The sequence below is a fragment of the Sinohyriopsis cumingii genome, chromosome 2 (assembly GCF_028554795.1).
Source record: "Sinohyriopsis cumingii isolate HCF-2022 chromosome 2, ASM2855479v2, whole genome shotgun sequence".
Taxonomy (NCBI): Eukaryota; Metazoa; Mollusca; class Bivalvia; order Unionida; family Unionidae; genus Sinohyriopsis; species Sinohyriopsis cumingii.
Genome location: NC_142962.1, coordinates 149,063,592 through 149,177,609, shown reverse-complemented (window position 1 = coordinate 149,177,609; position 114,018 = coordinate 149,063,592). Strand labels below are relative to the sequence as shown.

The 114,018-nt window shown below is 38.1% G+C and overlaps 1 protein-coding gene across 2 annotated transcripts; it reads right to left on the bottom strand.

The window, feature by feature from the left end:
* Positions 1-7,240: 7,240 nt before the first annotated feature.
* On the bottom strand, positions 7,241-84,040 carry LOC149806061 (uncharacterized). Of its 2 annotated transcripts, none has more exons than XM_089950935.1 (3): positions 83,635-84,040; positions 24,641-24,814; positions 7,241-9,569 (listed from the first exon to the last, which is right to left on the bottom strand). In XM_089950935.1, exons 1-3 carry the CDS (start codon positions 83,882-83,884, stop codon positions 9,544-9,546), a joined length of 450 nt encoding a protein of 149 aa, XP_089807061.1. In that variant the 5' UTR covers positions 83,885-84,040; the 3' UTR covers positions 7,241-9,543. The 2 variants fall into 2 exon arrangements, with proteins under 2 accessions (XP_089807061.1, XP_089807060.1); XM_089950934.1 differs by lacking the exon at positions 7,241-9,569 and adding an exon at positions 18,331-20,711.
* Between the last annotated feature and the right edge of the window lie 29,978 nt (positions 84,041-114,018).

Sequence of the window (114,018 nt, the reverse complement as noted above, 5' to 3'; positions counted from 1 at the left end):
AGTGAAATAGACCATGGTGGGACATAAAATTACCATTTTCAGTCTTAAGTTAGTGGTGGCAGGAATGTGGAAAGTGAACAGGAGGACAAAGGATGATATTTCATTAGCAATGTCAGATGCAAAGTTAGATATACTGCTTAAAATGAAACCAAAATGTACAGCAAAGGTTAAGAATTCTTGGTTGTCAGAGTACAGATGGTTACAACACAATTCCAAGACAGGAGGTATGTTCTGTGGTATTTGCAAAAGTTGTGGGAAAAGTAGCCCTTTTACATCAGAAATTGCTGTTTGAATTTGAGGGCATCATCTCAAATATGATACACCAAATCACTTTATCATATGCAGGCATAAAAAGCTAATGTACTCAGGTCCAACTTCAAAGCCACTGCCTCCAATGTTTTAAAAAAAGGGCGAAAAATACAGTGCAGTTGTATATGCAATGAGGACAGTGTATTGTACTGCCTTTGAAAATGATCCCATTTTAAGGTTGAGGTTGCAGCAAGCATAAGGTGTGATGCACATTCATCTCTCAAAGTTGGTAACAACACCACCAACGAGTTGCAAAGGTCTGAAGAAGAATTTGTACAAGTTGTACAAGCTGACTTAGACAAAACTTCAAGGAAGTGAATTTGTGACAATAATGACTGATGAAAGTACAGATGTATCTATGAAGAAAAAACCTGTTGTTTATGGCAAATTTATCAGTGACATTTTAGATGCAGAAACATTAGAGATTAGTACAATGGCCTGGTTTGCTATATTAGAAGGGACATCTTCTGAAGATTTTTACTTTGACAGAGCCCTGACAGGAAGAATGTCAGATTTTTCTCCTCCCTTTCTTTTCTACTCACCCATTGTTTTGGTGACAATGGGGGAGTAATCCCCTTATGATAAAATCCTGGAAGCATCTCTGATGCAAGAGGATAGCCCTTCAGAGCAAAAGACTGACCTATATCAGTAACTAATCCACTATTGTGTATACACATATTTCAGATTACATTTGTTACGAGTCAATGCACTTAAAATAAGTAACAGATAAGAGTGAAGACACCAAGCTTTGTAAAATGTAACAAATAATTTATTTCTCTTGAATACAAAGAGAAAAATGAGAAAAAAAGAACTTATAGCATTGTGAATTAAATCCAAAAATAATCAAAGAATTAAAGACATAAGTCCTAGTAATAAAAAGTCCTGAATGAAACTCAGTTCAAGTCCCCAAGAGATCCAAAATTGAAGGTGATGACATTTCTATTATAGCCTGCAAAGTACTGATGTGTCACCAGTCTCTTATTGAAGCACATAAATATTTCAGGTTTTAATTCAGTATAAATTCCAGTGAATGTCTTTATCCAAGAATTTTATCAGAGCACTTTTGTATTTCCAGAGAAAATAATCACTTGAATTCAATAATTTGAAGAAAATAAAATTCAGCCTGAACTGGTCACAACATAATACAGCTTAAAGTGCTGGATGTTAAAGCACAACTTGTAAAGTCCTCACAGTCACAAGATAATATAGTTCTCTGCTTTACCTCAGGTTACAATTAGCATTTTCTAAAAGCAATTACCTAATGGAAAATAAACTTCTAGAATGATCTAATGAGCTTTGTTTATTTACAACACAATAGCCTACAAAATTCACTTAAGAATCTCCAAAGCCATGACCCTGATCAACATATTTACTCCTTTGTTTACCAGAATAATAATCCTGATAATAAGCTCATACACGTAGAGAATAATGAAGCTATTATTAGTTGTTTATATATATTAAATAAGTTTTTAAAAAATAAAAAAATCAATCAGGTCAAGCAGAAATGAATTCAATTTGGATAAGGTGAAGTCCAGCATACATTGTTGCATTACAATAACATGGAATAAAAAAATTTAAAACTAACAAACAGTTAAATTAAATATACGTAACACAGTGTATAAGTACGGTAACAGTGCTTGTTTTGGGTTTTTTATACTTTTTTGTTGTTAAAGGAAATTATTCAGCTTTTACTGTCTATAAATCCATTACCATCTGGTTCTCTATCTGTTCTTTGAGGAGTCGATGGTTTTCCATTTCCAAAAGCACCAATTCAAATTCAGCCATACAAATTATTTTATTTATAATAGCCATTGAGTAGAGATTACTGTATTTACTGTATATGTTGGGATACCATATTTGTTGGGACACATTCAATTAATTTTGAAAGTAACTTTTTGTGCACTGAATGTTTTGAGACATCATTTTTTTCGAGTCATAAGTTGTGGGACAGCTTTTAAATCGGTCGAAAATTACATGTCAGAAAATATAGTCCAAGTTAAATTTTATTTTAAAAAAAATAATATAAAACTGTACTTGAGATAAAACTCATTTAATCCACTGCAGCATCATCCCAACCCTTCTTTTGTACATGTACAATCCATTCTTATGGTGCATGAATATTTATTTAGTTTTCACATGCCATGAAAAATTATCATTGGAGGCAACAAATCTCATGAAGTGGAAACTGCAAGGACTAAAGTCAGATTTTTAAAAATCTGTACCAGTCACGATAATCCACACATTTTTAAACCCTCATCTTATCAACAGACTGTCCAGGAATGGGATCAAAGTACACTGGAATTTCATCCATGTTAATGATCATATTGTCTGTGAAATCTTCTTCTCTTCTGGCCTTGACAAATTCATCAAATGATTTTATTTTCTCCAAATCTTTTAGGTGATGCTGGGTCATCGATGTTCATGCACAAAGCACTATATTGTGTCACTTTACAAATTGTTCCATTGTTTCAGTTTCTACCAACTTTGTATATTTAAAAAGAGATTGACACACTTAAAAGAATTTAAAGTTGGCTTCTGAGGTTGGTTTCCTATATAGTAAAGTAACCTTTGTATTTGATATCCTTTAAAAATAAATTGGCACACTTAAAAGTGTCAAAAATCAGCGTCCGAGGTTGGCTTGCTTTATAATAAAAATAACCTTTGTACATGTATTTGATATCCTGTCTGTAAGTTCAGACAATGAGTTTATTGCTCACTGCTAGTTGTGTTTATTCTCCACCCGGGCTTCTATTTGCTTGGCATCCTTAGTCAGAATTTAAATTACCACAAATGGGTATTGATGTTTGTAGGTAAATAGTGTACACAGCAGTAACCCATGCTAGTGAAAAGATTGTCATTTGCACTCAAGTGAATGTATTTTCAAATAATGATTTTTCTTTTCGAGATACTGTCATATAATTGACATGGATATAATACAGTCTTGATTATTTTGCACCTAACACAATGTCATGTGTGAATGGCAGATGCCTTGAAGCAACTGGTTGATTATTTCCCTCTGATATGCAGTTTTGTTGGAACCAGTTTTCAGTCAGATAACATATTCAAACCTTTGAGAACAAACCAACATGATATGTTTCTCTATGTTCACATCAATGGACAGTGTGTTGTGTGTTATCTGACATAAGTTGACATACCCACATTGGCTGAATCTGAGACTCGAACCCACGCAGACACTGACATAAGTGATGCCTAAGCTACATATACAGAGTTTATGGATATATTGTCATCTTTATTGCTCATGATGAAAAAATAACAGGAATAAATGATTACAAGGTTCAATTTATTATCAAATAAGTTTTGTTTATCTATTTCATTGCAACATGCCGGGGGAGGGGGAGGGGCACGCAAATTCGACACAAATTTATTTTGTCTCTTAAGTCTTGGGGCAAATGACCTAGGTGAAAAAAGTTTCACCATACGTTCTGGGACAGGAAAAACATTATTTTATTGTGTCCCAATATCAATGGTAAATATGGTATTATATTGAGACTACAATGTGCTGGTTTGAGAAGTTCAGAATAAACATATACTTGCAAATGCAACCATATGAAAATAATTAAATAATTTAAATAATTTTACCAGCACTGCCCACAAAACCATTTGTTATTGATACAATCCCAATAACAATTCTGATTGGTGTGCCTATAAATAGCTGCTGTGGTTGCAATTCCCATCACACCCAGACCAACAGTTGTTTTTGCAGTCATTCCACAAAAATTGTATTGGTGACAAGACATGAATGTTTGTCTTTCATGAGTAGTGCAGTTCTTATGGCTTTTTCATCTTTCAGTTCCACTTTGATTATTTATTTGTTAATGTTGGATAACAGTGGTCAGTCATAGTTTTTCTGTTAATAATCATGTAGTATAAATGCTTGACTGGCCAACCTTGACCAGGTGCAACAAAAACATGCACTTCTAACAAATTACTCTTTTCCTTGTGGTAGAACTGTCATACAATCATAGAAACTTTCTGTCTGAGAAATCTGTAAGTCTCTGGTTAGTGCATTCTGGGGGTGGCCAAGTATCATAATCATATAAAAACATACCAATTACACAACTAAAAATTGTTTCAAATGACCGTGCATGTCTTAATCCAAACATTGTTACATGAACAAGTGCTTCATCGTTAAATAATAATCAAGTGGTTTGTTTTTTTCATCTCACTTGAGTCGATGTTGGTGGATCGTATTAGTTAGAAAATGTAACCAGGGTGGATTCAGCAGTAAATTCCACTTCCTCATTGGAGGCACAATCATTGGGTATTTCACTCTTGGCTTGGCAGTCAGCAGTTGGACATTTTCACATGGTAATGCCATGATTTCAAGCTGACATTTGGCATTTAAAAGAGGATATTAATTTTATAAGAGAAAATATTTCCTTTGAATGATAATGTTATAGCTATGAAGCAGATATTCGTCAAGTTGAACAAAATTCACTATTAATGTTGAATCACTGGTCAGCTGATCCGACACCTCATTGGCAATTCTGCAACTTTATGACATAAGTCAGAATTCATTACTTGTATGTAATGATAAATCTAATCATAAACACAGAGGGTTAATACTGTATCTTGAATGTTATTTAACCTGTGTATCTCAATTCTCTCGACCTTAATAATCTTCCACAAGCCTGCAATTTGAAAATTTTAAGTGATTTATCATTGGGATATGACCTGAATAAAGAATCTTTGGATCCTAATATTTTTTTTTTCAAGAGTTCCCAGATCTTCTTTCAATGATTGCATTTGTGAGGCTAATTGAATACTAAGAAACTCCCTTGTGATAGCGGACACATGCACTATAAAGAAATGATATCCATATCTATCAGCAGCAACTTTATATATACCACGTAGATGAAAAACGTCAATATTTACATGTTCTTGAAATTGTGGTTTTGGTGGCTCATGTGATACAATCATCCTTAGAAATTTTGATAATTTACCAAGCACAACTATGATCCAACTAATTTTTATATCCACATTTTGTTTTGTTGCATCATCATCATTGATTGGCTCTTTCGTCAGTTGAATTTGGTTTCCATTCATGATAAGGTCTCTGTTTATTTCATCCTGAGACTTTTTAACCTTTGGTCTTTGCATTTGTGTCAGCATTGCCTGAGAAAAGCAATAGACCTACCAGAGTCTGATTCACCCTGTTTTCACTGACTATGGCCAGGTTTTGTGCAATTGCACCTCGCAGTATTACATATGTTGAATGTCCACATTAAATGTTTTTGATTTTCCAGTTGGATCATCCAAAATTACAAGCTTTGCTGATTCAACATTGGCTGACTGCTAAACTCAGCCAAGTCCACTTTAGTGGCATCTCTGGCCAAATCCACTTTAGTGGCATCTCTGGCCAAATCCACTTTAGTGGCATCTCTGCTTATATCCACATCAGCATCTTGTTTGGTCGAGTAGCTTCCATTAATATTAATAGACATTTTCTATACTATTACCAGTAAGTGTACTTTAATGTAAAATCAATAAGTGTGAGGTTGGTGAAAGCTCACGTGCAAGCAACACTTCACCAACAAGATGACCCCATATTGGCCTGCGCTTCCAAGTTTGTAAAGGCAGAATCTGTTTAAACAGTGGTCATCTGCCATGGGTGCTAGCACCTTTGGTTTAACAATCAACAATCATAAGTGGTGCTGCAAGCCCAAATTAGTCAAAATACAAAAGATATTTGGGTTGTAATTAGGGCCATATTTTTGTGCAAAGAATCATCGATGCAAGATCTTTCAGCATAAAGACACCTAAAAAATGTTTGATTTCACCATCACTTGTAAATCAAAACTGGTTTGCAGCAAGGCCTTCTGAAAGTTGCACCATTAGTCAAGGATCACTGCCTGAGGATATTCTATAAGTTGTTCATGGTAATGAAAGATCTTTTCAATTTTGTATTTGTCCTTGAAAAGCTATGCATCCTCAAAACGCCCTTTTCAAAGCTATTTAGGATATAGTTCCAACAGCTCCTAATGTGGCTGCCTTTGCAGCCACTGGGGCCAGAGTCAGTTTTTGCTGTGAGGAATGGAAATATTCCACTGGTCGTTTGCATTTGCATCACCTCTAACTTGAATAATTTTAATGTCAGCGAGGAGTTTTTTCATTGGCCGTATTACAGTAAGTTGTGTTTGAGTTAACCTCTTCGGAGAAAACCTCATTGTGAGCCTACAATCGTTTTTTTTTTTTTAATTTTGTTTTTAATTTTATTTTTGTGAGCTGGTTTTTAACAAGGTTACACTAATTTCTGTGATAGAACATTATTATTAAAAGAACGTAACAGGTATAACTATGAACTTTCCACTGACACAAATCATGACCGTCAAACAACCACCTGTACCCTCCAAAAACAGAAGCTTATCGGAGAAAATTACAGGAGTTTATCTATAACCACCTGTGACATTGGGAATGTTGATGAGATCATCGACGGAAATATGTCCACTGATACGTGCATGCAAGTACATTTTGGCCACAGACTTTTTAAATAACTCCAGGTGCTCTAGTGAGAAGTAATAAATCGGGTATAACATGTAGAAGTAGTGTTGTATGACTTTGTGATTAGATTGTCACGGAAGTTAAGCAGAATTTCTTTGGAGGGTTCCTGGTGACCATTTAACTGCAAAGAACCTCAGACTCCCCTAGCCGGTCATATATCTTAGCAATATTATCAGTGTGTGAAACTCATCCAAAAACATCTTTAAGATCACAGGACCAGTAATCTGGAAAAGTTACTGGACACGTCCATAACCAACTGGTCGTACATTTAATTATGTAAGAAGACTAAATGTAGTAAGTGACTGAATGGTAAATGAAGCTAATGAATATCAGCTTTTATCATGATGATTTAGTCAGTGAAACGGGGAAAATAAGCAAAGCACAAAATAAGATGTTTACATCACATAGTCAAATTTATTAAATTCAGCTTAACATGATAATTATACTGACCAATACAATGGTGCATACTGTCCAGCTGGTCCAGATCCAAACATAAGTCGTCTAGAGGCTGGACACAAAAATCTATTGCAGCCATTAATGACCAGTCAGAATAAAAATTGGGATCATCGTCTATTTACTTATTATCAGTGACATCAGATCTAGACCCAGCCTCCAAAGATATGCTCTGGTATCCAAAGTGCAGCTGCCTGAGAAATTAGGTCTGTGAAAGGATGAGTTAAGACGTTCATGATATACCAGTAACCTATTTTGCTTACTCGTCAGTGATTTCATCCAAAGGCGTGGTTTGCTGTCGCGATTTAGCAGGAGTCAGTGATGCTGAAATCGTTGAGGGCACGAAGAACCAAGGTGTCACTATAATACGTCAAAACTGTATCAAACGTGGCGGAAATTTATCGGACAAAAACTTCATCATACTTGCCTTCAGCATACCCACACTACCCAATTTAGCAAACTTTAGGTTTTCGCAGGTCAGGGTTGACATGGTACGTAACAAATCCACTTCAGTGTTTGAAGTGTCAGCAGTCCCCACGAAGACATGCTCCAAAAGCCCTCTGTGTGACCGATACGGAGACTCTTTCCATCAGGAACCCGAGTGTAAAGCTACCCTACGCTGTATCAACAGTAAAAGATCATCACGCTGACTCAGAAGACCGAGAAAACTGCAAAGAGGAGAAGGAAATCCAAAGACTGAAATGCACCTCAAATATTCTCTTTTCCAGAGGCCAGAAAGATGGTAGAATCTGGAACCTCCCTACATGGCCCAACCTGCTCAACTGTATAAGAGACTAGCCCGAAGAGAGCAAACGATGCACACGCCCAGTCTACCTGATACAGGAATAGCTTCAAATAATCAATATGTATAAGCCTCATAATAACACCATCTCCACACAAAAAAAACATTCAGTAATGGCCCAATACCAAACTAACCAAATAACAAAACAAAACAGAACCCTAACTGGCAGTACAATGGATCTGATGACCCTATAAAGGTGTGTAATAAGTTTTGCTACTTTGAGAACATGGATGCAAAAGAAACTGATACGTGTCTTCAAGGAGGCCCCAGCCATACAGAATGTGTAACCCCGTACTTCATCCTGATAATTAAAGATATAGAATTGTTCCCTCGCTGAACGTCTAACATAATTACTAAACCATCTCCACTTCTAATTCATAATGAAGAACGCCATGGAATTGTCCAGGACTTAAAGCCAACTACAATGATATTCTGCTTTTAAGTAAACACGATCCTGCATTGCAATGTCTGCAGGAAACCTTAATAAAATATACGGACAATATCATTCTTATAAATTATTCTTGTTTGAACACCTACTCTCAAAATGTTGACAGGGCCTCAGGACGAGCTGTTCTGAACAATGGGGTTCATCATAATGACGTTTCTTACCGACAAACCTTCAACCCATTGCTGTAAGCGTCACTCTTCATTGAGTGATTACATTTTGCTCCATTTATACACCACCCAACGAACCTATAGCCAAACGAATTATACATCCTTATTAAACAGCTGCCTACACCATTTCCTCCACTCTGGGATCTCAGTGTCCATGACATGTTATGGGTATCAATGTACATAAATGACGGAGGCAAAAAAGGTAAAGGATTTCATGTCCTGACGAAGTTGTATTATGATTCGTAAGGTCGCTGATGACTTTCACAGCAGTGACCCTTTCCCAGTTTCTCTATAAATAAAACATTAAGTCTACCATCGATGAACCAATTTCACAATGAAATATAAAGGAGGCCGACTGTGTTAAATTTGAAACACTTTGAAAACTAGACTAAACAGAGATAGCTTTCAATGACTCTGTTCAATATTTGACATTTAGTTTACTCTAGATTGCCGAAGAATCCCTTCCCAAGTCCTCATCTAAGTTTAAAAGAACCAAAAATCACCGTTCACTAGGAATGTAAACAAACAATTAGTAATTGCAGAGAAGCACAGAAAATGTAATAATCGCTCGACGACCAAAATTTAAATACGTACCTCATATTCGGGGCTAATGCTTGCCACACAATTAAAAAATGTAAGCGAGCATCACGGAAAACTATGTTTCTATTTTAAACTCTTGTTACTGTATATAGAAAGTATGTGTCAGGATCCGCAAAATAAACGGTAAAGAACAAAAAACTGTTTCCGACATCTCAAAATTAAACAAAAAGCTTAAACTCCAAACTTGATGTAGCGAATGTACTTGCTGATAGATTTTTTTTCTTCTGATAATTCACAATCATTCAATTGTTCAGCAGATTTTCGAAGGCTGAAAAGTAAAAGAGAGAAGATACATTTAAAATAAACATTAAAATAATTCAGAAAGTTATATTCAACCGTTTTTACTTTTGGAAACTTATCGATGCGTTAAACAAGGCCCATACTACATCCACCGGGACTGCAGAAATACATTGTCAGATTTTGAAACACCTACCGGAACCCTCATTATCGCTCTTTTGGAAATTTTTTATGATTTATATACTACTCGTAATTTACCCAAACTTGGAAAAAGGCTACAGTGATACCTGTTCCCAAGTTAGGTAGATATAGCACAGATCATATTAACTACCATCCCATTGTTTCGACGACTTATGTCCGCTAAACTCACGGCTTGCTTGGTATTGGAAATTACTATATCATTTCCAAACTGACTTCCGAAATGCCGTAGTACCAACAATCATCTGGTTAGACTTGAAACGTTCATTCGCGATGTTTTTATCAAGAAAGAAAATTAAGTAGTCGTTTTCTTCCAGTTGGAATGGGCTTATGATACAACATTGAAATACAAAATAATCAATAACCGCCAAGATCAGGGTCTAAAAGACCGTCAACCCAGTTTTAAACCGAACTTTATTTTAAATAGGGAATTTCAAGGTACAAGTGGGCTCCACTCTCTCTGATATATACGAGCAAGAAATGGGTGTTCCCCGGGGCAGTATGTTATCCGTTAACAACAAAATAAACAAAATAGAATTACCAAATGTTTGCCTCCTGCTGTGGATTGCTCCATATATGTTGATGATTTCTAATATGTTATGGGTCGTAACATATGCATACATTTGAAAGACAATTGTAACAAAATATAAAAAAGAATTCTAAATCTGGCGGATGTCGTTTTTTCAATATGTAAACAGTATGCATGAATTTCTGCTAGCAACGAGGACAACATGCTGATCCTAACGTTACGCTGGACGGAATACCTATAACGATTGTTGAGGGAAAAAGTTTTCGGGTATCGTCTTCACCTTCATTCAGCACAATAAGAAATTGAAAGCTAATACTTCAGAACCCTTGATTTAATCAAAGTAGTAGCGCACACTAACTAGGGTGCTGATAGAAAAGTTGTTCTTAACCTATACAGAAGCTCTGTTAGATCAAACTGGACTATGATTGTGTTGTTTTTGGTACGCCAAAAAGTAATAATTAAAGATACTTGACTCAATTCACCATCAAACAATGCGACTCGTTGCATGAGCATTTAGTGCATCCCCATGTGAAAGCCTTTTGACTGAAGGAATTTGCCATCTCTATCACATCGCTGAAAAGCATTATTTTTACAGTATGCCCTACAAGTAAGATCCAACCCTTTAAACCATGCTCTTTCATCTGTTTTACAACATAGATATAAAACATTATACCAAGATAAACCAATCGCCAAATCCTACATTTGGCATTAGAATATCTTCCAGCCTTGATAATACAAAAACTGAATAATCCAAACGTCGTTTGTTTCTGTAGCACTTTCATGTCTTCTAAAACAATCCAAATTACTTTGTACATTGCACGAAGGAAATAAATCTGAGACAAATACTTCGAGGTTTGATACCTCCTATAAGGAACTTCTTATTAAATGTAATAATTGCACAATAATTTACACTGACGGCTCTTAGGATGGTTACAAGGCCGCTACATCTTTATTAGTGGAAATCACATTTTAAAAAAGTTCATTTTTATTATCTAGTTACCCTTTATACAGACCATTTACATCTCCAGTTGATCGGGAACTCTCATATATTTTATTCACCGTCTAATCTTTGTGTTTTAATGCGTTTAACGCTCGTTGGTAATAAGCCTTTTCACAGAGGTCATTGAACCTTCTTGTAGCTCTATATAGGCTTACAGTGCTGATGAGCCGTAAAATCCCAAATCAATCAATCAATCAATGCACATCTGTGAAGGACTTTTGGAAACGATACCTTATTGAGCTTATTGTCTATAAAAAGATCATTGCTTGCATTTTGTACCTAACTGAGCGTATGAAAACAGTGACTTGTACATATACAAGAAGATTTTGAACATACTTCATTTTGTTACGATTCTGTGTTCTTAAACTATGCAGCAGAAAGATGTGAAAACAACAAGATCAGTAAAGTCAACAGATAATGTATTGTTCTAAGTTACAAAGTGAAAATTGAAAAGACCCTTACGGTATTGTGAGTTGAATTCCATATAATCCTAAAAGTCCTACCTCAAGTCTAGAGTATAGAATGTTCCGCACGAATTCCAAAAATCTCGAATATCATGATGTTCCCAGAGTCTTGATTTCCTGATGTACCACAATGATACAATACAGAATGTGTTAGAATGTGTTCTTAATAATCCCAAATTAATGTTTTAGTCCAAATGCCAAAAAGCACTTTGTAATTCCAATGAATAATTTAAGAAATCATTCTTATAGAATTATATATGAACACAACAGAAAGCAACATCTGACCATAGATCCTAAAAGGCTGATCTGAAACGGGAATGAATAATTGTTTCCCAAAACTTTATACATGCAAACGCCCACTTGTTCTACGACGCAACAGATTGCGAACAAGACAAACCCACTAATTTATAAACGATTTAAGGCCTTGAACTCAAATTCAAGTAACCATCTTATTTACTTCTGATAAAATATGTTAGACAAGAACTCCAACAGAAAATTACGGACAAAAATTAGGCATACAGTATAGATATACATAACAGTGCATTGCTGAATTCCCAAAAACTACACTGGTTTGTAGACAGCATAACGCCAACAGGTCTGTCCATCATAAGGTGATGTTATTATTCGGGAACTAATATTTCTGATCAGATTTTGATCAAACTTGGAATATGGGCTTATCGTCAAGACGTTCGATGATGAGAGAGATCTATGCATATTAAAGAAGCGATCTTATATGTAACTGGTCGCGCTAGTTACCCGTCTGGAAGCCATATTTCTGATCGTATTAAGATCAAATTTAAACTGTTTATGCTCTCGGGATCTCAGATAAGTTCGATAACACAGTAATAAGGTGATATTGATATATTAGCTGAGCTAGTTGCCACTATGTAGAGCATATTTCACCTGAAAATCAGAATAAATACCATATATAACGAGCTGAAGCTTAAATCCTGCTGTTAAAAGAGCAAAAGAACACCACTGAGATTTGAATTTCTTTAAAATATTTTAGAGAAATTAAAATTCCCTTTGAACTTGAAATTTACTTTGTTTCGGAAAATACATTGTCCCCAATAAAGATTTTTAATTTCACATACTTGAGAAATATTAGGTGAAACCAACACACGTTCGTCATTTAAAGTGGGGAACTTTGATTTAAATTTTACCCTATTAAAAAATGAGACCTTGAACAAGGACAAGTTGCTTGAGCTTGCCAGACAATATGATGTTTCTGAAGCGAAAACGTCTTTTACGAAGCAGAGATATAGAATGTTTTGATTCATTATTTGCTGCAAAAGAATTATTTGGATAAAAGTACTTTTAGTTTGGTTAGTAAATCTCCATTTGGTTTTGATAAGATATTAAAAGAATTGAACTTTGAAAAAACAGATGGAAATAGAGCTAAGGAAGCTTCAGCTTAGGAGAGAAATGATAGAAATCCAAAATCAAGAATATGAGAGAGGGAGAGAGAGAGAGAGAGAAAGAGAGCAGAGACAAATCAGTTGTAAATGCAGAGAGAGAAAGAACAGAGAAATAGATGCAAAGAGAAAAAGACGGGTGAGAAAATACAAATCATGAGAGAGAAAATCTGAGAGTCAGATACAAATGCAGAAAGAAGAAGAAATGCAAATGCAGGGAGAAGAGAGAAAAATGAAATTTAAGTTAAAATAATTAAAGCTTTCAGGCGGAGCATAATTAAACTTTCCGTTTATATACAAGTTCAGGTTTTGACGTATCCAGAAATATTAATGTAGTACTCAGTTTTAAAGGTGAAGAAGTATATTAATATTTTCCTCACTTTGAGAAAGTTGCTGAAAACTTGAAATGGCCAAGAGAGCATTGGACTTAGCTATTAGAAAGTGTACTTATTGATAAACCTCATGAAGTTTACACTTCTCTATTAGTACAACACACTAATGGTTATGTGTAGTTAGGGAATGCATAATGAACGGTTATGAGCTGGTACCTGGGACATATCAACAGAGATTTAGGAATTGTAGAATAGAACCTGGTTACAGCCATGTTAAATTTACACGGGGAAAAGAACAACTATTTTATAAGTGGTGCTTTCCATACTGCACGGCTTTATATTGTACGCACTTGTGTCTAAACTTAGTATCCTGTATTAGGAGCCACTTTGTAAAATTAAAAAAGAACAATGTACGCTGATATAGCAGACGCTTTAGATTTTGGTCTACTAGACTCGTTTGTGGATGAACCGCACAGGCTGTTTCGTCCCTTTGAAAGCAGAGATGAAGTAGATGGCGATGTGCACAAATTTACCGAGGCACTAATGAAACTTTCAAACAAGCTAACGGATGAACATGATATTCACAATGTCGATACAGGTAATTTACATAAATGGGATCCCTCCAACAAAGAAACTGCAAGTGACATGGTGCACACATATGTCTTCTTTGGCTGGTAATAAGTGAGGCAATAAATATACATACATTTTTGCATCTTGCATTTCCTCAAATTGTACTTTCTTAGTTCTGCAAATCGAAATTACAAGAACCATGACACTGGCTCCTAAACTTGATACACACGGCGAAATTGAATTGTAATTTCGATTACGTTTCCAACAGAAACCACGTTCTCCTTGCTGCACTCAAAACGAAATAAATGTGATATTCCTTAACATATTTTAATACTTTCAATTAAAAGAATTCATATTTTCCCCACCTTATGATTCCAAGCAATCAATGACATAACAAAACCACAGTTACATTTAATGCCAGTCCCTATACTGCTCAAATCATATGTATAGCCTACGGAAATCGTTCCGGCTAATAAATGCAGTCCATCTAAAACAGAATTGAGTTGGATCGGCAGAAAAAACAAAATCCATCCATTCCAGACCAAATGGCAAAGTTTTTTCAATGAGAATTCATCCACAAATGGGCTCGAAAAAATTTCAATCTTAATTAGACCAAAAATAGTAATATTTTTTAAAATAATTATAAGCACGCGACAGAGTTCAAAGGTCGCTGGTCGGTGCTATGTGTACATTAGTACTGTTACTGTTACTGTGTATTAATGAATCTACTGTTATGTATTTGTTTAGGAATACCGCATAAATTCAATTTCTTTGTTTCTTGTAGTGTGTTCTTTTTATTATTAAAATTTAGATAGAAAAACAAAATGAGTATATAGCAAAAAGATTAATGTATTTGTATGGCAAAATATGTTCTCATTTTTTTCTGAGTAATACTTCACTCCCAAGGTCGAAAAGTATTAGTTAGAAGAAAAAAACCTCGTTCATATTTTCCCATACAAGTGCAGTAACCTATAATTCTAGTGAAAGTGATATTATTCAGGGATTAGAGTGCGGCTTTGTTAATATTCCTCTCTATTATGTACATTTGATATCTGACGTAGTCTCAGAACCAGTGACAGTTGGAACAGTACCATGTTTACCCATTTAGGGTACTCATTTATTACTAGGAAATGTCATAGCTGGAGATACGATTGTATTTAATCCGTTTGTAACTGACAAGCCTTGTTTTGATCAGAAAGTCGATCCTGTTGACCTTTAAATCCCTGATTTATTATATGCTTATGAAAATACTAGAGATATGACAAAAACAGCTCCTTATTTTTTTTATCTAACACAATTCTTAGTGCGGCGTTTGATGAGGTTAATACTGATGTATTGATCACATTGATTCACTTTTTGCAATTCATTTTCTTTATTCTAATCAGGATGACAAAAGACAGTCATTCGTTCTCAAAGAGATGCAATATCATGAAATCTATTATTTGTTTCATGGTGCTATTAGCGAAACTGAACTCACATTGATACGAGTTTATTATATTGTGAAACATGGGGTCGTTATGAGAAAACGGAGATCACCTAATACATGTCAGATGGAAGGAAATCCCAATCAGAAGAAAAAACATAAGCCTCATCTGCATTTGACGAATCATTAAGTATAATTATGTTTGAATGTGTCGGTCCCTTACATAAGATCAAGTTAGGCAACCAATACTTGTTGACCATGATGTGTGCGAGATTTCCAGAAGCAATTCTTTTGAAGAATATTACAACTAAAACCATAATAAAAGCTTATAAAAAAAATTATTAAACTTTTGCATTCCCACACCTGTCCAATCTGATCAATATTCAACGTTTATGATTGGAATTTTCCAAAACGTTTGCATGAATTAGTCATCCAACAGTTTAAACCTTCAGAGCATCACCCAGAAAGTCATGCGGCTTTGGAATGATTTGATTAAACTTTGAAGAATATGATTCAGTCATATCTCTTTGATAATATGAAAGGATTGGGATGAGGGCGTTCATTTGCTCTTGTTTGCGGTTAGGGAATCAATTCAAGAATCACTGGGTTTTTAGTACATTTGGGCTAGTGTTTGTATATATTGTCCGTGGACCATTGAAGTTATTACAAAAAAGAAAGTTATTTCAAATGAAGCTTCTAAGATTAATCTTTCTGACTTTGTCTCTGATTTCAAATATAAGGTGTCAAAGGCTTGTAAAGATCAAAGAACTAATCTTCATTCTATTCAGCCAAAAATCAAATTAAGGTATCAAAGAAATTTAAATAAAACGAATTTTTCAAAATTACTGATTTGAGGAGAAAACTGAAATAATTTTGCTATATAAATATGTTGAAAAGGTGTGTTAATAGAGATAGCACTGGTTATCATTTAATCAATTTATTTGGACTTGTAGCACACAGTGATGATTTAAACGATGGCGTGCAATCTGACTGGTGACTTTAGTTTAGGAATTCAGAAATAATAACGTGTACACAAGAAAGAGTGAACTAAAACAGCTATTATGTGAATATAAGCACTTTTTCCAGATGTTCCTACAAGAACAAATAAAATCTACTATGACGCTGAGATTGAAGATTCTACACCTGTAAAACACAACCCTTACAGAATGATTCTCTCAAACATGAATGTTTGAAACAAAAAAAATGCATTATTTGCTGGAGAATGATTTTATTGAACAAAATAAATAATAACTGGAGTTAAACTTTTATTGTTGTCCGGAAACATGATTATACTTTCCGCAGGAATACTGGCTATAGAAAAGTTAACAGTGTCACCAAAACCGATTCACTTCCATTGCCAAGAATCGATGACTGCATTGACAAAATTGGGAATGCAAAATATGTTACCAAGTTAAAACTTTTGATAGGCTTCTAGCGAAATCCATTCACGGAAACACCAAAAGAAATTTTATCATTTTCAACCCAGATGGCCTTTATCTATATAAAGTGATGCCGTTTGGTATGAAAAAATTATCTTTCGACATTCCAACATTCAATGAGCATGATAAATGGTCAAAATAAATGGACGATTATATTAAAGTACGTCATCATCTATAAAGACACATGGAATGATCATTTGAAAACCATTCGGAAATTCTTTGATCGACTATTCACTGATTCAAATATGACATTAATTTCGGCAAATGTGAGCTTTTCCATGCATTGGTCATATTTTTTAAGACATATTGTGTGACAAAGTCAAGTTAAACCTGTAAGCTAAGGTCATGGCCGTCTACTAATTCCCATTCATTCACAAATCAAACAGTCTTAACATTCATAATCTAATTCAAATATGCATTCGATATTTTTTTAAAGCACCTGCTTATTACATATTAGGCGGAACTTATAATATGTTTTTTTTTTCTAATGTGACATCTGCAGACAAATCTATTTTATATCCCTCTTTTCTAAAGCACACGAATTTTCACAAAAATCAAAGTTGATCATATACATATCTAGACTTATCTGGGGGGGGAAGAATATATATATATATATATATATATATATATATATATATATATATATATATATATATATATATATATATATATATATATGTATATATATATATATATATATATATATATATACATATATATATACATATATATATACATATATATATATATATATATATATATATATATATATATATATATATATATATATATGTGTGTGTGTGTGTGTGTGTGTGTGTGTGAGTGTGTATTATTATTATTATTACAATAATAATAATGCTTAAATAGGAAAATTTATGTGTGAAGGGTTCAGTTTTAATGACAATAATATTTATTCAATCTGAGAAAGACACAATCACGCGCTCAGACTTTGAAGTCAATTTAAGCACTCTAGTCAACGCATTCATAACGGGGTATTGCTCGCCGGAAATATGCATTGTAAATTAGCGCACACGGTTTCCGATTTCAATTCGCAGAAGAGCTCTTTAAGGGAGCCTATTTTCTGGGGGTTAACAATAGTTATATAACAGGCCAAGATAGTCGTAACATTGTGTTGCATTTAATATTTCGATTGTGCTGATTTCATTTTAACTTTGTTGCATGTTTTACTTTGTGTGTTGCATTGTTGTATTTCGACTTTGTTGCATGTTTTATTTCGTGTTTTAGTTTGTTGCATTTTAACAGTGTGTTGCATTGATTGTTTGCATTATTACGATTTTTCTTCTAACTCTGCTTCCGAAAGTAGCATGGATTTAAAAGTGCTGCTTATGGGATAATCATGGACTAACAACACCAACACTATGATCACAGTAAAAATAATAAAGAGAAGACAAACTAGGCAAATGTAGCTTGACATTAGAAAAACTATTTATTAAACAAACGTGAAACAATTACAATAACTTGCATTTATGTAGAATTGTCACAAAAGAAAATAATTCAACTGTTTTATTTTATAACGTACATGCTATGTATTAAAATTACATTTAAAAAGCAGATCTGTTTTTAAAAAATTATAGACAACTCCATGAAAAAGGATACATGGATACATGCCAAGAACACTGTCATGATGCCCTGATGAAAGTCACATAAACGACTTATGACGAAAGTATGAAGGGCTACTCATTTTACCCTACACGTATAATATATAGCACCTTAAGCCTGATCACTAACTTGGAATGCATCTTTTTCGAACTGGGCAAGACTTCACATTCATATATATTCAAGTATTTGACGTTATATGCAGAATGTTACATACTGTGGGGTTACGAAATTTATGTTGCTGGACGTTGAGATGTGTTTACACACAAATATTCAAACTTTGTTATTAGTTGTCCTATAGAAACTACTTAACAAAATATAAATTGTACGCCTCACTTTAACGTTTCCGAAAAATGGACTCATGGGCATCGTTGTCTATGTATGTTGAATATTCAGTATCTGATATGGATTTTTTTAGTCAATATAACGAATATGGGTCCTTAACAAAATGGAAAGATACATAATCCACAAGAACGGTTACCATAACTATGTTTTTGACGTGTATGACTGCCGTGCCAACACCGATTGTCTGATTCTACATCCGATATTGTCAACTTATTATTGCGAAGGACTGCTAAAGAGTACCCCTTGGGTGAGTGGGATTTTTTTAATGAACATTTTCTATAAAAGATAATTTGATTACTACCTTTTGTAACGGGTTGTCTGAAACAGACTACGACCTACAAGCTCGTTTTGAAATTTGGCAAAGTATCTAAGTTGCCCCCTTGTCTGTGTTTTCATTAATCTTTTTACTGCTTTGCTAATTTATGTTATACTGATAGCTTTTGATTTCTTTTTTTTTTTTGCAAAGAATGTTTAATTTCTCATTTTAATTAACAAATCATTACCCATGCACACATATCCAAAACTAACGCAATTGGCGGCCTTCAGTGAACATATGTCATGAAATATGAACGTTGAACAACTTTAGCCAATAAATTGATTATCATCAATACTTTTCAACCGATAAATTTAATGTTTGAGCCGAATATTAGTTTCATTTCTGTTTGTCGTTCTTTTAGTAGCTATTCACCATTGCAAAACGTAGGGAAGGAGGAAGAGTATAGACTCTATAGGATCTCCAAAATTTAGACCAAAATATTTGACAAGAGATGTATTAAACTCAAATTTGTATTTACAAAGGAAAAATAAAATGGATATGGGATCAGTGATCTGGTAAAAATATGTATAAATACCTCATATGTGAATATCTCATTTCAAACAAGAATAATTTGGGGGAAAATGCTTTGGATTATAGTTATCAAAATTTGGCAGTTGCCCAAACTTGTATTTCTTTAATCTAGAAAAAAACGTGTAAAGACTCTCTGGATACAGTTTAAAAGTTTTTACAAAAAAATCATTTAATCATAAGCTTTTTCGTTATTGATTTATCTATATAGATTTCATTGCATGATGAAAAATAATATAATCTTAAGCTCTTTCATTATTGATGTCTGTAAAGATTTGATTGTATGATGAAAAATCATTTAATCATAAGCTCCTTCGTTATTGATATATCCGTAAAGATTTCATTGTATGATGCCTCACAGCCGAACTTCTTTACTAACGAACTATCTGGATTGGTATTTATGTATATGTTTGTTTGTTAATCAGAGTTTTCTCTGTGCTCTTTTACCCCATGTTAAAAATTTGGACAAGTGTTAATTTTTTATATATTTATAACAGACTTTGATGGATCAAGGAACACATGGACTATTTGTTTGGTTACTTGTTTTACTTTGTTTCTGTATGTCTAAGCTATGGATTCCACCACCATGGTGGTGGTGGTGCCGACGGCTCCAATTTGTGATTTTCACTGGGTGGATGCAGAGGTAACTGGTAGGTGTCACTCGCTTCTGTGGCGATACTGTCATAACTCTGGCAGTTCCTCAAGTGGGTGTCAACAGTTTGCAAAGAATTAGGATCATTTTGGTTGGTTGGTGTCATCGCAATGGATGCCATTGGAACTGACGTCTCTCCTTGGCTGATATGACTAGAAGAACTTTGTTGTCTACCATTTTCTTTTTTTAAAATGAATAGAAGGCACAATACAGCTGCAGTCATGGCTCCGGCAGAACCAAGAGATGAAAGAAATAAGGCAACTTGAAATTCCTCTTTTACAGTTGACGGCAGCTCCATGGTATATTGATTAAAGTAAAGCATCAAAGTAACAAATGTTAGGCAAACTGAAAATATATATATACAAAATATTTGTAATGTTTCTCTTCTTGCAAAAGGATTGTCTTTCTTTCGCTCTATAATAAAATCAATATCAATCAAAACACGCACATTACTAGTATATCAGAAATTATAATTATATCAAAATTGATTTTAAACATTGGTACGTATATTTAATATGCTTTGTTTGTTAGTTAGTTTTATCTTTTTATTTCATTACATGCCTTTGTAATGTAATGTTGGACTTGATCTTGTTCAAAACTGGGTTCATTTCTGCTTGTGCCAAATTAACGTTTTTATTGTATTCATTCTTAATAGCTAATCCATAGCTAAATTATTCTCTGTATGTATTGGCTTAAAATCAGTATTATTATTAATAGAAGAAGCAAATATGTTTTCTTGGGTCAAGATTGTGGAATTTCCTAAATGAATTTTTACAGATTATTGTTTTTCTATTGTAAACATCAGAATCATTCTAGAAGATTATTTTCCACTAGAAAATGCTGATTGTGACCTAAGGTCAAGTAGAGAACTATATGTATTGTAAATGAGATAATTTTATCATGCGTGCTTTAATATCTAGCACTTTCAAATTGTATTATGTTGTGTCCAAGTGCGATGAATTTTATTTATTCAAATTATTTAATTCAAGTGGAAAAAAATTCTGGAAATACAAAAGCGATCTCATAAAATTTTTGGATAGAGACATTCACTGGAATTTATAGTGTATTCAAACCTGGAATTATATTTCTGTGATTCAACAAAAGACTGTTGGCACATCAACACAGTAAGAGTTATAACCAACACATCATTGCCGTCAGTTTTTGGATCTATTCTGAACTTGTACTGAGTTTTATTCAGAACTTTAAGTTGTTAGGACTAGTGTCTGTGCCGGTAATTCTTGGATTATTTTCGGCCAGCACAAAGTATCCAGAAGATGGACATGGCACAGCCCAATCGGAGACCATCACAGTCCGATCGACTACATCATGGTGAAAAGGCGCCTACAGTCAAGTTTAAACATCGTCAAAACTAGAAGCTTTCCCGGAGCGGACATAGGAAGTGACCATGATCTGGTGATGATGATCTTCAGGCTACATCTAAAGAAGGTCAAGAAAGAGAGACACAGAAGAATAATATTTGATCTCGAGAAATTGAAGGATCCCGAAGTAGCAAAAGCCTTCCAGGCAATGATTGGTGGATAATTTTGCACCGTTCATTATCCTCGATGCTGACAATACCGACATGGGCAAGTTGATCACCACCTTCAATACAGTAACGAACGAAACAGCCATTGATATCCTCTGTAGACATCGCTCATTCAAGAAACCCTGTGTTATAGCTGAGGTTTTGAACCTGTGTGACAAGAGGAGAGAACTGAAGAAGAAAAAGAACGATACAAAAGTGGCAGAGCAGTACAAAGCAGTCAACAGGGAAGTCAAGAAAAGCTTGAAAAAAGCAAAAGAGAACTGGATAGAAGAAATGTCCAAAGACATTGAGTGAAACTTGAAAATGAACAACAACAGGAAAGTACCAACTGCTCCATGCTCTAACAAGCACAAAGCAACGGCGGGTTACATCCTTACAGGACAGAGCCGGAAAATGCCTCACATAAGAAAAAGATATTCTGAAAAGATGGACAGAGTACTGCGTAGAACTTTACAACCACCGAGCTAAAATAGATCCAGATGTACTGAACGTCCCTCCAGCAACTAACAACGGCAACCACCCTACCATACGCGAAGAAGTAGAAGTTGTAATTAGATCACTGAAAAAGTGTAAGTCAGCAGGAGTGGACAACATCCCAGCAGAACTAATCCAATCTGGGGTAGAAGCAATGATTAGCGCCCTCACAAACATCTGCAAAAAGATCTGGCAAGCAGGAGTATGGCCATCGCCATGGACCCAATCACTGATCATCACCCTCCCCAAGAAAGGCAAATTGCAATAGTGTCAAAACCACCGTACAATCAGTCTTATAAGCCATCCAAGTAAAGTCATGTTAAGGATACTTCTGAACAGACTAAAACCACAGGCTGAAAAGATCATTGCCGAGGAGCAGGCGGGGTTAAGAGCAAGGCGCAGCTCAACAGAGCAGATCTTCAACCTCAGGATATTGTGTGAGAAGTACCTCCAACACCAGCAAGATCTGTACCACGTCTTCGTGGATTTCAAGAAGGCAGTTGACAGGGTATGGCATGCAGCCTTGTGTGCGACCATGAGACTGTACAACATTAATGCCAACCTCATCATAGTAATGGAGCACCTCTACGACAAGGCCACCAGTGGAGTATACTTCAACAGCAGCATAGGGGACAGGTTCAGAACGACAGTCGGAGTCATACAAGGCTGTCTGCTTTCTCCCACACTATTCAACATATTTCTGGCGAGAAACATTGCAGACGCGCTTGATAAGCATACAGGGACAGTCATCACTGTAGGTAGAACAATCACCAATTTACGTTTTGCTGATGACATTGATGGACTAGCACGAAATGAGCAAGAATTAGCCAGCTTAGTAGAGCGCCTTGAGAAAACCTCTCTAGCCTATGGCATGGAAATTAGTGCAAAGAAGACCAAAATGATGACCACCAACATCAAGGGCATCAGCACTGACATCACGGTCCAAGGCACAAAGCTAGAAATAGTCCACAGCCTCAAGTATTTGCGGGCAACTGTAATAGATGAAGGATCGAAGCCTGAAATACTCTCCAGGACTGCACAGATAACAGCAGCGCTGACAAAACTGAAGACCATCTGGAAGGACAAGAACATCGCACTCAGCTCAAAAGTCAGACTGATGCACTCACTGGTGATCTCCATATTTTTCTATGCCTGCGAATTATGGACCATAAAAGCTGACTTGGAGAAAAGGATACAGGCTACAGAGATGAAATGTTTCCGAAAGATCCTCTGCGTGACATGCAAAGACCATATCACTAATGAAGAAATACGGCAAAAGATAAGACAAGCCATTGGGACTCATGATGACCTCCTGATCATAGTGAAAAAACGGAAACTGCAGTGGTATGGGCATATCTCACGATCACCAGGACTTGCCAAGACAATCCTACAAGGCACTGTACAAGGTAGAAGAAAGAGATGCAGGCAAAGAAAGAGGTGGGAAGATAACATTCAAGAGTGGACAGGCTTGACACTGAGTGACTCACTGAGAAAGACGGAAAATCGAGAGGAATGGAGGAAGCTGGTTGTTAGATCTTGTGCGGTGCCCCAACGGGTCTTCCAGACTACGGGACTGATGATAATGATGATGACTTTAACAATAAAATATCCAGAATATAAATGGCGCTTACATAAATTTAAATAAAATAACAGCTGTCGATATGGCTCATCAGTTTCTAGGTCAATACAAATATTTTCCAGTATAAGCAACAAGCTGAAATAAACTAGTTGAAACATAATAAAGTTAAAAGGTAAAGTTAAGAGGTTGAATTCCTATAGAAACAGCCATGTAAAGTTTCGGAAACAGAACCGTTTTCTGTTTTATTTGTTTGCCTTGTCTGTATTTTGTATTTGTCTTTGAAAAAGACTCGTTAAAGAGCCAAAAGCGCTCATGCTAGTTAGATACTAGTTTCGCACTGTTCGTTTTCAGTTTATTGCATTTATCTTAATCAATCCCTGACACACATGATCCCTTGCTGAGTCCAGTGCATTTGAAACGACTGTTATTCGCCATATGATTTGTATTCTTTATATACTTTTTTTTTTCGCCCAGAGAGAGGAGGAAACCAAAAGCAATTTGCATCCGGTTAAAGTATGCAATATTATATATGCGAGCTTATTATTATTATTATTGTTATTGTTGTTATTATTATTATTATTGCTGTTGTTATTATTTATAGTATTACTACTACTGCTACTACTATTATTATTATTATTATTATTATTATTGGTTACAGTGATCTTTATACCATACCGTTGAGTCCTAAAAGAACAGTTATCACTATCAATTCTGCTCTCTCCGGTGATGATGAATTGCGACTGCAGCATCTTCGCTTGGTAAATATAACTGCAGCGATACAACACAATCCACAGGCAGTTGTGATCAGGGAGGCAAATGCTGTCCATTTGTCCACAAAAGGAATTTTTTCTGAAACGAGTGAGTTGATTATATGAGAGAGAGAGAGAGAGAGAGAGAGAGAGAGAGATGGTTTATATTTTCAGGTGTTGGAATATAGCATTATACATGTGTCGCTTTTATTTCCGCTGCTGACAGTCTCTTGGGTGAAAATAAGTGCAGTTTCGAGTTGTCCTTCAAGGAATAGGCAGAACATAGCGGTTAATTTTTTATCACGACATTGACAATCAAATTAAATACCTACGGTATAGAAGATAAAGCGTATGAATTTATAGTGATAATGAAGCTGTTAAAAATATTCTTGAATAAGTTTACTTCATTAGGAACATCAATCGCCATTTTATAGATAGACCAAGTTGTCATCATTTTCATTTCCTTCCGTATAGGACTGGTTGCATAAGGCCTTATTCGGCATTGTATGGCAAGAGCTGTGCTGATGTGCCATTAAAATCACATACATACATACATACATACATACATACACAGGGGCTCGTATCGTTGCTTAAAATTGACCTGTCATACATGTACTATATAATAACTACAAGGGAGGTCACTTCTCTCCTTTCTCGCACGATCCATTTAAGAATAAACGATGTTATTTCAAGCCATATTAAATTTGGAAAAAAAGGATAATTGTTAGTATAAATGGACAGACATTCAATAAATGATAAATTTCTTATTTCAGCCTGTCTCAAGAGGGTTCTTTTTCCAGACTCTATCATGGGCCTGTTCACTTCGCGTAGCGCCATGTGACATAGCCCCATGACCTCATTATCCGTACTTTTCCTCTTGAGGGCTATTATTTGTCAAAATTAATTGGTCCACAGATTTTTATAGTATTAACTATATAGCTGGATATTTTATATAGAGTTTGTTTATTGTAGTTACCATCAAGATATAGAAGACATTGTGGTTTAAAATTATCACTTTTATTAATTTCATCTATTAATAGTTTCATATGTCTCCCTACAGTTTAAAATGAGATGCTTCTTTGTATATGGGGCTATTTTACACAGCGGACATTTTGGCGTACTCTGACCACATGCCGTCTCGCTGCAGCCTCTCCTGTCAACCACGCATCATGCATGTATTTGAAGGAGAGGCTTTGTATTTTAAGTGAACCTAATTGGGACCAGTGCCCCCATGCCCTCTTCCAGTTAACATATAAATTTTCCCTCTCTACTTTGCATTGTATATTTTTGGTAATGTCATTCCGAATCCATTTATATGATAGTTTCTCGTTCATGTCCCAAAATTCCTTCTTATCCCTATATTTGAAGAGTAAATCCTTAATATTTTTAAATTTCCTAGGCGCTTGTAATAGTTTCGTAAGTTTCTTATTTTTATAAATCCCCACCCTATTTCGTAAAACGAACCCAAACCAATATATGTAGATCCCTTCCCAAGGTAATTTAGGGTCGTCATTTAGTCTTTTAAATCTATTTAGAATATTAGTTACTTTTAAAATTATGGGGCTTGGTATCCCTATCCCTCCCCCCCCCCCCCAGTTGTTTCGATTTATATAGTGTATCCTTAATGACATAGTGTAATTTAAAATCACATATATATTTGATTATTAATTTGTCTATATTATTGAGTATTATATTACTTATGTTTGTAGATTTCATTATATAGTTTAGGTTTACGTACATGTATGTTTTAGCCACGTGGGCTCGTTCCAAGTGCCCAGATATCGACATTCCGTTTTATTTCGCTTTCCATTTTTTTTACAGTTATCTTTCTCTTCGTTTTTCCCAAAGCATACTCCTAGTGCTTTAACTGTATCTTTAAATACATGGGCTGGTATGGTTGAGTGCCTACCACGCCAGTTGCCTATCTCTAATATCTCTGTTTTATCCTGATTTATTTTCGATCCCGATGCTTGTCCAAATTGTTCATATTCCTTTATTAAGTACTCAAAGGATTTCGGATCATGTAAGAAGTTGGTGCAATCATCTGCATGTTGTAGCATTTTCACTTCGTCTTTAATATTTGGAACTTTTATACCTTTAATTTTCTTGTTTAGTTTAATGCTAATGCTTAGCATTTCAATTGCTATTACGTATAATAGCATAGATAGTGGGCACCCTTGCCTCACTGATCTTTTTATATCAAATTTTTCTGTCATTGCTCCGTTATTTTGTACTCTAGATGTTACATTAGTGTATAGTATTTTGGTCTATTTCCGGAAAGTTTCTCCGAATCCAAGTTTTTCTAGGACTTTCTGTATATAGTTGTGCTCAATTCTATCAAAAGCTTTTTCCTGATCAAAACGTACCATAGCAGCTTTTTGTTCTGTAAATAATCTATTATTGTGCTAATGGTAAGTATATTGCTTTGTATATCCCTATTTTTGGGGCCACAAGTTTGATTTATGTTTATTATTTCCTCTATTCCCTTTTTTAACCTATTACTTAAAATTCTACTCAATATTTTATAATCTATATTAAGGAGGGAGATGGGCCTCCAGTTTTTTAAATCCTCTCTATCCCTTTTTCCTTTATATATCAGTATTATAATCCCTTCTTTCATTGTCTCAGACATTTCATTATTTTTTAAAAGAATATTATTATACAACCATTCGAAAATGGGCAACAACTCCACAAATGTTTATAAAGAATTCTGCAGAGAGTCCATCTCCTCCCGGTGATTTTCCCTTATTCATATTCTGTATACTTTCTAAAATTTCATCCTGTGTTATAAACTCGTCGCAAAGTTTTTTTAAATCATGTTTAGCTCGGGCATTCAACTCTGTATACCTATCAAAAGTTTGACTTAATATCACACCTTTAAAGAATGCCAAATCATTTTATCACGTTACCGCTCGACATGCACCTCATCGCACCCGCTTAATATGCAAGAACAAAGCGCTGAATGAAATATTCTCTCATTGGTTAAAAGAAAATGACGTGCTGTATAGATTTTATAACTTATTTTCAGTTGGCCAGTGAGAAGGTAGTATTCCATTCAAGGCGTTGTTTTTGCATATTAAGCGGGCGCGATCAGGTACATGTCGAGCGGTACCGTGGGAAAATGATTTGGCATTCTTTAAAGGTATGATGTTAAGGCAAAACTGATGAAAGCATATGTCAGATACAAACACTCACAGAAAGTCAAATCCTAACTGTTTTTAAAGAAATTGAAACAATAATTATTCAGAAATACACAAACGCTACATATCTCATTGCTTTATACGTAATCATTTTCGATGTATTTTTTATATGCAAACATCAATATAACCGAACCATTAACGCGTTGAAATATTGCACTCGGATACATGGGAGAAAACAAGATGAGGGTCTTCTAGGCAGCAAAGCTTGTTTGAATACGTAATATGTGTAAAATACCAGTATACAGTAAGACCTGCTTAATTCTAACACCGTTGAGAATAATAGTTCTCAAAATAGTGATTTTTCTAAGTATGATCTTATTGACAAAAGTCTATACATGGATTGAAAATACTTTTTCTAATGTTGCTTGTGTTAACAAAAAAGAACCTTTACCCTAATCGCGAAGTTTGTACTCGCTGTATAAGATCTAAAACATCAGGGTATGTCACTGAATGAATCTGACTTATGTAAGAAGCGAGGCCACAGACCTGCTTAATAAACCCCTGATAGCATTCAATGTTCTATTGATCATGCATATAAATGAATAGCTACAATCGCAGTTAGATAATAGTCAAATCAACATAGTCTTTCTAGAATTCTTACCTACAAGCATTTAGTTTTTTCGCCTTTAAAGTTTACTCTTTTTCATGGCGCAAAGACTTCAGATTAGCCTATTGTTAGTCCTAATCTGTGTCGGCGCAGGTGTCAAATAAATTGTTTTGACTTACCTAGCTCTTGTGACATTTACCTGGTCTTGGTCTCACAGATTAGCCTACTACAGTACTTTCTACTTTAATTAATCTGCTCCAGAGTATTTTAGGAAGTGAGCATGTAAAATATATTTCTGAGTATGAATTGAGTAGAGAGGGAGGATTAAAATGTAAATTTAGGACCAAAATTTGTCTCGGTATCCGGTGTTTTGGTTTACTGGGGAAAATGGTGATATTAAAGAAGAAAAAACTTCAGGACTTTTAAAAAAGTCGGTCTTGAGTAATCAAACAATAACATAGATTCCTTTACAAAATACTATGAAAGCTCTGGATTCAAGTTTTCCTAAAGAATAGATGCTACGTACTAGTTGTTTACATATGCCATATTAGATATGGCGTATAAATGCATCCCTACCAGGTTAGGGTTAGAGTCAGGATTTTGGTTACAAAGCTTGGTCTCCATGGGAACAAGATTTGTATGGGATTCCTTCAATATCTGTATAATTTCTCGCCAATTTGGAGTCATTCCAGAATTTCCCCTTTGACAAAAGGTTTTGCTCTATAAGTTTATTTACAAATTGAGAAGTAAGAAGATTTACCTGTAATTACAAACGTGAATAATTTTAAAAGTAATCACTGTGTCATGCGGCAGCGAATGCCATTTATGTATCAGAAAATCAGTAAAAGCAGCACATGCTTACGTCATATTGTACTCACTTCAACAGCGACAAATTAGCGGTTGTGCAGCCTCTTTTAGCCATGTTGCTGTGGACTAAGAATATGATAATTATTATCTTTTAAGTCAAGTGACCAAAAGTCCATGAATAATTATCCCCCTATGTTTCATAGATAACAGGCAGTAAAGTAACATGACTGTAGCATGGAAGGGAGTGAGTAGTATAGTGGGACACTGTACGGACAATGGAAAACCCAGGCAAAAATGTCGAGGGCACGATTACGGACAAGGTTTTTCACACACACACACACACACACACACACACACACACACACACGGGCACGTTTACGGACAATGGGAATTTAACATAGGGAATGGATTGGACCTGTATGCGGTCAGTAGGAATGTTGCAAGTGGCTGACCTCAATCGGGACCAAAGAGCGGGGAAAAACCTAGAACGCTTGGCGGGAACGGGACTGGCGGAACATAGACATATATAACTCATAAAACATACAGACATATATTGATGAATATCATTCTATCACACAAACAACTATAAAACCGACTAAAATAGTTTAGGCAAGAAAGCAAATCTTTTCGAGGCTCATAAGTGGCCCTGAAAAGGGCCTTTGGTTTTCTACTTATAATTTCTTCTATTCCTCCACCATCTTCTTGATTTCTGCCCTACACCCTTTGTCTTCTTCTTCTCCTATTTATCCTCCTCATCTTCTTCCTTCTCCACTATCTCCTCTTTTTTTCTATTTTCATTCTCCACGTCTTTTTCAATCTTACCATTCCATGCTCTCATCTTCTCTTTGTCCCCTAGATCTTCCTTTTCTTCTTTTTCTTCTTTACTCATTTCTCTTAGTTTTTCATTCGCCTTTTTCAAATTATTAATTTCCATTTTCAAAATGTGCGGACTATAGGCACCATTCTCTATTGAGTCAAGCAACACCTCTACCGTGCCTTTGGTATCCACGACTTCCTGCAACTTTAACATCTGATCCATATGTTTGCTGGCCATTTTCTTTGGTTATTCAAGACTGAATGGCCCGGTCGAGTCATACCAAAGACTTACCAAAAAGGTACTAACAGCTGCCTCGCTTGGCGTACAACATTAAGAGGTTAGTGTTAGGACTGGTCGGCCTGGTGTCAGGATAATGTGACTGGGTGGGGCATCATGCTACATGTCTGCGGCATGATGCCCCAGTGCTAGACATCACTACAAACTGCCACATTGTAGACATCGTAGCGATATGACTGAAAAATTGTTAAAGCTACGTTAAAAATCCAAAACACATCACATCACAAGATTGAATGGCGCGAATGACGAGCACTTGACTTGATATTTGTCAATCACGGACATGAAAGAAAACATCCCTTAACTCACTTCTCATATCATCTACTTCCACACAGAAGGGAAGAAAAAACTATTATATACTATCCACAAACCCTAAATATACTATCCACACACGGGAAGTAGAAAAACAAACCCAGTATATACTATCCACACACGGGAAGGAGAAAAACAAACCCCAAATATACTATCCACACACGGGAAGGAGAAAACAACAAACCCAATTTCTGCTATCTACACACGGAAGAAGAAAAAACTATTATATACTGTCTACAAACCCCAAATCTACTATCCACAAAGGAGAAGAGGAAAAATCAAACCCACAAATATACTATCCACAAACGGGAAGAAGAAAAACTATTATATATTATCCACAAACCTAAAATCTACTATCCACACACGGGAAGAAGAAAAACCAGCACAATATGTACTATCCACACAAACGTACACCAGCTCATACAAACACACACTGTACTATCCACACAGAAAGAAAAGGGAAAAAACAACGTACTCTACTATTAACACAAACTTACGCGAACATGCACAAATACAAACATACATATCAGAAGAGAAGTGTTGATGACATAAGCTTGATGGTCTTGAGGTTCGCGATGAGTTAGTTCATCTTTATCACATACGACAGGATTCCAAGAAGCAGTGTATGAACTGTGATTCAAAAGGTAATAAAGTTCACAGGTATCCGTTTTTGTGTTGTTCTGTTGTTTATACTGAGGTTTTTGTCCTTCACAGGTAATGATAAGTCATCAATTCAATCCAAACATTTTGCTTGAAAATCTCTGACAAGTAACCTCGATGCCACGTTACACTTGATACATGACTTACGAGTCGTTAGAGAATCTTTTTTCGAAAATGGAGTTTCACCGTGACATTCCCTTTGGTGAATAAATATTTTGTCCCAGATCTCTTTTTATAGCAAAGTTGACAGCGTTACTGACGGACAAATAGTGACGATGTAGAAATTCGCGGTGAATGTGATAGGCGTGTCCACGTTGCTCGTCAGCGTTTGTGGCATAATCCACTTTGAAAGGAATGACACGCAATAACGGTACGGAGGTGTGTCCCACCACGTTGTACTCCACCACATCGGAGTCCACAAAGATCAAATTCAATCCATGGTTCAGTTCTACAGGGAATCTAAAATACTGTGCAAAACGTAAGTTGCTAACAATGGTTGACATTTCGCTAATGTTTCTGACACCCTTGATCGTCCTAAGGTTCCCACCCAAAATGTCATACAATTCACGACAAAATCTAATGACCACTTTTTCGCTTTTAACAAATTTCATCTGCACTGAAGTTGGTAGCAATCGCATCCACCAGATGCTGACCACTAAAATAATAGCCTGAGTTAATTTAAACTCTTAGATGTACAATATAGGAGAAGTGTTGCGTATTATTCGAAAAGGGAATTTTTTATGTTGTCTATTGGTAAGCATGGCTTGTTGCACTGCTTCTTCCTTAACTTCGATCTCAAAAACGTTTCGAGTGTCAGTATTTTTTTACATTTATGTAGGGTGAATCATTTCCACCAAAGCCACTTCCCAAATGTCTTTGTGATCTAATTGGATGGCATGAGGTAATTTGGCCGTGCAACAACAAAAAGTGATTTGGGGAAACACCTCTACGGAACTGTCACTGAGCAGCGTTAACTAAAATTGGTTGTTGTTGCTCATAATTCCAGAGTTCTGCTGATGCCCGAAGGGTCACTTGAAGTAAGAGGAGTGTGGAAAAGAGGATTATTGTTGTGGTTATTGTTGAAGTGGTGACTCGCGTTGGGCACAATACTCCCGTTGTTGGGCAGTATATCAGGGAAGGATTCGGGAGAAGGTAACCGATGCAAATGCTTAGTAAAATGGTCCACAATTTTTTTCTCCTTGTTGCAAACTCAAATTGGCAATCGGCGCACCGATCACGCAATACACCACAAAGATTTGGCAGAAAAAGAGTTGCGTTTTAGGCACACTTTCTCCACACCATACCAGAAGGGTTGCTTTTGTAGATCTTGCAGAGAAGAACTGGGTGAAGGAGTGGTCACTGAGGTGGTAGCGGTAGCTGAAGCTGTGTTGAAGGGCATGATGGTCACTTCTTTTCGTAGGCTATTACTTGCGATGCGTCGATCCAAGTATCAAAACTGGGAGGACATCCTTTCCAACGCGCTCTGACTTCTTTGACACGGCGTTTTCCCACTTTATGGGTTCTTTCTTTGAGAAAGCTTTCGATCTCGTATACTTCGACTTCTTTTTTGGTTACGCGTTGTAACTCGGGCAAGTAAAACGTTCTTTTAAAGACTTCTCCGTCCATGTCTTCTAATTTATAGACGGCAATATGACGGCCACGCACTCGTCCAGTGACACGAAACAATTCGGTGGTCCAGTTGGGTAAATAACCTTTGTCAAAGGTAAGTTTGGTTTTCCCAGTGCGCACCCAATCTTCTGCTGAGAACACTTTACTTTTCTTGGGGACAGTCACCGTCGGAGAAGTACCAAACATGCGCTCCAAAACGGTCACTTCGTTGTCGGGAGTCACTTCTTCGGGGGGGGGGGGGGGGCACGTACGATGCTTCGATGGTAAGATCGCTTGTACGCTTGAACACAGTGCGGTAAGACGTCGATGTACATGAAAGTGTGCTGATGCGTAAAATGTGTCCACATGCGTTCTTTAAAGGTGCATTCAAAACGTTTCACGATGCTGGCTTTGGTTTCGTGATTCTCGGTGGTGAAAAAATAGAGTGATGATCGCTTTGTTTCAACACCAGTTTGAGAGTTCGACCTAATTTGCTGCTCGATTTGGAAGTCAATGGCACGATCCAGGCAAATTTAGATAAGACGTCGATAACACAAAACAAATAGTTATAACCACTACTGTAGGTGGCTAAGTGAGAAACATCAGCTAAGTTGGCTTAACATGGATGATCGATGGTTTCAACTCGCGTGTGACTTCAGGAATATTTTCGTCGAATGGGTATGTGTAAAGTATACATGGCTTGTTCTAGTAACCATCGTTGCACTTGAGATAAACGGAGACTTTTCAGTCGAGTTTGGACAGTACTATACAATTTCTGATCTTCTCCGTAACCTGCAGAATTGGATGGATCATGGTAAATGCTGGCTAACACCTAGCCATTGTTAATAAGTCACTCACTCTTCGCTGATGCTACTTTGAACTGGGCGAGATGGTGGTTTGGAAACGGCTTTACGTGTTTGATGTGTCACGGCAGTTGAGGGTGAATGTAGTGGCAGTGGTGGAGGTGATAATGGAATGGCTTTAGTCTTCTTTTCATATTCACTTCTGGTTTCCCTTCTTTCTTTTTGACTTCTGTCTTTTAACCCAAGCTTCAAGTTCCTCTCGTAGGGGAATGGAGGAAGGGGTCAACAAGGACGCTGAAATCTTACTAGAAAATGGAAACTGCTGAAGGTGTTTGAAAGACTTCTCGTGCCTCTTTTTCCTCAGGCCTTCGTGGCTATGCATCCATCTTGACCACTGCAAATGTTGTTGGTGATGGACTTTTCATCAGGGTCTTAAAATCTTTCAGAGTTGGCAGAGCTGTACCGTCTAAAAGTTTCAGGTGAAAGAGTTACAGTCGTTGCAATAGTTGACAATGCTTTGCGATTTTTCTGTTTCAGACAAATCGTTGCGATCCATCAACGACTGCAATTCATATTGTAACTGGGTCATCTTGGTCAAACGAGGATTGGTAGGGAAATGCGGCGTCCGTTGCTCTTGCCAACAATAGTATTCCAGTTTTCGTCCTTCAGACACGAGCACGTATTTGTGGGGGTTTTGCGACTGATGCCGTACAAGGCACGAATCAGTTTGACGGGATGATGAGACTGAAAGGATGTCATGTTGATGCTGTGTGGGACGACGGGGACGTGTGCATAACAGGCCTTCTGTCTTTGCACCAGTGGTGAAACAGATGGGTACGAAATCGCAAATAATTGGGGGTGTTGGGTTTTAAATCCACGAGTAAATATGCGTGTGGGTTTTGAGTGGCATCGTCGTACACGTGAGTCACCAAGGTGTTCCTGTTTGGCTAAGACTTATCTCTAGGGCTTTTAAACAAGACCATGTAATGAGCATTAAGACTGATGATGCCGTGGGCTTTACTTTGTTGAAACAAATTTTTTATGATGTAAATGCCTTCCACAAACACGATGGAATCGCCTTAACTTTCTCGCAAGAGGCTATACGCCGCCTGACACTCTTTGTAACACTACACGATCCTTTGAGGTGGACGATCGATCAAATGATGTTTATGTTCAATCATATGTTTGACAAATTCGGTTTTGCCTGAACCGCTAGGTCCGGCAATTAACATGTTAAAGGGATAGCGGATATATAAGGCCTCACAACTGGCAAGATCTAAGTGTTCGTCTTTGATTTTGAAAGTGAAGGAGGCGGGAGCATACACAGTAGAGGTAGCCATAATGCAGGGAATGTCACTTTTGACACGAAGACAAATAAAACACTAGCTTCCATACTTTTTTCAGGACAAGATTATTGCAAGTTAAAATGAAACAACACGAAAGACAAAAATACATAAGAGCCAAATGGTACAGTACAACGATAAAATACAAACAAAAACTATCAAAACGGAATATAAACAAGTCTCAGTCTCTTTACATGATTTGGGTAACAAAGGTGTCCTAGGGACAGTGTGTGATGTTCTTATGGTCTCTACACCGGGTACAGTCACATTGATGTCCTCCCAGAAGGGTCCTTCGGGAATGTCCATGACATTTCTGTCTTGAAGGGAGTGGTTGTCCTCGGTGACGGATTCTTCTTCTGGCACTGTCACTAACACAGGTTTCAAAGCTGCTTTATTCACCGGACGTTTTAATTTAGGATCACAAAACTTGGGCATAACTGACCACTTCTTTGGTCCAAGCCTCGAAACCCTAACTTTTCCAGTCACGTACATCTGTCCAGTGAGGGTGTAAGTCACAAGTTACACACACATCGTCGTACACATCTACAGTACCAAAAAGTCGACTAATCTTTTTCCGTAGAGGTCGAGATGTATCCAGATGAAAACGCAAGGCTTTAACAAAATGAGAGTTTCTCGTGCTCATATAAAGGGACTGCTTTCATGTTTTATTTGGTGGTAAGTACTGTTCGTAAAGAGTCCAGAAGGAATCGACTGTTAAACGAAATCCCAGAAAGCAAGTCACTAAGACAAACATCACACGTCGACCAAAATTCATGGGACACATTTCTCGCAATAAGTGTTGATAATCCTACACCGTTCGAATACTCTCATCGATTTCCTTCCACGAAATCTGTTGTATCGCTACTGATAAAGGTAGTGGAATGGTAGTCCGTTTTTATACCTCTTTTTGTCGGAGGCAATAAGTGTATTTTCTGCACAGGGATGAACGTACTCCAGTGCCGAATCTAAATGATTTAGTCACTAACTTGAACATTACAACACACCGTTCAGAAGTTTCCTCTTGAACTAAGTTTACGTTGTGTAAAAGATTTTGGTAACCATCTAACTCTCCCTCTCGAATTCGTTGCAGTGTTTATACACTGTAGTACATAAAGTCAGTTGTATGTATACCTTGTAGTACATACAATCAGTACCAAACCAATCCTTCTCTCTCACGTTTAGTTGATCAATGTCTGACTGCTGCGACACTTTGATCTGAATTATTCCTCTTATAGCATTCAGGTACCAGTGGTTTAAACATCGGTGACGTGACGGAAGTAACTGTTCTTTGCGTTTCACTTTCATTTTGACCATCTCTCGGTAAATGCGTTCTCTTAAATCCACGAATGTTCTCTTGTAAAGTATTATGTCAATCGGTATTATTTTATTTAAAATCTTTCCCTAGAGCGAAAGTAATGGACACAGTGAGTAATTTCTGACCACTGAAATTCAGGATAACGGTCAAGAATGTCAATAAAATCTTCTAATATAAATGGTTTTAAGCTGAATAATCTGATGAACGCAGACTTGATCCAGAGAAATCTGACAAGTTTGTTTTCTTTCTTTTTTTACTTTCCTTCATCGTGAATTTCTCGACAGAAAAGTTCTACAGTCACCAGTTGAGATTTTGCTCTGGCATGTCCCTGCCAAACATACTTGTAGATCTTCTCGTGCAGCTCGTTTGGTAATCCTTGAATAGTATTTTTTAAAATTTGGTTGAAATACTTGTCTAGGTGTTGTCCAACGTTGAACTCCTAGCCAAGCTGGTTTCTTAAACGACACGGTATGCCGCTTCATTGATTCGGTTTCCACTAAAGGTAGGGAGTGACAATGCGGAGACAATCGAACATGTTTCAGGTAAGCCGAATCTTTCTGATCCCACTCGTGAAGTGACACACCGGAACTGAAGCACTTGACTTAATCACCTGTGCCCAATTAGAAAAATCCGGCTCTGGCTAATTCTTCGGGGGTAGGTCCTCCCAGATATTTAGGAGATTTTCCTTGGAACGTTTGGAATCGACTTTATTCAGGCAAACGCACAAGGAACGAATATTTGTATTTCACAGGTTCATTTCGATGAGGGTACGGTGAAATCCGCAGGAGTTTGCTCATTTGTAGATGACATCCCTAGGTTGGTAGCTGCATGGTTTCATCTGGAGGATGACATACAGCATGACAACCAGTAAATAGTACACGATAATGAGTGGCATCGCGTTCGCATCCGTCAGGTTTGACACGTACACCATCACTTTCCATGGTATGTATGGTAGTTGTGTTAGTAGTAGTAATCATAGCAAAGTGCCCATGATGTGATACTGCATCGCTGAGGTCATAGAGTATGGCATCGCTCTCATCACAAGAAACAGCATCGCACTTCACATGACAATCACCGCACTTGAATAATGTCTGTTTAGAAGTATTCATATTTCTCGCTTTGTCTTGGTAGTTACAATAAATTATCGGTCTTGGACGTTGTCCCTTCTTATGTGCTGACCAATATTGACGTGTCCGTACGGCAAAGTGAAGTGATTGGGAAGCCGCACTCGCTTATGGTACACAATTTGATACACTTTTTCCAAAGCCCGATGAAGAATTTGGTGCGTGGGTAAACGTAAGCAGCAGGGGGGGCGAATCCTACATTTGGCTAAAACGTCATTTGGTTTAATTGATACTTTCTGCAACTCAACGATCTAGCGTCGTCAGCGCGTGGTAAAAAAAAAACGACGTCGTCGTCGGGGAGGGGGGTAATTGTCCGAAACGTCATTTAGTTTAATACACTTTCTGCGCGCCGATCCCAGTGTCGTCAGCGTCCGGTAAACACAGCGACGACCACGTTGATGTCATCGTCGCCCCCCTGCTGCTACACATTACAATAAAAATTATTTACGATCTCACAAATAGAGTAACCACTAACTCTTCATCTTGTAAATCAATTAGATTATTTGACTGATCAGTAAGTCTGAAATTAATTCTTGTTAACAATTTATTATGGCATCTCATATAGACTGGATTAATTGGACTTTCAACTATTAAAAACCCTGGAGGAGCCGTTGGTGCAAATGAATAAAGGATGTATCCCTGTTGAGCTTGATTTGATTGTTTGGTATCTATCTGATAACTTCCTTCAATTGCATCGCATACTAAATTGAGCGCTATCACCGTCGATATATTTACGTTATACGGAGCAATATGTCTGCTTCCTCCATCTGGGTCATTGTTGTATTTAAGGAGCGTTAAATCCTGTTTAGGCTCGGCGAGAAAATCACCGATAGACTTCTCTAGTTCGCGCGCGTTGTATTCGGAAAACTTAAAATTCGGTAAATCAGCTTCTGTGATATTGTAACCGGTTAGAAACTTTTGTTTGTTATCATCGTTGTTATTAATTATCGTCTGAATGATTCGTTCGTGGATATATTCCATGTCCGATACAAGTTGATTTAACACTTCAACGTGCTTTTGTGAGTTTGTCCGCCGTAGTTGTTCCAGCTGTATCCGAAAATTACGATTGGTCTCAGCGAAGTAACCAATGATGTCAGATAACGTGAGCGCTATGGTAACAGTTGATTCATCTGTTTTCTTAACGATAAAATCCCATTGTATGGTTTTTTTTATCTGTGAATATAAATCTTTCGGCTAATCTTTTTTTTCTTATTTCAGATAAATCATTTCGGTATGATAGATAAATTTCATTGTATGATGGCACACTTGTGTCAGGTTCAACGCGTCGTTGAGTTTTTTTTTCAGGCCATCCTAGTACGGTTCTTATTGAACTGTTATAAATGTCTACGACGTACCCCTCCGTGGATATCTCAATGGACGATGACAACGTCGGCTCATGAACTTTTATAGCTATTTTTGATTCCTTACCGGTGATTGATTTTATTCTACGCTGGATTTCAGCATCAATTTGTTCAATTTGGTAGGACCCAGTTGGTATCGAAACCTCTTTCCAGTCTGGTGTTCCATCGGGTTTATTACTGTTTGCGAACATCAGCGAGTTATTTGGTTTCTGATCATTAAACGCTACTGATCTGATATTAGACCAGCTATGATACACCCGTAATTTCGCTAGCGCTATTTCCTTTACAGGAATCGGCGAAGGAAAGTTTACACTGAATTCAGGGTTTGTTGACGTTATCGATATCATGCTTGTTTGTATCGGAGTTGTGTTCTCCGTGATCCGTTAAAGCAGTTCGAGTGACATTATTGTTATCACTAAAGTTATTTTCAATTTCTAATTTCAACATCGCGGAGGTATACAACTGGGTCATCGCGAAAAATTCAACATCGGATATAAACGAATTATCTATCGACAGCGAGATCAATTCGGATAATTTCGAGTACGCGTCAAATACTATTTGGTGGCGAACTGTATACTCGCTGAGTTTTTTCTGAGCACACGATGATAGTTTTTTTGTAATTGCGGTTGCAATCCCCGCGATTGTTGTTGCCACGGAAATAGCAATCGGAGCTATCATTGTAACCGACGACAAAATAACACCCGCGCCGGCCATGATCCCGGATATCGAGTACACAGCGAGGTCAATCGCGGTTATCTTTCGATGGTATTTTTTTTATTTTTACATGATATTGTTCCGAGCGCGCCTTTAAATCGGCGGCGTATTCTCGCACAATGTCGTATCTGTAACGTGACGGCGAATCCATTTATTAAATACATCACCGTTAAATTAATCGACGTTAGGTATAACACCGGTTGCAAATTGTGATTTTCGCGTTCGTGGTGTCGCTGTTGAACATTGTATCGTAGCCGGATTACCGTTGCGATACCACCGCCGTGAAATTAATAATCGGCGGAGAAGCTGTCAAGATTTGGTGGAATAGCAGATACATATTCTAGTATCCAAGGTACTTTTGTCCTAACTATTTTATCGTCGGATGTAGATACGTGAACCGCAGAATATTGTCTGGCATCGTTTATATAAGTTATTGTGTTAATACCAGTTCGGTCGGGTATCGCGACAAGCAACGTAAATGGAACACGATGTAATGTTGTAAATCGATAACAACCTTGTACACCTTGATGGTCAAACATCACACTATTGCGGTCGCCACCCTTGACCCAATCGAGGACCCCACTAGCTACCGTGTACACGATGTTATTAACATGTGTGGCGGGGTGTGGAATTTTTACTTTGTCGATCAATTTCGTTTTGATATCTTCAAAAAACTTATCAGCGACGCCGCGGGCGGATTTTTGCTCGTCAATGAACGTTTTAATTTCAGCGAGGGTCGGTGTAGATATAGCCGGGTTTCCAAAAAATCCGCGCTAAGCTCGTTAATCTTAAGTCGTTGCTGAGATATAATATGATCGCGGATGTCATGATAAGTTATTGGGAAGTGTTGGGGGGCGACAACACCCGGGAAAAAATTCTCGATGATCTCGCTGACCTTAAGTCGTTGTTGGGTTGTTATATGCAAGTAGATGTTATAAAGACTCTTTTGAATTTTTTTAAGGCCCATGTCGTTAACCTCGGCGGGAGTAAACAATTTATTTTTTTCGTCGTTATAAAAGAAGTTAGTAAAAAGGTCTTTGAACCTAATCCGTTCAAGGTCTTTAATATACCCGTTGTCGTGGTTATGACTGTCAATGAACGTTTTAATTTCAGCAAGAGTCGGTGTAGATATAACAGGGTCTCCAAAAAACTTATTAACGATGTTTCTGCGAAAACTACTATACCTTCGTATATGATCTTCCAACTCACTAGCAGGCCTGGCAATCGCGTCTGTGATCGTGGATACAAGCTCACCCGGTTTCAATTTACCATCGCTGGAATACAACGCCATTTTGTTCTCGTCGACACCGTGTTGTCGTGTTAAAATATCATTGAGTGACACATTACTGGTTTTCAATTTACCCTGGCGATCTTGAAATACAACTATTTCGTCCGGGTCAATATTTACTAAATTTAGTGTCTCAGCGATTTCATCTTTGATTATTTTTTTTACATCTCGTGTTTCCACGATGGTTTTTTGCAGCGCTGACAGAGGCCGTCCCCAAATATCAGCCATTGTTATTGTAAAAACACTAGTGATTTCAATTTCGAGTTTCAACCCGACCACTCGTATATTCATTTACGACCACATGAGGGGGTTTTTGCGATGATGAAATCTCAGCAAGGACATTTAATACTTCACGGCCACATATCGGTGGGTCATTTAATCGTTGTGTTGGCAGTGTGGAATAAAAAACCGGAGTTGGAATATGTTGTATATAACGCATGAACTCGCTCGGCGGTGCTAATCCATATGAATCAAAATAGACAATCGCGCGAGAACCCAGTGGGTTCCTTTCCCGGTGGAATTATCGAGATTAATGATGCCTGTTTCAACGTGCCTTGGTTGTGCCGGCAATTGATCTCTCATAAAAACCCCTCTGAAGTTTTTTATCGCTAACGCGTTAGCGGCATCTATTAAATCAAAATTGGATAACGGAGTCATTAAACCGTTCCTGGTAGTCTTAGACCCTTTCCGCTGTACCATGAATACGGGGTTCCTGGCAATCTTAGACCCTTTCCTCGCTTCTTTTTTTATGCCCGGATCCCGCACCGGTTGTTTTTTTTAGTGCCATTCCTGCCGCGGTACCAACAGCTCCTAACGCCGCCGCCTTCGCCACCGCTGGGGCAGCCGCCGCAATTAACGCTGGAATCTCAGCTAACAACGGGAATATCCCACCGGTCTTTATCATGTTGTTGATCGCTGCGGCCGAGAAAGTAATTTGAGTACCTCGCTTGTTCTTGAGCGCATCATTGAAATGTTTTATTTGACGCGTCGTCAATGATATTTTATTTGGGCCATCAGCCATCTACGACGGCTTCAACGTTATTGTGGTTCCACATTGTTTAGCTGATTTTGATTGCAATTTCTATCATCACCTTTTCGCATAAGCACCACGGTATGCTTTGCTCCGTAGATAACTTTTCGCACGTTTCTACAAAATCCAAATATATGATGCAGTGGAATCGCGCATGAGAAAGATCTACGCGGTCCTGTTAACATTGATATGCGTGTTGCAGCTCCGAGGTTGAAATTGGGATCGCTGTTTATAATCATATTCTCAACATCAGCGTTAGCGTTATTAGCATTATTTCTTGGTTGTCCTACCACAAATTGCGAGTTTCCAGCAGTGTTTCTAGTATCCTTTGCAAACATCATAGATGGACCTGCTGATCTTGTATAATCGTCGGAATATCTTGCTAGCTCGATTATTGTTGTAGCCACATCAACATCGCGTTCTATAGACTCGATCTCTCTTCCATCAATGAGATATCTTGCACTCTCAAATAGCGCCATTACGCCGTTATTGACTAAGCCAACTTTGGTACCATCTGGATACGGTGCTGGTACAGCAGGAGTATCGGCCTCTGTTACAAGTTCTCCTTCGATTTCAATAAACGCTTCACACGGCAAAAAGTATTTACTGGTATCATGGACTTGAAGTTCAATTCGCGATCGCATGTTGGGTTGTGCTGCATGATAGGAATAAAATTGATAATCACGGACAGAATCATCCTTGCGCACTGGTGCGTCCATATCAAACGCCGGATCAGCTGTTCGTTTAAACATTTTATTAATAATACGCTGATGCATCTAAATCATCGTCGTCGTTTTAAATTCTTTGAATTTTGTCGTGATTTTAAGCTACTTCCCGCTATCATGTTTGCGATGTCATCTTGATTATTGTTTACCAACGACGCTAGTTTTTGTTCCACTGCGTTATTTATTACTTTACTGACATTCGCAGGCATCACTGTCGTAGATGGTAGCACCGTTGACGGTTGTTTTTTTCTGGATTTTACCAATGACATTAGTTTGTTCTTTGCTGCAGAAAGTGCCTTTCCGGCAAGATCTCCAACAGCGCTAATTCCTTTATCACGAATAACATCAATGGCTTTCATCGATAATTGTTTGGCTAGCGGGGCTACTTTTGGGGCCATTCTTGTAAATAACCCCGCAATGGTATTACCGAGACCATCTCCGTACCACGCACGATACACTGGTAGTCTTGAGTTTACCACATACACGCTTACTGGTTTATCATGATTGTAGTGTATAATCATTTTTTATAATAAGTGTGTTAGTGTTTTCCAATTAGTGATTGATCACCAGTGATTGATCAATCGCTGTGATACCCATCCACGAGTTCGTCAATGAGTTCTCGGTATACATCAATGTCCATTACGCCGCCGGCAAATAATCGCCTGCAAATATCAGCGGCTTCATTAATTATTTCCGGTGAGTTATTTCCGGCTCGTTTCCCCCCGATGAGTACTTCTAGCCGTGATATATCTTCGAGGATATTACCAGGGCATGAAACGCTAGCGTTTCCAACTAAGCCGCTACCCCAAGCAAAGCTTGGAGCAAAGCTTGGAACAGAGTTTCCAACGAAGGTTTTAACTCTGGAGTTTTTAACTCTGCTTGAATATCCCTTTCCGCTTGTTTTTTTAGAACCAGCTTCTGCTCTTACGTCTATTTCTTCCGGAATTGGGTCCGCAGTATAAGGTGGTGGTTGTGGACCACTTTTAACCGTAGCTAGAAAATTTTTATAACCAGGGTGGTCTGTGGCTGAGATTCTGTCTCCACCGTGGTTTGCTAGATATATTTTTGATGCCCAGACCTCTCTGTCTTTTATAAAATTTTTAAAGTTGCCTTTTAATAAATCCACTCTTTTCCCCTTTGGAAAATTTTCTTTAGCAAAATCAACTAATTCAGAATCGGTACTGATTCTTTTAATTCTACTTAATGCTGCGGCTGTGAATATATTTTCAGGTGAATAGTATTTTTCTGCAGCTGCACCTTCATGTTCTTCAATTTCACCTGGTCGATGTCCCAGTGGTTCACGCGCTGGTGTGGAAACATCAATATCAGTTAATCGTTCATATTCTCGCTGAGTTTTTATATCACTTGATAGCTGTTGTATCCCTCGCTGTGTTTGTTCGGTCTCTGCTGCTATCTTTTCAAGCGTATCAAGCAGCGGAGCCTTTTTCTTTCTTTGTTCCTCAGGGGTATCTCCGTATATCGCTTGTTCGGTGAGTTTTTTTACATCACTGGTCGCTTTAGTTATTGGGGTAAATAACTGTTCACTTCCAATAGCAAAATCAGTCTGTAATTGTTGTCGTTGTTGTAATTGTTGTCGGACTCTGTCTCGTACGGGTATAAATTTCTTAATTGTAGCTAATCGCTCTCGAGCTAATCTAGTTGTAAGCGATTCATTAACCATTATTGTAAATTGCGCTACAATTTCAAATAAAATTTTCCACCCGGGTTTTCACAACCTGGCACATACGACTATGCGGGCTAAAAAAAAATAAAGTCGCATCTCAATATACAGGCAAGGGTTTTGTCAGATGTAGACATACCTACTGGCTACTCATGCGGATAACCAGCTAGGTTAGCGGTGGGGCTCTCTACAGGGGGATCTTCACCCAACATTCTTTTTATGCTTTTCACCTTAGCGATGACCTCTCGCCGTCGCTCATAAGCACAGCCGAGTTTTTGTCGTATTGTTTCAACGGTAGTGAATAGCCCAATGAATGCTTTTACGTCATTGCCATACAGGTTTTCATTAATCGCATATTGTAGCCGTTTTATAAACGCATAACATCTGGGTAGTGTGTAACGACCCTTTCTTGAGTGCTCATCAATGATTTCATATTCCGATAAAAAATTTTCATTATCAAGCTTATCAGATAAAACAATTCCTTGATTTTTCAAATTTGAAATTTCATTAATTATATTATTTATATCTTGGATATCCATTATTGTTATAATATATTATATCTCTAATTTTACAGTCATTTTGACCACCCTCGTTTTTTATGATAAAACGGTATTATCTCCACTCAAGTGATGTGGGGCAGACCGTAGGTATATTAAGGACGGTACAATGCCGTATTATCTCCACTCAAGTGATGTGGCAGACTATAGACACATAAATCTCCAAGAGGAGGGCCTAGCGCGGCATATACCGTACTAGTCCCACCCAGAAGATGTGGTATGACGTAGATGATTTTCGCATAAATCTCCAAGAGGAGGGCCTAGCGCGGCATATACCGTACTAGTCCCCCCAGAAGATATGCCTAATCTTCGAAACCCAGCGCATAAATCTCCAAGAGGAGGGCCTAGCGCGGCATATACCGTACTAGTCCCCCCAGAAGATTATGCTTATAAGGGCGAAACCCAGCGCATAAATCTCCACAGGGAAGTCTAACTCGGCAAACACCGTGTTATGCCTCCCAGGAGATATGGTTTGGGCTTTGGTGGTTTTAGATCACAATGCGATGAAGGGATGATAGATATATGCCTATAGTCTGCAATCACTCAAGTGGGGATAATACAGCATTGTACCACCCTTAATATGCCCATAGTCCTCCACACATCACTCAAGTGGAGATAATACGGCATTAGGGACGGCACAGACAGCACAACATGTAACGACGGGGCCGGATCTTCTACGGCCATTCGACCAATCAAAAGCAACCCATGAAATTAACCCGGTTGCATGATTGACAAAAAGCCAACCACACGTCCGTGTCAATGGGGTGAGTTGTTTTGTTTTGGTCGAAATGGCTTTCGAAAGCCCCAGGCTTTATACCTTTCATACCGTATATAAGGTGACTAATACGGCGATGTCAATCCGCAAGGTGTGTTATTTTTATTTCATTGAATACTTATTAGTGGCGTTTCACAGCCTTTCAACAACACTGAATACCTAAATGAAATACTAAAAAAATAATACAGTTGTTTGTAAATGCCGTGTATTTGATTTGTTTGTCCACAAAAAAAAACAGATTGAGGTGTCGTCGAGGACTCATTAACTGTCGGCGACTCTATCGACTTTGTCACTGGCGACTTTATCCCCGGAGGAGCAGCAGGGAAGTCGTACAGACCAGGTGGCTCAGATAAATTTAACCCTCCCACCAAACATTTCTCCGTAGAAGCCTCAGATTTCAAAAATAAACCCTCCTGCGCAAATTAATCCGCAAAATTTCAACCCAAAGTGCATTTTTAGGCATAAAAAAAAACAGCATTTTTTGGGGGGGGGGTGGTAAAATTTGTTTGCCGTAATTGACCATAATTTCATTATGGGGGTTGCAATTTTATGAGTAAATTTGATCAAGACCGACTCGATATCTACTACGAGGATCATGAAGATTAATCGTGACAAATCCGTGCGGAGTTGCCTGAGCGTGACTAAAGAAATTTTTAAACTTATTTATATCCATATCACCATTGCACCAAGTTTGATGAATATTCCTCAGCGTGTGAGTATCAACGCCATTAAAAACTGATAAAATATTACAATTGTCTCTAATAACCTTCGGAATTTGCGTATATCGCTGTGTCACGTAAATCACATCTGTGTTCTTGTGTCGGCCACGCGAGAATATCCTAGCTGGGTTAGTTTGCTTATCCAGCATCACATCATCGAAAACAACAAGATTATTAGCATCACCGTCTAAACTTTCCACTGATGGAGTTTCATTAATATCCGTTATAAATTCTATTGTGCCATCCTCAGTTTTATCGCTAAATTCCTTTAGTACTTTATAACATCGCTGATCATCAACGGACGGCGCAACCAAATATAATTTATCCCATTTTAACCATCTCATTATCAAATTTAGCAACAATTGCGTTTTTCCAGAACCAGATGGTCCAATAATTATCATTCTAATCGAATTTGGTAATGCCTCGGTGTGCTTTACTTGCTCGCGTTTTTTCGTGGCTGAAAAATCAATTACATTCATGTTATTAGAATATTATGGATTCATATTGTGTTAAGTGTCGCACTCGAACTGTTACGATAAATCCAATCGAAGTCGTTACACGCAACAACAGGAATGCAATCAAAGGTGAATGTGAAGTTTGCAAGACAATCAAGTTTAGATTTGTAAAAAAAAAAGTAGAACCGGAGGAGACATCGCAACCTCCTTAACAAATCTGCCTGGAACTCCCTGGGCGAAATATCCCGGAGAGAAGCATTTACCAGGATATAATTACTGCGGACCTGGTACAAGGCTAGATATAAGACTTAACGATAATAATCAACCAAATCCTGGCGAGGATCCAGTAAACGCTATCGATAACGCATGCTACTATCACGATCTTGCATATCGCAGCGGAGATTTACAACAAAGACATCTTGCTGATATTAAATTAATTCACGCAATAGATGCTATTCCTGATAAAAATTTCAAAGAGAAATTGGCAACTTGGTTGATAAAAGGAGCAATGAAAGGTAAATTAGTACTAGGTGCTGGTAATTTATAATGGAGCAAATATATTATTCTCCGCGAGGATTTTGGCGAGGAAAATCAGCAATAGCCAAACTTGCTAAGGCAGCAAAAGTAAAGCAATCTGTCGCTGAATCGTGGCTATCGAGGCAAGCAGTCTGGCAAATTTATCTTCCTCCGCCTAAGAAAATATCATATGCGAGTTTCTCTGTCAGCGTCCCTAATGAAGTCCATCAGGCTGATCTTATGTTTCTTCCTTACGATACCGTTGACGGAGTTACATACAAATATGTTCTGACGGTTGTTGATATTGCTAGCAGATACAAGGAAGCGGAACCGTTATCGAATAAAACAGCAACAGATATTGCTAAGGCGTTTAGCGAAATTTATTCACGATCCCCGTTGACATGGCCGAAGCTTCTCCAGGTTGATCCAGGTCGAGAATTTCTTGGCGCGGTTACTTCACTGATGAAAAAGAATAATGTTAAAATCCGTCGCGGTATTGTAGGTGTTCATCACAATCAAGCTATCGTTGAGAGATTCAATAAAACTCTTGCAGAACGATTATTCGGATATCAGTACGCGAGAGAATTTATCCAAGATAAACGATCTCACGATTGGGTAACAAGATTACCTCACGTGATTAATGCGCTAAATAACGAAGTAACACGAACAATATCAATGAAGCCCGCAATTGCAATTACAAAGACAAAAATACCACTAAAGCGAAATTCTACTATTCCACCTGTGTTAGGTAGCGTCACGGTCAGATATTTATATAAGGAGGGAGAAGCCGAGGGTGGCAGAAAAAGAGCAACTGATCCAAACTGGAGTGTTACGACACATAAAATATCAGCTGTAACAAGATCATCAGGAAGGCCAGCGATTTATTTTCTAGATTCACTAGCGCCACAACGCGGATTTACCAAAGAAGAATTACAAATAATACCAAAGGATACTCAATTACCACCATCGTCGTTAATGTGAAATTTAATTCTACCTAACTGAGATAATTTTCTTACTCGAGACACGGCCAGATAAACTAAATTTGACCAGGAAATTCTATCATCGACAATCCAGACTTGACCATCTACTGTTAATCCTTGTGATGAATGTATCGTTGCTGCGTATCCGAGTTTCCATGGCGATCTTTCTGCGTTTATTGCATCATTGACAAGATTAATATCAACGAAAATAATATCGTTCAAAACTAATATTTTTTCTTCTCCACATGGCAAAATAACATTGATATTTTGTTTCCTAGTATCAGTTGGCCTATAACACAACGGCACCTGCAATGTTGGAAATTTCTCACAGTGAAGTTTGAATAGTATTTCTTGAATATTATCACGAATAATTTTTCTGCTAGCAACGATCAAATGATCTGGACGCCACAAATTTAGAAAATTATCCATCGAAGTTTCGTCAATTATTTTTCTCATCACATCACATTGAAATTTATTAGGTTGCAATCGAATCATTTTTTTAAACTCAGTTAGTAAATTATCATTAGATCTATAATCAGCATCAATCTCTTCATAATAATCCACAAATTTTCTAAGCCACCTGTGAGGAGATTCACCATCAATAGGATCAGGTTGGCCGTGATCTCCGCACATTATTACAGCGGTATTTTTTTCTTCTAGCCAACCCAGGAATAATTTTAACACAACTAAATTTACCGTGCAAATTTCATCAAATATTATAATCTTGTTGATATATTTATTTCCCATTCGAGCCGGATCCCACAATCCACCGCTGTACTTGAAATAACTATGATAAGTACAAGAACTAACGCCACGCTGTTTTATTTCTCGCGCTAACCTGTGAGTTGGAGTCAACACGATCATATCAGATTTTGAAAATAAGTTTATCGCTCGTGTTGTTTTACCGCTACCGCCAGGACCATTTAGGTAAACGAATTTGTTTCGTGAAATTGGATCGAACACTGATACTGCTGTTGATACTTCATCGCATTTATCTTTATGAAATTTATCGCAATCTTCCACATCCGCGTCCTCACAATAATCTAGAATATCCTCGTTTTTTATTCTCCAAGTTCCCCAGGAACCATCGGTGATTAAATTTTCCAATCTATATTGAAATTTCTTATTGATATAAAATGAATCCGTTGCAACCCTTACCGCGATATCAGAAAATTTATTTATCATTGACAGCAAATTGATACTCACATAAGCGAGCATCGATGATCTTAAATGAGTATACTGCGCGGATTCTCCATCGAGATAAGTGATCACTGTACCCAACTTCGTTCCATCAATAATAATATTTTCTCTGTTGCAAAATATTCCACGCGACACTGTATCAGCAATAATAAAATCCATCTCGGCATCATTGATAAATAACCTAGCGTGGCGATGTTTATGATCAACTGATCCTCCTTGAGTAAATTTACCAATTATTTTTCTTCCAATATCTTTCGCGTTCTCACAATCCGTGGGTAACCACACCTCGGTCTGCTTTCTATACGATATAATCGCTTCACTTACCGTCAGCGATATCAACATCGACGAATCCAACATAAATCTCAACAATACCGTAGGGACCCATCTTCGCTGAGATAAATGCCGACCAAACCAAATATAACAAATTTTATGCAAATTCTCAGCAAGTTCGAATGAAGTAACATGAGCGAATCCTGTCATTACAAAATCGGGTAACGGTCCGTTAATTGCAACTCTAGTCATCTCGTTGGTGGGATGACCGAATTTAGCAAAGTAATCTGCACAATCACCATATCCAAGGAAACTTCCAGGATAGCATGCGCTCATATCAACGGAAATCATATCCTCGAAATAATATTTGGTATTCCATAATCCTCCATGGCCGTATTCGATACAACTAAGTTGAATATCATTGAGAAATTCATTTCTTGTAGGTTTCCACGAATTTCTTTCTCTAGCAGCGTGAGCAGCAACAGACGGAACAGTAAAGCAATTTGTCAGTAACTGATCTGGATTTGACGAATACTTCTCCGCGATATTTTTCATCGATTCATGCAATATTTCATCTCGGTAAATATCTCCGCGTGGTAAGATAAATTGATCGTATCTTTCTTCGCTAGAAAATAACCAAATCGATATTGGATCGGACTTGGCTAATAGTTTGATATATCTAAACATTGCATCAGAATTGTCATTCCCAGATTCCACGGGATAAAACTTAACAACACGATCTCGCGGAAATATCATTACCGACTGACTCCACGCATGTGAATTATGATCAACAATTTCGATTGGTGTTCCTCGAGAATTATACGGCGATGAATATAATATTTCTCCCGATAGTGTTTTAACCGTAATAGGAAATTTAAGTTTCTTACTTAACGCAGCAACATCGTCAATTGATGCGCCATCAGTAACTGTCTTTGCCCATGAATTAATTTTATCCAATCTCAATTGAGTCAGACCAGATCCGCGACGGGCATTCCTCATATGTTCGATAACTCGCTCAGCTACGCAGTTTATCATCGGAGATTCCCTCATCGCAGGTAGATTTTTCACATCAGGATTATTATTCAGCCGATAAATTCCATAGACAACAGCACTAGAAGGATACGCCCTAGCATAATAAGGACCATCAATCCCTAGTAGCAATCCTGGTTTCGAATTTTTATCAAGAACAACATTTTTCTTACCGCCGCGTACCGGATCTCGTTTATCACGAATAATCCAAATGTCATCGGGCATTTGTGCAATAAATTTTATTCCGAAAATAAATCTCTCTTCTTTGTGTGAGTTTTTTATATGTTCGATTATCTTCTTCGCTCGCTCCAGATTCATCGTAGCATCAACAAAGTTAGTTTTCCAAGTTGACCAAACATGAATCGCTCCATCATCAAAAAATTCCTTCTTCGCACTATCAACTTCAGGAATGATATATTCTGCCTCATCGAGATCAAATAAATCCATTATTATATTTTAGACAAATATCTAAATATAATGAAGCAATGCGCGTGGATAACAGTTGGATCAACAAAATCATGTAACAAATCCTGCAGAGGTGAATATTGTGGCGCTCATATATACGAAATTCGACGAGGTAACAAAGGACCACAGCGATGTTTAGTTTGCCAAGTTGGTATTCGAGGAAAAACAAGATTATGTTTCTCTTGTGGAGGAAAAAAATATCGTGAATTACGAAGATATTATGAAAAAAGATCCTCCTCGGTAATAAAATGCGAAGAAGATTATATTAATCGTTTCAAAGCAAATTACGATTTAAACAAAGAGAATATCATATATGGAAATGAAATCAACGATTCCCATGAGTGAATATAAATCGCATCCCATCATCGAAGGTTACGAAGCATCTGAGGATGGTAATGTCAGAAACATCAAAACAAAGAAACGTGTTGGTAGTATTTGTAATTCGGGATATCTCAAATTTACAGTCCATAAAAGAAATGAAAGAACAGAATGTTATTCGAATCATAGATTTATATTCGAATGCTACAAAGGACCAATAGAGAGAGGACTTGTTATCGACCACATTGACGGTAATAAACTTAACAATAAACTTTCCAATCTGCGCGCGGTAACCCAGAGTGAAAATTCAAGATTTGGTAATAACCGTGGATTTCCTAATTATTCGAAGACTGTTAAATCAGTGAATCAAGCAACAGGTGAGGAAATCGCGTTTACATCGATGAGTGCAGCAGCAAAACATTTCTTTATTAAACCACGATCAGTACAATTTGTGGCAGAAGGAAAATACAACGCAACATTTTCTTATGATGCTGATTCGTGGATCAAATTCTCCTATGTACCAATAATATTTGATTCGGAGAGTGACGAAGAATAATTGAATATCTCCGCAAAACAAAAAAAAAGATTAATTTTGAAATTTTCCCTGGATTTTATTTATTTTTTTCGCCCATTTTTCCCCCAGAAATATTTCTGGGATACAGATTTGGAAAATCTCGCTCACGATTTCACCAAAAGATTGATACTCACAGTTTCCCCGCGTATATCAAGTAAATTTCCTTTCTGATCCGTTAGTTTGAAATTTATTCTTGTCAATAATCGATTATGACATCGCAGGTAAAACGGATTCATTGGTTCCTTGATTATCAAATAACCAGGAGATGCGCTAGGTGAAAATGAATACAATATAAAACCCTGATGAGCTTGATTTGACTCTGACGAATCCACGTTGTAACTACCCTCGACAACGTCCGCGTGAAGATAAATCGCGATAACTTCCGTTATATTAACGATACCCGGCGATATATGTCGTCCACCTTTGTCAGGATCGTTATTGTGTTTAAGAATCAATTCTGAATGTACTTTTTTGGTCCATGCGGCATGTAATTTTGGAAATAAATCATCAATGGTATCAGTGACGGATTTTCTCATCGCATCAAAATCAGAATTAGGAAATTTGAAATTTGGCAGTGTTTCCTCGGTTAATTCAAATACTCTCATGAATTTTTGTTTCTCACCCGAGTTCTTGATCAACTCGAATTTGCTGATAGGAAGAACATACTCGGCAATTGATATATCGTCGACTATCGCCCGAATAAACATATCATGATAATATTCAATATCATTCGCAAGTTGATTTAAAATCTTCACGTGTTTTATAATTTCGCTACATGAACCAGATTTATTTAGGATGCATTCATGAAATGATCCGCGCAATAAATTTAATTGTAATTCGTGTTCTTGAATAAACTCGTCTAGTGTTCTTCTTACCAAGATACCGTCTATGGGGGCTATTATCCTGTTAATGTGGGTAGCGTCGAAGATTTTCACATCTGGGGGGATTTTAGGAAGAGGCAACCATGAGAGAATTCTTTCGTTAATAAAAGTGAAAGCGAACATTACCAGGTTAAATTTGTGGTTATTCATGAGATTGATGGCGCTGTGGATCAGAGGCTTGTGTTTGATATCTCCATACCATCCTTCGTCGGTTGTAAAATCTTCCTTTTTTGGTTCCGGTAGTTCTGGAATTGCCTCCTCATACCAACCTGGAATAATAACATCCGATTTCTTTGGTTTTATCAGAGGTGCGACCTCGGGCCAACCTAATATATTCCTGATCGATGATTGGTAAATATCTACCACATACGGTGATTTCACTTCTATCATTGACGATAGTGTTGGATCATGTGAAGATATCTTTATTCCCGGAGTAGCATCGCCGGTTAAATTTGATATTCTAGTGGTAAACTCATTATTCAGCTGATCAATTTCATAACTGCCCGTTGGTATACCAACGACGATCCAATCGGGTGTTCCATCGGGTTTATTTTTATTTGCAAAAACAAGTGAATTATTTGGCATCAAATTACCAAATGATTTCGATCTAACATTAGGCCAGCTGTTGTAGACGCGCAATTGTGTTAATGCAATTTCGTTAACGCTAATTGGGGTTGAGAAATTAATACTAAACTCGGGTTTCGTTGAACTTAGCGATATTAACGTTGTTGTTGGTGGTGTCGTGTTTGTCACGATCTGGGCTAACTCGGACATTATTAATATTCATTTGTTCAATCTCCGAGTAAATACTAATCATTGTAGAAAATTCTAGATCGGATATAATACCGTCGTTGAGACTCTCAGAAAGTAGCGATGATAACTTCGAGTACGCGTCACTAACTTTAGCAAGTTTACTTTTGTACGAAGATAACTTTTCACTCGTGCACGAGGATATCTTTTTCGCGATGATATTAAGAACACCCGCGATTGCTGTTGTTGACGAGATTATTATTGTTGCTACGATTGGCGCTATCATTGTTACCGCGGATAGAATTATTCCTGCACCAGCGACCACAGCAGATACCGCGTACACTGCAACATCAATGATAACTAATTTGCGCTGGTATTTATTTATTTTTGTTTGATAATCGTCAAGTTGTTTTCGTAACGAATCCTGCCATGATCGCGCAAGATTATATCGATAATCCGATGCGTTCATTATTAGTTATTTATTATTCCAAATCAAATGGGAAATATTAAATCTTCAAATTTCGGGGGTAGTTCGCATAAATATTCTAAAATTGCAAAAAAATGAATTGGTTTTGTTATAGTTCTATTTGGTGGTTCTAGATTGATTAAAATCGATTCATAATTTGTTAAGTATACAATAGTAAAACCAGGATAATATTCATCGTAAAATTTAATATGTATTTTTATACTAAATCTCATCCTGGAGATAATATATATTCGATATATACCCATAATTGGCGCATGAAGTAAAAACGGATCAACCCCAGGTGTCCATATACCTTTATGTGTATTTACCACAAACGGTACTCTACAGATAACATTATTTGTTACCGCCAAATCCGGTATAGAAATTCGCGATAAATATTCAAGTTTCATTGACGATATTTTTGTGTTGATATTGTTAATTTTTGTGGTTATTTCGATAATTTCCTTACCTAATTGCTTTACGTCAGTGGCGTGACCAGTTTTATCGACGGATTGGTCAATCTTTGCTATTGTAGCAAGAAGTTTCGTGTTTAAATCTCGAATTTTTTCATCGTACGTTGATGTATCTAACTTTTGACGCGCTAATTCACGTACCACGTTAATTTCATCGTTGATGGATTTTATTTGTCCTTGCATCACGTTAATCCCCTTGGTAAATTCAGGAACAACAACATTACCAAGTTTAATAATTTCCTCGTTGATTTTTTTGTTGAGATCGTCGATGGATGGTTTCTGACCCATTGAGATATTTACTTCGTTAATTTCGGCAAGAATATTAGTAATTTCCTCGTTGATTTTTTTTATTTTTTTGTTGAGATCGTCGATTGATGTTTTATCGATTTTCTGACTCATCGAGATATTTACTTCGTTAATTTCGGCAAGAATATTAGTAATTTCCTCGTTGATTTTTTTTATTTTCTCGCTAAGATCGTCATCGGCTTTCTTATTTGCTAGTTCGTTTGCGGCGGAGGAAGTATCACTGGATGTTTTTATATTCTCGTCAAATTTTTTGCTAAATTTAGCTAAAATATCGTCAAGTTTTTTAAGGTCGTTATTTAGCCTATTAAGTCTTTTTGTCATTCTATCCTGAAGATCGTCGTGTAATGTTTTATCGGCCTTCAGGGGTAACTTTGCTATAATATCGGCGATATCAGCAACAGATTTTAATACCATCTCCGATTGGCGAGTAAATTGACTAATATGATCGCGGTATTCGTCTCGCTTGATTATGTCAGTTATTTTGACGTTGCTAGTTTGTAATCGCCCTTCGGTATTTTGAAAAACAGCAACTTCGCCAGGATCCACCTCTGACAGCGATAAAAGATTGTTAATATCGCTCTTGGTTGCAAACTTTGATGTATCGATGTCGACTGCTCCCTTTTTTTCTTTTCTGAAGAGAGATCTACCGTAAATGTCAACCATGATATTTATCTACGGTATATTCAAATAAAATTTTGCGATAAGGATTGGATGATTTTGAAATTGCATCAAGGACGTTAATTGACTCTGGACCGCATATTGGTGGATCTGCTAATGTTTGTGTTGGAAGCGTTGAATACCAAACCGGAAGTTTTAGTTTTGACACATATTTGATAAATTCATTTGGCGGTGCTAATCCGTATGAGTCGAAGTAAATAACTTCGCGAGGATTAATCGCGTAAGCAACCCAGTGAGTGCCAGGGCCGGAATTTTTATCGAGGTTTATTATTCCTGTCTCGGTAGGATTTGGTTTATCCGGTAGTTGATCTCGCATAAATACGCCTCTGAAAAATTTTATTTTCTTTTTTTTTGCTTCACTTATTAAATCTAAATTTGAGGCTGGTAGGCTCGACTTAGACCGGATCCGTACGGGGGTCGTCTTAGATAAAGGCCTGATCCTTGTTGCGGCTGCAATAATTTTGTGATAAGGGGGAGAAGAGGGAATATCCCTCCCTTTTTTTTGCGATATCTTCCTCCGACGACCTTCCTTCCTAATGCGGAACCTATCCCACCAAGTGCACCTAATCCTACTGCCTTTGCAATCATGGGGGCCGCTGCAGCTATTAATCCTGGAATAGCGGCGAATAAAGGAAAAATACCACCTACTTTGATCATATCTCTGATTGCACCTATCGAGAGATTCAAGCGAATACCAGTATTTGCTGATCTGGCTCTGGTGAAATGTCCGTGTTGATTTTTAGTTAACGATAGTTTGTTAGGTCCACCGTGAAGTTGATTACTTTTTAAGGTTAAACTTAAACCTCGTCGTGCTGTTGTTGCTGCATGAAGTTTTTTCACCTGACCGGGAGTCAGAGTTACGCTGACGTGATCGTATGGCATATTAATAATCACTTAATCTAAATTTAGAATTTTGTTACATGTTCTCTACGGGTGCATCGATGACTCTCATTCTACCACTGATACCCTCCAGGATCATCGTTCTATCACTGAGAATTACTGCGATGGCTCTTGCTGGTCCTCCTGTGTTAATTCTGGCTTTGAAATGAATATCAACGACAGACTGCTTTACCAAATCGAGATGTTCCAGGGAAAAGTAATAGATGGGATAGAGAGTATTAAAATCTAGTTGTGATATTTGCAATCCGGTATCAATATTTTGATCACGACCCATGAAACTTAGTAATCGATGATATGCGCGTGCCGTAGAATAATTTTCAAAATCGATGGCTATTTCCTCGGATGGCTCCTGTTGGCCATTTATTCTCAACGATACATTTGTTGCCTCTAATCGATCGAATATCATGTTACTATGTAATTGATCGTCTCTGATCATGCTTTGCAGAGCAACAAAGATATGTCTAGGTGCGGAAGAGCCTTGCTGTGACGCAATTCGCCAAGTAAATATTCCGTCCAAATTAACATTTTCGTTGGAGTCAGTCATTGTTGTCAACCAAGACATGATGGATTTTCCTCCTTGATTCATAAACGACAGTAATTTTTCTTCTATGATCATTGATGGAACTATTGCTGGCATCCACAAGGTAATTTTTTCAAGGACAACTTTACCAGGATCACCAGGATCTCGCCAAATGGCTCTGTCATCATTGGCATCTCGAACGAAAGATATCGTATGCTTCGCTCCGTAAATAACTTTTCTGAAATGTCTGCAAAATCCAAAAATATGAGATAATGGAATTGCACAGGAGAATTTTCGTTCAGCTCCCTTCAACATATTTTTTCTTATGGCAAATCCAAGATTGTAATTGCCATTGGGGGCAATCATCGCTGAACGAACATCAGCGGGTTGGCCATTGGGGGCTACCGGTCTACCAATATCAAATGGTAAATGTTCAGGGTAGTTGGAATTATCCTTGGCAAACATCATACTAGGACCGGCTGATCTGGTAAAATCATCCGAGTATCTTGCTAGACCTATGATAGTCGTTGCTATATCAACGTTGTTCGTAATTGATTCAATCTCTCTTCCATCAATCATGTAAGTGGCATTCTTGAATAATGCCATGATACCATTATTGACAAAACCAACACCAAAATCCGCATCGTAGTTGGTACCATCAGCTGCCTTTACAATTTTTCCAACAAATTCGATATACGCCTCAGATGGAAGAAAATATCTTGTTGTATCGTGGACTTGAATTTCCTTCCGATTTCTTGAATCTGGCTCAACTACATCGTACGAGAAATACTGAAAATCTCGCACTGATGTGTCCCTACCTACTGGCTCGTCCATATCAAATACTTCATTTGACACTTGTGCGAACATTTATTACTAATAATATCGTCTAAAACGAAGACCACTACCTGAAACAAAACTTGTATTTGCTAAATTTGTATTAGCAACATTCTGTGCTGGATTTATATTAGCAACTTCCTGCGCTAGATTTGTTATAGCAGCTTCCTGTGCTAGATCATTTATTTTTTTATTTGCCGCATCATTTATGACCTTACTAACTTCGGGTGGCATTTCTCTGGTAATAGGTAATTTAACAGGTTGCTTTTTACGTACTAAACTTAATATTTTATTTTTGATAGCGTTGAAGCCTTTACTGGCCAAATTACCGATACCAGAAATGGCAGTCTCACCTATCTTTCCTATCGCTTTCAACCCAAATTGCTTAATCACGGGTCCAATTTTAGGTATTACTCGCGTGACAAGACTTCCAACGATATCGCCGAATCCATTACCGTGAATATATTTGTATACTGGCAATCGAGAGTTTACTATGCGGACCTGATTAGGTCTGCGTTGATTTTTGTGAATAATCATATTATTTCAATTATGTTGTTTTAATCGATAAGCTCATCGACAAACTCCTTATAAATGTGAGAATCGATGATACCACCACGGAATAATCGCTGACAAATATCTGATGCTTCGTTGACTATCTCACGGGAGTTATTTCCGGCTCGCTTTCCTCCGATTAATACTTCGAGGCGAGATACATCATTGACAACACTGTCGGGGCAAACTGAATATCCACTTCCATATCCTTTTCCTAATGGATCCGGTTTTGGAGATTCCAATGGCGTTACGTAGAATAAATCGTCTGACGGCGTTGAAGATTTCTTCTCCTCTGATGGTGACCCTGGTGATGTCCCCGACGACGTCCGTGGCGAATATACTTCTGGTGGAGATGGGGGAGTCCCAGCCGGGTGTCTTTCTAGTTTTTTACCCTCAGGATCGTAAAATAAATATTTCTCAGTGGGCCCCCTGTAGTTTGAAGCTGTTGGTTCCGGAGGTGGGTCTTTCCACCAGGGGCGTTCTGTGTGAGGATAAAACTTTTCACGTATTTCAGGAAATTCAATGGGGTGGCGAATATCAAAGGAGGATGAATCAGAACTTTCATCTTTAGGTGACGAACTTTTACTTTTACTTTTAGGTGATGAACTTTTACTTTTAGGTGATGAACTTTTACTTTTAGGTGGCAAAATTTCCTTACCTGTAGGTAATGAAAGGGAAGGGGGACGAGGAGGAAGAGGTTGTAATAAAGCAGAAATTTCTTCAGATGATGTTTCGAGTTTGGGGTATGTTAATTTAGAAATAAGTTCCTCTGTGGGATTATAATATTTTTTAGGACTATCTTTTTTAGGTGTTGCTGAAATTGATGCTCTTGCATTTCCTTGTGATAACTTTACTCTCTGTTTATAAACATCCTCTGTAAATTTCTCAAAATCTTCATCAGAATATCTTATTGGTTTTCCTAAAGCACCAAAATACATCATCGCATACCAATCAACTATTTTAACTTTATTAGCATCAATATCTTTTCGCAAAAAGAATCTTTTATTTTCCGGAGAATCATCTGCAGCCATTTCAACTATTGAATCATAGTTTCTGATTAAATACAACTTATTTTCATCCAAATAATTTCTAGCAGATAAATTAGGATCAATTATAAGCGAATCATCATCTTTATGAGGTTCATCACTCTGATCTTTTTTCTTTTTCGATTTTCTTTCTTTTTTCTGAGGTGGAATATCTTCCTTTGGTCTAGCTCCTAATTCCTGTGGTTGAATATCTTCCTGTGGTGTTTCTTTTCTCCCTCGTTTTTTAGTTTTTTCCTTCTTCTCCTGTTGTTTTCTTTCTTTCTCCTGTTGTTTTCTTTCTTTCTCCAGTTGTTTTCTTTCTTCCTTCTGCTCCTTATTATACTTTTGTGTTGCTCTTGCTGCAGCTACATATCTTACGTAAAGCCTATCTTCTATCTTTTTTATTGTTGTTGTTTCTGTGTAAATTTTGTATAGTAAATCGTACCAAACTTCACGAGTTCCATATCTTTTTTTTCCTATTTCAGTCAAAAATTCCCTTCGATCCTCGAACATATTTTCCACAAGTTGAGCAAAATGATCTATATTAGGATACATTTCATAAAGTGGCCGTGATATTATATCCCATCCCTCATCGGTGAAATTTTCTCTTAAATTATCAATATTATATTTTCCTTTTATCATCATAGGTTTTCCTACCACAGGTTTTCCATCTCCAGGTTTTCCTCCAGCAGCAATTGCAAGTTGTTGTGCTGCTGCTGCTATTGCTAATCGCTCTGGTAATGTTCGTGATTGATCCTCAATACTTCTCAACGCGCGAAAAATTCCACTTTTTCTGGTATCTGGATCTTTTTCGTCACCATACACAACCTGTTCAATTGTTCCGGTCACTGGCTTCAACCATTTTGCCGAAGTTTCTGAAATTCCATGTTGCATATCTTCGTAACCACGAACATTTCTCTTAAATAATCGTTTTGTTGGAATGAACTTCTTTAATGCCGCTAATTGCTCTCGCGCTAATCTGGCAGAATGAGGTTCTCCAACTGTGCTAACTTTTCGACTCATCTTATTTTCAACGATATTGTTTTAATGTGAAATAAAATTAGTATCCGCAGTCCGAATTTGCAATAACAAACAAATTTTACCACCCCCCCCCAAAAAATGCTGTTTTTTTTTATGCCTAAAAATGCACTTTGGGTTGAAATTTTGCGGATTAATTTGCGCAGGAGGGTTTATTTTTGAAATCTGAGGCTTCTACGGAGAAATGTTTGGTGGGAGGGTTAAATTTATCTGAGCCACCTGGTCTGTACGACTTCCCTGCTGCTCCGGAGGAGTTATCTCCGCTGGTGTATGAAAACTTAATTCTGTTATTGAAGCGCTTAGAAAAAGCCGTTTTAGTTATATTTTCTGCCACTCGCTGTACTGAAGGTAAAAAATATCAAAGTATTTCCCGGCTTCATTCATTGATTGAAATATTTTTTGTTCGTTAGTTTTTGTATCAAATGATTTGATGGGCCTCTTTTTAACCGATCTACAAGTACCAGTTTTCCCTTTTTTAATATTTTGACGCTGCGTAACCGCCTGAAGGTTTTCAAGAGAGTTATCGGTCCTTACGCCATTTTTGTGATCAATCACAAAACCGTCTTTGATCAATCCGTAAAATGCTTCATAGATAATTCTATGAACGTAATATGACTTCTTCCCAACAGTAAATCGCAAATATCCGCTATTGTTTACACATCCAACTGGCTTCTTCAGTCTACGATTTCTGACAACGCCATCGGGGGATGCTTCATAATTGACAAGTACGGGGTGGGGTCTGAAGTCTTGGCTCATTTGTATAACAAATGCTACTTGTCTAATTTATTATTTGCTTTAATTATAAATCTATCATTGTAGTCTTGTGGGGTTCTGATGACTTTGTCATTGACTCCGTCAACGACGGGGTTAATGATTCGTTTGTCATAGTAGCGTTTTAGTTCTCTGTATCGCTTACCGCCACATCCGAGGCATAATTGTGATTTTCCTCTAACGCCAATGTGACAAATTAAGCACGGGCTGGGGCCTTTTGAACCGTTTCTTACGCGCTGTAAATGATACCCGCAGAATTCGCTACGGCATGATTTGTTACACGGGGTTGTTGACCGAATCATAAGCCATTTGCAGTGGTTCATTATATATAAATTTCTTATTTAAATACTTGTCTTAATTATAATGGAAGCGGAGTTCAAGAGATTAGCAGCAATTAAGCGTTACAAAAATGTTAAATTTAATCTTGATAGAACCCTCAAAGATATGCCAAAACGGGCAATAAATGATAACAGCTTAAAAAATAAAATCCGTGACTGCGCTGCTGAATTCAAGCGCGATGGCGCATCTCATAGCTGGTCAACATTTCGAATTGATGGTGTTGTTGATGCCACCATGACCGACGAAAACGCAGCCATGATAATCTCACAACTTGGCAGCAAAAAGTATTTTTTTAGAGTGAAATTTATTGTCCGTGTGGAATCAGGCGGTTGGATTATACGAGACAAATTTAAACCAATTCTCAGCGACAAGAAAACAGTCATTGTTAGCCGCGATTCCAAGCCGGGTCTGTTAACTGGAATTGACAAACCCTACTATGAACGAGCATATCCTGAAACAGCAGTTGTTTATGGGGTATATCCGTTAAATGAGAAACCTGATATCAGAAAATTAGCGCCAATGAAATACTCGTCGTCGCCACTCAATTGTGTAGCAGAACGAGTAACAGAGCATTTTACAAATGCACCCCGAGGGAACAAACTGACTGATCTGCGTGCTAAAAAAAATTAACCAATGGGAACTAACAGTAAAACAGCGAGGAGCAACTATCAACGACATAGCAAAATTAGAAACATCACTGAGATTTCCAATAACCGTTATGACAATAACCGGATAAATTTTATACAAATCAAAATATAAGAAAAATGGAACCCCAATTAAAATTATTGATCATAACGAACACGCATGGACGCCCGCGGTCACAATATTTCCACGAAACAGAACAATAAGGTATATACCCGACAAATTCTTGAACGAAGATGGTTTCCTCGCTGAAAAGAAACTATTTGATTTTATTGCGTGTTTAAGTAAAAACGACCCCGTATCAGTGTGGTTACTTCGCAGTGCTGAAAACGACATGGATACCTTTCATCAGTTTGTGCGACCAAATGGTGAATTATACCGCACTGAAGCGTTTCACAACAAACTGAAAAAAACAATTAGTGGGTTAGAAGCCATCGATGATGAACAATTATTAACAAACTGTTTTACAATCCCGTCGGTTGCAGCTCATGTTGCAAGAGCGAAAAATGCGTGGAAACCATCACGAACTGAATTCTTGTCAGACATTGAGGATAGTTGTTTAGAATTTAGTCATGGCGGTTTATGGAACCAGAAATACGACCGTGAAAGCGTCATTTCAGTTGATATGATTGCTTGTTATCCAGCGAGTTTTCTTGGTTATGGAGAGTGTACTGAGTATTTCAAACGATTTGGACACCCCGTACATGAAATGACTCGTGTTGCAATTAATGGACCACTTCCTGATTTTGATTTAACCGGATTTGCTCGTGTAGTATCATTTGAATTCGCAGCAGGACTTCATCGCTGTTGCTATATTTGGATTGGTAGACACATGTCTGAAAAGAAGTGGCTGCCAATAGCGTTATTACGGTTCATGATTGATACAAAAATGTAAATTTCGTTGACAGTCAGTGAAGCAATTATATCGTATCGGAAACAAACTAATGTCTGGCTACCAGAACCGGAGCGTCTTGATACTATAATTGACGAATCCAGAAAACATATTGATGCCGACGAAGAATATATCATTGAGTGGTCCAAGCGGGTATTTAATCAACGAAACAGAGAAGCAAAATAACTGGGTAGAAGAATAATTGGGAAATTCACCCAAGGTGGAAAAAAATGCGACTACAAACGACATTCTTCACGGCTGATTATGGATAACGCCGAATACGACTTCGTAATCGCGGATGCAGTATCTAAAAACCTGTATGTGGATCGCAAGGACGCTTTTTTATCCGATGGAACAAAATTGGGTACAGTTGCTACTTATAGAGATGGCTACAGTTCTCCGTATACACACCTGAGGTCGTCTATGCTGGGTTATGCTTGTATCAATTTATTTTCAATGATAAATAGATTTCCTGACACTGCGGTTAGAGTTGCAGTTGATTCATTTTATACTGACAGTAGTGCAGTTGCTGAATTCACTAATTCGGATGAAAATTGGGGATCATGGAGAATTAAAAAAGAAATGCTGCGTGATTATTCTGAATCAGCAGATGTTGAAATTAAAAACAATTACTTACACGACGATAATTTATCAGAACTTTCTAATGCACCACCGATATTAGATCCAATTTGTAGATACAAAACAGTTTATTTAAACGGCTGTGGCGGGTCAGGAAAAACGACTCGGGCAATTGAATTATACCGAGGGCGAGCAAATATGATTGTGCTAACACCGACCCATAGACTTGCAAGAGAAATAAAGCAACGAGGCGTTGATGCTTGTACTTATCATAGCTTTTTTCGATACAGCGGCGATGAATGGACTCCTGATCGAATGGGTGAAAAATTTATCCCCGGTGTTATCATTTGGGATGAGATATGTACTGTTTCGGTAGATGTATTAAAAACGTTTTTTGATTGGTTGTTAACGAAAAACTGCGCAGTGATAATGTGCGGAGATCATGGCCAGCCACCACCATTTGTCGGCGCGGGTCCACATGATTGGCTGAAAGGGTTTGTTGATTATTACGAAGAAATCAATACTGACTATAGAGCACTTGATGAACAATTACGCGACGTCAAGAAATTAATTAGATTACAACCGGATAAAATCCAATGTGAAATAATCCGCGAAGTGATTCCGGAAACTACAATGAATGATTTTTGGGAAGCATGGAAACCAAATGATTTTGTAGTGGCAAGTAGAAAGATAGTCAGAGACACACTTCAGAAAAAGTTGTTTGCGTTGCATAAAGAAAAATTTCCAACGTTGTCAGTACCGTTGTGTTATAGACCCGTGGATACTCGGCGGCAGAATATTGAAGTTGTCGTTCCTGGCCTGACAGAAAAACAAATTCTAGTGTTAAATGATATTGTACTGGTTGATATCAGTGTTGTCGAAGACGCATTGCGCGCTGATAAATCGCCATGGACGCTGGGTTATGTAACGACGATACATTCCTCGCAGGGATTAACAATAACGGATACAATTGTTTGGATAGTTGATAATCGCATTGAGTGGTCAAATCTAGTTTATATTGCAGTGTCCAGAGTACGGCGAATAAATCAGCTTCGAAGAATTGTTGTCAACGATGCCAGTGACGATGACACAACTAGCATCGTTGATGCTAGCATCGTTGATGTTAGCATCGTTAATAAAAAACTCTCTGGTTACAAACAACAAGACAAAAAAAATAAACGGCAATTTGATATTGATGCCGAATTAATAATTGCGTTACGACAACAACAGAATAATCACTGTGCGAGTTGCAATTGTATAATGCGTTGGCAGTATTCGGATAAAGACGTTCGCCAATTTACCGTAGACAGAAAAAATAACAGTCTCGGTCATGTCAGAAACAATGTGATGTTGACTTGTCTTGAGTGTAATAGACGCAGAGGCGCTAGTTAAGACCATGTGGTGGCAATTGAGTATCCTCGGGTATCACTTGTAATTGTTCGCGTGTAAAACCCCGCTGAGGGGCAGTTGAATCCAATTTATAGATTGGAGGTCTACCAGTTGATCGTGTTATGGTTGATATGCTATGCGTGGTGACACTCCAAATAGGATCAGTAGCCCTTGCTTTGCCACCTTCAAGCTCTCCTGGTTCATATAAATATCTCACGGTGACATCGCCGAGGATTGGCTGGGAAAAATCTTTTTTTGATCTTCCGGGTGTATACTTTTTTTTTATTGCGTCGCTGGGCTTCATGTTGATTGCTCGGGTAATCTCGTTATTTAAGGCTGCAATTACGCCTGGTAACCTTTTAACCCATTCACGAGATCGTTTGTCCTGGATGAATTCTTTTGCGTATTGATATCCAAATAACCGATCAGCAAGAGTCCGATTGAATCGTTCAACAATTGCCTGATCACGATGTAGCGCAGTATGACCTCGTCGTATCGTGACATTATGATGTTTCATCACTGACAAAACAGCGCCTTGAAATTCCTTGCCAGGATCAACTTGTAATAGATTTGGCCAGCGCAGAGGACCTCTTCGATAAATCCTTTCAAACGCAGAAGCTACTTCAGTTGCTGACTTTGTTTTCAACGGCTCTGCTTGTTTGTATCGACTCGCAACATCAACTACGGTTAGCGCGTATTTGTAGCCGATGTCATGCGGCAGAAATAATATATCAGCTTGATGAACTTCATTGGGTACGGTAACATCAAAATGCGAAAAGTTAATTTGTTTTGGCGGTGGTAGATAGATTTGCCATATAGCTTGTTTGGATAACCAATTAGCCGCAGTGGCCTTTTTCACTTTTGCAGCGTCCGCGAGTTTACCAATTGCTGCTTTACCTCTCCAATATCCTCTCGGAGAATAATAAATAGATTCCATATTACTTATAATTAGCACCCATCATTAATTTACCTCTCATAGCTGATTTTACCAACCATGAGGCCAATTTTTCTTTGAAGGATTTATCAGGAATAGCATTTAACGCATGAATTAATTTCACATCCGCGAGATGTCTGTGTTGCAAATCGCTGCTTTTATAAGCAACATCATGAGCATGACACGCCTTATCGATAGCGTTTATCGGATGCTCACCGGGTCGGGGCTGATTTTGATCATCGAGTCTGATATCAAGTCTGGTTCCGGGGCCACAGTAGCTATATCCTGGGAGGTGCTTTTCTCCTGGATACTTTGCCCACGGGGTTCCGGGGAGTTTTGCCAATTTGGCTGCGATGTCACCTCCTCGCTTTTTTTTAAAACATCTCCGGATTTCTTAGAAATGAATCTAAACTTCTTTGTACCGCATTGTGCACACTTACCAGTAAGTGCTGATCTGTTATTTTTAGTTGTAATCGTCGTCACGTCGTTCGTGCTAGTACGCGCTCTACACTTAACACAATATAGATTCATAATTTATTATTATAATATGAATTTAATTGATTTTTCGGCGACTAAAACAAGAGAACCGGTTAAGCATGTTGCGGCGCTACCAAACTCTATCCGGATGATTATAATCGGACCATCTGGATCCGGCAAAACACAATTGCTACTCAATTTAATAATGAGATGGATGAAGTAGAACAAGTTGTATTTAGTTGCTCCCAGCGTAGATGATCAACGGTGTTATGAAGTGTTAAAAGATTTTAACGAAAATGCATCAGAGGTTGCAGGAGAAAACGTTATTGAGTTTATAACAGATATCGATGAAGCGCCAAGCATCGATGATATCGATGGAAGCGTTAACAATTTAGTCGTGTACGATGATGTTATGTTAGACAATCAAAAAAACCCAGCCAGGATATTCTCACGAGGCAGGCATAAAAACACCGATGTGATATATGTCACTCAACGGTATACTCAAATACCAAAAGTGATCAGGGACAACTGCAATATTCTTGCTGTGTTTAACGGCGTTGATACACATACACTACGAAATATTTGGCAGACTTGGTGCGGCGGTGATATGGACTTTAATTTCTTTAAAATCTTTTTAGTCACGCTCAATCAGTCCCACATGGATTTGTAACGATCAATTTACACGACCCTCGGGCGCGGTATCGTATCGGACTTGATCAAATATTTGGTTAACCCATAGCAGCAGGGGGGCGACGATGACATCAACGTGGTCGTCGCTGTGTTTACCGGACGCTGACGACACTGGGATCGGCGCGCAGAAAGTGTATTAAACTAAATGACGTTTCGGACAATTACCCCCGACGACGACGTCGTTTTTTTTTTACCAGGCGCTGACGACGCTAGATCCTTGAGTTGCAGAAAGTATCAATTAAACCAAATGACGTTTTAGCCAAATGTAGGATTTGCCCCCCCCCCCCCGCTGCTACGTACAATCTTGTGCGGCTCGAAGGTGGTCACTTTAAAGTTTCCATACTGTCGAGATTGCAAGGCTTCTTTCAGTACGCCAAGGTTCACCACTCGAATGGTGCGATAATTGAGAATCAGTCTTTTCACTTTACACTCGGTGTGCACTTCTCCTTGTTTTTTCCGGTATTAGTAGTCGTAATTTTTGGACCGCCACTAGTAATACTTAGAATCTTGTCGTCGCGGTGCTCGTCCGTCCAGGCTCATAAATGATCTCTTTCGATTTTTGGGTAACAGTGACCCAGGCGATCGATGTAAACGCAACTGTCAGTGTCAAAGTACAGGAGGAGATCTCCTAACAGTTCTATAACTTCATACAATTTTAAGTGAGTATGAGCTGTCGCTTAAGCCGTAATGATGACATTCCCAAATTCAGCGCTTTAAACAATTCTACGCTGCCCACGTTCCCGTGAAGGCACGTTCTTCCTGGGTATGCTGACACGGTCGGTCTTCGTTACACGTTCCGGCACAAGTAGGGCACAAGGGAAACATCAGTTTTCCTTGGCAATGGTGAGGTAAAGCGGGATGGTACAAGCCCGTGGGACACAATAATTTACATTTAAACAACCCTTCGTAGTGTCGATTGTTGTCCACGTCGATGTGTTTGGTCAGCAATTGCGTGTGCCCTGAGTAAAAGTGACAATATTTGCACACGTAATGATACAACCAACACACGTACAAGTATTCGATTCCTTCTTCTTTTTCTTCGTCTGCTTGGTACCGCAAACAGGTGGCATTTATCTGTCCTCGGTAGAAACGGGTTAAGAGGGCTCACCAACTTGTAACTTTCCACGATACGTTTAAACAGTGATCGTACACGTGTTCCCACATTTCCACTACTTGGTATCCTTGCTGTATCCTTCACTCGACGCTGACAAGTGGTCTCGTACAAGTCGTCCAGTTGTAAAATCTGATTTTTTGTGTCACGGTGAGGGGAACAGATGAGACATCCGTGAAATCAGCATCCATTAAACTCGTACACGATCTTGGGATTTTCTAAGTCCCAGAAATCAACCGAATACGTTCCTATGGTCTTTTCGCCTCCCCCGTTGCGGAAATGTTGGATCCATTTGTCTTCCTTGTCGCACAAGTAATGTAGCCAGCGTAGGGCTTTGACTGAGTATTGACGTTTGACAAAGTAGGTCGTTTGAGGGCTGATGACAGCCACGGTGTTTTCGGGGATGAATCGTTGGCGGTACACTAAGGAACACGCTTTGGAAATAGTGTAGGTTTCTTTCAAAGGATCGACCCCTCCGTGTTCCATGAACAGTTCTCAAAATTTTCAACAGAAACGTCGTAAAATGTCCACGTCGGAACGACAATACTTTAACATTTCTTCCTGAAAGTCGAAGGGGTCTGAGGCATGAGTCTGGTACTAAGCGTAGAAAGCTTCTCGTTGTTCGGTGCGCATATTATCGGGGTCGTATTAGTGAGCCTCAGGCAAATGGAGAAGAATGGCATGTTGATTGGCTTTGGTATTGAAAAAGTGCTGAGAAAATTGAAAAAGTGCTGAGAAAACCTTTGACCATTTCTGTCATTCCAAACATTTTAGGCATTAGACTCAAAGGCAAGGCCAAGTAAATCATCGAATCTTTAAACTTCACTTGTCCCACTTGCATGGAATTAGTTTGGCTCCATTCAAAAACACTTTCGGATGTTCGGTACTTTGTTCAGTATAGTATCTGAGAAGAAATTGCCCATCGTATCGCAAGATATTGTGAGCTATCACCGTGGCATGGCAATGATAATCTCCGTAACGTTTGAAATCCTCTTGGCTCCACGTCTCGTCATTGGGGTCTATGATATATTGAGCTAAATCGGCAAGTGTGTTCGGTCCCCGAAAGATTTTTTCACGTCCTCCAGGAATCCTGCTGCAGTGAGGGCAATGGTTAAATATAGACTCTTGGATGCGCTTCTCGCGCGCTCGATAAGCCACGAAGAAATTAGGAATTTGAATGATGGTCTCTTGCATGCATTCGAAATCGAAAAAATGAAATTGGCTTTCTTCTGGTTATCGTCTTCCTCTTGCTGTTTGGAGTGGTATTTTTGAATGTAGCATTTGTGTTACAAGGTTATGATTTGGTGACTAATGTGGCATCGTTTCTTTCCTGAACATACGTGTCCCTTCGCTTTATTGGTACGTATGCCTTGTCCACGAGTAGGGCACAATCTCAGGAGTTGGCAAACACGTTTCTGATGTGAACCTTGCGTCTACAGATGTTGTTGGTAACATAGAGTGCTGACAAAAGTTCGCTGACAAGCAGGGCAATGCACTCGTTCTTATCCTTCGTCCAGTCAGGTTGAGAGGCCAAAAATCCTGAGCATTTCGATCCACAATGTTTGTGTTGCTCTCGATTGTTATAGTCATAGTCACATTTCTCACAATAATAACTGTATCCCGGGAATCCTGTTATAATGGTGACGGTATCAAATGTTAATCGTGATAATAGCGTGAAAGTATTTTCTCTCTTTGAAATCTTTGCCTCAAAACAAATAAGGTCCGCGCACTTCTTGAGGGTATACTTTCGAGGTGTAGCGTGGAGCTAAGACGTCTTGCAATTTTTCCTTTTCAGGAATGCCACAGGGTGTGTCTTTGGATAGCCCCTCTTGCTGAAACAAGAGTTCTGTTTCTTTTCGTTGTTTGGCTCGGTTTGATTTTTGAATAGTTTGCCAAGCTCTTTTCCATTCTGCCGTGTCGTTCTTGTCTGCATACGTTCGCCCCACCACGATACACGGTCTAAACACATCTGGTATTGTGGGTTATTAATTCGAACGAGACTCTTTCTGGTGCAGCGAAGGTGGTCCACCAATTGCACCTTTTTGTGTCCTATCCATCGGGAAAGAGACACGTGGGTCATGAACAGTGTCGCTTTTCCATCGGTGATGTGAAACTTGTCTTTGGATTGTTGGACGTGTTGAATCTTATTGATGACTTTGGAAGGTGTCAGTTCTGATGGGCTGCTAAACTCTATCCAAATATGAAGAATGGAAAGTCACAAGCGATCGTCTTCTTTGGCTTGACATTGCCGCTTCAGTGTGGTTAACAAAAGAATCCCACACCTCGGTGATGAATCCCTCTGCTTTCTCCAACGATACGTTGGACTTGAAATCTTTAAACTTCACCGTGTACGTGTAAGCCGTAGTTCTAAATTTTCTAGAGGAGCGCTTTGCCTTCTCTCGAATGTGGGAGGAGTTTTGAGGGGTTAACGGTGGTACTCTTTGTTTGGGTGTAGACTCTCTGGGTCTGGATTCTGGCTCACTTATGTCATCTTCAAAATCGCTGGCATGAATTTGAGCCACGACTTCAGCTACTGTGTGAGACGATGTCACGCTTCTGCCTCTTACTTTCTTCTCCTTTCTCCACAAAATAATGCGATCGTTTCATCTCGACTGCAAAAAGTCAAATGACTACATTTTAAACACGATGAGTCCGTTTATATTCGTGTCATGTCAGACCATCGTATATATAAAGGGTGTGTGACTTCCCTTTCAATATTCATTTCACTCTCAAACCAAACAGAAAGATGGAAGAGCCCACAGAGATCGAACTTCTGATCAGAGCTTTGCGAAGTGTCATAGGAAAGTTTTCTTCAGACAAGCTGGCGGATTACACACCCTCTTTTTGAGATAAAAGTCACGATACTTGCTATATCTGTAAGAAGAAAAGGCAGTGTGCTACAGCGTCTATCGACCGTCAAAAAAACGAGACAGGTGTCAGAAGATCCAAAGTCACGATACCAGTTATCATTGTCAAAAGAAAGGACACTGGTCTAAAGAATGCCCTAAGAAACAACAGGAGCTAGAGAACGATAGGGGTTCCGAACAGGAAGAATAGGTATCCTTCCCAAAGGAAGAAATCGGACACGTACAGAAAGAGAAAAAAGAAAAGAAGACGAGGAGAAAGTGAAGAAGAAGGGGAAGAAAACCTGTGAAAATGAAAATAGTGAAAATGAAAATATTTTTTTTAAAAACAGAGAGAGTGAACAAAGAGACAGAAGAAGTCTATGAACTTTTTAAAGTGTTATGTTGTGAACTGGATTGTAAAATTTGTACCAGAATAGACCAGACAGAATATAAGTGTCTCTTGGTTTTGATCTTTTAGAAAAAGAACCTACACTCACGCATTCACACACGTACATCATGGGCAAAAAAGGAATTGAGTTTCAATTGATTTTGGTAAAATGAATGCTATCTCTTTACGAGCGAGGTGAGTGGCCCTGAAAAGGACCGTTGGATGTTTTTAGTTTTATTTAAATAACAAAAATTTCTGGAACGGAAAGTAATCATCTTTAACTGCCATAAGCGTCTGCCAAGGTCAAGGCCTACTTCTGGACTTGCTCCTGTCGATGATTATTTGGTAGAAATCACTAGGGTGGGTATCTGAGGTGCAGCAACAGGTTTAGGCTCTTTGGCTCGGGAAGGTATTTTTCTCTTGGGTCGTATTAAAGAAGTCTGATACATTTGTTTCAGACTCCTTAACTTTGTTAAAATGTCTAAGAGTATCGTCTCCGTTTGACTTTTACTGCCCTCCTTCTCTTCTAAACCTTTTTTCTTCTCTGCTACTTCATCTTCCTGTCGTTTCCTTCTTGCGTCTTCTTCTCGCTGTTGCTGTTGAAGGAGAACAGCTTTTTCTGTTTCTTTCTGCTGCTGTAAACATTTATCCAATTCTTCTTTCTGTCTCTGTTTAAAATCATCGACGTGTGGTAAGGAAGGAGAAGGTGGCGAAGGTGCTGGTACCGGAACAAATTCTTGCGAAGATGAGAGAAAATCCACTAAATCCCAATTAAAATCGGCCTCTTCTGGAAGTAGGCTTGTGTTGACTTTGGTAGCCCCTGTGTGCCATCGTTTCTCGTCTACATGGCCGGTGCACTCTAATTCATCGTTTTCTTAGTTTCAGTCATGTGTGAAAACTATGTCGCATTGATTCACTGTGCACAGACGCTAGCGGATTAAGATAGGGAATGTGACATCACATACAACTCTCTTCGGATTGGAATACAGACTCCGTACTGTAACTGAATTTTATAACGCGTGTTAGGATTGGTGAAAAAACTCAATCCGTTTCGATCCGCTCTTCTACTTTAAATAACCTCGTTCACTTCATTCCCTCATCCCGTTCTCGTCACAAGATGTGGACAAACATAGAATCATCTACCCTCGTATCGTCGATGCTGTTCCGCACGGACTTACCCATGTATGTGAAGTCATCATGGACAATTATCCGGATCACGGATACGAGCGTTTGGAAAAGACGAATCTATGTGGAGAGACTAGGCTGTCGGAAGAGAGTACTCATCTACGGCCCAGAGGTCAGAAGTTTGAGGAAGAGAAGAAGACCTATGCGATGCCCTCTTTATTAACGGAATGGTGTTAACGAAAAACCAAAGGCCCTGTTCAGGGCCACTCATATGTCTCGAAAAGATTTGCTTTCCTGCCTAAAGATTTTTTAGTCGGTTGAGTGATAGATTGCTATTCATCAATTTATGTCTGTATGTTGCATGAGTTATATATGTCTCTGTCCCACCATTCCCGTTCCCGCCAAGCGTTCTAGTTTGTTTTACCCGCTCTTTGGTCCCGATTGAGGTCAGCCAATTGCAACATTGTTGCCAGTGTTGAGTACCGTGACGTCACCTCTGTTCCATTCCTATTGACCTTATACAGGCCCAATCCATTCCCTATGTTAAATTCCCATTGTCAGTAAACGTGCCCTGGGGAGGGGCTGAAAAACCTTGTCCGTAATCGTGCCCACGACCTTTTTAACTAGGTTTTCCATTCTCCGTAAAGTGCCCCACTATACTTTTGGAGTGCTTTGATTTTCTGCTACCTCTGTAAAATGGTACCACACCACTATCCCTTTATTGGATGTAAGATTGATCCGTCATCTGCGTAAATAAAATTGTCAGACATATTCAATACAAACTGGCTATATTCTCAATATTTGTTGTACACTTCAAAAGTATGCCCTAAATGCCTCCATCATAAATTTCATGAACGTGACATGCTTCACGAACACATGTCAGTCAAAGGGAATAGTTTTTAAAACCTTAGAGAGGAAGAACAAATAGAAATTCTGTTTTCTTTCCATTGCTACTTCTTTATGCAGAAATTATTCCATGCCCCCACCCCCAATTATTTATTCCACTGCAGAGAATAATTACAAGATTAAACATAGATCATAGCGTATCTAAACCCAAGTCACTATGTCTTTATCTGTCAAACATAAGGCCACCAGTACGCTGACTTATTTCATTATGTTGTCATGTCTTGCCTTTTCACGAGGCATGTCGTCAGTAATTTTCAATGATGTATATGCAAACAGTCTGGCCTAGCCCTCCTTATGGAACTCAGATCAAATTGTGATAAGCTCCCGTTAACTACTCTGGCTTACCCTGACACTCTCCTGGATGAAACTCACCTGAACCGATTACGTATTAGTTCATTCTTTATCACTGTTCTGATATCAAGGCCATATTTTTCGTTACGTAATTGTAGCACATCTCCCAATTTCATCGTAAGTTACGTTTTCTAGCATAGGTGACCGCTGATGAAGAGTTAACCCAACACTAAGGCACTTGGGGTTATGGGTTCCAAGTATAAAAAAAGATTAATATTTAGATGTTTAATGTTTAGATCTTTGATTCCAGACCAACATCCATATTACATATAGACATAAATAGGCGCATGCATATAGTTCTTGTTCATATGCATAATGAAACACGAATGTTTGGGGTTCATCTGTGTAGAGATCTTCTTCGTAATTGCTTCATAATCTTCTGACTGTCGCATGGATACCATTGTGCAATCCCTTTTACTGTACAGTCATTCATGCTAAAATTGGGATATTTGCATATTAGTTTCTCGTGAATAATATGTTCATTTGTCTTGTTTGTCGTGTACGTGTCTGAAAATCTCCTTCTGGTGGCAATAAGGAATGAATGATTTTCAAATTCGATCCTGGTCAAGTCTAGTGGACTTCTCCAGACTGGTTATTATTTCTCTAACTTGTACGGCCTCAGTACGACATCACCTTGTAGGACTTGACTTCATTTCCGCTCTATTAATGCGTGCAGGTTTTCGAGAACAAGATGGCTAAATTTTGACGTGAACATCAGCAAAAGATCTGGCAAATCCATTTGGAATGGATGAGTCACCACGTACACAAACTACATAAAAAGTTATTTACTGACAGAAATATCATAATATCGACAGTTCTCTCCTAATACTGACGACTTTCAAGATATGCGTTACATCATATCTTTCCTTCATATCTGTTTCCATGACTAATTTTAAGGCTTCCAAACCCTCTCTATTTTATCTTCATATGCAATTATATTCAATACTCCTTGGTCCTGCCTCGTTTATCCAAATACACCTAGCTTGTCTTTAAAGCCTATGTGCTTTTGTAACATCATCTGACCAATATGGATTGGCGTGAAGATTTTACTTGGATTTTGGGAGCGTGGCGTCTTTGTACCAATACTGTCTATCAACATTGTCCAAAATAGTATCTATATTCAACGTTTTCAAGCGATGGTCCAGTTTAGTTCGATAACTTTTTCATGCGATGATCAAGTTCAGTTTGATAACGTTTTGAGGCGATGGTCCAGTTCAGTTTGATAACATTTTCAGGCGATGGCCCAGTTCAGATTGATAACTTTTAAAAGCATCAGCATGTGATTTATTCCAAGCTTGGATATTTCTTTTCACAGACATCACAAAGTCCTTCACACATGTAACTGTACGAAAGGAAATAATTACGGGAAGGTGACCAGATATCAAGTGTTGTTCGTGATCTGAAACAATGGGCAATGGCAAGTTACCTGTTCATTGATCTAAAATTAATAAATGATCAGTCATCGTTTTTGTTGGCATGATGAACGATGGAAACCAGTGCACATGGCAATACAACCAGCACTGATTAGATTATTATATCTTAAGAACTTGTGAAATACCATATGACTATTATCTCCAACTGTATCTAGTTCAGCTATTGCACAGAATTCCCCAGTAAAATCCACGTTATCCAGCTATTGCACAGAATTCCCCAGTAAAATCCACGTTATCCAGCTATTACACAGAAGTCACCAGTTCTGAGTACTGATCATACAGAATCAGCTCAATATGCGTCTTTTTGAAACTCTATGACATACATTAGTGTGGACATGCATACGCAAAAAATACATACATTTTACATATCAGGAAATTTGAAGTGCATGCCTACAATTCTATTGCTGCTAACGTTGTTTATGAAGTTAGTATATATAATGAGAGGTTTTTGCAGAAGATTGGAGCACATGTAATTACAAAATGGAGCTACGTGCTGAAATAGTTTACGCTCAGTTAAGCATGTTTGACCAATATTACATTTATCCAGAATGCACTGCGGCTAGAGGCAGACGACATAATATCTCCAAAATTCCAGCTAAGTAACTTGAGATACAGGCATCATAATAATTACACAAGGAGAAAGCAGCGCAAAAACGACGAAAAACTAACATACGATATAACACCAGGACAGACATGAGACCAAACGACTAAGTCGTCCTAGTCTTTGGATATCACCACCTTGAACCTTCCTTTGCTTCGGGATAGCTGTTCTTAAACCGATCTGGCCATGGTTAATTCCATATCACCTCCTTACATAAGCACATTCTGGGCATGTTACACCAATTTCAACGTTATGACACTGTGAGTTGTAAGGTCAACTAGGCTACTAGTCAATCACGTCTACTGCGACAACACCAGATATTATAAGACCTTTAGGTGTTGTATCTCTTAATAAGAAAATTTCCCCGATCTCTAGAAAAATCAGGAGTTTTATCATTACACAGGAAATATAGTACAACTGATCCCACTAAATACAGACCCATTTCTGTACATAGCAGCGTATGCAAACTTACTACATACAGACCCATTTCTGTACTTAGCAGTGTATGCAAACTCACTAAATACAGACCTATTTCTGTACTTAACAGTGTAGAAAAACTCACTAAATACAGACTCATTTCTGTATTTAGCAGGGTAGACAAACTCACTAAATACAGACCCATTTCTGTACTTAACAGTGTACGCAAACTCACTAAATACAGACCCATTTTGGTTCTTAGCAGTGTATGCAAACTCACTAAATACAGACCCATTTCTGTACTTAGCAGTGTATGCAAACTTACCAAATACATACCCATTTCTGTATTTGGCAGTGTATGTAAACTTACTAAATACCGACCCATTCCTTTACTTAGCTGTGTAGGCAAACTCATCAAAAGGATCGGTTTCAAACGTGTATATAATTGCTTGCATGACAATCATTTTATTTACAAATATCGTTTCGTAGAGTTAAGAGCTACGATTGATTGGTTCACCAATTATCTCTCAGATGGACGATGGAACACAAACTTTTATTGTGAAAACCAAGGAATCAACAGTTCTTTCTGTTTCAGATAGGGTGTTGCAGGGTTAAGTTTTTGAACAGTTATCATTTCTTGCATATATAAATGCTATTGCTGGTGGTCTACTGAGTCTCATGGAAATCGATTTTAATATCATTCCTCTTTCTTACGTTTCTAGAAGTATGCAAGAATTTAATACATACATAATGCTGACTTCAAACGTTAAATGTCTAGTCAAATAAATGGTGGATAAGGTTTAGCCCAGCAAAACTGGTTATGTTTTTTTAATCAAAAAGAATAACCCACTCTTTCCAAAATGGAATTTCCAGAACGAATCACATGCTTTTCTTAACAATCATAAACATTTGAGCCTTACACTAAGTAATATATCACATGGCGTCTACACACTGCAAATATTCTTTAAGAGACATCTAAATTGCAAAATAGCTCAAGATCGCAAAAATACGCTGATAATAAAATTATTATATACTCTGACTGATATTTATTAAGGATTCTATTAGAATATGCAGATGGTGTTTGGGGTGGAGGTATAAACTGCTGACAGATTAGAGATATACCACAGTTAAAGGCTGGTAGGATAGCTACAGGTCTGACCAAAAAATTGACCGAGAAAGTAATTTGATGTTTCTTCCTCAGACTCTACATAACCTATTGATATTTGATGCAGGTGTATCACATATTAATTAAATTATAATAAAGCCTAAGTTTGGTAGTACCATTGGTTACTTTTCTTGGATATTCAGTTTCCGTTTTCTTCTTCTTTTCTGCCTCTTGTCTTGTATAATTAATTTTTCATTATAGTTTTATCGAAAAGGACCTATCTTAAATGTTGTGATACCTTGTAGCCCGACCCCATATTTGCATAATTTATCAATTCAATCATGTTTAAACCCAAAAATATATAACTTGATTGTAAAGTACATATAAAACTGACCCACACAAGATAAATACAAAAAGGCAATAAAAACAGATTATAAACAAATTAGCATTTTAATGGCTTAGCACACCTGTTCTCTCTGTAGCTTCATTGTCGGTATGAGCTGGGTAACCTGGTATAAGTTTCAACTAGCAACATGACATCAAAATTGGTGCCGCGCGACATTGGCAGAGACTAATTAATATTTTACGTCATGGAGAATACTTTTGTACTAAAACTCTCTACGAAGCGACTGTTATGACTAAAGCTCGACGTAACTTCAAAACTACAAGCCGTTTCCCAAATGGGGTTAAAAGTCGGCCATGTAACTTAATTAATCAATGGACATAACGGCTAATTTCTATAAAAACATATTAAAGCGACATCCTTCCCAAATCTTTGTACGAAAGAAAAGAATCCAGTCCAAAGAGGATAGTCAAGTGCACCACCATCCTCCTTGGAATGTGTGTGTGTGTGTGTGAGAGAGAGAGAGAGAGAGAGAGAACGGATGGGCTTATGTTAATATTTCTGAAATTTATTTTAAAATAACATGACAATTTTCAGCTGATTTTCTACTATTCAAAGAATACCCATAACTTCTCCATTTTACAGGTATACACTATTTAACTTAATTTTTTACTTACCTTTTTTATTTTTGCGTAATTCGCCCTGTTTGTTGACAAATGACAACACCTCTTTGTAAGTTATCACAGTTCTCTCTTTATAAATCGTCCAATTTAAAGACAACTTTATCACATAACTTAAATTTTCTTTTTTTTAAAATTTGGTTATACCTTGAAAAGAGAGATTTATATTTTAAATCCAAACCGTTTCGCCTCTTCAAATGTAGTTCTTCGAAATGTGTAAGATAGCTAAGTACATTATCCCCAACTCAATGGTAATTTTCTTTTCTGCTTCTTTGAACTGGAAGTAGTGTTCATAAGTCTGTGATATGTATTATTAGGTATTCGTTAAGAAGTTTATCTTAAATGATGACAATACATTTTTTTTAAATGTTTAGTCAATCTGACGATATTTTTAGACAAAAGTTGCAGGGAAAGATTAAATCAATGGAAAGACTGCGTTTTAGGTCATTGAGAGCAGAATTGACTCGTCAGATATATCTAGAAATGTTGGGACAGAGAGATTTTTGTTATATAATCACTATACTTAGAGCGGAGAGCTTGCCAATCAGAAAATATTTGTTATAAAAAAGTGGTAGGTCAAATTTGTAATGTTGATGTCGAAAATTGATTCTATTTTATTATTGCTTGTCCGCTATATGGAGAATGAAGAAGAAAATATGTATGCATCTTTGTATATAAATATACAAATTAAGAAAAATTTAGACCTAGGAAAATTTTGATGACTAAATTAAAAAATTTTACTATAAAAGCTTTAAAGATTATAGCAATAGTTGGCTGCATGAGGGCATTAGGGTTCTCTTTGGGACTCGCGGTAATACTTCAGTTCCTATAGTGAACCTATACAAACACCACGATATTAAAAATTAAATAACTTTTAATTTTTGAGTGCTCAAGATCAAACCTGTATTTATCAGTATAGATGCATCCTGGATGACAGCTTCTGTGCAGGGAAAACCATATTATGAGCCGCGGTATTTTCTGGCTCTACGTGTAGTTGAAACATGTACTTTCAGTTCCGCACCAAAGAGTCAGGAGCTAGTTTCAGTAATGAGTGTTCCAAACACAAGTCTTTTAACGGACTGAAATTCCACCAGTACTAACAAGGTCTCTACTTTTTTAAGCTACAACTACGATAAGCGCTCAAAACATTCTTTCTACTAAAAATTTAATTTTCATTATCAACAAATCCTGGCCCGCAACACCCATATATACTCTATTTTATCTCCATCCATATCTAGACTGGTTCCCATTTTTCAATACTATTAGTATGGTTAGTCCTTTAACCTATGTTCAGTAATTACTGTATAATATACGTTTGTATTTCACCTCAATAAGAAACAATATACAATAATGATTACTTGCATGTATAGCAGCATTTCCAATAGATACGATGTTACTTTATGTCACATATTTAAACACCTTTTTGTACGGCATGGTGTATGAATAGGTATCATAGGTCAGTGCCTGTATTACAAACACTTTTACTATTTAATATTATTGTTTTAAAATTCGAAATACAGTTCGTGTTCTTTTGTAATTCTTTTTTTTTTTTTTTTTTGTAATTCATGTTCATAACAAATTGCATCATTTAAAGATAAAGATTTCATGCCATGTTTGAATCTGAATTTACGCATTACATTAATTCTTGACCACGCCTTTTCTATTATATAGCCTATTTATTTGTGCCTGGAGCAGACATTTGAGAGAAAAACTCAAAGACGTTTGTGTGCGTCAACTTCCTTAACTCTTTGGTTGAGCATATAAAGTGGTGAATGGAAGGGTTTATTAATTTTCTTAGAAGTTGTTACGGATTTCGCTTTAGAAGGTTTGAAAGACTGAAGCAAACTATTTACCCATGAGAAATATTAACAAGTCAGAGTTGAGGTTAGCGGCTACGATTATCTGCGATTAGACAGACACTTGTATCGTCTGAAAATACTTATATGGCATCGTATATCATATACGATGCCATTTATGTATGTTAGACGTTTCATTGAACGTCAAAATATTCAATTCCTGCAATTCCACATACAATGTATCTAGTTTAGACAAAATACTTTAAACATTATCGTGCGTAGTAAAGAGGTGGTGCGAAAATTCAAGTGGATTGCGAGAGAAAACTGATGAGCTAGTTGAGTCGTATGAGGAAGGCGGTAGAATCTGACCCTGGATTAGGATGAATATCACCAGCTTTTATGAGTAAGATCAGCAACCAGTCAGAACTAGGGTAAATAGCACGTGAACAAAAAGGAGTGTAAATTGATATTAGTATATTACGTAAATAAGAATTCTCTGCTAAAGTACGTCAAGAGTTACCAGTCAGTTTGATCATACACGAAGCGAGAACATGCGCACTTAAACAAAATAGATGTACAGTACTATCATCGCATCGTTGGATCTTGTCATAATAAAAATACAAAGCAGCGGTGTAAATTTGAGATTAGGACGATATAACCTCATGATGGCAAAATGTATGCTTCTACGAGATTGTAATAATTCCATGAAGAAACAAGGAATTTGCCACCATTTATATACTCCTTATCATATCCACGCTATACATGTAAACTTTGTTGAGTAGTACCTGGATCACATTTCCGCATGACTTTGCTTCACAAGGACGAGAAACACACTACGGAATAAAAGTTAACATAAGTGGGGAAAAAAAGGATGCAAAACAAAAATAACAAGGAAAAAGAAACCATGTCTAGATTAAGTTCTTTCATTCATGAGACGGGATTGACGTGTGAGGAACTTAAATGGTGACATCAGTGTGCATACTAGCGAACACTACAACTTTTATACGGAACATTCACTATGCTTCAGAAGTGGCGCACCTTGTGCGTAAGTCAGTTACCTAGGTGAAGAAGGGTACATGCCGTATAGCTTATAATTAGAACACCTAGGTCGAATGATGTGTGCATGTTGATTGCCGATTAATGAGGAGTGTATTGTTCTTGTTCATGGGCGCCCGCACATAGGAACACTTGACCCCACCCCACCCCACCCCACCCCACCCCATGTCACCTCTAGACATGTTTTGGTCTACATCCTGAAAAAGTAATAGCTGAACACTACATGTTTTCCATCAACCCTCGAAAATAATTCTGCTGGCATCCCTACGTTTGTTAGAATTTAAAACTATACATACTTGGTGATATGGAAAAGAATCCTACTTTATATGAAACTAATTTCAAAAGAGTTGTTGGTAATTATAAAGATGTAATGGAAAACCAGCTAAAGCAATTGTTGGCTTAAGACCTAAAATGCACTGTCAAATGGTTGATAATAAATCTAAATAAAGCGGCAGGTGTATGAAGACCAAATGTTACAAGACTTAAGCTACGAATGCAATTTAAAAAAAAAATACACATGCTATTATCATGCAAGAAATGTTAATCATCCTATGATGTCATCTAGACTTAATAGAACTGGATTGTTACGTCTAGATACAAAACGGTATATTAGAAACGACGGCATCAAAGACTATTCGTGTGGTGATAAAAGAATAATTAGTCAAGATTACTCATGTTATGGTAGGATTTATCAACATAACTGTTTATTTAATACCTATGTTTATACATAAAATAAGACCAAATTAGTAATCAGTGCTGCTAACCAGACATCCAAGGCAGTAGAAACAAACAGCTAATTAATTACAGATTCTGTTTAATCTTGTTAAGATCAATACTCAATTTATATCATCTTAGTTTCATTCAATATTTTCATTACAACTATTTACGTTAGATAAAAAAGTTAAAAACTATAACCCAACAATACAAATTATAAAATCCAAAATTAATAAGTTAATAAAAGATCCATAACTACTAAAGTAATAAAGATTATTCAAAATTATTAAATTGTTTCAGATTATCCAAAAGTAATAATTAATCAATTATCCGATATTAAAACTCTTTAAAAATGATCCCACATCAATACATTGTTTCAAATTATCCAAATTTAATAGTTTTATTCTAAAGATCCAAAAGCAAAAGTTATTTAAAATAACCCCAATTTGGCTGATTGATTGATTGATTGATTGATTGATTGATTGATTGAATGTATGTCGAGACCGTTGAGTGGTATAGTTTTGACTATTGAGAGGTAATGTCCAGACCGTTGAATAGCATTGTCTAAACAGAAAATAGAATGTTTGAGTTAAGCCTTTACGATTTTGCGTAAGACGAAAAAGCAATCAGGTGAGAGTCGGCAATTTTCAAAACGATCACTTGCACTAAAATTTCCAGTCATTTCATTGAAAGCCACATTTTAGAAACTTCAGCATAAAATATTCCCATTTTTGCATATGTTGGGTCCTGGTTAGTGTTTAGTCTTGCTGAATCTTTAGTCTTGGTGGTTCTTTACTTATTACCAATGTATTATATTTAAGAAAGAAGGAAATATGTTTTAAAGTTAGAAAAAACAGATTTTAAAAGAAAGGAAATACATAAGAAACTAGATTAGTTCAGTAATACTTTTCATAATTTAAAAAAAATAAGCAACCGTATATGTGTATTCAATTTCTTCAGTTTCCATTTTTGCGAGAATTGAAATGTCATCTTTATCGTTTCTTCTGGTACAAGGTGAACTTGTAAGGCAAATCACATTCTGGTACAATCTTTTGCAACTCTTTTTGTATTTATCGATTTCATTTTTCTGTGTTTTATCCAACAGAGGAATATTACATATACCCTTTTCCCCATTTAGTTTTAGCTGCACTGTCTACTGCAAACCTATCATCCAGGTCATTTAAATTAGTATCGTATTTGCTTTCTTTCTTTCGGGGAGCAAGGGAATATTAGTGATTATTTGCAGAGACCAAGAAAACAGAAGCAAATTTAGAGATCATATTTGGTAAGAATGTGCGCCGATATTTGATTTTTTTGCGGAAACACTGTTCGAAACAAAGACCGGTTTTTTATATAAGGGATTGAGGACCATTTCGGACCCTATTGAAAGTCACAAAAAGTTACTTTTTTGTTTCAAATACTTACCCCAATGAATATTCTGTAATTTGTCCCAATTTATGGCTTTCTGTGTGACGTCCCTACTGAAGAACACATCGCAGCTGCTTTTCTGGCAAGCGACACCATACCACACTCCCAGATAGAGGCTGAAGTTTACACTGGTATCAGTTTGTATCGGTACGGTTAGCGTAACATAACCTGGAACAAGTAGACCGCCTAACATCAAGCATGTAGACAGTGCGATGATAAAGTGTAATATACACTGTCCTTTCAACATATTCACTGTCCCGTAATATATATTAAAATATGGAATCGAAGTACGTCATTCTTATGCCGTCATGTTTTTACGTGTAGACCAGTAGAAATTATCAGACATGTGACATGATGTCTAATGTGTCACAAATGTTGAAATTATCGATCGGAAGTTTACTGCACTTAGTTTACTGCACTGAAGTTAGCATGCGCAGAGATAACAGATATCGATTGCTTCCTTGAATTTTCTCCTTTCGGTTAGGAGCCACATTTTCATGGTTCGAGAGGGTTATTAAGTTTCGATATTGATTCTGACAGGCTATGACAAAAAAGTAAGAGAGAGAGAGAGATTTTCCTAATACTATTTAATCTCTCAAGTAAATATTATTTGGAATGCGCAATTTAGAATCTTAGGAAATGAACATATTGTATTTAAAAACTGTTTTATTTTGGGCTGCTGGGTGTGGGGATATTGCGGGGGGATGCCTTTCCCAAGAACGCACAGTCAGCCGACCCAGACTGGTACAGGTGGGTATCGAACCCGGGAATTGAGATGCAGTAGAAGTGATAGCAACCATATATAAGCAGATGGATAGGTGAGATATATGTGGATAAATAGACGGGTAGGTTGATAAATGGGCGCAGGTAGTTAGACAGGTAGGTCGCTAGGTGGGTGGATAGGCAGATACACTGAACTGTAGTTTGGCTAGGCAATTTCTCTCAGGTCACGTGTGAAAGCGTTTGAAAGAAATACTACATGTTTTTATTGTTGCTGTTGTTCAGAGTATACCCGGGTTGGTAGTGGAGTGCAAGATGTTACCTATATATGATTTAATTTATATTTTTTTAAATTTTATTGTTTGTTTGTCAGGTTTAATTGTTTTATTATATTACATGCTATTATAATATAGTCATGTTTATGTGATTTGGATTTTTTTTCCTTCAGAAAATAGTTTGACCTTGACTGTTCATTTGTAAACACTTAAAGATGACCTAGTTCCTGACCTTAATTCAAAATTAGTAACAGCCAGGTGAACAAGTTCTTTTTTTTTTAGTTATTTTCATTGTGAGAATAATAAAGGTGAGATCGAGGCTGTATTGGATACGTGAAGCTAGGCTTGTACATAATTTTTGTGAAGTAAACAACTTTTTTAATTTTATTCTTAGAGTAAAATGATTGGTTTTTTCAGGGCCATGTTGAGAGTACGTGATGTAAACATGATCACGTGACCCTCTTACGGGTACCTATTATGCGTTTCAAAATTACTGTATAACCATTGTTTTAGAGAAATAATCTCAGTCTGGGTTTAAAACACTTGATGTAAAGTCGTTTCATTCTGTTTTAGCCAGTTTTCGAGTTATATGTTAATTTTCTTCACATTATTTGGATTCTAAAAGATTAATTCGTTTCTCTAGAAATAGCTGTATGCTCATACAGAATTCTTGAACAAAGACATGTCTTAAAAATTTTATTCGGATTTCCGACACCGGAGTATTATTTCTTGTGTGTCTACAAGGAACTGTAGACAATAACACTGTACATTATTAGGACTTCTAAAATTTGATTCGTGGATTATTCTTGGATTATTTTTGGATTTGATTCTTAAAACCGTAAGTTCTTATTTTTTCATTTTTACAGTATTTTTCCAGGGAAATAAATTATTTGTAAAATTTTTGAAAGCTTGTTGTTTCCACACTTTTTTGTGTCACTGTTTATTCGAGTCTAAACACGTAACATAAGAAGGAATTGATGTCACTATTGTATATTTCAGACAAGTAAAACTTCCATTATACATAACTGTTTATCGAGTTCGAAACAAAATTATAAATGAATGCTGTCTTGAGGATTTAATGGCGGAACATCGTCAAAATCCCATATAAAAATTTTAATGCCGGAACATCATCAAAATCCCATAAATTCTAAGATTATTTGCCTTCAACAAACCCTTATCATGACCATACCGTCCCTATGCCCCACCTTGCAGCGCAGATAATTTAAAAAAATTGGATACACGGTGATCTACTCAAAGGTTTAGTCAGATTCAGGATTGCTATATAGGGTCTCTCGTAACTACGATGTTTAAGAGAATTAGTAAACATTAATAATTATATTGAAGGGGACGGGGAACGGCAACTTACACATCAGTGAGAATAGATCAGTATTTGCATTTGTCAACGGACCATACAAAAAAACACCAACATTTCCGGTTATTTACAGTAAGCTCTCAAAACTTGTGTTTGCATTGGTTCATGTGCACTTGTATTACACTCAAAAGACGTTACTACATACCCATGGAACATTGCATTAATAATTATCGATCGACTGAATCCGTGTTTTGTTATATCTCACACACAGATTAGAACTGGTGCTTTCAGTGACGTCGGCATATTGAAATTGGAAGCTGATATAAATTCCAGTCGGGTTTTAATTTCCTTATACTCATTGTAGCATTAAATATATGAAACAAGTTACCAGACGGCATGTAATTGAAACCCACAGCCATGCTTTGTTCCGAGTCGTGGCAATGAACTCCGAACATAACATGTATGTAAATTCTTTTATTTATGTATGTGTGTAAATGTCTGTATGTATGTAGGCATGTGTAGGGTTGAATGACACGTCAACACAATCCAGGCTATATAGTGCCAATGAAGGGTTCCAAAATTATCTACTGAGAAATTGTACCATACAAAATTATAAAGATAAACCCTTCCAAATAAATGTAAATATGTAATCCTTCAAGTTACGGTTAAATATCTTAAAAAAGGATGCACAGGTGTAAAGCTTAAAAATGTCCAAAATCTTCAGAAAGATAAAAGCGTCTAAACAGAAGTAAATATTTACTTTGCATTTCAAATAATAAAAGGTAAAATATGCCCGAATTCTTTAAAAGTACATAAAAGTAAACGAAAAGGTCAAAAGGCTGAACTTCTAACATTACCTGATCAAATTGTAATATATAAATTAAATCCTTTTAGAAAGTTGAGGCGGGGCCGACAACAGGGGGGAACCGGTGTTATATCCCGTAATGGGGCCCGGCCCTAACAACACTTTTTATCAGAGGCCCGGATGTTTCTTACCCCAGGGCCCGTGATCGCTCTATACGGCCCTGAGTAGAGGATTGTTTTCGTTAAGGTTATTATGTTTGGGTTGGGGGGTTGTTTTGTTTGATTTTTTTTATAATTGCGGAACATCAGCAAAATCTGATTGACAGAATTGACATTATACAATTTCTGTCTCGCACTTCGACAGTCAAATTAGATACTCGCTGTAAATAATTCGAAACAAATTAAAACTACTTATCACTTTAGTAATTTTCGGAACTAAATGTATTTTCACTTCAGAAAATGTTTAGTTTCTAGAAATCAGGTATTGTTTTACATTCAGTATGATTTGTTAAGTGGCATAAATGATGCATGCACGTATACTGGAATCTACTCCCGAGTTATTTTTCTTACCAGTTTCCTTTCGGAACCAAATGCATTGCAAAGAGAGGGCAACAAATGCATTGCGAGGTAATTAAGGAGAGAGCAACAGATGCATTGCAAAGTAATTAAGGAGAGGTAACAAATGCATTGCGAAGTAATTAAGCAGAGGGCAATAAATACATTGCGAGGTAATTAGGGAGAGGGCAAATTTGATTTTTACCCTCCCCCTCCCTTTTCCACGACATCCACACCACAACATATCACAGACCCCACCCCACCTCATTTATCCCGCTTCCCCAATCCAAAAAACAAAACAATGAGAAACGAACATCAGATAAGAAACAGCACCATAAAATGCCTTTTGGAACGACCGTGCTAGCACCATCGTTTGAGAGAAGCTCATATTAGTTGCCGTACAACATTTGAAGAAATATGTCTCATATGACGCACTACTTGGTGCTTGACCTTCGAAAACCAAGGAGCACGAAGCTCTGTGGCAAAAACTCTGTGAGAAGTAATATGCGACACCTGGGTGGGCGAAAATGGCACATGGGGACAGTGAGAATAAATATTAGGCTTGCCATCTTAAACGTATGGCGCTTGGAGGAGAACAATAATTCCATGCTAAAGTTTATGTAGGTTTAATCTATGAGCGGCACTTCCAGGACAAGGAGAATTGGTTACACATTGTGAGACTTAAAATGGCTCCTTAGGAATAAGGGGAATTTAACATTAGTCCTTAAAATGCAATAGCCTTTTATCACCACAATTCCTATTTCATAGGTTTAACAGCATGAATGGATCTATATGGACACTGTCTCCAGGGACGTCATTTCAACTTTTTTTCGCGGGGGGGGGGGGGGGGCAAAACTTGACGGGATTGTTAATTTTCGTAAATAGGCTACAGCAATTTTACAGCACATGCAAATTCGGGGGTGGGGGAATGCCCCGATATATTGTACACAGCTTAAATATCGCATCATTAACTTCAATACCTAATGATTAAAGTTCTGAATGAAAATTTTCAATGTATCTGGTCAAGCAGATAATGAACTTGATTTTGGATAAGGTCAAGTCCAACATACAATGTTACATTATCAATAGCATTTAATGAAATAAAAAAAAAGAAAATTACTATTTAGTGGTACACTGCATTCCCTTACACAACATCAGTGGTACACTACCTTCCTTTGCATACCTTGAATGGTACACTACCTTCCCTTACATACCGTGAGTGGTACACTATCTTCCCTTACATACCGTGAGTGGTACACTACCTTCCCTTACATACCATGAGTGGCACACTACATTCCCTTATATAACAAGAGTGGTACACTACCTTCCCTTACATACCGTGAGTGGTACACTACCTTCCCTTACATACCATGACTGGTACACTACCTTCCCTTACATACCATGATTGGTACACGACCTTCCCTTACCACTATGAGTAGTTCCCTACCTTTACTTACTATTATGAGTGGTACACTACCTTCACTTACATACCATGAGTGGTACACTACCTTCCCTTACATACCATGAGTGGTACACTACATTCCCTTAAATACCATGAATGGTACACTACCTTCCCTTACATACCATGAGTGGTACACTACCTTCCCTTAAATACCATGAATGGTACACTACCTTCCCTTCATACCGTGAGTGGTACACTATCTTCCCTTGCATACCAAGAGTGGTACACTACCTTCCCTTACACAGCATGAGTGGTACACTACATTCTCTTACTACTATGAGTGGTATACTACCTTCACTTACATACCGTGAGTGGTACACTACCTTCCCTTACACAATATGAGTGGTAAAATGCCTTCTCTTACATAACATGATTGGTACACGACCTTCCCTTACTACTATGAGTAGTTCCCTACCTTCACTTACTATTATGTGTAGTACACTACCTTCTTTTATATACCATGACTGATACACTACCTGCCCTTACTACTATGAAAGGTTCACTACCTTCTCTTACCAAATTGAGTGGTACACTACTTTCCCGTACATATTATGAATGATGGTACACTACCTTTTCTTACTACTCTGAGTGGTATACTACCTTCCCTTACTACTATGAGTGGTACAGTACCTTTCCCTACATACTAAGCGTGCTACACTACCTTCACTTACATAGTATGAGTGGTATACCACCGTCCTTTACATAATATGAGTAGTAGACTAATTTCCCTGACCTACTTTGAGTGTTAAACTACCTTCCCTTACTTTCTATGAGTGGTACACTGACTTCCCTTTTCCCTTACATACTATGAGTGTACATTGCCTTCCCTTACATACTATGAGTGTACATTGCCTTCCCTTACATACTATGAGTGTACATTGCCTTCCCTTACATACTATGAGTGTACATTGCTTTCCCTTACATACTATGAGTGGTAGCAGCAGAGAGGGCGAACAGACCCAAGAATTCCGACAAAAAAATAAACAAAAATAAAATCATCTCGTAGAAAGGTCCAGATTTTTACAAATAAATGTTTCCTTGAGATGTTTTATTTCTGTTGAAACCCACCCCATCAATAAAACCTTAGTTCGAAATAGTAGCTGAAAAATAAAGTACTCTACGTGTTTATTTATTTTATTGTTTAATTTCCACGGACGACCAACATTGGTAGGCGCCCTCTCTGCTGCTATATTAATTAAAAAATTAATATATCAAAATAATGGTACATCCGGAATCTCATACTGCAAGAATAGTACGAGAACGATTAGAAGCAATTAAAAAATTTCTTCCTGTCAGAGACTCATTCAGAAAAAATCTGCAAGCGCAACAAGAAGCACAAGTTGAGTACGAAGAAGATACTAAAAAACTGTTTAAACCCGTCACTGCAGCTACTAAGAAAGCTGCAGCGGCTGTTGAAAAAACTATATGGGAGGATATTGCGGAGGAAGATGAGGAGAGGAAAAAGGGTATTTTTCCGGTATTAGAACAAACTGCGGCACAAACCGAAAAAATAGCAAGAAGAACTAAACAGACAAAGAAGATTTTACGAGATCTTCCAGTTGATATAGCTGCGGCTCAACCTCCACCCGTTGGTGAGGAAATACTTGAAAGTATTGGAAAACTTCGTACTGAAGTCACCGACGTAAAGAAAGAACTTGCACCTAAATCCAAACTAATAAAAGAAAATATAAAATTAATTGCAAATTTCAAAGAAGGGGTTGTTGAAGAAATTAGAAATACTGAAAGAAAAAAATTACCCGAAAAAATATATGATTATATAGTTAACAAATCTGATATTTTAAACCGCCCTCATAAGAGGACAAATGATGATAATCTTATTAGATGGATATATCGCATACATGCAAACAAAAGACGGGTTGAAAGTGGTGATTCGGAATACAAAGATCTTTATAAAGAAGTAGAAATACTTTATAGAGAGAGCGTAAGACAACTAGAACAAGAAGAACTCTCCCAGTATCAGCTTCCTCCACCTCTGCAACAAATAGAACAACAGCAATCTTCTTCACCGCAAAAACCATCTGGAGAGAAAAGGAAGCAGATGGCGAAAGAAATAAAGCGAAAAGCAGAAGAAAAATGGAAACAAGGAGAAGAAATATTCAAAGATATAGAAACAAAACAACTGGAGAAATTACGTTCACTGGGTAAAGAAAGAGATCCTCCGAGTGCTGTTGGAAGTGGTTTTCTGACTACATCGGAAGAAAACAATTTTGTTTGTCCTGATAATATCATTAATGATGTGTCACGGTTAGAAGTTCTCATGGGAGGAAAACGAGTTGGAAATAATTCACCAGAAATAATTAATGAAGCAGCTGATATTTGTCGGCGATTATTTCAAGGCGGTATTATTGATATCGGAGTTTACCGAGAACTTATCGATGAACTTGTTGATGACTAGTTGTTAGATAAATAACAAACAAAATAAGATGATCATACATTATAATCATCGTAAACCCGTGTAGGTCAGAGCGGTAAACTCACGATTACCAATTTATAGAGCTACTTACGGAGATGGACTTGGTGATGTTATACAGGGATTATTCACGAGGATAGCTCCAAAAGTAGCACCCGTTGCAAAACAATTATCAATGAAAGCTATTGATATTGTTTGTGATAAAGCTCCTAGTGCAATTGTCCATGTTGCTGGTAAGGCGTTCTCGGCAATCAAAGAAAGACTAGCACGATTATTGCGACGAAAATCACAACAACCAGTAAAATTACCAAGTACTGAGGTGATGCCAGCAGATGTCAGTAAAATAATAAATCAGGCTGCAAATCAAAAATTAGCAGAATTATCTGAAGAAGCAGAAAGAAATATAACAGCAAATTTAATAGCAGGAAGCGGTCTTCGTTGACGATGATTTAGATCACCATTTGGAAAAATGGTAATTTTAATAAAATGTTCAAGCGCGAATCAGACACAGCATTTGATATGGAGGCACCTGTCCTTAAGTATGAATCGGTACGTGATTATCAGTTTTATTCCTATGACGCAAGACAACCAAATCAGCGGGGGAGAATCGAATTACAGGTTCATGATACAAGTAGATATTTCTTGCCCGCTGAGGCGTTTATTGAAGTAGAAGGTAGACTTGTAAAGGGGGGATGATACGCCATATGGTGACAATTTGCGTGTTGGTTTTGTCAACAACGGGATTATGGCGTTGATTGATAGCGCCACATATATGATTGACGGAAAAAATATTGAATCAATTCAGAAGGATGTTGATGTTGCTACAACAATAATTGGTCTAGCGAGATATTCTGACGACTTTACAAGATCAGCTGGCCCAACAATGATGTTCGCTAAAGATATCACCGACAACGCCAACCATGATCAATATATCAAGTTACTCACACCACGGGATACTGCAGTTGCTAATCAGGCAGAAGCTGCCAATCCAGATCGTGAAGGTAGACCAGGTGCTGATTTTGAAATCATAAAAGATATTACCTCGACTTTCAACCTAGGGTTTGCAACACGTCGAGCAGCATTGTTAGGAGATAATAGAAATTTTTCATGTGCAATTCCATTATCTCACATCTTTGGATTTTGCAGAAATGTTAGAAAGGTCATCTTTGGAGCTAAACATACAGTTGTGCTCGTAAGAAAAGGTGATGATGATGATGCAATCTGGCGAGGTGCTGGTGCTGCTGATGCTGGTAAAGTAAATATAACGAAACTTTCATTGTGGATGCCAGTAATGACTCCATCTATTACTGAAGAACAAAGTTACTCTCTTTTATGGATCAAGGCGGTAAATCATTGTTATCATGGTTAACAGTAACCACAGATGCTATTCAAAGTTCTGTTGTTGGTTTATTTACATGGCATATAGCATCACAGCAAGGTGTTTCTGCACCACGACATATTTTTATTGCGCTACAAGATAATGCTAGGATAAGTAATCAAGAACGTTCACATATGATATTTAACAAACTTGAAGTTAATGAAGTTTCCTTACGGATAAATGGACATCAAGAACCAGCTGAAGATATATTGTTAAATTTTGGTCAAAATCACGTAGCGCGTGCATATCATCGTTTAATGTCATTCATGGGACGTGATCAAAACGTCGATACTGGGCTGCAAATATCACAATTAGATTTTACACAACATTATACCGATTTATTATTTTTCACTGGAGCATCTTGATTTGTCCAAACAGTCTGTCGTTGATATACACTTTCGAGCTCGTGTTAATGCCATGCCACAAATCGCGGCTGGTCCACCTTTATGGTCCTTACAGAGCAATCGCGGTCATACTTAGCGATAAAGCCATGTTACTTGAAGGTGGTAGTGGTCGGATGAGGATCGTTGATGCACCAGTGGAAAATCTTTAATTAATCAGAAAAATATATTTTATATAAAAATGTCGTATGGTCATGTTAATGTTACTCTGACTCCTGGTCAGGTAAAAAAGCTTCAATCAAAAACCGCCAACAAATGCGGAACTAAAATATCACTAAAACGAGATCAGATTGGTGGTGGTCCAAACAAATTATCGTTGACAAATAATCAGATTAAACATTTCAATAAAGCCCTAGAATCAAAAACCGGAGTTCAATTTCATCTTTCTCCGAGTGCCATCAAGGACATGGTTAAAACGGGTGGTATATTTCCACTTCTTGCGGCTATTCCAGCGTTAATAGCTGCTGCCGCTCCAGCCGTGGCAAAAGCAGCCGCGTTAGGTGCTGTTGGAACAGCTGCTGGAATGGCTCAAAAGAAAGCAACTGGAAATGGATACAAAAAACAAGGGACGCGGTCTAAGATTACCAGGATCTCGTTGGGGAAGAGGTCTGAGGCTTCCACGTTAGATATTCCAACATCAAATTTTGATTTACTTGATGCTGCTAAAAAAAATTAAAAATAAAAGCCTTTAGAGGTGTTTTTATGCGAGATCAATTGTCGGACCGACCAAACAAACTCGAAACAGGTATTATTAATCTCGACTCAAATTCAGGACCTGGTACTCATTGGGTATCATACGTGGTTGATCCACGTGGAATCGTTTATTTTGATTCGTACGGGTTAGCTCCTCCTGTTGAATTTATCAAGTATGTCGCACCACTTCACGCAAGAACCTCTGGTTGTAAAGTTTGGTATTCAACGCTACCCACACAAACAATGACAGATCCGCCAATATGTGGCCGTGAAGTAATTAATGTACTTAACGCTATATCAAAATCATCCAAACCGCCACATAAAGTCGTGCATGATTATACAAGCAACCGATTCGTTGCGCGTAAAGCGTTTTAAACAACAGGTCTTATTATAATGGTTGATATTTACGGAAGAAGATCCTCACGCGTTGAGAAAAAAACCGGCGACGTTGATCTGTCAAAGTACGCGACTAAAGATGAACTCGCCGATATCATGAACCTGGCTGGAGTTGATCCAGATGAAGTTGTTATTTTTCAAGATCGATATGGTAAACTAAAAACGAGCAACATCAGATGGAATGATATAGTTCGACGAGTACTCGGTGCAGTTACGGATAATATTCCCGTATTTACTGACAGCGGCAAAATCAGAGATTCAAGTATGTCGTTTGCAACCATCAGAAATGAAATTGCAAGAAGCGTTGCTAATCGCGTGAAAAATACCGGTGACACAATGACGGGTGAACTCAGCATGAACGGAAATAAAATAGTAGTTTTAAGAGATCCAACATCCGACGAAGACGCAGCAACAAAAAAATACGTCGACACCGTAGATGGTAAATTATCCACGCTGCGGGCTGAGTATGACGTTCACGTAAACGCGTTCACAAATCTTCGCAGAAATTTTAGAAAAATTAATGAAACCGCAGAAGAATTCTTCGGCACTCCGCACACCATTGACATAAAACTCGTTGATATCAAAACTAACCTAGACACGATCAAACGAACACAGCAAGACATCGTAGCGGGAATTCCTGAGATCGTTAATAAAACCTATTTGATTAAAATTCCAGCTGGAATAACTCCCGGACATATCACAAACATCGTATACACGGTATCATCGGGATTTGCAACGAGGTCGCAGCAAAATAAAACTATCAAATATATCGCAACAGTCACTGGCGTGTACAGGTTGTCCGTGTTTAGTGCTGCAAAATTTGAAATATTTACAACGTATCCATGGCGTCATTCAACTGATAAGTTTTCCGGGGTTGTATCTGTTATATTAAATAGCGGAACCGAAGAAATATTTATTCTGGAAGCAGCTGATAAGAAATTAACCGCAACATCTTACTGGTGGTGTTTGGAATTTGTAGCTGAAACACCTCAGTTGGTTACTGCATAAAAATATATGGATGGTGCACAATACAGATACAATCAAGCGCGTGAATGGCAGGCAGCGTTGAAAGATCGAGTCGAACAATATACAGTAAAAGTAAAAAAATATCGACGACGATTAGTTATCGTCGACGTGATTGTTTATTCAGTATCCGCTGCTGTTGCTGGAACGGGTGTTATATTATCAGCGGTGACAATGATGGCACCAGTAGCTCTAACTATTTGTATTTCAGCAGCAACAGCTATTGCAGGTGTGCTTAATATCATCGCAAAAAAAATATGTACTTGCACGAACGAAAAATTATCCGATTACATAATAAAATTACACACAGCAACGGTAGCATACTCGAAATTATCCTCGTTGTTATCAGCGAATCTCAGTGATGGAATTATATCTGATTTCGAGTTTTCAATGATAACTAAAATATATCATAAAGGTATCGGTATTAAAGATACAAGTATTAATAATGACAGAATTACTGCAGCAGATCGTGACTTACACAACTCCGCCAAAGATAACGATGATCTCGGTAAGTTCAACTAATCCTGAATTTAGTATTAACTTTCCTACCGCAATTCCAGTAAAGGAAATAGCACTAGCGCAATTACGGGTATATTACAGCTGGCCAAATATCAGATCAAAATCATTTAATGGTACACCAGCAAATAATTCGCTTATATTTGCTAACAAGAACAAACCAGATGGTACTCCTGACTGGATAGATGTTGGAATACCAACTGGTAGTTATGAGATTGAAGATATCAATGAGGAATTTCAACGTAGAATAAAATCAATAACCGGAAAAGAAGCAAAAATATTGATTAATGTTCATGAGCCGACGCTATCCTCGACGGTTGAGATACATTCTCCCGATTATGCTGTTGATATTTATCAATCCACGATAAGATCCGTACTAGGTTGGCCGGATGTTCAACCGGTGTATGAAGGACCACCAGAACCGAAAAAATCTGATTATATCACAGATGTACAATCATATCACGAAATTAATACAGTGTATAAAAAAACGTTAATTAATGCAAAAAATTCAAAGGCTGGTGATAAGTATTTTTACCCTGATAAAGATATATTTTATTGGTCATTTTCGTCTGAAAAAAACAGAATTCGGAACAACTGCCCTAGTTATTATTAACACAATTGAACTTACTAAAATATTTACAGAAATTAATAAACATCATAAGCAACAACTAGAGCAACTACAACAGTACTTTCAAGAACATCTTTTTGATATAACAAGCTCACGCAAAGAAATCATTACGCGTATAGAAATATTAAATCAACTTGTATCCGACATGGAATATCTTAACCAGCGATTAATTAATACAGTAATTAATACTAAAGTAGACAACCATGACAAAAAGATTTTTTTAGACAAGTATAAAATAAAGGAAGCTGATCTACCAAATTTTAAATTCTCCGGATATAACGCGAATGAACTAGAAAAATCTGTCAATGATGTCATTGATGAGAACTTTCCTAAAATACTCGATGCGTGGAGAAAACTAGCACCACCTCCAACTGTTTTAAGATATAATAATGATCCACATGGCGGCGGCAGGCACGTTTCTACGGGAATCGTTAATATAACCAGCACGATCGTGGTCAATCTGGTTTGTGACGTAGTCGATGGTAGCTATCAAATAGATCTCGGAAAATCAAATCAGGCTCAACAAGGATATATTTTATATACATTTACACCACAAGTTTCCCCTGGAAGTTTAATCGTGCAAGAACCAACTAATCCTGTGTACCTGCGGAGTCACAATAATATGTTAACACGAATAAATTTTAAGCTCACAGACCACCTTAATCGCTTAATTGACATACGTGGAGAAGAGCCTGTGATAAATCTGTATGTGAAATCATAGATCTTTGATTTTAAAGATACAGTAAATATTATATAATGTACCAGCACGTGAGGGTTTTTATACATGACAAAGAAGTACTTGAAAACGCCATCAGAACAGCGTTTTCACAAAACATGGAGCAATTTAACGTTAATTTAGTTATTGATGAATACGGAAACGAGGATTTCTTATTAACATAAGAACAGTTAGATGAGCTCCGTCAAAAACATATTATCGAGATCATTTGCAGCAGAGATCAGATTCTAAATTATGCACACTCCTGTATTAAAGTCGATCAACTTAAAAAAAATAATATTCCAGAATAAATAAAATAAGAGGTGGATCAAAAATATTTTATTTTATTTTATTTTATCAGAAATATTTTATTTTATTTTATTTTATTTTATCAGAAATATTTTATTTTATTTTATCAGAAATATTTTATTTTATTTTATTTTATCAGAAATATTTTATTTTGTCAGAAATATTTTATTTTATTTTATTTTATCAGAAATATTTTATTTTATCAGAAATATTTTATTTTATTTTATTTTATCAGAAATATTTTATTTTGTCAGAAATATTTTATTTTATTTTATTTTATTTTATCAGAAATATTTTATTTTATCAGAAATATTTTATTTTATTTTATTTTATTTTATTTTATCAGAAATATTTTATTTTTTCTGAATTTCAGTGAAAAATCAACAAATTTCGTGTTTTTGAGGGGTATTTTACCCATCTTGGGTGATTTTGTCTATTAGATGGTCGGGTAAAGTTGCCTGATTCTCTAATTGATTTTAATTGAATAAAATATCAAAACCATTAAAAACCAGTAAATCAGTAAAAATTTACATATTTTTTTTAGCTAATTTTACTGATATTTGAGCTAATTTTACTGATTTTTTGTAATTTTTACTAGTTTTGATATTTTATTCAATTAAAATCAATTAGAGAATCGGGCAACTTTACCCGACGATCTAATAGACAATTCAGAAAATAAAATAAAATATTCAGAATAAATAAAAATAAATAATAAATCTGAGTACCAACTAACCCATCAGAGTTATAAATTTGATAATTTTACATAAATCTGAGTACCAACTAACCCATCAAAATTGCAAATTTGATCATTTTACATAAATCTGAGTACCAACTAACCCATCAATTTCAGAAAAAATAAAATATTTCAGAATAAATAAATAATAATCTCAGAAAAAATATAATCTCAGAATAAATATAATCTCAGAATAAATAAATAATAATTCAGAATAAATATAATTTCAGAAAAAATATAATCTCAGAATGAATATAATCTCAGAATAAATATAATCTCAGAAAAAATATAATCTCAGAAAAAATATAATCTCAGAATAAATAAATAATAATTCAGACAGGGTTGCTTTGGTCGTTACCTGCTGACATAATTTTTCTTAAGTATCTTATTGTTTTTTTCGTTTGGTACTCGCTGGATAATCCCGATCTGCCCTTTTCTACTGCGACAGAAAGAGGAACAAATTCATTTACTTGATCATCGTTCACCATAGCTAGTGATTGAAACATAGCTGCCTGAATCCGCTTTATGAACTTATATTGAAATGATAGAATATACTTATTTTCATTCTTAAGTTCTTCTAACGTTTCAAAATCAGATATTATTTTTTCAGGATTTAGTTCATCAGATATATTAATTCCGTTTTCTTCTAGTTTTTTGATAGCAGAAATAATGTCTTTGATATTTTCATGGTTCATTATATAATATATAAATCTTTAAAATAAAAAATGTTTATCCCTATAGAACCCCTATCGAGTGTTTAGTGAGTTCGTCGGGATGTTTCAAGGACGGCACAACATACACAATGAATAAAGAGCCCCTATTCGAGTGTCTTAGCGAGCTCAGATTATGAATGAGGAGCCCCTATCGAGTGTATTAGGGAGCTCAGATTATGCATGGGACGGCACAACATATATTATGAAATGAATATATACAATCAATAAAGGAAAATACAAACATATACGCTCAGCAAAACCCCACCCACAATAATCAAGCCCGTGGGTGATACGAAAATATGTATCAACCACCGGTTGATATGGTGATTGAGTTTTGCTGAGCGGGGGTTTTGCGGTTCCCCAATTATTATAAAAATCGCAATTATGCCTACACCACCGACCAGTTGTCAGCCATGGGGATTCGATCCTGGACCGCGAGCGTCAAAGTCCAATACGATACCGATTGAGCCATCGAATCTTGTTACAAACATATATTTCGGAAGTTAATATATAGCTGAAAAGGAACTAATTTCAAATATATTTGCACTAAAATAACGGTTTCTGAATAATAACTGTTTCCGCATTAAAATAACGGTTTCTGTATTATAACAGCGGTTTCTGAATATATGAACAGCGTTTTGCGTAACAGACTGCAAATACAAACCTGCGAAATCAATAGCGGATTGTGAAATACACCTGTGCACCATAACAACGGTTTCTAAGCTGATTGTAAATGCAGCATACACAGCTACCTGCGGATCAATAACAGCGGTTGTACATTGCCCTGATTTCACGTAATGGATCCGCTATGTTGTATGATGGGAAAATACGTTTATATATTTAAAAACCATAAATCTACTTCTACGAGTAATTAATTACGACGTAATTTGTTAAACTGGCTAATTACGATCATAAAAAATCAGAAATCTACGAAGAAAACTATATATTATAAAGTAATCTCCCTTTTGTATAATCAAAAATTCAGTAGTATACGATTATACAGTACTGGGTCTCCTCAAATAATAATATAATTTAAGGTAGTGATGATAATTATTGATATCGAAGGTAATTTTCTGTTTATATTTTTTTGAGAAAGCAGTTTTATATATATTTTCTGCAACGAACTGTATCGAACGTGAATTAATATCAAAGTATTTCGCAGCAGAACATATCGAACGAAATATAATTTCTTCGCCAGTTTCTGTGTTTGTAGCCTTGATCACCCTTCTAGAAACTGTCTTACATCTTCCAGTATTACCACATGCAGAGTTCTGACTTTGCGTGACAACCCTCAGATTGGATAAACTATTATTTTGAGGATTCCCGTCAACATGATCAATAACAAGATCATCTTTGATCAACCCCTTGTGACACTGATACACAAATCTATGACAGAGATAATTTTTCTTTCCAGCAGTAAACATTAGATAACCAGTATTAGTAACAAAACTAACCGGTCTTTTTAACATACAATTTCTGATCACACCATTATGATCTGATTCATAGTTTGTTATTGTGGGATGTGGGACAAATATATTTTGCTCCATTTATACAATAATATTATTTGTTTAAATCATTGTTTGTCTGAAATTTTGATATATAATCCTCCACGGATTTTATAGTTTTCACTATTATTATTTTTTTTTTGGTCATAATATCTTTCAAGTTCTCTGAACCGTTTTCCACCACACTTTCCACATAATTCTATTTTTCCTCGCACCCCAACAACACATCGCAGACACGGTATTCGTCATAGACTTCCTCGTCGTATACTTTGTAAGTGCATCCAACAAAATTCCTTTCTGCAGGATTTATTGCATCGATTTACTGAACCGATCATCAACCATCTGCATTGAGACATTGTATATATAATACTTTTTTTTTAAATATTTGTTTTAATTATATGAACGAGTTTGAGAGATTATCCCAAACTAGGCCTTCTAAATATAAATTTAATCCCGACAGATTATCTTCTTTTTTACCAGTACGAGATCTGGTTGATCCGAAAAATAAAAGTTTGATCAGTAAAATTCATGACGCCAAAAAAGAATTTTACACAGATGGTGCATCTCATGTATGGTCAACGTTCAAGATTATACGCAATACTGTCAAGGACGCCACAATGAATGACAAGCGAGCGGCAACTATCATTAGCTACATCGCTGAGTGCGAGGGCAATCAAAAATATTTCTTCAGAGTAAAATTTATTGTATTAACAGAAACAGGTAGTTGGATTATCCGTGACAAATATGATCCTGTCCTTGGTAATAATAAAATTGCCATATTAAGTAAAAATTCCAGACCGGGTCTATTGACGGGTATTGACAAACCGTATTATGAGCGAGCGTATCCTGTAACAGCGGTTATTTATGGAATCTATGAGATAAATAAAAAACCCAACGTTGATAAACTGGCACCAATGAAATTTTCAAGGTTAAATTGTGTAGCCGAACGAGTAATAGAACACTTTACAAACGCGATGCGTGGAAATGGATTAACTGATTTAAGGCGTGAAAAAATAAACTCATTGGCTGATTCAGTTAAGGATACCGGTGCTACACTAAAAGATGTTGCTGAATTAGGAAAAATATTAAAATTTCCAATAACAGTAGCGACAATAACGGGAGAAGTACTGTACGAATCGAAATATAAATCGAAAGGAGCTCCAATAAATATTATTGATCATAACGCGCACGCATGGACCAGCACAGTAACAATATTTCCACGTGATCGAACTGTTAGATTTTACCCCCCAGATATGGGGGGAGGCATGTTTGATTTTATCAACGAAATAAGTAAAAACGATCCTGTATCGGTATGGTTATTTAAAAATGATGAGGAAGGTGAATTTGATCAGTTTGTTAGACCAAATGGTGAAATATATCGAACAGAATATCTCCACGACGAGATGAAAAATCTCGCGGAGAAGTTTTTAGAGTGCAAACACGCGGAAAATACTGACAAATTACTAACTAATTGCTTTACCGTTCCATCTGTTGCGGCTCATTTCGCTAGAGAAAGAAATTCATGGAAACCAACACGATTTGATTTAATCGAGGACGTACGCTCAAGTTGCGTCGAATACGGACACGGCGGATTGTGGAATACCAAGTATAATTACAATGATGTTATTTCGGTTGATATGGTTGCATGTTATCCAGGAAGTTTTCTAGGATACGGAGATTGTTCTGTGTACTTTAAAAGATTTGGTCACCCTACAAACGAGATGACGCGAGTGGCAATTAATGGACCATTACCTGATTTTAATCTGACTGGATTCGCTTGTGTTGAATCATTCAAGCTTAACGAAAATCTTCACCAAATTTGTTATGTTTGGTTTGGCAGACATTTTTGTGAAAAACGTTGGGTGCCTATAGTTTTATTACGATATATGCTAGATTGTGCGATACTGACATCGTTGGTGGTTAGTGAGGCGATTATATCATATCATACGCAGACCGAAGTTTGGTTGCCCATGCCAGATTCTATCAATCTCGATGAAGTTATTAAGGAATTTAAGGAAAAATATCCTGGTGTTTCCGAAGATGATATTATCAAAGAAGCTCCTAAAATTCTCGAGATTAAACTCAAAACCGCAAAAGATCTCGGTAGAAGAATTATAGGTAAATTTACTCAAGGTGGTGCATATGATCATAAAAGACATCACGCACGATTAATTCTAGATGATGCCGAGTACGATTTTATAATCGCTGATACAACAGCGAGAAATATATTTGTAAATCGAGAAAGTGTTTATTTATCCGACGGAACAAAATTGGGTACGATCTTTAGTTACATAAATGACGTCTCCCCACAGTATACTCATCTAAGATCTTCTATGTTGGCTTATGTTTCTATCAATTTATTATCGATGATTAATAGATTTCCTGAGACCGCAGTCAGAAGTAGTTAAGTGGGCCACTATACGTACAATGGAAATTAGCATTACGGAGACCCCTGGGCGAATATACGTACAATGGAAATTTAACATGGCGAAAAATCGTGGGTTAATATACGTACAAGGGGAATTAACATGGGAAAAAATTGTGGGCCGATATACGTACAAGGGGAATTTAACATGGGGAATAGAGTTTGGGGGTTGTTTAGGGACAAAGGGGAATAGAATATGGGATTTTTTTTTTTAAAAAAATTTTTTTTAAAAAGGGGTAGGCAATGGAAAGGCTATCTCTTTTCGAGAAATATGGCTGGCCCTGAAAAGGGCCTTTGGGTTTATGTTAATGTATTCATTAACATAAAGGGTACCGCATTGGTCTTCTTCTTGTCCTTAGGCTACGTCTCACTGTTGGTCCGCAAATCAGCACTCTTTTCAGGCATCCTTGTCTTTCTACGTAGATCCTACGTATCCACAGGCTGGTGTTTGTCCTGTGGACAACGGTCCACTTGGATCGGACATACATGAGCATGTCCGTCCGGAACATCATGGAAGACACAAGCGTAGAAGATTGCACATCGGTCCACATCTTGAAGCGACGAGAACAAGTGAATCAATGCAGTGAACTGCGCTTATTTATAGGTACAGGAAGGATTGAAACGGATTGAATTCATTCACCAATCCAAACACGCGTTACGCGTCAGCTCGCATCCAATCCGAAGAGAGCAGTCTGTGACGTCACGTGGTCTATATAGATTCGTTAGCGCTTGTGTGCAGTCAATCTATGCGACAGTGATTCAACATGACGGAAACTCAGAAAACGATCCATTGGGGTGCACCAGCAGGGGAGACTGCCCAAGGGAACCCGGACTTACTTTCAGAAGAGGTACATTGGGATTTTGTGGATTTTCTTACCTCGCAAGAATTTGTTCCGGAACCTTCGTTACCTTCTTCATTACCGCAAGTGGAGAATTTTAGACAGAGACAGAAAGAAGAATTGGAGAAATTTATGCAACGACAAAAGGAAGCGGAACAAGCTTTTCTCCTACAGCAACAGCAACAGCAACAAGAAGAGGTAAGAAAAAAACAACAGCAACAACAGCAAGAAGAAGTAGCAGCAAAGAAACAAGAGGGTGAAAATCAAACGGCTAAGGTACTGTTGGACATTTTAGCGGAGTTAAGAAGTCTGAAACAAATGTATCAGACTTCTTTATCACGACCGAAGAGAATACGACCTTCCCGAGCTAAACACGCCAACCCTGTGACTTAGCCTGTCGTACCACCCTTAGTGATTTCAACCCAATCATCAGAAGTAGGCCTTGGCCGTGGCAAAGGCTTAAGGCAGTTAAAGTTGATTGGTTAAACTCACCCCTACACCAAAATAAAAAGGCCCTTTCCAGGGCCACCCACATTTCTCGAAAAGAAATACAATTTCAATTTGTCAATAACTCAAAAATAAGCCCCCACCCATTTTAGCCTTATAGTACGTGTCTGTGTATGAGTGCGTGAGTGTAGCTTCTTATTTTAAAATCAAAACTCAAAGACACTTACCTTATATCATTCATGTATTCTTTTATCCATTTTTTTACAATCCAATTCACAATTCACCACAGAACACTTTAATTAAAAGTTCATTGACTTCTTCTTTCTCCTTGTTTAGTCTCTCTGTTTTTTTAATTTCTTCACCGTTTTTTCCTCATTTTCTTCCCTTCTTCTTTTCTTCTCCTGTTTCTTTGCTTCTTTTAAATAGAATTGTCTTCTTTCTTCCTCTTCTTCCTCTGAAGAATCCCTCTCTTCTTCCGAAGAATCCCTCTCCTCTTCTGAAGAATCCTTCTTTTCTTCTGACTCCTCTTGTTTCTTTTTTGGGCAATCTGGAGACCAATGTCCTTTTTCTTTACAATAATAACAGGTATCTTGACTTTTGTCTCTTTTAGTCCCTGTTTTTGTTCTTTTTTGACGGTCTGGACACTCTGAAGACCAATGCCCTTTCTTCTGACAGATATAGCAAGTATCTTGACTTTTATCTCGAAAGGAAGGAGAGTAGTCCGTAGGCTGGTCTGAAGAGAATTTTCTAATGACCCCTCGCAAAGCTCTGACGAAACGTTCCATCAGGGTAGTCTCTTCCATCGTTGTGCTCGGCTTGAGAGTGAAATGAATAGTGAAAGGACAAGACACACACCCTTTTTATATACGCTGGTTTGCCAAGACTATAAATTAGTCTGTGATGTTTAAACTTGAGTCATTTGACGTTTTGCACTCAAGATGAAACGATCCCATTCATTCGAGAAGAAAGAAGAAGAAGAAAGTAAGGGGCAGAAACGTGATCTATCGCCTCGTACCAGGGCTGAAATCTTGGCACAAATTCATGCCAGTGATTTTGGAGAGGACATGAGTGAACCAGAATTTGAAACCTCTAAACCAAGTTCGTCACCCTTAGTCAACCCTGAAAAATACTATTCCATTCGAGAGACGGAAAAGCGCTCCTCTAGAAAATTTAGAACCACGGCTTACACCTACACGGTGAAGTTTAAAGATTTCAAGGCCGACGTACCCTTGGAGAAAGCAGAAGGGTTCATCACCGAGATGTGGGATTCTTTGCTCACCGCACTCAAGCGACAATGTCAACCCAAAGAAGACGATCGCTTGACACTTTCCATAGATCACGACGGTTTGAAATCCCCTGTCTGGATCGAGTTTAGCAGACCTGCAGAACTAACCCCTTCCAAAATCATGGACAAGATTCAACACGTACAACAATCTAATGACCAGTTTGACATCACCGATGGTAAAGCCACACTGAAAATGGCCCACGTCTCTCTTCCTCAAGGGACAGGACGCAAAAAGATGTTATTGGTGAACGAGCTTCGCAGCATTAAGCGTAGTCTTGTCCAAATTCACAATCCTCATGACCAGATGTGTTTAGCCCGTGCCATCGTGGTGGGACGAACCTATGCCAACAAGAACGACACGACAGAATGGAAAAGAACCTGGAACACTATTCAACGATCCGATCGAGCCAAACAACGAAACGAAGCAGAACTCCTGTTGCAACAAGCTGGCCTGTCCAAAGACACACCCTGTGGCATTCCTGAGATACAAAAATTGCAAGATGCCCTAGCTCCACGCTACACCTTGAAAGTGCACCCTCAAGAAATGCGCGGGTCTCTGTTGTTTCGAGGCCAAGACTTTAAGGACGGAAAATACATTCATGTTTATCATCACGATGACCATTTCGATACCATTACCAGTATCACCGGATTCCTGGGATACAGATATTACTGTGAGAAATGTGACTATGGTTATAATAATCGAGAGAAACACAAGCATTGTGGATGGAAGTGCCCAGGATGTTTGGCCTCTCCACCCTGCCTGAGCGAAGAACCAGTGCCTTGTTCGACTTGTCTGCGCACGTTTGTCAGCCCTACCTGTTACCAACAACATTTGAAAACACAAGGTTCACAGAAGAAATGTGCTTGTCAACTCCTGAGATTGTGCCCTACGTGTAGACAAGGCATACGTACCAACAATGCCAAGGCACACGTATGTCGAGGAAAGAAAAAATGTCACATTTGTCACCACATCGTGGACTTGGAACACGAATGTTACGTGCAAAAATACCAACCCCCACCAGAGAAAGAGGACGGTCACAAGAAGAAAGGCAATTTCATCTTTTTCGATTTCGAATGCATGCAAGAGACCGGCATTCACATTCCTAATTTCTGCGTGGCTCATCGAGCGTGCGAGAAGTGCATTCAAGAACCTATCTTCAGTCATTGCCCTCACTGCAGCAAGATTCCTGGAGGACGTGAAAAAATCTCTCGGGGACCGAACACGTTAGCCGATTTTGCCCGATGGGTCTTAGACCCCATCGACAAGACGTGGAGCCAAGAGGACATCGAACGTTACGGAGATTGTCATCGTCATGCCACGGTGATGGCTCACAATTTCTCCGGATACGATGGACAGTTTCTTTTGAGGTACTATACGGAACATGGCACCGAACGTCCTAAAGTGATTTTGAACGGAGCCAAAATCATTTTCATGCAAGTGGGACAAGTGCAGTTTAAAGATTCGATGAGTTACTTGGCCATGCCTTTGAGTCGAATGCCTAAAACGTTTGGAATGACAGAAATGGCTAAAGGGTACTTCCACACTTTTTCAATACGGAAGCCAATCAACATGCCGTTCTACCCCATTTCCCTGAGGCTCACTATTACGATCCCGACAACATGCGTACCGAACAACGAGAAGCTTTCTACGCTTGGTACCAGGCTCATGCCTCTGACCCCTTCGACTTTCAGGAAGAAATGTTAAAGTATTGTCGTTCCGACGTGGACATTATACGGCGTTGCTGTGGAAAATTTCGAGAACTGTTCATGGAACACGGAGGGGTCGATCCTTTGAAAGAAGCTTGCACCATTGCCAAAGCGTGTTCCTTAGTGTACCGCCAACGATTCATGCCTGAAAACACCGTGGCTGTCATCAGTCCTCAAACGACCCACTATGTCAAGCGTCAATACTCGGTCAAAGCCCTACGTTGGTAACATTACTTGTGCGACAAGGAAGACAAATGGATTCAGCATGCCCGCAACGGAGGAGGCGAAAAGACCATCGGAACGTATTCGGTCGATGGCTGGGACTTAGAAAACCCCAAGATCGTGTACGAGTTTAACGGTTGCTTATTTCACGGATGTCCCGTCTGCTACCCTGACCGTGACACCAAAAATCAGTTTTTGCAACGAACCATGGAAGACTTGTACCAGGACACTTGTCAGCGACGCCTAAAGTTAGAACAGCAAGGATACCAAGTGGTGGAAATGTGGGAACACGAGTACGATCACCGTTTGAAAACCGATCCCGAGTTTAAACGCCTCGTGGAAAGTTACCAGTTCATGGACCCGCTGAACCCGAGGGATAGTTTGTACGGAGGAAGGACCAATGCCACCTGTTTGCTGTACCAAGCCGACGAAGAGAAAGGAGAAGAAATCAAATACTTGGACGTGTGTTCGCTGTATCCCTACGTGTGCAAATATTGTCGCTTTCCTGTAGGGCACCCGCAATTGTTCACGGAACACATCGACCTGAAAAACATTCGACAATACGAAGGCTTGATCAAGTGTAAAGTTTTGCCTCCCACGAACCTATACCATCCCGTCTTACCTCACCATTGTCAAGGCAAACTGATGTTTCCCTTGTGCCGTACTTGTGCCGAAACGTGCAACCAGGACCAACCTTGCCATCACAGCCAGGAAGAACGTGCCTTGACGGGAACCTGGGTCAGCGTGGAATTGTTCAAAGCTCTGGACATGGGATACCAACTGTTAGAAGTGTACGAAATTTGCCACTTTCCCAAGACACAACAGTACCACAAGGGTGACCCTACTCAGAAAGGCATTTTCGCCGACTACGTGGATGCCTTTTTGAAACTGAAACAAGAAGCCAGCGGCTATCCTTCCTGGTGTCACACTCCCGAAGACCAAATAAAATTCAAAGAGAAATACTACGAACAAGAAGGCATCACTTAATACCACATCGAAAAAAACGAAGGCAGGCGATCGTTTGCCAAAGTGATGTTAAATTGCTTGTGGGGTAAAATGGCACAACGACCGTGTTTACCCAAGACGGAATATTTGACAGAACCTTCCCGCTACTTCCAGATGATTCACGACAAAACCAAATACATGAAACACGTGGACGTCGTTCGAGAGGATTTGATCTTGGTCAATTACGAAGAAGATCTGGACTTTGTACAAGACGACCCTTTTGGAAATGTCATCATTGCGGCTTACGTGACAGCTCATGCTCGCTTAAAATTGTACGAAGCTTTAGAACTGTTAGAAGAACGCGTCCTGTACTTTGACACGGACAGTTGCATTTACATCCATCACCCGATTCAACAGCACCCTGACATCGAAGGAGACCGTTTAGGAGCCTGGACAGACGAGCATCCCGACGACAAGATTCTAAGTTTCGTCAGTGGTCGTCCCAAAAATTACGGCTACGAATACCGGGACAAACAAGGAGAAGTGCACACGACGTGCAAAGTGAAAGGACTGACTCTGAATCATCGTACCAGTCGAGTGGTCAACTTTGGGGTATTGAAAGAAGCCTTGCAATCGGGAGAGGATGGAAACTTTAAAGTGACCACCTATCAACCGAACAAAATTGTACGTTTACCCACTCACCACATCGTCAGTCGACCCTTGGAAAAAGTCTATCAAATTGTATACAAGAAGCGAGTGCGACTTCCCAATCACTTCACCTTACCGTACGGTCACGTCGGTATTGGTCTGTATATAAAAATGAACCCTAGGCAAGATCGATAGTTCATTGTTCATTGAAGTAACTTACCATGTCGTTGACGAAGAAGAAACCAGACTGGTTAGGAGTCAAATGTTGGACATCACCGAGACCAGGGTTTTGAGGCTTGGACACAAGAGGTGGCCCAGTATGCACGGGAGTTATTCAAGGAAAAACGTTACTTTTCAACCTGTGTTAGTGACGGTGCCAGAAGAACCCGTCACCCAGGACAGGACTGTCGTGGACAGGCCTGAAAGACCCTTTCGGGAGGACACTTGTGTGACCTTACCCTAGTATAGAAATGGTTAGAACTTTACCCAAAACATGTTGTACAGACACTTGTGTTTATTCCACGTTCATGGTTATCATGTGCCTTTTATTCTTGTACTTAAGCCTTTGGCTTTTATGTATTTTTTGTCTTTCGTATTCATGTTTGAAAAAAACATTCAATAAACGTGTTCTGAAAAAGTATATAAACTCTTGTCTTGTTTGTTTTTCGTGTCACAAGTGACATTTCTCACACTATGGCTACCTCTGCTGTCTCTGCTCCCTCTTCCTCTACTGTCAAAGTCATCGACGAACACTTAGATCGTGCCAGTTGGGAGGCTTTGTATCTTCGCCATCCCTTTAACATGCTCATTGCTGGACCTAGCGGTTCAGGCAAAACCGAATTCGTCAAACGTTTGATCGAACATAAACATCATTTGATCGATCGACCCCCTCAACGAATCGTGTGGTGTTACAAAGAGTGGCAATCGGCGTACAGCCTCTTGCGAGAAAGTCAAGGCGATTCCATCGTGTTTGTGGAAGGCATTCCTAAAGAAGACGATGGCATCGTCTCTGACTCCCGTCTAACCCATTTGGTCATTTTCGACGACATGTTAGGAGAAGACGAAGAAGAAATTAAACTGTGGTTCACGCGCAAAGGGCATCACCGTAATGCCAGTGTCGTTTACATCACCCAAAATTTGTTTCAACAAAGTAAAGCCCATCGCACCATCAGTCTCAATGCGCATTACGTGGTCTTGTTTAAAAGCCCTCGAGATAAATCGCAAGTGCAAGTCTTAGCCAAACAGTTAGGAACGCCTTGGCTGACTCAGGCGTACGACGATGCCAATCAAACTCCACACGCCTATTTACTCGTCGATTTGAAACCTACGACTCCCGAAGATTTGCGATTTCGTACCCACTTGTTTCACCACTGGTGCCAAGACGGAGGGCCTGTCCTGTACACGTCTCCGTCCTCGACTTCATTTCACTCCCCATAAAAAAATCTATAAAAACCTCAGACCCTTTTTCGTCTGTCTCACTCTCAGTGCGAACATGACGTCCCTTCAGTCGTATCTTCCCGTCAAATTGATTCGTGCCTTGTATGGCATCAGTCGAGAAAAAGATCCACAAACACGAGCTCGTGTCTTAGAAGCTAGTCTCAAAGAAGTCTTACGATGGTTCACGGTGACGGCACGTCAATTACTCCAAGGAATCATTCAGATTCCTCATCAAACCAAACGCTTTTTCGATCGAAACAAAGTCGCTTTGGTCCAACTGGCCGATCCCCCAAATCGACACTCAAACCAAAAAACAAATCATTTTGAAACCTGGAGGGAGCGGTACTCTAGGAGGGGTCATCATTCGCTCACTCTTAAGATGGGATCCTAATGCCCCCAAAGTTATACCCAAGAAAAAAGTCCAACGAAGCCCCAAGAAGAAAAAGACCCGGTCCCCAAGGAGAACTTCTCCAGTGGCAGGACCCTCCTCTGACCAGACACCACCACCACCCCGGAAAAAGAAAAGAAGCCCCCAGAAAAAGAAAAGTCCACAGAAAACTAGTCGCAAGAGAGGCACTTCGGCCAGGACGCAACCTTACACTCGCAAACCACGACCTGCCACGGCGGTGACTGCGTCTCCGGCAGCTTCACGTTTGTCCACTTCTCCGTTAATGACACCCAGAACTGAAGAGTACTTGGAGACGTTGATCACACCAAGAACTTCTCCGTTGATGACCCCCAAAAGAACTTCCCCAGTGGCAGGACCTTCCAATTTAGTGGCAGTGGCTGCTGCTCACAAAGTACCTTCTCCCAAAATCAAAGTTCAAGAAAGATCGGGCATGTTACAAAGTTTACTGGATTTGTCCAAGCAAGAACTGGCTCGATTTAGTCCGTTACGTACCCCTGCACGACGTGTCATGCCTGTCCTCAAACTAATACGACGTAAAGACAATCAGTGGCGACGCGTTCCAGTATAAAAAAGGCCTGTGACCAAGTCAGGTATCAGTGTTTTTTGGTGCTCCTGAAGACTCAAAGATGTCACCCTCCAGAAAACCCCAAGGAAAGAAAAGGAAAGGACTGCCACCACGTTTAGCCAAACATGGGGACATGTTATCTGTCCTGTCCAAAGCTTATCCACCCCTACGAAAAAAACTCATTCAAACAGCCTCCAAAGAGGTCATCGATACCGTGTGCGAATGTTGTTTGAACGTTTTGAAAGGCACGATCCCTTTGTCCAAACAACAGAAACAATGCTTAGGCAAACATCGTCACGTTCTTCGATAAATGGTTCAAAAGAAAATTCCCATTCGTCAAAAAAGAAGATGTTAGTGCAACGTGGAGGTATTTTACCTCTCTTGTTAGGCCCCATACTGAAAGGAGTCTTGGGAACCATGTTGGGAGGACTGGTGGGAGCAAGATAAAAAGGCCTCGGAAGTTCCAAGATCTCAGAATCGACCGCTGACAACCCCATGGAAGGACGAAAACTAGCTTTAGTGCCTTACAAACGATGGATGGAATACCATCGGTGGCAAGAACAACACACCCCGCATTTACCTCCCAATCCCCATTTGAGCGAGATGTCCCAGTTACAACACAAACTGCAGTCCTTGATGGATCGCCAAGATTTGTCCGAAACAGAAAAATCCCAAAAGTACGGTCAACTCTTGCAACGACTGCAACTCTTTCACCAGAAAGCTTTAGACGAAACAGCTCTACCCACTCTGAAAGATTTTAAGACCTTGATGAAAAGTCCAGTACCATCACCAGTACCAGTACCAGTACCAGTGACCAAGACAGAAAAAGGAAAAGAAGAAGAAGAAGGGTTTCAAACTCCACCAGAAAAAGTACGCAAGTTAACAACACCACCTACCTCCAGAATTGGATGGATTAAAAAGATGATGACCACCCCTTCTTCATCACAAGAGAAAAAGACAGTGAAGACAGAAGTGAAACAAGAACCGATATCCCCCGCTCAGACATCCTCCTCCTCTTCAACACCTATTGCCGGTCGCACACGCAGAGCATTGCAATCCAAGAAAATACCCCAAGAGAAAAAGAGTAGAATCCTCCAAGAGTGGGTGCTTTATTAACACACCAACCAACACAAAAAAATGGAAAAAGTCTTAGCCAGCATTTACTACGATCCCTCCCATCCTGCAGGTTACGCAGGAGTTCAAAAATTGTATCGTGCTGCCAAAACGTGACTGAAAAGTCTCCGTTTACCTCAAGTGCAACGATGGTTACAAGAACAAGCTACCTACTCTTTACACAAACCCATTCGACGCAAGTTTGCCAGAAGTCGCACCCGAGTGGAAGGCATCGATCATCAATGGCAAGCCGATTTAGCCGATGTCTCTCATTTGGCCAGCTACAATCGTGGCTACAAATATTTGTTTTGTGTCATCGACGTCTTTTCCAAATTTGCCTGGGTCGTACCCTTGACTTCCAAATCGAGCAGCGAGTTAGTGCGAGCCCTGCAACGAGTGCTGAAACAAAGCGGTCGTCACCCTCTTCGATGGCAAACGGACAAAGGCACCGAATTTCTGAACCAAGCTTTCCAAAAAGAATCAAAGAAACGTGACATTCATTTTTTTACCACCGAGAATCCCGAAACCAAAGCCAGCATCGTGGAACGTTTCCAACGCACTTTGAAAGAACGCATGTGGAAATATTTTACGCATCACCACACTCTGAAGTACATCGACATCTTACCGCACCTGGTGCAAGCGTACAACCAATCTTACCATCGAAGCATTGGACGTGCCCCGCAAGACGTGACTCCCGACAACGAAGTGTTGGTGTTTGAGCGCCTGTTTGGTACGTCCCCGACGAGGGCTGTCCCCAAGAAAAGTGGAGAGTTGGCCGTAGGAGATTGGGTGCGCATTGGCAAAACCAAACGCACTTTCGACAAAGGTTACTTACCTAACTGGACGACCGAATTGTTTCGCGTCACTGGACGAGTGCATGGCCGTCATCCTGCCGTCTATAAATTGGAAGACATGAACGGAGAAGTGCTCAAAGGAACGTTTTATTTGCCCGAGTTACAACGTGTCACCAAAAAAGAAGACGACGTGTACGACATCGAAAGCATTCTCGAACGCAGAACCCGTAAAGTGGGCAAACGACGTGTCAAAGAAGTCAAAGTACGTTGGAAAGGATATCCACCCAGTTTTGATTCTTGGATCGACGCTTCGCAAGTCATCGACTATAAAAAGAAGTGATCATCATGCCTTTTCACACAGACGCAGCTACGTCGACCACTCCTCCTTCCCCAATTTCTTCTGTGCAAGATTTACAAAAACAACCCTTGTGGGTGTGGTGTGGAGAACGTGTGCCTAAAACGCAAATCGTCTTTTTCTGCCATATCTTCGTGGTGTATTGTGTCATCGGGGCAGCCATCGCCAATTTGAGTTTGCAACAAGGAGACAAACAATTGTGGACCATTTTATTGAGCAGTTGAATCGGTTACCTGTTTCCTAATCCCTCCCTGAAATTCACCTCGAACGGGAACCACGGGAACCTTGTGTCCAGTGCCAGTGCCAGTCACCACTCCAACCACAACCAGAACCCCATTTTGGGCGGAGACACTCCTCTGACGTCCACTAACCCCTCGGACAGCCACAGAACTCTGGAATTATGAGTCACCAAAACCAATTTTACTTAACCTTACCCAGTGACAGTTCCATGGAGGTGTTTCCCAAGAACACGTTGTGCTGTTACACGGCCAAATTACCTCAAGCCATCCCCTTAGATCACGAAGCCCATTGGGAAGTGGCTTTAGTAGAAATGATTCACCCGACCCAAGTCCTCAATGTCCTTCCCAATCAAAATTTTTTTGATGTGGAAGTTCATGACGA

Coding starts and splice junctions, on each gene's coding strand:
- LOC149806061 (XM_089950934.1), bottom strand. CDS start 83,884: ATGTTGAAAGGACAGTGTATATTACACTTTATCATCGCACTGTCTACA. Junction 24,815..83,634: donor ATTACAGAATATTCATTGGG/GTAAGTATTTGA, acceptor CACTCGTTTCAG/AAAAAATTCCTTTTGTGGAC. Junction 20,712..24,640: donor TGTTCTTTTAGGACTCAACG/GTATGGTATAAA, acceptor ATATATTTTCAG/TTTGCCTAACATTTGTTACT.